Source organism: Musca autumnalis, unplaced genomic scaffold, assembly GCF_047663935.1.
Source record: "Musca autumnalis isolate F117 unplaced genomic scaffold, ASM4766393v1 scaffold_1, whole genome shotgun sequence".
Lineage (NCBI taxonomy): Eukaryota > Metazoa > Arthropoda > Insecta > Diptera > Muscidae > Musca > Musca autumnalis.
In genome coordinates this window covers 282051125-282178255 of record NW_027411644.1, presented here as the reverse complement: position 1 = coordinate 282178255, position 127131 = coordinate 282051125, and the positions used below count along the sequence as shown (strand labels likewise).

Genomic DNA, 127131 nt, shown 5'->3' with positions numbered 1-127131 from the left:
TTTACTCAACAATTTGTACAAATTTGTACAAGTTCAGTAACTTTTTGTAATCGGCTAAGGTCTTTTGCATTGTACAGTAGAGTACACGAACAACATCCAGTAACAATTTGTACAAATTTTGAGGTAAACGAACACACCTAATACATGAACTCAACTGTTCATTTTATTTTGTTTTCAACACATTTCAATTATTAGGTGTGTACGATAATTTTCCCAGCGATAATTACTCAGCAAGTTCCAGCAACCTCTGTCAATGAATTTTACTCTTTCAAGCAAGAAAAATTGAATAAAGTTGTCGAACAACATTTTGTAACAACTTACAAGAAAGTCAGCTGTTTCCGAAAATGTATAAAAATTGTTTTAGTTTCTTTTGATATTTTAAACCAAATGGAACAAAAACACAAATTTTAAAATTACATTTTACTTACATCCATATTTAAATCAATGGTCCCATCCACAACGCTTTAGAATCTAAAAAATGTGCAATTGTGAAATTTCTTGGTCAAAAATGTTAACATTTCAAGTTGTTTACATTGAACAGCTGATTAAAAGTCAGCTGACCAAACATAAAATTTTTTATGGGACAAATTTTCCAAGCAAAAATTTGCAAGTTCTCAGTCACGGAATTATCAAGAAATTTCTCTCAATTCGCCCTCTCTTTTACTGGACAATTTTGTTATCGAACAGCCTTCAGTAAAAATTTGTACAAATTGTTGGTTATCGTACAGACCTATTATCTCACTTAGCCCCGGTCCACACTAGCGTGAATTTCATTACATTTCACGTAAGGGAAATGGAAATGGAAAAAAATGCTCGTACCGGCAATTCTCAGGCAATTCATTTGTCGGAACAGAATTGCCTTTTATAAACGCAAGCGGCAAGTATAAAAACGAAAGATAAAAACTGCCGCAAGTAAATTCGCCTAATGTAAATTGGGACTTATAGCTCATTTAGACTAGCCATAAATCCTCGACTGGATTTAATAAATCCAGTACAAATCTCATTGCATTTAGATATACATTTTGGAGGATTTAAATAGCAGTCAGCTGATTTTTGTTCATAGCACAATTACCAAGGTAGATGCATCAGCCCACCTGAACGAATTTGAAACGTTAAAAGAATTTTTTGTAAATTGAATTCGTCTCAAAAAACACACGTCAAATAACAAATTTATTATTTAATACTGAAAATGTTAGCACATTATGCTACTAATGCTAACTAAAGAGCAAATAAAGAATTATTTTATCACAGTTTGTCCATCTAAAATTAAAAAACGAATTATTTTATCGTTTACACATCATAAATATTAGTCTTGGTTGATTAAAATCAACTTTGTAGATCAAAAAAAAATTTAATTTTTCTGGATTTAGCAAATAAAACCTGATAATGGGCTAAATCCGGCTAATGGCGCCATATCTAAATGGCATATTACACCCATGGCAAAATAATACAGGTACATCGGCAAAAACAGCTGATCTTCATACTAGTTGTCAAAATGCATTATTGTGAATAAAATTCCATACAAAATGTAAATATGCAATTCATAGTAATGCATTATTGTGAGCAAATTTGACGTTTTGCATGATTCGATGTAACACCTTCTTATTCCACCATGATTACACCATATGCTTATTTACATGTATGTTGTCACTCTGGGAAGACTAATACACAGACCAGGGGCTGGATTCTTGTTCTATGAAAATTTGAAATGAAAAATATTTCCATTATAATTTTTTTCATTTGACAGTTTTCTCCTTTATAAAAGGTTTCATTTCACATTTTCATAGAAACAGAATTGAGCCCCAGGGGCTGGATTCTTGTTCTACGAAAATTTGAAATGAAAATATTTTCTTTATAGTTTTTTTCATTTGACATTTATTTCCTTTACGAAAATTTTTATTTCAAATTTTCATAGAACGAGAATTAAGGCCCTGGGCCTGTTCTATGAAAATTTGAAATGAAAAATATTTCCTTTATATTTTTTTGTCATTTGACAACTAGTGTGATAATTAGATGTTTTTCCCGTTGTACCTGTATTATTTTGCCATGGGCTATATTACACCATATGCTTTTTCACATGTATGACATCATCTGGGGCTCAATTCTGTTTCTATGAAAATGCGAAATGAAAACATTTATAAAGGAGAATACCAGCAAAAAGTTTGCATCCGCGGATGCAGTTGAATCACTACAAGTGTACGGTACATTTGCCGTTGGAGTACATCTTTTCCTATGAATTCACTTATGCATTTTACAAGAGAGCGCGCAGCTAGGATGCACTCCATTTCGCTTCAACAGCACACAGCTAGGATACACTCCATTTTCGATCCAAATCTCAACTCAAGATGCAGTGCTTTGGATTAAATTTATATGCATCCTTCGGATTGCATTTTTAATCAGTCTAAAGATGCAATTAAAATGCAAGCCATTGCGAAATATCCCAAAATAAATAAAGTTCATTTATTATTTGTGTAAAACAAGAACACAAAGAACTATATTATACATACAAACACAAATTTCCATTAAATTCAATCACATATGAGCTTACTTCCTCCGTTATCGATTTATTCTAAATGCGTCTGATTTTCTTTCATCAGCCTAAAGTTTTTTATGTTGCCTTCCCATCACTAGTTCAGCTTTCGACATGGACTCCAACTCCACTCCATTAAAAATTTCCGTCTCGTAAATTACCGCAAAAAATTTCTCAACTTAAGTTGTTATTTCTTTATTTTATACAAAATTCTTCGAAATGTATGTACTCTTGTTTATCTTTTGAAGAAATGTGTAGGGATCAACCAACTGTTTTTTTTTCTTTAGGGATCTCTACAGCAACTGCTTTTCATAGAACAAGAATCCAGCCCCTGGGGCTCAATTCTGTTTCTATGAAAATGTGAAATAAAAACTGTTATAAAGGAAAAAAACTGTCAAATGAAAAAAATTATAAAGAAAATGTTTTTCATTTCAAATTATCATATAACAAGAATCCAGCCCCAGGGCCTGTTCTATGAAAATTTGAAATTAAACATTTTTCCTTTATATTTTATTTCATTTGAGAGTTTTTTCCTTCATGTTGCATTTTCATAGAAACAGAATTGAGCCCCAGCTGATGTCATACATGTGAAAAAGCATATGGTGTATGGTATAGCCCATGGCATAATAATACAGGTACAACGGGAAAAACAGCTGATTATCACACTAGTTGTCAAAATGTATTATTGTGAATAAAATCAAATACAAAAGGTAAATAAAGGATTGTTTACACCATCTATCAATGTCGTATGAGATGTCAAATTTTCTACCTGCGAATGTTGTACACATAGTGTGACCACCATGGTACAATAATACAGGTAGCATTATCAAGCCAGCTGATGGTAACATAATGTGTCAATTGCATTGAATTGATGTCAAATTTTGACATCTTATGTTACCAACATTTGCCGATGCGGCTACCTGTGTATTTGTACCATGTGACCACTATGAACATTTTCATCTATCAAAATGATTTGGCAACAATGTAAATTTTTCATTTAGAGAGCGCTCTATTTGATACGGCATTCTTGTATGTAAACATAAATTTATCAGCTGTTTTCTGGCATTCTAAAAAAAAAAAAAATGAAAAACAAAATCTTTTAAAAAAGAAAATGGAAAAATATGTGTATTTAAATATTTAGAAAAGTAAACAAACGGTGTTTATAATGTAATTTTCAGATCGATTGGTCGAAAGAAGCAGTCTTGGAAATGATTGCTTTGTGGCAAAAACATAAATGCCTCTATAACCCCAAAAACCTATTCTACCACAACAAACATGCTAGATATTAATTTTCCTTCAACCAAAATTAAAATTTGCGCAAATTTGCAACTCAACAATAAATGTAAACAATGACAAAAACAGCGGTTTTTATATTTATAGGTTATGTCATACGAAAATAACACTTGTAGGTATGAACGCACAAATTGAAAGTTGTATGGATGACGTCAATTTTGACAAACATAGAGAATGTCGAATGGGTGAAAGAAATGACAGCTCATATGACATTGATATATGGTGTAAACAGCCCTTAAGCAATTCACAGCAGTGCGTTATTGTGAACATTTTTGACGTTTGTATGATTTGATGTAAAACCTTCTTATTCCACCAAGATATAGCCATTATTAAAAAAAAAATGCAAAAAAATTAGGTCTGTACGATAACCCAAAAGTTTGTACAAATTTGCACAAACTTTTACAAAATGCTGTTCGATAACATGATGAAATAATAAGGTGGTGTAAAACGTCCAGCTGATTGGTTTCAATCTGTCAAATTTTTTGTTATTGTGAATAAATTGTATGAAAACGTAAACAAACATTTTGACATATTGAAGAATTTTCTGCCAAAAATGAGTTGTTGTTGTGCTACTTACGTGACCTGTTAAATAGATCTTGGTTCGATAACAAACTTGTTCAGTAAAAGAGAATTGAGAAGTCTTGCAAGTAGTTGCAAGAACTTGCAAAACTTTTTTACTTGCTATGTTATCGAACAGGCATATTGTCTTCCCTATGCCATTTCCACCATACCGACGTTTTCGGATCATTTTCCTGTAAAGTTGGAGTTGAAACTTGAATATGTTAATATCACCTTAAATCCTCCTCAATTTTTTACATCCTACAAAAGAACAAATTGGGAGGAATTCCGTCAGGATTTGGACACAATGTCACGCCAATATATGCCGTCATTCAACAGAAATCTAGAGAATGGTGAGATTGATAGCGTCATCAATAACTTTAATGTTGGTTTTTCTCAAGTTCACGACATACACTCGCAAAAAATTGAATTGAAGGAGGGGAAATTACCGCTTTCAGACAGAGTGAGACACTTCCTTAAAATAAAACATCAGTGGCAGAGAAACCTAAAAAAAATCTTCCATCGCTATGGAAACAGAACCAGCCGTGAGTATTCCATTCTATCAAATCAAATCCAGCTACTAAAAACTATTATTAAGGAGCTCATAAATATTGAAACATCAGAAACATTCAACAATAGATTGAAGAAAATCAAACCAAGTCCATCTGCATTTAAAGAAATTGCCAAGTTCACAGGAAAATCCAAGGCCCCATTCTGTAATAAAATCAAGCTTGGTGATAATATCATAACAAACTCATCTGATATTGCACATAATTTCAAAAATTTTTATTCATCAATTTTTGAAGAAACTGTTCCTGTAATTCCTGTTGATGATCTTAATAATAGAGTGTGGTCATGTGTAAATTCAACATCTTCGCACATTTATTCATTTGATGAATCTTTTAATGCACTTGAAAATGCCGATTCATATCATTTCGTTTCTCCTGAAAAGATAAGATGCATTATTGGGAATGTAAATACAAAAAGATCCTGTGGCCCAGATGGAGTCTCTAATTATATCATCAGAAGATTTCCTGACTCCACAATAAATTTACTTACCTGTATCTTTAATAATTGCATAAACAACGGATACTTCCCCTCGCAGTGGAAAATCGCCAAAGTAATTCCCATTAAAAAGAAAGCCACCACCGACAGTATGGATAATTTCCGCCCCATCTCTCTGCTGTCAAATATTGGGAAATTGTTTGAATTGGTCCTGAAAGAGAAATTGGAAAAAGAATTTACATTTGACCCAATTCCTAATTTTCAATTTGGGTTTAAGCGAGGCCACTCTACTCAACATGCCCTGCTTAAATTCCATAACGACATCACGTCAAACTTAAATGATCAAAATTGTACGGTTGCCATTTCACTGGATATACAAAAAGCCTTTGATTCCGTATGTCACCTTGGAGTTTTATATAAGCTTATTGAACTTGGTGTTGATCCATTCATTGTCAAAATCATGCAGAGTTTTTTCACATCGCGCAAATTCATGGTGCAAATTAAAGACGCAGTTTCCTCTCTCGGTGATGTGAAAAGTGGTGTCCCTCAGGGCAGCATTTTAGCGCCATATTTGTTCAACATTTTTCTGCACGATTTTCCACATGTCTCTCAGCATTCGAAAGCCATACTATATGCAGACGACTGTCTAATATACGCACATGATATGTCTCCATCATGTGCATTGAACTTCGCGTCTACCCACCTGAACATAATCAACGATTTTTACAAGCGCTGGGGTATAAGAATCAATGCTGAAAAGTCTGTCGCGATCTGCATTCGTAATGCATCGGGGAAGTGCCCCAGGTATGTGGTGCCAGAAAGTAAGACGCTTAGGCTCTCACTGGATGGAGTAGATATTCCTTTCAAGACATCCATGAAGTACTTAGGCATAACATTCAATAACTTGCTGAAATTCAACGTCCATGTACGCGCAATTATGGAAAAAACAAAGAAAATGTTAGGGAGATTTTCATTTATCCTTAATAGCAAATATTTACCGCAAAATACCAAGCTTTTGCTATATAAGGTGGCGATACGGTCCATCCTTATTTATGGTTTTCCAATCTGGTTCTCTATTTCTCCAATAGTGGCCAAAGAGTTGGAAATACTGGAGAGAAAAGTTCTAAGAAAATGCGTGGATAAAAATTTTGAAACCCCACATAAAAAATATTCAAATACTTACATATACAATTCCGCCGGAATTGTTCCTTTCTGTAAGTATGCAATTCGTCATCATAGAAGGTTCATAGAAACGCTGGCTGAACATGAAAACTCCCTACTAAACTCAATATATGACTTGGAAAAAGATACCTCCTGGAATGACTTGCCTTATCTTTCATCGGTAGGAATCCTGAATGAGAATCCAGAGGACGATAATGATGAATATACAACGCCACCTTTCTTCGCCACCTCACTTCCAGGTTCCCATAGAGGATAAATAGTCTACAATCTGTGATATAAAAAAAATATTAGTTATACTATGTTGCTTTTTAAGCATATTACTTTACAATTGTTTGTATATTTATACAGCTCTAGTATTTTAAGAGCGCTCGTTTATACTTTTACATTTACTTACCAACTGTGATCTATACACATATTCGCTGTTTTTCATATCGCAAACAGCTCTCTTTGTTGTTATTTAGTTTTAAAATGTTATTATTTATTATATTCAGACACGCAGCTCTGTTCGTCATAGCTTAGGCCTCGAGCATACCTTATTGACATTTCATTTGTTTTTATTTTCATTTTGCTTTCTCACAAAATTCGCATGTAGCATATAATCTACATTCATTGTTATTAGAGCAAGACAACAATAGTTCTAAGAATTACAAATTGTCAACATCTTGCTTTGTATATCTATACCAACGAAAAAGAAGAAGACTCGAATAAAATATTACTTACTTACTTACTATTGTCTTCCCTACTGTCTGTGAAAAAAAGAAGAACAGCTGGGAGACAAACAGCAAATGTATGTATGTGTTAGTAGATCAGGGTTGTATTTCAAGACAAATTGTCTTGTGTAAACGCCTAGTAACTAACGTTATGAATATAAAGACATTTGCTCTCATATATGCATGAAATCATGGTTTAATAAGAAAGGTTAGCTAAAGCTTCCTATCAATTTAAATTTTTTCTTTCGACTGTTCCTAAAACGTCAAAACAATGTGTGTGTGATGTTTGAATAATATGCCAACAATTTTAAAAACAATCGAATTCAATGATTTTCAAAATTGTTTTTAAAACATTTGTATGGAAGAAATCCTTCAGCTTATTATTGCAACAAACATTTTATCATATCCACAACTCGATTATGCGGAGAAACCTTGGAAACCTTTTTGTTTACAAATTTTGAAGTTTTATGAATTCAAGAAAAACAAGGGTTCTATAGATTTTTTTCATTTAAATCTACCTCTTTACTTATACCATGCATGAAATGCTGAACTAAATTGGGAATCATTCGTTCGTTAATCGTACTGTAATTGGCTGATGCTAGTTCAGTGAAATATAATGACATATTGGTCTGTTCCAGAACTGGGGCTGGATTCTTGTTCTATGAAAATTTGAAATGAAAAATATTTTCTTTATAATTTTTTTCATTTGACAGTTTTTTCCTTTAGAAAAGTTTTCATTTCACATTTTTATAGAAACAGAATTGAGCCCCTGGAAGAATCTGATCTAGTTCATACGCTCTTTTCACTGAACTAGTTCGTTTATGAACTATAGAACTGTAGTTTGCAAATAAAACACGACTCCACAGAGTTGCCATAAAACACAACTTCACAGAGTTACCATTCCTTTGCAATAAGAACATTTGGAATACAACTCTGTTTCTGTGCAGAACATTTCATGTTTCTGTCAGTTGTGGAAATTTGTTTTTTTTTTAAGGAACCTGTAAAAAGTTTGTTTTGCTGATTAGTTAGTGATTATTATTTTTGTGTGTTTTCCAATTTTTATAAAAGGTAAGTACACTTAATTTATTTTATTTATGCTATTTAAGATGTATGTATTGCTGATATTACAGTGAGATTTTTAATGATCAGATCTGTGATCTTATAAGGAATAAAGTAGTTTTGGTTGGTTTTTTGCATCGAAAATAAACCTTCAATATGGGCATTTTATTATCAACCGATTCGATTCAAAATTTGGCTTTCGTAATATTTTGTCCAAACTTAGTTTAAGTTCGAAGATGGGTTATATCGATCCACTCCTTCCGGTACCTCCCCCACAAAAGTTCGAAAATGTTCGGAAAATTTTTACGTACGATAACTCTTGAAGGGAGTTACCGATTTGGTCCATACTTTGCAAATCGATAAATGTCTACCAGACTTAGATGTGGTTCCAATATGGGCTCAATCGGTCCACCCTTCTGGTACCTCCCACACAAAATTTCGGATAAGTTTATTTTAGGACCTGCTCTCGAATCGCTTTGATTTTGTTTTAGCATCTTGTATTCACCGCCCCCTACACGACGGTAAAAGTTTCATCAGGGGCAAGTCCGTACTTCCTGAGAAAATGGCCTGAAAGTTGCAAAAAAAGTCCTATGACACCGTGTGAGTTGGTTGGAGCGCAAGATAACTCTCGAACGGATCTGCCGATTCCGTCCAAAATTTTGCCTTAGTAATATTTTATCCAAACATAGTTAAAGTTCGAAGATAAGCCATATCGGTCTACTCCTTCAGGTACCTCCCCCACAAAAGTTCAAAAATGTTCGGAAATTTTTCGGATAAGTTCACTTTAAGACCTGCTATCGAATCACTTTGATTTTTGTTGAAGCAACTTGCATTCACTACCTCAATTACGATGTAAAAAGTTTTTTGAGGGACAAGTCCATATTTCTTGAGCAAACAGCCCGAAGAGTGTAAAAACCCCCTATGGCACCATATGTTGTGGCTGGAGACACACTTCCTTAATGGTCAATCCATTCTTTTAAGTATCTCCTCCGCAAAACTTTTGATCTTTAATCCTAATCAACATTTTGTCGGTTCATACGCATAAAATTTTTAAAACCACCTAAATACATACGTTTTTTTTTTGGAAAAAATTGTTTCCATATTCACAGGCTGAGGCTATATCTCTGTCGGCAAAGCCGACTGATACTTTTTTACTTGTTTTTATATTTTATTTCGCAAACTGGAGAGACTTGTGTTTGTGGAATATTTGAAGGAAGATGGTGTGCAGTTCTGTAGATATCCCACGATTTTGGGTAAAATCGCTGATTTAATAAACCCATTTTCGACTTCTTTTTGCTTCAAACTGCGAAGGAAAGTCTTGTCTAAGTCCTCGAACAGTTTGAATGTGTTGTCTGATTCTTACAAAGATACATCGCTTGTTTGAAACTGGGAAATCTTCGCGATGTTGCTTCCGATAAAGTAACGTCGCCAAACGTTACTGAAATGTTACCTATTGGTTAACTTATTCCGGCACCTATGTTGCAACTCTTTAAAGGGTTGGCTTGATGAAGCTTTTACCAGCAGGTATGTTTATATATATATATATATATATATATATATATATATGCACCATTGGTGGTGTCCCAGACACTATACCAATTAGCATTCTCATAGTTGATGAAAGTGTGGCGTTCAGAGGTGATGAATTTGGGGGCTCTGCTGATGGATACGACTGCAAGGAAATGGTCTGGTCTACTTGTGATATTTATCAGACCAGCTAACATTATGTTTATGTCTGCCAAACTGTGGCACTCTACGCTAATTACGGTAGGCTCGTTCTGATCGATCGTGCAAAAAGAAGAACTGTCAATCTACTCAGTGTTATACGACTCGGTTGTGACCTTTCAGAAGCGGGCGAATGTTGAGCCTGTAACCTGAATCACTGAATTTTATGCAACTCATAAATTCTTGCATATGCATAATTTATGCATTTTACATACTTTCTTATGCAACAATTATTTCAATAATGGGTACAAAAATGTTTGTATGTACAATTTTTATACCCTCAGCCTTTATGCTAGAATGGTATATACACTTTGATACGAAAAATGTCTGTATGTCTAGATTGTGCGCACGATAACTCTCAGTTCAACCGATTCGAACCAAATTTTGGGTATCGTAATACTTTGTCCAAACTTAGTTTAAGTTCGAAGATGGGCCATATCGGTCCACTCCTTGTAGTACCTCCCCCACAAAAGTTCAAAATTTTTCTGTAAAATGGTCTGAACGATAACTCTCGAAGGAAGCAATCGATTTGGCCAAAACTTTGCACATCGTATTATTCTTTCCAGATATAGATCTGGTTCGAATATGAACTATATCTGTCCACTCCTTCGGGTACCTGCCACATAAAATTCGTATAAAGTGAAGTTTAAGGGCTTCTCTCGGATGGTTTTGCAATTTTTTTCAGTAAGCTTTTCATGCGGCTCCCTTTATTATGGCACAATTTTGTTCTTGCGGAAGTCCATACTTTCTGAGATATTGGCCTAAAAGCTCCAAGAAACCCTGACGGCACCAACCAAAATGACAAATTCGCAAGATAATCCTCGCAGGGAATTTCTGATTGGTGCAGGCCTTGGACATCGTATTATTTCATCCAGTCCAGTATGGGATTGAAATATAGACTATATCGGTCCACTCCTTCGGGTACCTCCCACACAAAATTCGGATAAAGTGAAGTTTAGGAGCACCTCTCGCATCGTTTTGACTCTTTTTCAGTAGATTGTTGGAGCGGCCTCATTTACAATGGTACTTTTTTTTCCGGAGTAAGTCAATACTTCCTAAGATAATGGCCCAAAAGCTTCAAAATCCTGTCGGATATTGTGCAAGATAAATCTAAAACTTTTTCAAAAATTTCTTTCAAACTTATTTTAACATAATTTAATATTTTGAGTCCTTTATGAGGAAGTTTAGTTGCCAAAAATGTTTTGTATATGTCAATGATTTTGTATAAGCCCAATTTAACGTACCTACAGATTTTAAAGCAAACTCGCGATATAAAATCAATATATTTTATATACGGCATAATTATTGTGTTTGGTTTTGTTGTTATACCCTACACCACTATGTGGGGAGGGTATTATAAGTTGGTTTTGGCCAAAATGTTTGTAACGCATCGAAATAATGGTCGTAGACCCATACTTATATATACCAAAATGAATGTCTCGACGAGCTGAGTCGATCTGGCTATGTGTGTCCGTCCGTCAGTCCGTCCGTCCGTCTGTCCATCTAAACCTTGTAATCACGCTACAGGTCGCAATTTTGATCGGATCGTCACGAAATTTTGGATGTTGATGGGGGTCCTGGATGGGAAGAAGCCTATTGATTTTGGTAATGGTCGGATAATATTTAGGGGTCGGAATGGGCAAAAAACTTATGTGGATAAAAAGATAACGTTTTTTTCCAAAGCGAATATCTCAGCTTCTATACGGGGTATACCAAAAGCAAAACCTGACAATAAAAGTAGAAAATATCAGATTTCTAATGATGTAAAGTAGGTTCTCGTAGGTGATCAAACAACGAATATATCGCAATAGCCGCTAATAGAACCCAACTTTTTATTTTTGCGATTTTAATTATAATGACGAATATCACAGCTTTGTTGGGGACTTTCCAAAAGCAAAGCCTGGCTATGAAAGTAGAAGATCCCATCTTTACAATGATGTAAACTAGGTCGGCGTAGGTGACCAAATAACGAAAATATCGCAATAGTCGGTAATACATCCCATTTTTCCACTTTTTTGGAAATCACGCTACAGATCTCAATTTTGATCGGATCGTCACGAAATTTTGAGGGTTAATGGGGGTCACACATATGAAGAAGCCTATTTTGGTGATGGTCGGAAAATTTTTAGGGGTCGTATTGGGCAAAAAACTTATTTGGAGAAAAAGTCAGCATTTTATTTCAAAGCGAATATCTCCGCTTCTACAAGGGGTATACCAAAAGCAAACCCTGGCTACAAAGCAGAAAATATCACCTTTGCAACGATGTAACGTAGATTGTCGTAGGTGTTCAAACAACGAAGATGTCGCAATAGCCGCTAATAGAACCCAACTTTTCATTTTTGCGATTTTAATAATAATGACGAATATCACAGCTTTGGTTGGGAACCTTCCACAAGCAATGTCTGACTATGAAAGTAGAAAATCCCATCTTTACAGTGATGCAAAGTAGGTTGGCGTAGGTGGCCACATAACGGAGATATCAGAATAGTCGGCAATACTTCCCTTTTTTTTTATTTTTTTTGTAATCACGCTACAGGTCGCAAGTTTGATCGGATCGTCACGAAATTTTGGGGGCTAATGGGGATCCTACAGAGAAAGAAGCCTATTGATTTTGGTGATGGTCGGATAATATTCAGGGGTCGGAATGGGCAAAAAACTTATTTGGAGAAAAAGTCAACGTTTTATTTCAAAGCGAATATCTCCGCTCCTAAAAGGGGTATATCAAAAGCAAAACTGCTAATGAAAGTAGAAAATATCACCTTTGCAACGATGTTACGTAGGTTGTCGTAGGTGGTCAAACAACGAAGATATCCCAAAAGCCGCTAATAGAACACAACTTTTCATTTTTGCGATTTTAATAATAATGACGAATATCACAGCTTTGGTTCGGGACCTTCCAAAAGCAAAGTCTGACAATGAAAGTAAAAAATCCACATCATTACAATGATGTAAAGCAGGTTGGCCTAGGTATCCAAATAACGGAGATATCGCAATAGTCGGTAATACATCCCATTTTTCCACTTTTTTGGAAATCACGCTACAGGTCGCAAATTTAATTGGATCGTCTCGAAATTTTGAGTGATATTGGGGGTCCCACAGAGGAAAAACCTTTTGATTTTTGATAATGGTCGGATCTTATTCAGGGGGTCGGAATGTGACAAAAAAAAAAAGAAATATATTTGGAAAAAAGACCAACGTTTTATTTCAAAGTTAATATCTCCCTTCTGTAGGAGTTATATCGAAAGTAAAACCTGGCAAGGAAAGTAGAAAATATCACCTTTACAACGATGTGAAGTAGGTTGTCAACAGAGATATCGCAATAGTCGGTAATGCATCCCTTTTTCCATTTTTGTGCAAACACACTACGAAATTTTGATCGAGTTCTCACGAAATTTTGGGGGTTGATGGGGGTCTAACAGAGAAAGAAGCCTATTGATGGTTGGCATACATCCCACTTTTCCATTTTTTATTTGGGTTGTACTGTCGATGCACTTAAATGCGTTTCAAAAAAATTGACCTGTGTTAATGAAGACATTCAGAGCAAAGGCGCTGAGCTATCCCAATTTTAATATTTTGAATTTTATTAGCCAAAAGCTTATGAACAGGGGTAGTGGTGTAGGGTATCACATAGTCGGCCCCGACCCGACTATAGCCTTGGCTCACTTGTTTTTTTCTTGGTAAGTGGATGAGGGTATTTCTCCGTCAGCACAGCTGACAGATACGTACTTAATTATTCTGTTTAAAATTCTTTTCAGACAAGTCAATAAAATATAGAAATGTATAACCACAGCCTCAACCTTCAAAATACCGAAAATCGGGAGGTATCGCTCTATAAGGGCTATATGAAGGCCTGAACCTAAACCGACGAATTTTAGGTGGAAAGTTGTTTACCCCCAGGAAGACTTAATACAAAATTTCAGCCAGATACGTACTTACTTGTTCTGTTTAAAATTCTATTCAGACAAATCAATAAAATAGAGAAATGTCTAACCACAGCCACAACCTTCAAAATACCGAAAATCGGGAGATATTGTTCTATGGGGGCTATATGAAGGCCTGAATCTAAACCGACAAATTTCAGGTGGAAAGTTTTATACCCCCAAGGAAGACTTTATACCAAATTTCAGCCATTTCGGAGGGATATTGAGGCCACAACCTCCAAAATAACAGAAATCGGGAGGTACCGTTCTATGGGGGCTATATGAAGACGTGAACCTATACCGAAAAATTTCAGGTAGAAAGTTTTATACCCCCAACGAAGACTAAATACCAAATTTCAGTCATTTCGGTGGGATATTGAGGCTACAACTTTCAAAATACCGTACCCTTCTATGGGGGCTATATGAAGACGTGGACATATACTGACAAATTTCAGGTGGAAAGTTTTATACTCCCAACGAAGACTTTATACAAAATGTCAGCCATTTAAGTGTGATGTTGAGGCCACAAGCTTCAAAATATCGGAAATAGGGAGGTACCGTTCTATGGGGACAAATGCGGACAAATTTCAGGTGTTAACGTTTCATACCCCTAACGAAGACTTGATACCACATTTCAGCTACTTCGGTGTGATTTTTAGACCACAAATCCTTGTATATATTTTTGCATATGGTTTTGCATATCGTCACCTGAAATGCCCAAAGACGTAATCCTCAAAGGGTTACGTTGAGGGTTACGTCTTTGGGCATTTCAGGTGACGATATGCTCATTTTATGCAAATATGTAAAATATGCAAAAATTTCTGGGCCTTATTCGTTTTATTATGTGATAAAACGAGTTTCTGTCTAATCCGATTTTCTCTACGACCATCCTAACCGTATATGCATTTGCATAGGATTCCCCTGTCTAATGAGTATGTAAATACCCTTCATTCTTAGTTCTTCACTTCTTGACTACTCCAATCTGGTTGAGTTCTGATCTAACTTGTGTGTAGGTAACAATTTGTATTCGATTTAGACCCGCCCGCCTGTCCGTCTGTCTAGCTTGTGAGCACGATAGTTCTCAAACGTATCAGCCTATTTGGTCCAAACTTTGAACCTCGTATTATTATACCCTCAATTATTTTATTCGAAATTCGAATTGTTTCATTCGAAATTCGAAACAAAAAAATTATAAAATATTTTTGTATTGATCTGGCTTTTTCGAAATACAAAAAAAAAAAAACCAGTAAGAAAGGATCAAAGTCGGGCGGGGCCGACTATATGATACCCTACACCACTGTGAATATGTAAAATATAAATCGGAGCTATATCCAGATCTAAACCGATTTAGATATAATTTGGCACATTTATTTCCAGACCGAATTCAGTCACACATTCCAAATATCATTGAAATCCGACTTATATAGCGTGTTTGGAGCAGCAAATACGCGAAATCGGCCGAAAATATATATGGGTGCTATATCCAAATCTGAACCGATTTCGATATAATTTGGCACATTTATTTCTAGACTGAATTCAGTCACACATTCCAAATTTCATCGAAATCGGAAATATATAGCGTGTTTGGTACAGAAAATACGTGAAATCGGCCGAAAATATATATGGGAGCTATATCCAAATCTGAACCGATTTCTATATAATTTGGCACACTTATTTCTATACCAAATTCAGTCAAACATTCCAAATTTCATTAAAATCGGACGTATATAGCGTGATTGGTACATCGCATACGTGAAATCGGGCGAACATATATATGGGAGCTATATCCAAATCTGAACCGATTTCGATATAATTTGGCACATTTATTTTTAGACCAAATTCAGTCACACATTCCAAATTTCATCGAAATCGGACATATATAGCGTGTGTGTTACAGAAAATACGTGAAATCGGCCGAAAATATATATGGGGGCTATACCAAAACTTGGACCGATATAGCCCATCTTCGAACTTGATCTTCCGACGGCTAAAAAAATGGTATTCCCCAATTTTCAGCGAAATCGGTCAACAAATGCGACCTGTATGTTGCGAACGGACGGACGGACATGCATAAATCGACTCAGAAAGTGATTCTATGTATATCCCTAGAAGGAACTATGGGTCTATCTCGCTTCCTTTTGTATGTTACATACAAATGCACTAACACATAATACCCCTTACCACATAGTGGTGTAGGGTATAATGATTTGAATTACAAATGGAATAATTCGAATTTCAAATAAAATAATTTGAATTACAAATGAAATAATTCGAATTTCATGCCATGATATACACCTATCATAAACTAGTTATAAATAATATATAGTAGAACAAGACTTTGGGTAATGTTATTGCTAATAGGACTTAATTGATTTATTTTTGAAATAACTACAATGTAAATAAGGGCTGGGGAGCCAACGATATCAAATTTAATGAATTATGATTAAGATTTCAGGTATTATCAAAATGTAAAATAAAATAAATAATAAATTACAATAAATAATAATATTACAAATAGAATAATTGGAATTATATATGGAATAATTCGAATAACAAAGGAATAATTGGAATTACAAGTGGAATAATTCGAATTACAAATGAAATGTTACGAATTGAAAGTAAAATTCTCGAATTAAAATTAAAATAATTCGAATTACATCTGAACAAGTAAGTAAGTACCAGTCAGCTGTGCTGACGAAGAAAAGCCCTCAGCCACCGACCAAGAAAAAAAAAACAACACGAGTTTGCTTTAAAATCTGTATAACGTGGGTTTATACCAAATCATTGACATTTACCAAACATTTTTGCCATCCAAACTTCCTCATAAAGGATTCAAAATATTAAATTATGTTAAAATAAGTTTGAAAGACATTTTTGAAAAAGTTTTAGAGTTATCTTGCACAATATCCGACAGGGTTTTGAAGCTTTTGGGCCATTATCTTAGGAAGTATTGACTTATTCCGGGACAAAATGTACCATTTACTGAAAAAGAGTCAAAACGATGCGAGAGGAGCTCCTAAACTTCACTTTATCCGAATTTTGTGTGGGAGGTACCCGAAGGAGTGGACCGATATAGTCTATATTTCAATCCCATACTGGACTGGATGAAATAATACGATGTGCAAAGCCTGCACCAATCCGAAATTCCCTGCGAGGATTATCTTGCGGATTTGCCATTTTGGTTGGTGCCGTCAGGGTTTCTTGGAGCTTTTAGGCCAATATATCTGGAAGTATGGACTTCCGCAAGAAAAAAAATTGTACCGTCATAAAGGGAGCCGCAAGGAAAACTTACTGAAAAAAATTGCAAAACCATCCGAGAGGAGCCCTTAAACATCACTTTATCCGAATTTTGTGTGGGAGGTACCCGAAGGAGTGGACAGATATAGTTCATATTCGAACCAGTAGTGCGATTCTCTAACTAATTTTTTTGAGTTACCGACAAAAATCGGTAAAATTAAAACGCAAAATTATAAATGCAAATTTGAAATAAAAGTTGACAACACTCTTGTTATCGGAACAACTTAACTAGGCGTTTACACTAGACAGTTTGTCTTCAAATACAACTCTGATTTACTAACACATACATGCATTTGTCGGCTGTCTTCCAGCTGTCCATAATTTTTTCACAGACAGTCGGGTTAACAAATTTTTGATATTTTTTGTGAAAATGTGTGAGATAATAATTGAAATTTATTGAAACAAAAGAACATGAACAAAAACAAAATATGTGAACGGAAAACAAAAAGAAATCGACGATTTTCAATCAAAATTTTATAACTGTTTTTGCAGTTGTCTGGACGCATACGTCATACAGGCAAGTTTTGGGTTTTTGACAATCAATACATGTGCGCAACTGTCCTGTCATATGTAAACGCAGGGTAAAGACCGATTTTTATTCGTTGCTAACTTACCGAAAAACATCGGTAATTACCGAAATTATAAGCATTTTAATTTTACCGACAATTGTCGGTAACTCAAAAAATGAGTTAGAGAATCGCACTACAGATCTATTTCTGGATGTGCAAAGTTTTGACCAAAACTCCTTCGAGAGTTATCGTTTACAGAAAATTTTTGAACTTTTGTGGGGGAGGTACCAGAAGGAGTGGACCGATATGGCCCATCTTCGTACTTAGACTAAGTTTGGACAAAATATTACGATACCCAATTTGGTTCGAATCGGTTGAACTGTTGGAGAGTTATCGTGCGCACAAGCCAGACAGACAGACATTTTTCGTATCAAAGTGTATATACCCTTCTAGCCTAAAGGCTGAGGGTATAAAAATTTGTAGTTACGACAGTATAATTTTTTTTGTGGCAAGTCCATACTTCCTGTGAAATTCCCCCAAAAACTTCTTTAGACGTCAGAAGTATTGTGTTTACTTCTTTTCTTTTATGTCCGAGGCTGAGTATATAATTTTGTCGGCACAGCTGACTGCTACGTTCTAACTTGTATTGTTCAAATTTAGATCAACTTCTCTTCTCCTCTTCGGGCACCTCCCCCCCCAAAAGTTTAAAATTTGTCGCTAAAATTGTGAGCACAATAACTCTTGAAGGGAGTAACCGATTATGTCCAAACTTTGCACATCGTAATATTTTTCCAGACATAGATTACGTTCGATATGGACTTGTGAACGAAAGAATTATAACGTTGTAAGCGGAGTCACATAGAATGAAAATTATGAAAATTTCGAAACTATCCTCGAACATCCCTTAAGAGGTTAACTCAACTTATCACTTAAAAAAACGTAAAAAATTTTACTGGCTTATTTTGAAGTACGGGTAGTGTAAAAATGTCAAGTCGATCGGAGTAAAATTCGCTGAGATATGAGCATTGGAAGGTGACAATTTATTGTGATTTGTATGTAGCATAGAAACTTTAAACGCGGTGCCAACGATAGCTCAAAAACGAATAGACCGATCTCCATATGGTTTGGTCAGCTTATAAAATACATAAAAAGCTTGTCTAAGCGGACAAATTGTTTTAAGATTTTTTTTGTGCGATTTTTTGACAAAAAATGTCAGTTATTGGTTTTGACAGTTTAATTTTTATACCCTACACCACACTGCACAGTGGTCCCACTTGTATGGAAAAGAGTGCCAAAAATAGTTCTAATAGAGCTACCGCCTCCAAATTTTAAACGTAGGTTTATAGCAAGCCAAAAAGATAGAAAATCATTTTTAGAGGATGTAGGTCCATATTTGGGTATAGCTCCCATAGAAAGGTACCGCCCGATTTCTGGTATTTTTACGATTTTGGCCACATTAACCAACCGATTTGGATGTTATTTTGCATTTTTAATTCAGAGTGAATAAACAACCTCCTTGCAAAAAATATTCAATATAGGTCCACGTTTAGGTATAGCCGCCATATAAATGTACCCTTAGATTTTCGGTATTTTGACAATTTTAGCGAAATTTTCCAACTAATTTGGCTGTAATTTGGCATTTTGAGTTCTGAGTGAACCAAATACCCCCACGCAAAAAATGGTCAATATCGGTCTACGTTTAGGTGTAGCCCCCATATAAACGTACCTCCCGATTTTCGAAATTTGGACGATTTTACCTACATTTTCCAACCGATTTGGCTGTAATTTTGCATTTTGAGTTCTGAGGGAGCAAAATTCCTTTTTGCCAAAAATGTTCAGTATAAGTCCAAGTTTAGGTACAGCTCCCATATAAACGTACCTCCCGATTTTCCGAATTTTGACGATTTTAAGGGCGTGGTGTAAGAGGAATAACTTTGCGGGTGGCAGATGGGGGCAGCTGGACTTTTTTTAATCGTAAAATAGAGACCTTTCCCTGCATTCTAAAACAATTTTTGAGACTCACAAATGCTCACAACATCAGTAATACTCAACATAAATTAATAGTAATTATATTAAAAATAGCAGAAAAAGTCATTTATTAAGAATTTATTTTTAATGAAGTTAGAAAACGAATTATGAATTTGTTTTTTCGTAAAAACATTGCCAAAGCCATCACCTATAAGTTTCATTTTGAAAATTGCACATTTACCTCTCCAATTTTTTATAATTTTACACATAACTTACGAATGCTTTGCGTATGTATTTTTCATTTTTAAGGCATCAGATACAAATCACAACTTCTTCGACTTAACTTGGCGCATAACCGCTGTAAATTTACAAAAATAAGGCTGGATGTTAAAAATTTGATATGTTTAGAGAATATTTATCTCAATCGCAATGAAATTTGTCGCCATCAATTTTTCGATTTTTGTCCACGGGCGGAACCACTGTGCACTGTGGTAAGGGGTATTATGTCTTTGTGCATTTGTATGTAACACACAAAAGGAAACGAAATAGACCCATAGTTCCTTTTGGGGATATACATAGAATCACTTTCTGATTCGATTTATGCATGTCCGTCCGTCTGTCCATGTATTTTTGTTCGCAACGTACAGGTCGCATTTTTTGTCCGATTCAGTTGAAAATTGGGGAATACAATTATTTTATCTATAGGAAGAACGCTATTGCTTTTGGTGAAAATCGGTTCAGATTTCGATATAGCTCTCATATATATTTTCGGCCGATTTGACGTATTTGCTGCACCAAACACGCTATATAGGTCCGATTTTGATGAAATTTGGTAGGTGTAATTGAATTCGACCTAGAAATAAGTATGCCAAATTATATCGAAATCGGTTCAGATTTGGATATAGCTCTCATATATATTTTCGGCCGATTTGATGTACTTGCTGCACCAAACACGCTATATAGGTCAGATTTTGATGAAATTTGGTATGTGTGACTGAATTCTATCTAGAAATAAGTATGTCAAATTATATCAAAATCGGTTCAGATTTGGATATAGCTTCCATATATATTTTCGCCCGATTTGACGTATTTGCAGCACCAAACACGCTATATAGGTCCGATTTTGATGAAATTTGGTATGTGTGACTGAATTCGATCTAGAAATAAATTATATCAAAATCGGTTCAGATTTGGATATAGCTCCCATATATATTTTCGGCCGATTTGACGTAATTTCTGCACTAAGCACGCTATATACGTCCGATTTTGATGAAATTTGGATTGTGTGGCTGAACTCGATCTAGAAATAAGTGTGCCAAATTATATCGAAATCGGTTCAGATTTGGATATAGCTCCCATATATATTTTCGCACGTTTTCACGTATTTGCTGCACGAAATACCCTATATCTGTCCAATTTTGATGAAATTTGGAATGTGTGACGGAATTTTGTCTAGTAATAAGTGTACCATATTATATAGAAATCAGTTCAAAGTGATATATATCTCCTATATATATTTTACATATTCACAGTGGTGTAGGGTATCATATAGTCGGCCCGCCTGACTATGTCCTTTCCGTACAGGTTTTTTTTTTTTAAAGAAGATTTTTTAAAATTCTGTTTCGCTTAATGACAGTATTAATAGGTACTTACAATGCCCACAAAAATATGCGAAGATAGTCCCATCCGTTTTCGAGCTATCGTTGACACCGCAAAACGCTTTTACAAAAAAAGGTTTCGCAGGTAGTCGTTTACCACAAGACTATGCAATATTCTTCACCAACAAAAATTCCAAAAGTAGTTTTAGATGTGCTCTTTCGGATGAAAGAAAGAACTAGTTAAAAATGTTGGCAGTTAAAAAAAATCATGAAAAATGATTTTTTCGGTCTGCACAACTAGGGATAACCTCTTAAAGTGCACTTAGGGAAAATTTTGAGTTTTTGTGATTTTGAACTTGATTTAAGTTTGCAGATAAATATTATGTTTAAAAATTGGCCAATGCCAATCACTCCTTTCCACTACCCATTTTTGTTTGTCACCGTAGGTTTCATTTCATTTATCTCACATGTAATTTGAGGCGATGCATCATCGCGATGGTGCCCATAAATAAAAAAATTACAATATATGTATGTACCCTTTAAGCTAAACCTTAAACAGGAAAAACTACTCCATTTTTTATAAGTAAACATTAAAAATTTCTAAAATAATTTCTTAAAATATTATTGTATTAAATAAAAATATAAATAAACTATAAAAAATAGTAATTATCCTCCCTCAAGGAAAAATGCGCATTAGCAAGATAGCTAATACTACACCACATTAGGCATAACCACAAAAAACATTTTTTTTTCTTTTATGACTGCCTTCTCAGAGGCATTAACGAAAATTAATGTATATATACTAGAAAAGTCCGTTTCAAAACACTATTTGAAATCTGAAGAAGTTTGTTGGAGTACGTAGTATACGACACACCAAAATTTTTTAACGCAGGGGGCAAAACATTATATATACGAGCCACTCTAACTAGGAATGACGTATCCATTAAATGAACAACTAGGGGAATTTGCAACTGAAAGCTTCTTGACGAATGAAAAAACATAAAGGCCCTTACCAGAAATTTCGGACATTGAGAAACAATTAGCTTGAAAAACATGAGCAACAACCGACAGTTCAAAAAGGAGGAAAACGAACAGCCCAGAAATTTGTGCACATACTGCGATATACAGTGTTGGTCACAGAATTAGCACATCCCTTTGGGGCAAAATGATTTCAGTCAGCTAAGAGTTTTGATAGGGCAAATTGAACTATTTTCGTAAACAAAATCCTTTTCTATAATGTATTTAACAGATTTAATGATATAAGTGAATAATAGTATCAGTGGTTTTTTGAAAATAAAAGTTTTGTGAAGACTCCCAAATTATCAAGGGGACACATAATTAGCACACCCTATAATTTTTTAATTTAATTCAATTAATATACAAAAATTAATTTATATTGAAGTTCATTCGTATTCAAAACGCATTGAACAAATCATTTTTTTTTTCAAAGAAAAAATAATTTATCTCCACGGAATCTCAAAATATATCCCAATAGCGGACCATTTTTCTTAATGTACACCTAAACATCAGAAAGTCGCCAAAACTTTAAAAACAAATGTACAATTGGATCTGAAATTATTGGAATTGTTAACCGATTACTGAAATTTAAATATAAAGTGCAAAAACTTTTCAAAAAGTGTTTAAGGTAGATGATTCATTCAAGAAAATTTTCGATTTGGAAGGGGTTCATAGAATGAAGATCAATAAAATGCACCCTTATGTAAAGAAGGGTCAACTTATAACACCATTTGTTATTCAAAATTACAAGTCAGAATAACACCAAAGACCTATCACTACAATACTGTCAACAAAACACTAGGTGAACACGTAGCACATGGGTATGTTTAAAGGTATAACCCCTTTCTAACAATAAAAGGATTTTGAGGTTTGCTGAAACTGGTTAAAATCCATGAAAGTAGGCATATACTATTCAAGATAAATGTTTTCTGGATTATTGATTTTAAATTTAATCGTTTTAAGCTCCGGGAAACATATTATCTTGCGGTCTCACTAGACTATCTCCCATTTGCCTTACGTTTAGAAAATTATTGAAATTTGCGTAGGTCCCATAGAGATGAACATAGGTCTATCGTGGCATACATCACGACATATCGATAAAATTCCAGATGGATAAGTATTTATATAATCAATAGCTCAAACCATCATATTACAGTTTCTTAATGAAAATTTTTGTGTCAAACGGATTTTACAGATGCACACTGCTGGTGAGAACATCCCACTATTCGCAAATTTACAGAGATGAACAACATTATGATGTTTTATTTGATGTTTCTATTGAACTACTTGCCTCATTGAATTTGTTTACATGTGCAAATATCGATAAAAACCCTTAAAAACTGAAATTTCAATCAGTCCTTGGGACCCAAGGTGTACCCCATATAATTCCCTTCTGACACTGAAATTTCGGAGACTGGTGGAGAGTATAACTAGCAGACTGGAACTGATTCCCAAACGAAAGGAATTTAAAACTGAATATGGACGAACATATTGAAACTATTCACAATATTAGTGATTCTTTTAAGGTGTGTTAATTACGTGTCCAGTGAATTTAGAACATTTTTTACATTTTTGGGGGTTAGTCAAATTTACAGTTATGTTTCAGTTTCTGTATTGCGTTGTATTCTTTAAGCATACTACTGAGAATATATTAGTACAAATACTTTATTCAATACAACCACTTTTGAAGGTCTTTTTAGGCAAAATATATGTTGGTAGTGGGGTGTGCTCGCTCGGTTCAAAGACAGCTGTACCAAGTTCAAACAACATTGTGCCGTACCCAAATAAATTTCAAAACAATACAGTATAGATGGAAGAACAAGAGCCTTAACTAAACGCTCTTTGACAAAAGATGGCAAAGACAAATCAGTGCTGTAAAGAGATCTTAGGGCCCAATTTACTCTCGACACCACACGAGTTATATGCTGCGTAAAGGAAAGCTTATTGTCTAGTATAACACCGAGGCATTCAAGCTGCCCAACATATTCAATAAGCGCACCAGCATACATTACATGAACATTTATACTACTACGCGTAGAAAACAAAAGAGCTTTACTTTTTAACGGATTAACCTTAAGCTCGCTGTCATGTATCCACTTATGCAGCAAATCCATAACTAGATCTACCTGAGATTGCAACACAGAGGGAAATCTCGAATCTCCTTTAAACACTAACTGAAGATCATCAGCAAAAGCGAACGGGACACACCAACTCTCCAACTTGGCAAAAAGATCGTTCATGTAAATAACAAATAGGAGAGGTCCCAAAACAGACCCTTGGGGCACTCCACTACTCACCGCAAGCTGGCCACTACACCTGCCACCCACACTAACCAACTGACCCCTACCATTTAGATAGGACCACAACAAAGAACAGGCACTGCCTGAAAAATTATACATGCATTGTAACCTCCCCAAAAGTGTGGCGTAATGAACTTGGTCAAACGCTTTTTCTAAGTCCAGCGACACATGAATACAAAACCGGGTTCCACCATAATTGGCTCGAATTTCATCAGTCAAGCCTGCAAGAACTGTTGCTGCACTTCTATTATTTCTAAACACACACTGAGAATCATGGAAAAGGTTATTATTTTCAAAGTAAAACAACATTTGTTTTTTTAGTATGTGTTCGACGATTTTAGAACAAACTGATAACATTGAAATCGGCCGAAAATCAGACGCATTTTTCTTTTCTACTGGCACAATTTTAGAAGTCTTCCACACTTCAGGGAAAGCAGAAGTTGTTAATATGCTATTAAGAACATGTAAAAAATATGTAGAAATTAGCGGATAAAATGTTTTAACATACTTTAGTGTGTAACCATCTAAACCCGCTGCATTCGACTTAATGGACATTAACGCTTTGGTCAAGTCCTCAAGACCAACACAAGAGGAGGAAAAACCTGCATCAAGATTTCTAAAATGATATTCTCCCAAGTCATCAGAAACATTCAATTGGTTGCTAACAAAGACATGATTTAACTCATCGGGATCCAGATCACAATGGTAGGACTTAGTATCTGCAAGCCCATTATTTTTTATTAGTCTCCAAAACTCTTTACTCCCCCCATTCGCTGCAAACAATGATCCATGTGCTTCCCTTTTTTTGCCCTTACTACAGACCTAGCCTTGTTTCTCGCTCTACAGAAAATTCTCCAGTTCGTAGCAGTTTTACTTCGAGTATAAGATTTAAAAGCAATATCTCGCAAAGATATATGATTATTTTAATTTCTAAGTTTAAAACGCTTCCGAGGGAAAAGTGAATGCAAATATGACAAACAACGATCAAAAGTATCCCACTGGACATCAACATTGTTGGTGGAATAAATACCCGAAAAATCAAAACTCAACACAGCATTTCTTAATGTATCGAAATCAAGAGCACTGTAATCGACATACTCAATAAAATCCTCTGTCCTATTAACTCTGAATTTAAAAGCCATATAAATAAAGGATTGGTCTGACACACCTGGACATATAAACTGACCTGACACATCTACAAACTCCGGCGAGGATACAAGAAAATAGTCTATAAGTGACGATGAATCATGTACTACACTGTAATGCGACGGTTTACAGTTGTGCATAACAGACACGTTGAGCCTACTACATGCATCCCTAACAGCCATTGAACAATGTTGATTCAAGAGGTTACAATTAAAATCACCCATTATAACTATATTCTCATACTGGACCAACAAATCACATATATCCATCTCAAAGGAAGTGAAATTCCCATGAGGAAGGTAGACCACCCCTATAAGAATCAATTGCTCACCACACGAAACTTGTATGAACAAACTTTCAACTACTCCATACAAACCATTCTTATAAACGACACTGTACTTTAAAGTATTTGATATATACAGTGCTACACCAACACCCCTCTGGTCGGGCCTGTCATTCCTGCAGCAAGAATAACCAGAAATTTCCACTTTCTCTGAGGGGACCGAGGGCTTCAGCCAAGTTTCGAACACTCCGATAACATGTACCAATCTTTCTTCCAGCACATTTCTAATTTCCGCCAGTTTAGAAGATTTTTCCGATATATTAAAACTCCTGCAATTAAAATGCGCAAGTTTCAAACCTGAGGAAGGGCCTAATGCAGAGGTTTTTATGCTTTTGGACCATTATGTTAGGACGGATTTAAAAATGGCAGCACAAGTAGTACATTCGGTATACATGTCAAAACGAACCTCGAACAGTCATTAAACTGAACTTAAACAACAACTTAGAACTCTTAGGAGGGAAAAGGTTCCAAAATCAAAATCAATGAAAATCTAACTTCTACCATAGCTCTGTTCCTTTACGTGCAAGAATCTTCAAGTTTTACCACTTTTTACTCGAAAAGCGTTCCTTTACTTCAGACACTATACAATTCATATGGGAGCAGTTTACAACTTTTGCTACTTTTGCCGGTTTTACCACTTTCAAAAGTAAAGGAACAGACCAGATATTTACATTAGGCAATTTTCCTTGCGGCAATTGTCAGTCTGTCGACGAGAGAGGGTGTTGAGAGGCAAAGGGTTACCATATGCCTTACCTCTCTCTCCTTCAAACCGACAATTGCCGCAAAGAAAATTGCCTAATGTAAATATGTGGTCTGTTCCTTTACTTTTGAAAGTGGTAAAACCGGCAAAAGTAGCAAAAGTTGTAAACTGCTCCCATTTTCATTTTCACTTTCTTTAAAAAGTGCCGAAATCTTTGGAGGCTAATATAGGTGTATTCTTATATGCCAATCCCTTGGATTTTAATTGAGAAAATGCTCTTACTATATTCCTTACAAATCCCTAACATTATATGAATCTAATATTTATGATTAAACTTTTATCCTATATTTAAATTTTTCATCAAACGTCGAAAATTACAAAAAGCCTATTTTTTGAATAGCTTGAATTTTAGACCAATTGCGGGGAAATTAAGAAGCCAAATGAAGCTCTATAAGCGTGAAATGACAGATAACAGGCAATACTACAACAAAATGCAAAAAACGCCACAAAAATATTCGAAAGCATTACGTCAATTTGTGCAACCATTTTTTGTGGTGTTTAAACGACCAGTGGTTTTATGTGGGTTTTTAATAAACAGTCCCTTTACGAACCCAGCTTTAAAAAGACATCTTTAAAGATACAACAGTTTCAAATATTATTCGAATTCTTCAATGATTAATGTAATCATCTAATCGTGATGATAAAAAGATATTTATCAATCATTTGTTATTAAATGCAAATGACATTTGATAGATTCCCATTTTCTCGTACACCTCCCTATAACAAATTGATTCGTCTTGTAATTTGTTTCAATTTAAATTACTTCTAATTTATTCATCAATAAATAATGTGTTGAAGTCGCTTTTCTGTCCATTCATTCATCCAATCACTTGTCCTCCGTCTATTGTTTATGATATTGAGAGATATCGTTACGAAATCTTAATTGCCACGTTGAATGTTGTTGTAGTTTACAATTTCGACAACCTATCATTAAAAACAAAAAAGCATACAACTACATAAATAATTTGCCTGTCCGTGTACTCGATAATTTGTAATAATTATTACAAATGTTTCGAATTTTGACAGTTGTGTGATGGAAAAGTTTAGTAAAAATTATTAGTAAAAAATATTTAGTAAAAACTATCGAGTACAAGGACAAACCTAGTGTGTAATGTAATATAACAATTTGTTCTTTATTAAGTACATTTAAATAATATTTAAGATAAAACATTAACTCTGTACAATGAAAAGTTTATAACAGAGGGAGAAAAAAAAACAATTAAAAATAATAAGTACTGGTTTAAAAACAAAAATGTATATACAAACATATATAGGATATTTTGAGAAATCAACTTTGTTTCTGTAATTTATACGTGGGTAAGAAGGGCACATAATAAGTCCATTTCCAGCTGTAAGAGAAAGAAGGAGAAAAAAATAAGGTTTAGTAAAAAATAACAAAAGTGTGTTAAAAAATAAAGTGTGTTAAAAATGAAATTTAACTGTAAAGCATAATAATCTATATATTGCCTCAGTCCCACAATGTACTACATTTCAGATCTCTTTCTTGTACATCCTCAACTTTCAACAGTCTGGGTGAATATTTATTTAATAATTTACATCGTCCATTTGAGTAATTTGTTAGTAAAATTGTAATTGCACTTTCTAGCTTGTTTTCTCTGCAAACAAAAACAATGATGAATGAGTTTTCAACGTTTCTTGCACACGTTGTAGTCTTTTATCATCAGGTCAATATAACAAGAGTTCCCAGCAATATTAATCTGTAAATAATGACATATGTATAACGTTCAAAATTTATTATGTTTGGGTTTGAAAGACTAGTGATTACATTTCCATGACGCACAACAAATAGATTGTAAAATGACAATAATTTTAGAAATACTGTGCAATGTCATGGTAGAATAAGAAAAGGTAGCAGCAATACACAGCTGACTGAATTGGGTTGTAATGTTAGTGTCAAATTTCATATGACATTTTATACATTTATTTCTATTTCGATGTACATTAGGGACATATATTTTTTGAGAAAAAATATATCATTCGGAAAAAACCATTTCCAAGAAAGACTTCTTAATATCAATGATATGTAACCTCCTCCAAGTTCGAACGATAAGCCGCGCAGTAAATCCCCGCTTGTAGAGGCGATACAACGTGTGTTAATATGTGAGGTATTTTTTTTAAAATTTAAAAAAATAAAGCCCTAATAAACATGTGCTTCTTTGATTTCTAAAACAAAACATTAAAACAGCTTCTCCTTTTTCTATGAATTTCCAGCGACCCCAAACTTTTCTGCAAGAATTCTACTTTCTACGAGAATTTATGCATTTAGTGGAATGATGTGGGAACATAAAAATTGAAAATGTAACGAATTTTCATTCACGTTTTCCAAAATATTCAACCAAATGTGAAAAATTATTAGTTTTTTAAATTCCAATAATTTATAGACATTTCCCTGCTTTGTTTACAAATACAACTGGCAGTAACGTACAAACAAAAACAAATTTCTTTGTGGTTGTTGTTCAAGTTGTATTTGTTGTAGTATTTACTTTACCTTATATTTGTTCTACCATGGTGCAATGTATACAAATAACATACGTCAACTGTTTTAAGAGAAGGGGAACAAAAGAAAAATAAGTTTGGAGTCTTATCGAAAGAGGCAAGGCACATTAAAGAAGATAGAAGTGGCAGTAAGCTGTACTTTGGTAAATTTGCTTTTTAGAATTTAATAGGGTCTACTCATGAAATTTGAACATTCAAAATTCAAAACCTAACCCTGCGTTTACACATGACAGGACAATTGACTTCATGTATTGATTGTAAAAAATACCCAAAACTTGCCTGTGTGACGTTGGCGTCCCGACAACTGAAAAAACAGTTATAAAATTATGAATGAAAATCATCAATTACTTTTTGTTTTCAGTTCAAATATTTTGTTTTCACAGAGTTTTGTTTAACTTGCTTTGGTGTCTGTTTTGTTAAAATCTAGTACTAAAACTATGCACACTTTTAAGATTTTGATGACAATAGGTTTGTACAATAACCCACAAATTTTTACAAATTCGTACAAATTTTTACTGAATGCTGTTCAATAACAAAATTATCCAGCAAAAGAGAGCGAGTTTGGAGAGTTTTGTGACTGTAAAAATTTGTAAGTTCGGCCAACTGACTTTTAATCAGCTGTTCAATGTAAACAACCTGAAATGTTAACATTTTTGACCGAAGAAAATTTCACATTTTTTTTAGATTTTAAAGCGTTGTGGATAGGTTTACTGCTTTAAATAACTCAAATGCAATTTTAAAATTTATGTTTTTGTTCCATTTGGTTTAAAATATCAAAAGAAACAAAAACAATTTTCATACATTTTCGGAAACAGCTGACTTTCTTGCAAGTTTTTGCAAAATGTTGTTCGATAACTTTCTGCAATTTTTCTTGCTTGAGAGAGTAAAATTCATTGAGAGAGGTTGCTGGAACTGACTGAGTAATAATTGCTGGGAATGTTATCGTACACACCTAATATATGAATATGAAACCAAAACAAGTAAAAAAGTATCAGTCGGCGTTGCCGACAGAGATATACCCTCAGCCTGTGTGGATTGAAATACTTTTTTTTCCAAAAAAACATATGTATTTAGGTGGTTTTCAAAATGTTGGGCCTATGAACCGACAAAAAATGGATATAATTAAAGCTCAAAAACTTGAGGGATATCGAAAGATAGAGCATTCTATCACACTAGCCTACGAAAAACAGGAAACATTTTCAAAGGATCCTCGAACCACACAAAAAAGTTGAACATTTGTGTAGGTGGTACCACAAGGATTGGACAGATAGGGCCCAAATTTGAGGATAAACTAAGTTTCGACAATATTTAGAGATCCAAAGTTTGGAACAAATCGTTTGCTACGTCTATGAGAAATCGCGCGTATCATTTTAGCGAATATTTTCGAACTTTTGTGGGGGAGGTACCAGAATGAGTGGACCGATAAGCACCACCTTCGAATTTCAACTAATATTCGAAGAAATATTACAATATCCAAAGTGTGGACGAACGCAGTATTCGGTTCGAGCTCTCCAGCCACTACGTATGGTGCCATAGGGGTTTTACAATTTTCAGGTGGTTTTCTCAGGAAGTATGGGCTTGCCCCTGAAAACCATTTTACTGTCGTAATTGAGGCAGCGAATGCAAGTTGCTTCAACAAAAACTAAGTTGGTTGAGGAGTAGGTCTTAAAGTGCATTTATCCAAAATTTTGCGTGGGAGGTACCCGAAGGAATGGACAAATATAGTCCATATTCGAACATGATCTATATCGGGTAGATATATTAAGATGTGTAAAGTATCGACCAAATCTTTCACTTTCATCAAGAGTTTTCCGAACATTTTTGAACTTTTGTGGAGGAGGTACCATAAGGAGTGGACAAAAAGTGCACAAAATATTACGAAGGTCACATTTTGGACCGAATCTGCAGATCCGTTCGAGAGTTATCTTGCGCTTCAACCACTACACACGGTGTCATAGGGTTTTTTTGTACCTTTCAGGCTATTTTCTCAGGAAGTATGGACTTGCCCCTGATGAAAAATATACCGTCGTATGGGGGGCAGTGAATACAAGTTGCTACAACAAAAAGCGATTCGAGAGCAGATTCTAAACTGAACTTTTCCGAAATTTTGAGTTTGAGATTGAGTTAATATTGGAACATCGTCTAAGTCTGGTAGAAATTTCACGATGTGCAAAGTATGGACCAAATCGGGTAACTCCTTCAAGAGTTATCGTGCGCACAAATTTTCCGAACATTTTTGAACTTTTGTGGGGGAGGTACCAGAAGGAGTGGACCGATATGGCTTATCTTCAAACTTAAACTAAGATTGCACGAAATATTACGATGGAAACATTTTGGAGCGAATCAACATATCCGTTCGAGAGTAATCTTGCGCTCCAACCACTACACACGGTGTCATAGGGTTTTTTTGTACCTTTCAGGCTATTTTTTCAGGAAGTATGGACTTGCCCCTGATGACCGTCGTATGGGGGGCAGTGAATACAAGTTGCTAAAACAAAAATCAAAGCGATTCGAGAGCATGTCCTAAACTGAACTAATCCCAAATTTTGTGTGGGAGGTACCCGAAGGAGTGAACCGATTGAGTCCATATTGAAACCTCATCTAAGTCAGTAGACATTTCCCGATTTGCAAAGTATGGACCAAATCGGTTATTCCCTTCAAGAGTTGTCGAACGTACAAATTTTCCGAACATTTTAGAACTTTTGCAAAATTTTGGACCTAATCGGTTGATCCGTTCGAGAGTTATCGGCCAGACATACGGACGGACATGGCTAAATCAACTCCAAATTGTCTGAAACACATTTCGTCCAAACATACTTGGTGTCTAAAACCATTATTTCGATAAGGCACATTTTGCCCTATGAAAGTGTATATAGCATAAATGCTGAGGGTATAACCAATGTGGGTCCATTTTTACAGTGTTTTATTTAACTTCCTTCGGTGTATGTTTAGTTCAAATCTAGTAACTAATTTTCCACACAGTTGCGGTTGACCAATCGAACTAAAACTGTGCAAAATTTTCTGATTTGGATGAAGAAAAAAAATTATGGACAGCAATTATGGACATACAAATGTATGTATGTGTTAGTAAATCATAGTTGTATTTTAAGACAAATTGTATGGTGTAAACGCCTAGTAAACGTGTAATAACAAGTAAGAAAGTATCAGCCTCGGACCTAAAGATGGGAAGTAAACACAATACTTCTTGTGACTTGTCCTCGAAAAAAATGTTCCGTTGTAATGCCAACATTTTAAAAACTATCCCAGACGAGTCTTTAAACTGCACTCTTTCCAATTTGTGTGTGGGAGGTGATTTTTGGAGCTTTTGGGCAATTATCTCAGCTAGTATGGATATTCCCTTAAAAAAATTGCGCCGTCGCAAGAAGAACTTTTTGCAAACAATTTCAAAATGATCTGAAACGGGCTGTTAAAGTGTACTTTTTTCCAACATTTGTGTGGTAGATAACCGGAAGGAGTGGATTGGTATAGTCCATATTTGAAGCTGATCTACAGTGGATCCAAGCGAAAGTCCTGCAACTAATGATATTTATTTAATTGACTTATATCTCCGACGCAAAAAGGAATATGAAGAAAGTATTTACGCAGCGTTGAATGGACTCAAAATAAGAAAATAATCAACCCCGTTTACATTGTTAAAAAATTCAATTAGATAAAATACTAAGAATTTTAGCACCAACCGAAAGTCGTACAGCAATTATAACGACATAGTATTTATTAATATAATTAATCCTTGTGCATATTCTTGGTTTCAGATGAATTCTGCAATCGATTTAGAATATTTTTTAGTCGGTTCTGTACAACTGTAGTATAAAATATGCCGAAAAGCTCCACTATAACGATGTTTGGAACAACAGGTCATCTGGAGAAGTTCTCCAGCTTTACAACCACTATAGATGGTTTATTAATTATGATTGGACTACGGACTAGCGAACCAATAATAAATAAATAATAAATCCCAGTAACCGCAAATATTAAGCTTTTATGCTAGAAGTTAGAGTTTTGGCAGAAAGAAACTTGATCAATACATCATTCGCAAGGTAGTAACAACTCCACTAAACTGTAAAATCGCATTGTTCGATTTTCAATGGCGTCAAAAAAAATCATAAAACAATGATTAATACCTGAAAGATAATCCCCACACCCTCACTGATACACTCATGAGCTATGTTGTATTATTCGTGTATTAGACAAGAAGCGATAAGTGGGACTCTTTTGCTACATAAGGTCTGGATTAGAGATGGGCGCGTGCCTAAAAAATTAGGCACGAACATGCACGAACACGGACAAAAATTGTTATGCACATTCACGCACAAACACGGCGTTTTTCGAGAAGGCACGAACACGCACACTCACGCACGAAATTGGAAAAAAGAGATATTGATATAGTTGTGCAGTTATTTGTTCAAAAAATATTTATATATACTTCTAAAATATACATATTGCAAAATTATTTATAAACTAATATTTACATATTCTTATTTAAAAACATTATTTCCAGATGTGGAAAAAATCTCTCGCTCGTTGCTGAGCTGAAGGGTATAACCAAAATTTTCCTGCCTAATTGCTTTAAAAATTTTAGATTAGACTCTTTCCAAAAGTTTAAAACATCAGTCTGTCAAGATACGGCATTCGCTAAATATGTAGCACTTTCTTTATCAATTAGAGACTTGTCCATTTTTCGTCTTTTTGCCAAATTTGGATGCAAAACCTCGGAATATTCGTGTAAATGAGGCAGGGACGTACGCAGGGGTACGAAATAATTTGGTCGACTAACATTTTTGGAGCTACTTTAAGAAATTATTACGTTTTTTCACAAAAATTATTTTTATTTTTATTTTAAAAACAGATTGTTCTGCATGTCATGTACTAAAAATGTACTTTATGAACAAGTTGTCTAAAGGTAAGGTCACATTAGGCAAATATTTGCTCCAGCGACGTGCATTGTGCGCTTACTGAGATCAAGTGAGTGTTAATAATACATTGAATTTATGCTCCCTTGCTCTCAGTAAGCGCACACTGCCGGTCGCTGGAGCAAATATTTGCCTAATGTAACTCAACCTTAAGAAATATTTAAAATTTGTTTGTTTGAATACTCTTTTTGAAAAAACTTCCAATGAAATCTGAATTACTTCTTTTTATACCCTCAGCATTTATGCTAACGAGGGTATATGGTAACATGGGGCGCCTTCGCCACGTTTTTGTTCAATATGTTCTCATATCGACATCAATAAAGTTTTTCCAAATATTATTTTTGGTAAGAATATTAGCATGTCTTGACTACAAATTTTGATATATAAATGATTATAATGTTGTTTTTAAAATATTATTTTTGAGAATTTACAAAATGTCTAAAAAGTGGCGAAGCCTCCCCATCCATGGGGTAGCTTCGCCATCGACACAGGACATATATCAACGGACTACAAAACTGGCATTTACCATACTTCCTCCTCAAATATCAACATTATGCATAAAAGGAAGATGCTTTCTATTTAATAATCAAAAATGATTCTACAAATTACAAAAAGAAACATATTGTAGCCATTAATTGAAGTAGGTTCCTTGAATTTAGGCATAAAAATGAAATTTTTGCCAAATTAGATAGGTTTAGCACAATATTTGATTTCAACATCACATTATAGCGTGGTATATCAATAGCATAAGTTAAACCTGACATATTTCTCACATTAACCCACAACACCCCTATCATGGCGTAGCCGCCCCACCCCCTACATAGTTCATAATACGAATATATTTGCATTTATAATTACTTTTATCATGCAAATTATTTGGATATATATTCTTCAGTAGTTGTCTATTAACGGTATAAAATATAATTTTGATATCACAAACGGTATACAAGATATCACAAAATATACCTACCATGAATATTTTTCGCAATACCCCAAAAACATGAAACCGCGTGCATCAGCAATCATATATTTGATAGAAATGCCAATTTTTGGGAGATGAAAGATCTTCGTTAAACTCACAATTTTCCCTCTAACGTCATTACTGTAGCAGTTATAATTATCAAAAAAATCGGCGCTGGCGAAGGCGCCCCAGTGGCGAATCCGCCCCATGTTACCATATACACTTTCATACGGGCAAAATGTGTCTCATAAAATATGTTTGGACGAAATGTGTTTCAGACAATTTGGAGTTGATTTAGCCATGTCCGCCCGTCTGTCTGTCTGACCTGGCTGGCTGGTGCGCACGATAACTCCCGAACGGAGCAACCGATTCGGTTCAAAATTTGGACTTCGTAACATTTTGCCCAAACTTAGTTTAAGTTCGTAGATGGGTTATATCGGTCCACTCCTTCCGGTACCTCCCCCACAAAAGTTCGGAAAAGTTCAGGAACGGATCCGCCAATTAGGTTCAAAATTTGGCCTTCGTAATATTTTGTTTAAGTTCGAAGATAAACCATGTCGGTCCACTCCTTCAGGTACCTCCCTCACAAAAATTCAAAAATCTTCGGAAAAAATATGCGCACGATAACTCTTGAAAGGAGTGATTGATGTAATCCATACTCTGCACATCCTAATATATCTACCAGATATAGATCAGGTTCGAATATGGACTATATTTGTGTACTCCTTTGGGTACCTTCCACACAAAATTTCGGATAAGTTCACTTTAAGACCTGCTCTCGAATCACTTTTTTTGTTAAAGCGATTTGCATTCGCTACCTCCATTACTATGGTAAATGCTTTTTTCAGGAGCAGGTCCATATTCCTTGGGAAACCATCCCGAAAGTTGTAAAAAGCCCTATGTCACCATATGTGGCTCTCGAACTGTTCTACCGATTTGGTGCAACATTTGGTCTTCGTCATATTTTATCCAAACTTAGTTTCATGGGGCAATACCGGTCCCCAACTTCCGATACTTCTCCCCAATATTTAAAAAATGTCACTAAAATTTTAGGACGATATCACTTGAATGGTGCAACCAATTTGGTCCAAACTTTGAATGTCCTAATATTTTGTCAAAATTTAGTTTAACTTCTAAAATGGCTCATATCGGTCCTCCCTAAGGGTTCCACCCCCACAAATGTCAACATTTGTGTTAATTCCTAATCCGCATTTTTGTCGGCAAGTTCAAATGTTGAAAAAGGGCCACAAAATTCTGAAGAGACTCTAAATACATTCTATCTGTCCGTAGATGAAAGTTTCTATTAACATTGGCTGAGGGTATACCTCTGTCGGCAAAGCCGACTGACACTTTTTTACTTTTTCTCATGTAATTTCATTATCAAATAATAAAGGGTCAAGAAATTCTATAATGAATATAAAGGTCTTGAGGCTTTAAACTCAGTCTGTATTCAAAAAATTAGAAACAATTATTGTGCGAATTGAAAGTGCATGAAATGACATGTTTACTGGACAAAATGTACGATATATCAAGTGTTTTCCGTGGAGTATATCTCTAAAACCAATAAGAAAAATTTATTGTTGTGAGTCATGAAGTGCTAATATCTGCTATAAGTACCATACCCACCTGAAAATTTTCCTATCATTAACAAAGTTGTAGCTGAAAACATTGGTTAAACGAACAAACAAACATTGGTTAAATGGTATTAAAATCTGCTGTAATTTCGGGCTTTAGCCCAACGAAAAAAATGTACCTCATCGAAATAATGGCCTTTGACTTCTCATATTTTTCGACAAAATCCGCTTCAAATAATTTGGTGTCGATTTAGCCCAGTTCTTTCGTATGTCTTACTCTCGGACGGATCAACCGAACTTTAAGTCATATCGGTCCACTCCTTTTTTTTCCAAAAGTCTACAACATTTTTCAGTAAAATGTTGCGCACAATAACTGTCGAAGGTCCAAATCGATTTCTTCGAGACGTAAATTAGGTTCGAATATGGATTATATCGGTTCACTCCCTTAGGTACCTCCCATACAAAATTTCAATATCTGATTTCACCGAAACTTTGAACATTCTAAAATTATCTCTTATCGAAGTCAAATTTATGACCACAACATAAACATTTATTCGCAACGCTCACAATCGTGAAATTTTATACCCAAATGTTTCGATATTTTTGTCGGAAAGTGTATACGTCATAAAAAGACAACGAAATTCTGAAACTCCCTGACTACACAATTTTTAGGACAGAGATATTGGCCATGAATCCCGTATTCGATCTGTCTATAGATAATAGTCTCAACTCAAACAGGCTGATTGTTTATCTATGTCGGCAAACCCGACTGATACTTTTTAGTTGTTTTCGAGAAAACAAAAGTTATGAATTTTCATAAGTTGGTGCCGACAGAAGTGCATAATTTTTGGTCATAGTCCTTGGAAAGTTTTAAATTTCATCGAGTTCATAAATATCTAATCGTGCAATTAAGATAGAAATAAGGCGGAACAACCATTGGGATATCAGATGGAGTTTTTTCGACTTAATCTATTTTGTCAGGACTCAAACAGTACTGCGTGTAGAATTCGGAGTATATGAATCGTAGTTGTTAAATGTCTGTTCCAGAACCTGAAAGAATCTAAACATTTTTTCTTCTGAAAATGAGTATATTCTTGCAGTACTGGAACAGAGCATAAATGTAATATTCTGAATTTTTTTGATGGCTTGCATGGACTCTATAACTTCTGGTAAAATAATAAAGTTTTGGTGTTTTTATGACATAAAAGAATATTATTTGCTTACAATAGCTGGCAATGTTTGATTGGAAATGTTTGGCACAAGTCTATTCTGCACTCGGGGATTCAAGTTATTCTTTTTTTGAGTTATTTATTTCAATTAATTAATGGTATACAAATAATAGTAATAGGGTTTTAGAAAGATCTTCTTATCAGCATCAGTCCTCGTGTGATATATGGATATGTACTTTGAAGAATAAGAAATACTGTAAATCTTTAAAATAGAATCGAAAATGCTAAATAAGAGCTACTGTGGTTAAAAATTCTGGGATACACCAAAACATAAATGTGTAATATTCATTTGAACGATTTTTTAGTTATTGCGTCAATTCTGTTGAAGAATTTGGTTAAAACTTCAAAATTCCAGGCGGAACTTTTGTATGGGGACTATACTGAACGTATTATGATATGCTTTATTTTACTCTGTTCCAAATTTCAAATTTATATCTATATGTAAACTCTCTCTCTATTGAAATTATATACTTTGTGCCAATATTTCATATAAAATCAACTAAAAACCCTTTAAAATAGCTTTATGTAACGCTACACAACATTTTTTTAATTTTATGATTTTTGGACAAGGTCTTCAAATCTTTCATGAATTGATAGTCAATGGTATCAATTGAACAAACTTTCAAAAGTTTTTTCAGACCAAACGGCAAAAATGTGCATAGTAGGGTATTTTTCTGAGCTTGATTTTTCGGAACACTCTTTGCATATTTTGAGAAAACCCAATAGAGGTTCTAGCTTCAAGTCAGATATACGATCCGACTGATTTTTTTTCTAGCAAAATACTCTTAATCTCATTCTGGACTTTATATATGCTCTCAAGCATAATATATGTTGAATTCCAACGTGTTCTTATATCTTGTTTTAACGTTTTCGACAATTTGTTATTTAGCTCCGAGTGTTTAAAATATCTTAAAAGCTTTTTGAGCAGTCAATAAGTTTTCCCAATTCGGGAAGAGGGTATTTTTCAAAAACATCATCCATAACTAAGTTCAAATTGTGGCAAGCGCAAGGTATACGTATATATAGTATATTGCGTTAACCCGCTGAGTTGTTTTCGTATTTGCTTCTCTCTCATGAACAAAACAACTGGCGAACAAACATCATTTAATGCCTTCGTTGGTATTATTTTGATATTCTAAACTGTACTCTTGGATAAGATTTAGTACAACTTCTTTAAACATTTTTATCGCAAATGGACAACTTATTTATATTGAAAAAATAAGCTCCCAAATATTTTTCTCAATTGAGTAGAGTGTCGGGACACTAAAAATTAACTCATTTTAAACTTTGTGTATTAAACTACCAAGAAGAAAATCTTTTTCATTTAATGTTCGAAATATTAAATATTTTATTGTTTAATGTTGTAGTTTTAGTTTTCAAAATCTTCTGTGTCGAAAAAAATAGTGGTGGAAATCATTCGAAAATTGTATATACGATATATAACCTTTTATATTTGAACATTGGGTGATGTAGGGCTTGAAGGATACCATGGAACGGTCCTGACCGGCTTTAACATGGCAAAGCCCAGGATTTATCTTGTTCCCTCTTTCATCTCAAGTGGACACTGACCTCCCCGTGGTGTCACCTGGGGAGCTGCCTTTAACACCCGTTAAAGGTAGTGAGCTAACATGTACCGCGCGTTCACCTATAAGAACATAAAAAACTTGGGGTTCGAGGTCGGGTTAATAACCCTCCCCTAGAAAAAGCAGCCTAATATGAAAAAACGAAAGAAAAGAAAAACAAACCCCTCTAAAGTTAACGAACCCTCCAAACGCTTGAAGGACCATGATCTACGAATCTGCACCTGGAATGTTCGCACTCTTTATAGAGAAGGTGCAGTTTACGCATTGACAGATGTACTTGAAAAGTACAAGGTCGACATTACTGTCATACAGGAAACACGATGGATTTGGAAAGGCACACTGTTTTATAGCTGCCATGACACAAAGTATGAGTTTGGAAACAGCCGCAAAATCCATACTTGAATACCAGACACCTCCACCAAGGAATCCATGGTATGACCAGGAGTGTCGTGCTGCTAGCGAAGAGAAAAATGCGGCATATAGGACTACCCTACAATCAGTAGCAACACGTAGCCCACGAGAGAGCTATCGGGAGAAAAGGAGAGAAGAGAAACGTGTTTTCCGCAGGAAAAAGAGAGAAATTTGAAGGAGGGAGTGTGAAAAAAATCGAAATGTACAGGAGTCAGAATGAAGTCCGAAAGTTCCATCAAAGAGTGAAACATCAAACTGATGGCTTTGGTACTGTCACATCCTCCTGCACGCAGAAAAGAGATATTGTAGGGGCAATCATATTCTAAGAACAAAATAGTGTATTTTAAAAATCTGAATATATATTGTTTTTAGAATATGATTGCTCCTACAATATCTCTTCTCTGCGTGTGTAGAGACCAGCAAGGTAATTTGGTAACTGATACAGATAGTGTGCTTAGGATATGGAAAGAACATTTTTCCAAACTGTTGGTATCAGACAGTAGAAAAGACGGCAAAGATACCACAGATCCAATTCCAGAAGATGGTATTGAATGTATACCGTCCAGCCAAGATGAGGTAAAGACAGCAATAAACCGTCTAAAGAATAATAAGGCAGCAGGAGCCGATGGCTTGCGGAGCTGTTCAAAACAGGAGGCGACACGCTGATAAGGTGTATTCATCAGCTAATTAGCACCATCTGGCAGGAAGAACGAGACCATTGGAACCTGAGCATCTTGTGATCTGTCCACAAGAAAGGAGATAAGAGTGTATGCTCTAACTATAGGGGCATAAGTCTTCTCCCTATTGCCTACAGGATAGTGTCAGGGATACTAAGCGAACTACTAAATCCTATGGACAACGTAATAATTGTGCCATACCAATGCGGCTTTAGGCCTGGCAAATTCACCATTGATATTTACCCTGCTGCAAATCCTGGAGAAGACCCATGAGATGCAGATCGACACCTACCACCTTTTTGTCGATTATAAAGCAGTCTTCGACAGCGCCATACGTTCAAAAGTATTCCAAACAATGTCTGAATTTGGTTTCCCTGCAAAGCTCATTCGACTTTGTAGAATGACGTTGACTGATACTCGGTCCTTAGTTAAAATAGGAAAAAACCTCTCCGAAGAGTTTAGTACCAAAAGAGGTTTCAGACAAGGAAACGACCCCTCGTGTGTCTTATTCAACATTCTGCTGGAAAAGGTTATACGAGATGCGAAGGACAAAAGAAGTGGCACAATATATACAAACAACCATATGTTACTTTATGCCGATGAAATTGACATCATGGGTCGATCTGTAAAAGAAGTAACTGACACCTTCAGAAAAGTCGAAAGGGAATCTGCTATAGTGGGTCTGACGGTAAACGTCGGGAAGACTAAGTTGATGGTGTCGACGCGCAATGCGTCCATAGAGATCGGACCGACTGTTGATTTCGATTTGTGACAAATATTGTTAAAATTTAAATGCTTATAATGTCGGAAATTTAACGAAATTTGTCGATAAGTTAACAACCAAAATAAAGCTGTCGCTAACTCATACCGATAGAAACAGTGTTGTCAACATTTATTGATACCTTTCATTAATAATTTTGCATTTTATTTTTATTTTTGTTGGTAACTCAAAAAATGAGTTATAGAATTCCACTACAAAAGACCCCATAAGTTTTTGGTTCATATATAGGTCTTCCGGCATTATACAGATGACGTAAGAGGCCTTTTGTTACTATACAGAATAACTTAGAGGCCTTTGGTTACTATACAGAAGTCATCAATGGCATTCTGTTACTTTACAGAATACCTCAGAGGTCTTCTGGTACTTTACAGAAGGCGTTAGATACCTCAATTTGCCACATTACTGGAAAACCGTTTTGTTATAAAGTAAAACTTCTCGATAAAAATAATTAATCTAGTTCTCTGAGGATCTAAAAACACTCAACATTAGCTTACCTTCTCAATGTTTCCATGCCGTAAGGGAAATCATAATCTGTGGCAGTGCCATCATTAATGTTGTCATCACCTAGTGGCATTTCATTGGCCCAATCCACAAGTCCACGTTCCTTGGCTGTACCTAAAAATTTAATCGAAAAACAAAAACACAAAAGTTAATATCTTCCACATATAGAATTCCTCTCCGCCTCCCCTCCTCCTTACCTGGTATAACATTGTCCAAAAAGCAACCCAATAGACCACCAACTAAAATTGTTGTACCCAAAAGTACAGTTAATGTTGAATCCACCGTTTCATTGCCAGTTTGTATAGCTGTTGGATGCTGTTGTATCCATTTGCAAAGAACCATGGGGAAGAATATCGATAAACCCAAAATGTAGAGATTACGTGCCGAACGTAAGTCAACATATTGCAACGTTGAAAGGCCAAAGGCAATAATCATGCCGAACATAACACAGAAAATACCACCCACAACGGAATCTGGGATTAGAATAAAAACGGCACCAAATTTACCAATAACACCCTGGAGAATCATTATAAAGGCAGCCCATTGGATGACACGTCGAGAGCCAATCTGTAAGAAAGAAAAAGTCAAATACGATTGAAAGAGGAAATTAAGTAAAATTCAAATTAAAGCCGATTTTTTTTTCACAAAAAGTAATTGATGCTAAAATTTTTTGAAATATCATTCTCCAATTTGTCCTACATTTCAGTTATCAATATTTCCCGAAATTTAATCAAACTAATCAATATTAAATGTTTAATTGTAGTACTTATAAACAATTAGTAGTACTTATGACCGATTATAAATTTTATCATCGGCTCGCCATAAGTGTTTCTGGTCAAACGTCATAAATAATTGCCTGCAAAAAAACCCCAAAATGTTTGTTTCGTAATTGAATTTAATCAACTTACCTTGGTGACACCTATAGCACCAACATTCTCACCGAATGTGTTTGTACCATTACCAGCACCCCATAGGCCAGCCAAAACAGTACCCAGACCTTCAGTGCCGATACCACGATTGATAGCATGCAGGGGTGGCGATTGAGCTCCTGTAATGAAAAAAAGAAGAAGAAACAATTTTTTAACTTATTCTTCAATGAGAGATTTTATTTAGCAGCAGAATAAGATTTACACAGTTATGACCAATCCTATACATTGCACGATGGGGCCAATGACAGGTTTTTGAGGCAAAAGGTAATTTTGAAAAGTCAGTGATTGAAATCCAATAATAAGGGAATTATATTCTTAACACTTTCAAACCTCCAAAACCAAAAAATTACAAACTGGCGACATGCCAAGCTGTCAAAGATGTCATAATTTTCATTCCGTTTATTTCTGGCATACAGTAGTAATTAAACAATTTAGATATTTTGGCGCCAAAACCTGATCTGTTGATATTAGGTCTGTCTGGTTACTTTCCCAGCAATAATTGTCCAGCAGAACTTTCTCGGAAAGTAAGCAGTTTTTATTCTTTTGCAAGAAAAATGTAAAAAGTAAACAGACACTTCCAAAAACGAGCAAGCAATCAGCTGATTTGCCAAAACAGAACAGTTTATCCGCATTGAAGTAACAAAAGCAAGCAAAAATGTTGTATTTTATTAAAAATAAAAAAGAAAATGATCCTCAAAAAATATTTTTTTCCATTTTGCAACTTGGTTCTCCAAAAAACACAACGAATGACTTATTTCCACAATTAAATTGTTTTCAATTTGCACAAACATAAATCACAGAGTAATTAAAAATAGCTGATTTATTGTTTGCAGGAAGAAGAAGATTTGCAAGTGCTCGCTAGAAGAAATTTGTCCAGCAAGAATTTGCAAACTCTCAGTAAAAAAACTGTCAAAATGTCTCTCTCGATTCGCTCTCTTTTGCTGGACCTTTGTATTAACAGACGACTTTCAGCAACAATTGGTACAAATTTTAGGGTAACTAGACAAACCTATTATATATTTTTTACAAATGGAAAATACGGGTAATTGTATGTAAATTAAGATTGTTCCCCCATACCAAGTGCGGATATTATTCGAATGTTCGGCACAACTTTTGGAATTGGCAAATGTTTTTCGGGTGTACACAAGCACGTTGTTCTTTTGTTCGTCAAAAGTTTAAAAACGATATTGTTTTTACATTGAAAATTTTTTTGTTAAAAAAAAAAAAAATTATATTGTTTGTAAAAAATTCCCATTTGATTTTTTCAAATAATTTCGATATAAATGCTACGTATAATATAGACAATAAGTGTTGATAAAGACAACATATGGGAGGTTGCCAAACACGAAACAACAATGTTTATCAAAAGCTACATATCGAATCGCAAACATAAAGAAGTAAAAACGGAAAAGGTACATAACAGAAACATCAAGAAACACCAAAAAAAAAAAAATGTTTTTCGCCACTATCGTAAAAACTATCATCTTTCATTCGCTAATAATATTATTAACGATATTCGAATTCGAAGGTTTTCCTGCCACAAACTGAGCGACGAATGAATCATTTTCAATTCGTTCTCGTGTGTCGTTTTCAAACAAAATATCCGCAAAACTATCGAAAAACATTCGAAAACGAATCGTTTGCGATAGCAATGGTATGGGGGGTTATTAAAAATGTAAATGTAGTATTAGATGTGGTTAATAATTTGTTGTGTCAGTAAGTGATGTTTTTTGGTGTAGTCTGTGGTCCATGTGTTCTTTGGAGTAGAACTTTCGGTATCGGGGCCTATTCTCGTAAATATATATCCAGCAAACATTTTTGGAAGTTGTGCTTGTGGAGTAATGATTTCACTACATCCTTCGATGCAGTCCACACGAAGTTATGAAAAATGCACTCCGTTGGATACCATTTATAAGCAGTTGCTTTAGAGATCCGCGGCTGGCGAAATAATTTCTACCACAAATAAAAAAGAGTGTATACATTTCTAAGAACTTGTTATAAAATAAAGAAATAAAAACTTTAGTTGCTAAAATTTTTGCGGTAATTCACGAGATGGACATTTTTAATGGAATGGAGTCGAAAGCTGAACTAGTGATGGGAAGGATGATGAAGCAAAATCAGATGCGGTTGGACTAAAGGAAGGGCGGAGGAAGTAAGGTCAAATGTGATGGAATTTAACCCAGCAAACATTTGGATCCGGTAGTCATTACGTAACCCTTTACAAAGTAATGTAAACAAGCTTATTTTCGCATTACAAGTAATCTCAAAAGTAATGGGTTACTTCTTAAAAAATTTACAAGGTAAACCTACTTACTTTACTCCTCACTAAGTAATTACGACGGTGTCACAGTGAGTGTGTGTGTCCGACTATAAATCCTAGGGTTGTGTGTTCAACGCTCACCGTCGGCACGCGAGTTTTTTTTAATTAAAAAATAACAGTTCGTGGTGCACATGTGCACTGCACATTTAAGTTCTTATGCAATCCTTAATATTCGTGTGCGTGGCATAATTTGTAGTGTCTTTGGCTAGAAATCAGAGGGTTCGTGGGTTCAATTCGGGCAGACAGCGAAATAAAATAAAGTAAAATAAAAGTAAGAAGTGTGACGAAAATAAAAACAAATTCTCTACATCAACTGTTCTAAAAATACAATTTTTTCATCTTACTTTTCAACTTCTAGTGGCCACAGAATAACTAGTTATTCTTGTGGTCATAAAATAACTACAAACTGAGTGCGACATGCCCTTGTAAAAATAATGGGGAAGAAAGGGGGTTTGAGAGTAGTTACGGCTGCCAAAAATCCCTTACGAAACCCATGATTTTGGGAGGACTTTTTTTGCTGGGAATGGAAACTTTTTTAATTTGTGTTTATATAATAAAGTTCTTTGTATTCATGTTTTACAAAAATAATAAATACATTTTATTTATTCTGGGATATTTCACAATGGCTTGCATTTTTACTGCATCTTTAGATTGATTAAAAACACAATCCAAAGAGTACCTTTAAATTGAATCCAAAACACTTCATCAAAAGCTGTGATTTAGATCGAAAATGGAGTGCATCCTAGCTGTGTGCTGTGGAAGCAAAATGGAGTGTAAATTCATAGGTGAAGAAGAAAAAGATGTACTCCAACGGCATTTGTACTGTACACTTGTAGTGATTCAACTGCATCCGCGGATGCAAACTTTTTGCTGGGATATATTTGGTAAAAGGTGACGATATCAGTCAAAACATTCTGAAACTCTAAAATGCTTATTTCATGTTTTTCAGACGTATTTTGTATCATATCTTTTACAACACGTATTTCAAATACAGTTCACAGCAAAAACTTATTCTCGCAATTCGGATTCCACCACATTATTGACATATGTATTTATTAAATCGTCGTTGAAAATATACTAAAAACAACGTTAAAGGGGCATTTTACAACAATGGAATGTTCTGAAGAGTTATGTCCCAGCAAAAAAGTTTGGAAGTAGTGCAATGCAGAGTTATGATTTCAATACATCTTTCGATGCAGTCCACACGGAGTTATGAAAATGCACTCCGTTCGATACATTTTAGAAGCACTCGCTTAAAGATCCCTAGCCAAGCAAGCCAATTTTTAGATCCCTACAAAAGATGTCACAGTCTTTTTTTGTGAACACAAGACGGAGTGCCTAAAATTCTAAGAATTTGTTTTAAAAAATAAAGAAATATGTACAAAGGTTGCGAACATTGCTGTAATTCACGAGACGCAAGTTATTTTTGGAGTGGAGTTGGAGTTATTTTGGAAATCTGAACTTGAGTAGGAGGAAAATTATAAAACCATTTGGATGATGAAGCAAAATCAATTGCGGTGTAATAAAATGCAGAGCAGAGGAAGTACAACTCAACCACGATTAAATTTAATGGAGAATTTTTTATAATTTGTGTTAATGTAATAAAGTTAATATTCTTGTTTTCACAAGAATAATGTACTTTATTTTCGGAAATTTTGCAATGGCTTGCATTTTTATAGCATCTTAAGTCTGCATTCAAATTCAATCCAAAACACTGCATCAAATACCGTGATTTGGATCGAAAATGGATCCTAGCTGCGTGCTGTGGAAGCCAAATGGAGTGCATCCTAGCTGCGCGCTCTCTTGTAAAATTCATAAGTGAATTCATAGAAAAAGATGTACTCCAAGGGCACTTGTACTGTACACTTGTACTGATTAAACTGCATCCACGGATGCAAACTTTTTTGCTGGGGTATTACATTCCAGAGAATATTTTTCTCAAATATAACATTACGAAAAATTTATCAGTTTAGAATGTGCTAAATGTATACAAATTATGGACTTTTTATTTTATTTCATTTGAGGCAGTAAATGTAGTTTTTCGAGTTCATTATTTCTCCAAATATTTTATTCTTGACCTTATCTACAAATTTGCTTCAGAGGTCAGATGAAAATTCGCATTGGTATCAGAGATATAGCCCCGAATCGCTTAAAAAAGTCAAAATTTAACCATGTTTAGATGGGGCCATAAAATCCAAGCTGGATCTGACACAACAAAACCCAACCAGGGATTTTGTCGTTTGGGTCGGTACTTTCAAAAAATCCTCAATTCAAATTGTTTGCACAAGATTACCTTAAAAATGTTGCACAGTGTTATAGTGGTGTCAAAGACAACTACATGACAGAAGTTAAACAACAAATTAATAACATTTGTGTACGCCTTAACCAAATAAAAAATTTTGTGCGCAGGAAAAGACCAAAGTCGGACGGGGCCGATACCATATATTATCAACTTAACATTAAATAGGATGAAAATAATAAGGGAGCTATAGATAACTCTGAACTGAATATAACAAAAATTGACCGACTCTACCCTTGGCTGATTTCGGCCAGAAGTACCGAATTTAATCCGGATCAGACTTATTTTACGAATTTACTGTACAATAAACATCAAATCGAATGAAAAATTTATATGGGCGATATATTCAAATCTAAACCGATTTAGATATAACTTGACAAATTTATTTATTGTCCGAATTCCGCGACATTTCCCAATTTGCATAAAAATTAGACAGAATTTTCTGTGATTTTTTGCCTCAAAACCCTGACTTTGGCCCCACAGTGTATTATTACCAACCCACATTAAGCAACAAGAAGACGGATTGAATACTATGATTTCTGTAGTGCGGTTCTCTAACTCATTTTTTGATTTATCGACAAAATCGGTAAAATTAAAATGCTTATAACATCGGTAATTAACGACATTATTCGTTAAGTAAGGACCAATAAAAAGTAGTCGTAAAGTTCTACCGATAGCAAAAGGGTTGCCAAATTTTATTTGAACTTTTCATTCATAATTTGCCGTTTTAAAGTTACCGATAATAGGTGTGTCTTTTTACTTACTAAATGTTGCTGAAACACTTTTTTCAGCAACTTTTTCTTTATACAACTGTCAGTTTTAGAAACATTTGTAATAATTATTACAAATTATCGAGTACTCAGACAGGCATAATGTTACCGAATGAAAAGATGGGATAATTACTTCGCAATAAATACCGGAACTATCTGTACGTAGAGTAAATGTGTCGACAGATGTACAGTTTTATCGAAATCACAGACCTATCTCAGAGGGAATGTTTGAAAGCTATGACGAAGTATATAAACTACTCGTAGTCCATTGATTGTCACGACTGAGATAAAACAAGTGAACCAAGGCTATAGTCGGGTCGGGGCCGACTATGTAATACCCTACACCACTTCCCCTGTGCATAAGCTTTTGACTGGTAAAATTCAAAATATTAAAATTAGGATATCTTAGCGCCTTTGCTCAGAATGTCGTCATTAATACAGGTCAATTTTATTGAAACGCGTTTAAGTGCATCGTCAGAATAACTCAAATAAAAAATGGAAAAGTGGGATGTATGCCAACCATCAACCATCACATTCCGACCCCTGAATAACATCCGACCATTACCAAAATCAATAGGTTTATTCCTTTGTGGGACCCCCATTAACACCCAAAATTTCGTGACGATCCAATCAAAATTACGACGTGTAGCGTGATTACAAAAAATTAAAAAAGGACGTATTACCGACTATTGCTATATCTCCGTTATTTGCCCACATACGCCAACATGCTTTACATCATTGTAAAGATGGGATTTTCTACTTTCATAGTCGGACTTTGCTTTTGGAAGGTCCCCAACCAATGCTGTGCTATTCGTCATTATTATTAAACTCGCAAAAATGAGAAGTTGTGTTTTAACAGCGGCTATTGCGATATCTTCATTGTTTTACCACCTACGACAACCTACGTTACAGGTTTTGCTTTTGATATACCCCTTATAGAAGCGGAGATATTCGCTTTGAAATAAAACGTTGACTTTTTCTCCAAATAAGTTGTTTGCCCATTCCGAACCCTGAATATTATCCGACCATCACCAAAATAGGCTTCTTCCTCTGTAGGATTCCCATTAACCCCCAAAATTTCGTGACGATCCGATCAAAATTACGACCTGTAGCGTGATTTCTTTAAAAGTGGAAAAATGGGATGTATTACCGACTATTGTGATATCTCCGTTACTTGGCGACCTACGCTAACCTACTTTGCATCATTGTAAACACAGCATTTTCTACTTTCATAGCCAGTTTGGAAAGTATCCAACAAAAGCTGTGTTATTCGTCATTAGAATTAAAATCGAATAAATGAAAAGTTGGGTTCTATAAGCGACTATTGCGATATCTTCGTTGTTTGACCACCTACGACAACCTACCATACACCGCTGTAAAGGTGATATTTTCTGCTTTCATTAGCTTTGCCTTTAATATATCCCTTATAGATACGGAGATATTCGCTTTGAAATAAAACGTTGACTTTTTCCGCAATTAAGTTTTTTGCCCATTCCGACCCCTGAATATTATCCGACCATCACCAAAATCAATAGGCTTCTTCCCCTCCGGGACCCTCATCAACATCCAAAATTTGGTGACGATCCGATCAAAATTGCGACCTGTAGCGTGATTACAAGGTTTAGATGGACAGACGGACGGACACACAAAGCCAGATCAACTCAGCTCGTCGAGACATTCATTTTGGTATATATAAGTATGGGTCTACGACCATTATTTCGATGCGTTACAAACTTTTTGGCCAAAACCAACTTATAATACCCTGCCCACATAGTGGTGTAGGGAATAAAAAAATATTATGAAACCAAACGTGAAGCATCTAATAAATCTGGTGGAGTAGACTGAAGATGCAATAGTAGATAGATTAGTCTGTTCTATTTCGTTAAAGGATCTAATGACCTATTTAAAAACGGAGATTGTGCAGAAATTTGTAATGGAGTGTATTAGAATTGTACATGATCACTCCATTTAGTTCAGATCTTTTAAGTGAACTGGGCATGTAGTTTTTTCCGTTCAGTAGTTCAATCGTTTGTCAATAAGCTCTGTCGGTCAGCTGTCTTGTGTATTTGTGTGCAAAATCAAAACTCCCCTGTAGGAAGCTTGGGGTCAAGTGTCGACATGTCACCACTTTGTCTACTATTATGGTGACTTTGTCAACATGTTTACAGTGCCAGAAATAAACATAGGTTCACATGTAAATTTCTACTTTTTTCATAATTCCGATGACTTTTATAGGATTTTATAATTTTGTATTATGGAGCTGGACACTCCCCATGATATCAATATATCAATTATTTGATTTTACGCCAAATAAAAATTTGTAAAATTTTAAAAAATTTTCCCTTATTTTTGGTGCGAAATAATGATAGGTTCAGGGCAATTATTGCGGATTTACACGTATAAATTTGAGGAAAACTTGTTACAAATCGTTGTTTTTTTAGATCGCCGTTGTCCAACGAGTAATTTAGTTTAGAATTTGTCTCCGAATTATTTTCAAAATGCAGATTTGTTCAAAATCCCCACCTTCGGGGAATATGTTACATACTACCCAGTTTAGTTGGTGCCCGCATGGTTTTTTGGAGCTATCGAGCCATTCTCTCGGGAGGTATAGACTTGCCCCAAAAAAAATTGTTCCGTCGTAACTAGGGCCGCATGCACAACATATTTAATATGGAGTACAAAAAAATTAATACGGAGTATACAGATTTAGTCCATATTCATACCTGATCTATACCTGGAAGTAATATTACAAAGAGTTCCACAAACATCCCAGAAGGGACAAGGAAGACTTCTTCCATATTAATGAGTGGACCCCGATTCATATTAGCTCAATGATATGGGACCTACTGTTTATCGCCAAGTCCGAACGGAGTTTCTTACGACACCATGGCTGAAATACTCCGGAAATGTCACCAACATTACACTGAGGTGTATTTTGCCACCGCTGAAAATTTGGTGTTGCCTGGTCTGAGAATCAAACCGCAGACATTTTTGAGTGCAAGGCGGGTGTGCATACCATTGCACCACGGTGGCACCATTGAAGTAATATTATCATACTAACATACCCCGGTCCGCGTTGCTAGCCCGTCGTAATGAGTTTTAATTAAAACTCTGTATGGACTTTATGCTTGACAATTCAAAAATAGGTATTTTCTACCTCACTTCCATTTTCCATTGTCAAACCGAGGAGGATTTTAAATTCATGTGTAACCTTTCTTTTCTCTTATAAGAGTGTGCGTGGTAATTAGTTTTCAAGATATAACATATTTAAACAAGTGAGAAAAGGCTATAGTCGGTACGGGGCCGACTATGTGATACCCTACACCACTACCTATGTGCATTATCTTTTCACTCGAAAACATTTCTTTTAGGGAGATACGAAGGTTTTCACCTATCTGGCTTTTATACCAAATTACTTTAGGGGAACTGAACCAAAAAAAAAAAAAAATATTTAATTTTATATTTGACTACTATCGACATCACCAACATCAATATGCTTCTATCTCTGTGAGAAAATTTCGTGATGATCCGATCACAATTCCGACCTGTAGTGTGGTTGCAGAAAAAGTAGAAAAAAGGATGTATTACCGACTATTACGATATCTCTATTATTTGACCACCTACGCCAACCTATTTTGCATAATTGCAAAGATGGAACCTTTTACTTTCCTAGGCAGGCTTTGCTTTTGGAAAGTCCCCAGCCAAAGCTGTGATATTCGTCATTATAATTAAAATAGCAAAAATGAAAATGTTGGTTTTATTTGCGACTATTGTGATATCTTCGTTGTTTGACATGTCGACCCCTAAATATTATCCGACCATCACCAAAATCAATAGAATTCTTCCCTTCCGGGACCCCCATCAACATCCAAAATTTCGTGACGATCCTATCAAAATTGCGACCTGTAGCGTGATTACAAGGTCTATATGAACAGATGGACGGACACACATAGCCAGATCAACTCAGCTCGTCGAGACATTCATTTGGGTATATATAAGTATGGGTCTACGACCATTATTTCGATGCGTTACATACTTTTTGTCCAAAACCTTATAATACCCTCCCCACATAGTGGTGTAGGATATAAAAAGTGGCCGTGGTCCGGTATTTTTGCTCCAAATATGTACCTATGGTACACACAACCCCATTACCTACCAAAATTTATGTTGAAACCGATATAAGCATAAGTTTGGCTAATAGATATGGAGTTTAAAAAAGTGCGGAGGTTAAGGTACCTCACCTTCTCCCCTATTTCCATGAAATTTGCAGCAAAAGCTCAATGTTTGCCGTTGTTATGTACATACATATATAATAGGTTCAGTTGTTTTTGTAGAAAAAAATTAAATTGAAAACTGAAGAAAGTGGGCGTGGTCTTGCTTGTTTTCATTTCATTTGACTTACCTGACATTTGAGAGACAGTAGGATAGTAGCTTAACGATTCTACAGTACAGGCTAAAACTCCTGCCAACATGCCAAGTACACCGGACAATGTAACTGAAGGCGCTCCAAATTGGCCAGGGTATGGAACATAGAACCATTTGGCATTTGTTAAAACTTTCAAACGGACATCAGTTCTTGAAGGGTGGCCTTCTTCAAAGACATCCGTAAGAGTTAAGATGCCACAAAGGCCCCACATGATCATGATGGTTAAGAGGACCTGAAACCAATTCAGAGAACGAAAATAAAATACATTTGAAGAGAGCGAAAAATATTGTAACTTACGGGAAACAGTCGAAACAGCAGGAAAGGCCTAAATTCAATGCCATGACCTTTGCGATAAGCTGGCACAGGTATGGCCACATTTGACATTATTTGAGAAAAGAGAGTTAACATTGCGGTGGTTCTGAAAAAATTTAGAAAATTCTAGAATTTAAAAAGAGACACTCCCAATGAATATAGACTTACCCCACAGCAATACCCCAATGTTTTGAGGCAGTCTCAGCAGCATGTTCGAATAGCGTCAAACCCACAAGTGACACAGTGGGTACAATTGTTAATGGCGTCACAAATCGTAGAATTTTTCCCACCAATCCCGTATAACCCAATATCACCTGCACCATAGCCGACACCGCTATGGCACCCGACAATTCACGCATACGTATTTGCCACAACTCTTGCCTCGAGTCTTCATCCATGGCTGCAATCTCTGCTTCGGGGGGACATTTCCATTGAGGCAAAGCTAAAATTGCCAATGTCGGCACTAAAAAGGAAATTGTACCACCTTGAACTATGGGCAGACGAACACCCCAGGTGGCTTGAAAATATGTTACAATACCCGTAACAAAGATCATAGTCGATATGATAATACCACGATTAGGATCTTCATCGGACATACAGAGGGCGGGTGTTAAAATGAAGGGAATCGAAACAATTGCCCCGATCATTGTTAAATAATGCTGGAATGCAAGAAATATACTCAGGTACCATGGTGGATTATCGTTGATGCCATACAGAAGTTTGTTGTTCTCTTTGCTTGGCTTGCCGTTGGCTTTGTTTTCTCCACCATCATTCGCTTTTCCATCGCCATTTGTGACCTGTGGAGATTAACAAAAAAAAATAGAAAATATTATAATGACATCGAGATTTGTTCGTTTTTTTAACGAATTGACACTTTTCCCGAAGTGGTCTTAAACTGGATTAAAGCGGAAATGTAGCCACCTGAAGGAATGGACCTGTTAGTAATGGTACCAAGCAGCCATTTTATTTGGTCACCATAGGATTTATTAGAGCTGCTGGAACATTCTATCAGAAAAAGGGGGACTACATTCGAGGAAAATTTCGAAATAATGCTCGAACAGCCCTTAAACTGCACTTAAGCGAACATTTTAAAGTTTTGACAAAAAGGTTCCTGATGGTATTATCAGATATATACCTTCTTGGAAATTGATGTACGTTTGGAAGAAAATTCAGGATGTGCAAAGATTCGGCAAGTTATGGTGCTTATCAATCATTTTAGTGGGTGCCCGCAGGGATTTTTTGAGATTTAAGATCACTATTTCAGGCAGAATTGGAATTGCTTACGAAAAACATTATATCGGCCAAATATGATACTCAATTCGTGATTTATTGTTCTCATCAGTTGTTGTATCAAGACAGATATGCACGGTCGTGTAACTTTTCAGTTATCTGGTTATGGTTCCTCTGTGCCCAGATTCAAAAATTCTGCAACCTGTTGTTAGTTGGACAATTAAAGGCAGCGTGTCGTGAGGTCCCAATACACATGCAGGGCATGTTTTGGGTATCGTACTGCCAATACGGACCCAATATTAATTGAGGTAGCTGCACCGCCCGTTTCTTAAATGGGCTAGTATCACTCCTGTTTGCCTTGGCAGCGATGGATGCCATGGCTGGTGGTCTCCAAGTACGGCATTCACACTCTACCTTTATACTGCCCCCACAACAGCATCAGTGTGAATGCAATACAGGCTTGCCTACTAGGCTCGTTGATCTAGAGGTTCTCGCATGTACCTTTGGAAGTCCCTCTAGATGTACCTGGGTGGGGCAAGCCTGTCCAATAGATTGTGGCAGCACCGAAAAGAAGTGTAAAATCTACGTAACATAATGAAAATGGTTGAATGGTGTCATAAGGAGATAGCCTCTTACATTTCGTGGGCGGCATTCTGGCAGGTTTTAATATTCTTCCAACGCGAAGCGCTTACATTTGCATACCACACTGGCGCCACGTAGCTTTCCACAGACCGACCTATTTCCTTTTAAGATATCAACAAGGTTTATTTTTCAGCACCTGGCCAACGACTTATGAACCCAGTTCCTACTTCCGATCTTATAGCCTTATAGCTTTGACTTGCGCGAACAATTTAAACATGCAGTCAAACGTTACACCGAATATCTTGGGGTAGTTTGTGGTCGGAATCAGGACACCATTGACCATTATGTTCAACGAGAGCCTCATTTCAGTCGTGAACAGTGTTGCAGTGGATTTAACGGCGGATATGTTATCGACTTTAGGACCTGACGCCAAGATTATACAATCATCGGCGTACATTACGATCTCTATGCCGTCTGGAGTGTTCGGAATTTTAGAAACGTAAAGGTTTAACAGTTCCGGAGATATCACCCCACCTTGGGGAAATCCCTGGTTCACTGTACGGGCCTTCGACTTCTTATTTCTAAATGCCACAAACAACCGGCGTTCATCCTTTTATATTTTTATCCAAAAACAGCTGGAGGGAAGTCTTCTCTATGTCCTCGAACAGCTTGGCATGGTTGACGGTATCGAAGACCTTCAACTGATCAAGAGACACCATGACTGTTCAGTCGCACGGCCTGTTCTGGTTCAGTTCTCGACTGACATGTGTCTGTGCTTTTCCGGAATCCATGCTGATGTTGGGCAACTGAGAAACAGCTTCTAATCATGGTAGGAGTAGTGCCTCAAGAACTTTCACTACTGTCGACAGTAGAGAGATTGGCCTGTACGATACACCCTTGATAGCTGTCTTGCCTGGATTCAGTAACGGGGCCAACCATCTAACTTTCCAGGCTTTTGGTTGTTGTTGTGTTGTTGTTGTAACAGTGTTTATTATTATGTTTGTATGTTCGTTCTTCTATTCAATCTGGCTCTAGGTCTATCTCCAGTTCCAGGAAAGTGGCTGCTTCGATGGGATGTAACCACAGATCGACTGGAGTTAGATGAGTAGGTTTTGCCGGGCAGTTGGTGTTTTGTGTCGTGCGGGCCCATGCCGCATAGTGGGCAGATGTCTTGCACGGCGCGGTCGATTTCCGCCCAATAAGAATTTAGGCGACTGCAGTATCCCGAGCGTAGTTGAGCCAAAACTACTCTAGTTTGTCGTGGCAGCTGACGCTCCTCAGCTGCGATAGATGGGGGATGTATTTCGAGGACTTAAAAGTAGTGTCGAATGTGGGTCAGTTTGTGGTCGAAATTCTGATACCGTCGAACAGAGTGGCTGTTGATTTTGTGTCGGAAATCTGCATATTCCTCGAATGGAAAAATGTGGTAAGATCGGTTAAATAGTTGTTCAGTCTCTCACAGATTTCATCAGGATAGGTACCTGACGCCAGGATCGTGCAATCATCCGCATACGTCACGATCTCGATGCCGTCTGGAGTGGGCGGAATACAGGAGAGGTAGAGGTTAAACAGTTCCGAAGATATCACCCCACCTTGGGGAACTCCCTGTTTAACTCTCCGGGGTTTGGATGAGGCTGAATAGCGACAAGTTGAGAACTTTAGTGAGATACTCCACTCCCGGCTCATCCAGCTGTTTCAGCATTACCATGGAGATTCCTGATGGCATTGGCAACATCATCCATTGTAAACTGTGGTGGTTCCTCCTCGGCAGGAAGAGATCTGATACTCTTCTCTTCGCCCTGTCACTCTCGGGGTGCTCGACCAACTGTCGATTGCAATAACTTGCGCACCTCTTCGGGTTAGTCAACGTAAACGTCGCCAAACGTGATTGAGTTCCTATCTTCCCTTCTTCCAGGGTTCGAGAGTGACTTAACCGTTGCCCACAATTCACCTATACCGGCTCCAATGTTGCAACTCTTCAGATGATTTAACCACTTGTTCCGCTTATGCTCGCCGACCAGCCTGTTAACTTCGAGTGTCAGCTCCCTGAATCTGGGGTCATTGGGGTTGGTTCGACGAAGCTCATCACGCTCATTTGCTAATCCCGTCGCCTCTGCTGGGAAGTTTGGCATTACTTCGGGTATTAGACCAGCAGGGATATGGTGAGCGGCTGCAGTAGTGATGATGACTCGGAACGTCCTTTCCGCTACCCGAACATCAGAAAGATTGGGCAGTTCTCTAAAGCTATGATTGGTGAACTCTCTGAAACCCGGCCAATCAGCTTTCTTTCTTATGATTGACGAATGTGCGGCGTTCAGAGGTAATGAAATCGGCTGGTCTGCTAATGGAGACAATTATGGGTAGATAGATGGTCTGATCCAAGGGAAATGACGGGTTGCCAGGTAACGTCATTTGTCATACCAGGTGACACGATGGTTATGTCTGGCAAGCTGTGACACTCTCCCCTAATTCTGGTAGGGGCTTCCTTATTGACCGTGCAAGACGTAGAGTTGTCAATCTGCTCAGCCAGCGCTGTACCTCTCTGGTCGTTTCCGAGGGCCGAATGCCACATCTCATGATGCGACGAGTATGACCTTCCAAAAGCGGGCTAATGTTAGGCACGTAATCTGTGATACAGCTATTTCTCGGCGGGGTGTATTACGTTCAACAACTCTATCTCGGCAGTTCCACACCTGACTGCTACCCCCATACATTCCATGTACGGGTCATTAGAGACAGGCTCAAGCGAGATAGGTCTGTATTGGACAGACTGGTGCAATATGAAAGCTAATCCCCCACCTCCACTTCTGGTGCTATCCTTCCTTAGCAAGTTGTAACCATCACAACGTTGTAAGCTACAGTTGTTGTTGATCTTGGTTTTTTGCACCGCAGCGATCTTGATATTCCTCCGACTCATGAAATCTACTATTTCCTCGATCTTACCTCGGAGTCCATTCCAATTAAATTGCAAAAAAGGATGCATTTTCCGGGATTGGGACAACAACGGCCGGTGTTAAAGGCTGCATGTGCGGTTGTTGTCGCGGGGACTGCGGGGGAGTCTCATAATCAGTCGACGAGGGAGTTTCGTAATCCGATGACGACTCACTGGGGACTGCATTGACGCAGCATGCAGCAACACAGTTCCTGTCGTAGTCCCTCACGTGGACAAGTCCAGAGCAACCCCTTCGATGCACCGACTCCTGACATCTATTGCATCTCACCAAAGGCTGGATGTGGGTGAAGATGCGGATGTGACAAACCGAGCACAAATATATTGTTCCTGATTTTCCTCCGTCCCGGCACGGACCAAAAGAATTCGGAGCAGGCTTTCAGGGACATGCTGCTCCCAACACAGAAAAACTAAACAAATACAAACATATGTACACTGAGGTGGCAGCCGCTGGCAGGCTTTTGGTACAATATATGAACCCGAATCCTGTTGCTTAAGCATTACCATTAAAAATCCGTGTGGGTCCAACGCATTGGAAATGATTTCGCGTTAAGGATGACGTCTGCAATATCGCTCATCGTAAATTATCCTCGGCTGGGAGGGCTCTTATATGGCGTACCACACTCCTCATCGTCCTATCACTCTGGGGTGATCGGACATATGTATAACGAAGGGCATAGCTATTCATCGGCGGTATATATCAATTCAGCGACTCTAAGTTGGAGTCCCACACTTTAATCCTAGACGCGTACATTCCATGTATGGTCCCTAGAGTCAAGCTCAAGCGAGATAGGTCTGTATTGGGCAGGCTGGTGTATAAAGAAAACGTTGGAACCACAGCAACGCTGCAAGCTACAGGTGACTGTGGCCTTTGTTTCCTGGATCGTGGTGATCTAGATGTTCCTCCGACTCATAAAGTCTACAATTTCGGTGACTTTGTTCCGGAGACCGGAATTGGCGCTGAACAAAAACATGTGGTGTTATATGCTGCGTTTGTCGTTGTTAGGGCTGTTTCGTATTCCGACGAGAAAGTTGAAGACACGCTGGGAGATGTTATGGCGCAGTAACCAGCAGATATTTCGGTGTTGTCGTATGCAGATGACGGCATAATAATTTCATATGAGGTCAACATTGACCACGTAATTGCTCCAATTTTCCTTTTTTTTGGGTCAACATCGCAAATTGCTTCCGGGAGTGTAATCCCTGCGAAGTCTTCTGTGTACCTATTCACTTGTCACACAGCTTGAAATTTTCGTCAATGAGAGGAGAATATCCACAGTTTATAATGCAAAGATCTTTCGGAGGTACTCTTCGATAACCTCCTTCACTTCTCTTAACACACCATCCACATCAACGACAAAATCGTAAAAGCATTAGATAGCAACTCCTGGGCACAGATAATGAGATATTGATAGCGAAGATACACCACTCAGATGCATTCGTAAGGACTGCAAATGCTATTATGAGGACATTCAAGTGATAAACCAACATTCTCTAGCAATTTGAAGCAATTTGATTCGTGGTTACTTCCATCTGAAAGGTTGAAAATTTAACAATTTCCAGGAAAGAGCTTCCAAATACATCCATACTGTTACAACAGCAACAATCTCTGTCAGTGAAATACAACTTCCCAGATCCACCAAAGGCATCTGGATGAAACACTTTCCTCAACTTCTATCGTTCAAAAACAGTTCTTAATTCAAATGTTTTATTCAAGCTCGAGGTCTTTCTCAAAGAGTTGACAAAATTGCCTAAAATTGAATTTCAGATAACGAGAAATTATAATGGGTGATCCAATTAGAGGTACTTTTTTCAACAGCCCTTTTTTGACAGATCACGCGTGAGTCGTTTCACGTGTTCATGTTATTTTTGGGAAGAAGAGCAACTTAAAGAGATGCAAGAGCTGCCACTTCATCCAGAAAAAATACCGGTTTGTGGGTCGGTGGAATCGTCAGACCCTATTTCATCAACATGATGCCGGTTAGGACTTCATCATCAATGCGCTGTGATAACGGACTATTCGATGTCTGAAATTGAAGCTCGTAATTTCGGCAACATTTGGTTTCAACAAAAAGGCGCCACTTCCCACACACCGCATCAATCAATGGATTTATTGGAAGAACACTTCGGTGAGCACGTTTTGTACCAGTCGATTGGCCATCAAGATTGTCTTATATCACTTCGTTAGACTTTTTCCTCTGAGACTATGTAAAGTCAAAATTGTAATCGGATAGAGACACTTCGATTCCGGTTTTGGGGGAAAACATCAGACGTGCCATTCGCCAGTTATCAGTCGAAAAGCTTGAACGAGTCATTGAAAATTGGACTCAACGGACGAGGCTACGTCTACCTCGGCCAATATTTGTTAGACATAATGTGCAAAAAATAATGTCATCGAATGTTCTTACAAATGATAATAAACATTCCCTATTCAATTTGATTTTTCTGTGTTTTTTTCTTTTAAGAAAGTATGGATCACCCTTTCCATGCCTTGGACACCATACAGAAGAAAATGCCTCATATACAACATTAGTGGCTGCATATGCACCAAACGAAGACGCATCTGCAGGAGAAAAAGATAAATTTTTTGAAAATCTTCAAACACACAATTGACGACATCTCTACAGATGTGACCTTGAAAGAAGCCCAGAAAACTATGAAAATGTTGTAGGGAAACACGGGGAAGAATATAAAACAATTCTGCATTACCAACCAGTTAATAATTACAAACACTATTAAAACTTTATCGCTGGAAGCTGCAAAGGTGAAATGATAATATTAAAAACCAAGTCAGAGAAATGAAAATAAGATGGAAAGCATAACTCAGCAACAGAACGCCAGCAAATTACAATCACTATAAGGAACAACGAATAAAAGTCAAGGAAGTTGTGCGTCAATCTAAATCCGAATCATGGGAGGAATTTGGAAACTTCATGGAAGAAAATTACAATCAGAATCAAAAACTTTTCTATAAAACCCTAACAAAACTCAGAAGACCCAAAGAATGTTCCATTAAATTCATCCGCAGTAAAGAAGGCGAGCTATTGAGAGACGTTCAAAAGATAATGGCCCGTTGGCGAGAATATTTCAACGAGTTGCTAAGTGGAGACAGCACGCCGGTTACGGAACAAACACCAATTCCCCAAGAAGATGAAGAACCAAATAAGACAAGAACTTAGTTAGGCATTGCAAAACATGACACTGGGAAAGTCTGCAGGACAGGATGGTGTAGCCCCGGAACTGCTGAAATTCATGGGTCAGATAGGTGAAGAAATACTACTCGATGTAATAAACGCAGCATGGACGATGGCCACGATACCAAACGACTGGCAGATAGACATAATCAATTGTGCCAGAACCATAGAGGAATATCACTGCTATCAAGTAGCTGGGAAAATCTACTCCAGAATTTTAACAAATAGACTGAGGAGCGAAATCGAAGACCAGCTAGAAGAAGAATAATGTGGTTTCAGATCTAGCCGGGGAAGACTTAATTTTTGCAATGAGACAAATAACAGAAACAACCATTGAATGCAACAAAGAAACACACTGCTGCTTTATAGATCTGGTGAAGGCTTTCGTAAAGTGGCAAGAAATATGGAAGGTTCTTGAAAGAAGAAAAGTGGACCGAAACCTTATCAGGAGAATAAGAAGCTTCTATAAAATCTGTCGGAACTACGTGGTAACTGGCAACGCTGCTTCGGAAGAATTTTTAACAAACCAAAGAGTAAGGCAAGGAGACATTTTAAGCCCACATATATAATTGTTCCACAAACATCCCAGATGGGACAAGGGAGACTTCTCTCATATCAACGAGTGCACCCCGATTCACATTAGCTCAATGATATGGGACCTACTGTTTATTGCCGAGTCCGAACAGCGTGAACTAAGACACCACTTGTAGAGAAGTTTTACATGGCGCGATAGGTCGGTCTGTGGTAAGCTATGCGGCGCCAGTCTGGTCCCCGAGATTATGTGATACGAATTTGAAAAAGATTCAAACTTGCCAGAATGCCGCCCTGAGAACAGCAACAGGGTGCCTTCTCAAATCTTCAGTGGACCATCTACATGAGGAGGCAAAGATTCTTCCAGTAAAGCAACTCAATGAGATGCTTTCGTTGCAGTACCTGCTTGGATGTTACCGTGTTAGCCATCCCAATCATCATCTTGTGGGTAGGCCCGGCACATACAGGCAGATCAGGAATGATATCCATGCTCTAGAGGGAGAGGTCCAACGATACAGGAGAGAATCCCTAGATCAACAAGCGTATCAAGCAGGTTTAAATAGTATTCACACGGATGCAAGGCCTTAAGCAGTTATAGTGTGAATAAAGTCCTCGAAATACATCCCCCATCTATTGCAGCTGAGGAGCGTCAGCTGCCACGACAAACTAGAGTAGTTTTGGCTCAACTACGCTCGGGATATTGCAGTCGCCTAAATTCTTATTGGGCGGAAATCGACCGCGCCGTGCAAGACATCTGCTCAGTATGTGGCATGGGCCCGCACGACACAAAACACCTTTTCAACTGCCCAGCCAACCCTACTCATCTAACACCAGTGGATCTGTGGTTACATCCCACCGAAGCAGCCACTTTCCTGGAACTGGAGATAGACCCAGAGCCAGATTGAACAAAAGAACGAACATACAAACATAATAACAAACACTGTTACAACAACAACAATCAAGAGAACCTGCAACAAAACAGAATAACTCAAACAATTTCAACATTTTTGTTATCGTGGTGCGTTACTGAGCGACGACGGCAAAGCAGACAAGGATCTTAACCGTAGAATATCTGCAACTGCAAGTCTATATTACAGCCTAAATAAAAACTTCATTAGCAAAAGAGAGGTAACCAAGAACACCAAACTAGCAGTATTCAAATCAACATAAATACCGAGTGAATCGTGGGCCCTCACAACAAAAAACCAAAGTAGAATTCAGTCTGCAGAAATGAAATATCTGCGGCGAGTTGCTGGAAAAACTAAAAGGGATAGAGTGCGAAATGATACTATAGGAATCACTCTAGAAATTGAGACACTAAAGAACAGAGTTAGACAAAATAACTTAAGATGGTTTTGACATGTCAGAATGCCACACAATCGACTACCAACATAAGTATGGGAGGCAAGACCGGATGGACACAATTAACGGCACATTAACCGAACGAAATATAGAGCCCACAACGGCAAAAACCATGGCTCAAGACAGTGCGAACTGGAGAAGTCTTTGCAAAAACATCTACACTGCAAGGCAAAAAAAGTTTGGAATAAGTAAGTAATCCCATATGCATAGGTTCGGTCGGTAGAACTTAAATCACTTTGTTTTTCTATCCTGTGAAATGTAAAATATTTGTGCATCAGACTATTAACATTTTTCTACAACCTTTTTTCCTCCCTCTTAATTTGTGAACAATATTAATTTCCTCAAAGATACGAATTATTTATAGTTCTCCAAACTAACATAAGTAGCTAATAAAGAAATTTGAGAAAAAGTTCCTACTTATTTTTATCGGTGATTTATTTCACACTTATTCGAAAAAAGACAACTGCAATCAAAATTTTTTCTATGGAACACACAGTCGCACATAAAATAGTACAGATGCATGACGAAAAAATATTTATTATTGCTTTGAAAAAATTCTATCAACTTTGTAGTTTACGACAAATACTAGACTTCGTAATACTATTTTCTTATTCTTCTATAATTAGTATTAATTTATTACTGAATTAAAATTGTTTTCATCGAATTAATGCACAAATTGGGTGTTTTTTTTATTAACGACTTTCTGAAAAATTACCGCTCACTTCGTCACGAGCATCTGTCAACACCGATCAGAAATGTAATAGAACAAGTTCTGGTTGATGGGAATGTTCGGTGTAGTAAAATTATAGCACAAGAATAGAGTTGTTGAAAATGTGAATTTATATTACATATGTGGAAAAGGTAAAGGCTTGTTTAATAACAAAGCATTTGAAAAGAGGAAGCACTTTGTGCCTTCCTTCCATTATTCCACAATACCGATTAAGATTTCTTCCCCAGATATGTAGATGAGCAAGTTTGTCATAGCAATCTAGGAGAACCTTGGTAAGATAGTGTTTCATTTAAGGAAAAATGAAAAGTTCGATGACAGAGAAGCCACTCCACAGATTTCCTTTTTCACTTGCAAAATTCTTCGATCAGTAAGCTCGACTCCAATGAGAAATTAATTAAAAGAAAAAAATAAATAAATTTGTTATAAACTAATTATAAGATGATTCGGTGAAAAAAAACTCAGGCACAAAATGTTTTTTTAAGTCACTGTTAGCAGATATATAGTTGAAAATAAACTTTGATACATGAGATAACCAAACTGACATAACATTTGTTTCTCACTATTTTTCTCTAATTCTGAGAATCATAAAAATATCGTAAACACTATTTTTAAGATATATAATGGAAAAAATTTGGATTTGTTTGCAAGTGAATTTGTTCGAGTTTAGGTAGTGTCAAAGAAATTCTCGATCAGAGTGTTTCTTTGGACACATATCTATTTGAGCGAGAGATTGACACTTGGGTATAAAAAGTTTCTTGTTGGAAAACAAGAAACTGATGAGGATCTGTGGCGAGATCCGAAACTATAGTCTTCCCTGCCTTACCCCTTGGTAAACATTGTCAATTTTTCGCACTAATAAATTAAAGTTGTTTTAATAACATATTAAAACAACGACTATGGGATTAAGCCTTACTATTTTGAAAAGCAACATATAATTAAAAAAAATCAATTTTGTTCTAAAGTTTTTGTTTGGCTCTAGGTCATTTCAATAAAACAAATGGTGATTTTGTTTGTTGTTGATTAATGTTGTATCGGAAGGAGAAGATTGCATCCAAACCTTGGATAGCAAAGAGAAACAAGAGAACGCAAGAATAGATATGGTTACACTTATAAATGATTATTTGAAGAAACCCAAACTTGGAAAAAGAGATAGATTCACATTAAACACAGTGGGACAAACAACATAAATAACAACATAAAGACATTTTAGTTCTTAACGCTGATAAAGGTGCTAAAACAGTAGCAATGACAAAAACAGACTATGACTGAAAAATGAGTAAAATACTTATGGATTTATGCACATATCGACGAATAAGAAAAGATCCAACGTTTAGCTTGCAAGAAAAGAATAACAAATTAGTGAATCGATTATTCGAACTACAATTAATTAACGAATTTGATAGAAATAAACTCATCAATAAAACGTCTGTTGCCCCCAGGAATATACGGGCTCCCCAAAATCCACAAAAATGACGTACCTTTACGACCAATATGCTCAAGCACAAATTCTCCGACATACGAATTGTCTAAATATATGGCAACAATTTTAAAAACATTAACAAAAGATTCTAGGTACAATGTTAAAGATGCCGTGGGTTTTAAATTAAGAATTAACAACCAACATATTGACGACGACCAATTATTAATATCCTTCGATATAATTTATCTGTTTCCCAGCGTATCAGTCAACCAGGTACTAACTACAATTAAAAACAAATGGACGACAATCAAAGAGCATACAAATATTCCCATCGATTTTTTTATTGAAATTTTGACCAATTGTATTAAAGACTCTAGATATTTCTTATACAAGGATAAGATATTTGAACAACAAAAAGGGATGCCAATGGGGTCGCCATTATCTCCCATTATTGCAGATATCGTAATGGAAGAACTACTAGACGAATCTAATGAATCTAACCAAACACTACCATATCTTGACAGCATAATTCACAGAAAAGGGAACGTAATATTGCTAGATTGGTACCAAAAGCCAACTGCTTCGGGAAGAATTTTTATTCCAAACATCCGAGACAAATGAAAATTAACACGGCAAGAAATTTCATACAAAGAGTATTCAGTATTAGCGATAAAACCTTCCACAACCAAAAATTAAAAGGAAATTCGAAAAATCTTAAGAATGAATGACTTCCCGAACAGAACGATCTGTGAATTAATAAAACAAGTAAAAGCACCGAAAACAAACCACACAGATAGGGAACCAAAAGTGTATAAGAGATCTACGTACATTCAAGGATTTTCAGAAAGAACTTACAAATCCAATTTGTATAATAATGACCAATACCAATTGGCATTTAAAAGCAATAACACCAACAATAAGTTTTTCAGTCGAACGAAGGCAAAACTGCAAATGACGACATATCCAATGTTGTGTATGAAATAGGGTGTAAGTCCAACTCATGTAAAAAAGTATACGTTGGCACTACCAAAACAAAGCTCAAAACCAGGCTTAGTGGTCACAAGTCGGACCAAAAAGCTAAAAACAAACCCATAGAACAAACCAGTAAGGAAAGGATCAAAGTCGGGCGGGGCCGACTATATGATACCCTACACCACTGTGAATATTTAAAATATAAATCGGAGCTATATCCAGATCTAAACCGATTTTGATATAATTTGGCACATTTATTTCCAGACCGAATTCAGTCACACATTCCAAATATCATTGAAATCCGACTTATATAGCGTGTTTGGAGCAGCAAATACGCGAAATCGACCGAAAATATATATGGGTGCTATATCCAAATCTGAACCGATTTCGATATAATTTGGCACATTTATTTCTAGACTGAATTCAGTCACACATTCCAAATTTCATCGAAATCGGAAATATATAGCGTGTTTCGTACAGAAAATACGTGAAATCGGCCGAAAATATATATGGGAGCTATATCCAAATCTGAACCGATTTCTATATAATTTGGCACACTTATTTCTATACCGAATTCTGTCAAACATTCCAAATTTCATTAAAATCGGACGTATATAGCGTGATTGGTACATCGCATACGTGAAATCGGGCGAACATATATATGGGAGCTATATCCAAATCTGAACCGATTTCGATATAATTTGGCACATTTATTTTTAGACAAAATTCAGTCACACATTCCAAATTTCATCGAAATCGGACATATATAGGTCCGATTATATCGAAATCGTGTGTGTTACAGAAAATACGTGAAATCGGCCGAAAATATATATGGGGGGCAGGGACGTAGCCAGGATTTCATTTCGGGGGGGGCCCACTTGACCAAAATTTTGAAAGTTCATGTTAGCGAAAATGTCTTATTTAGCGAAGATGTAAACTTTATTTTAGACTAATTTTACTGATGAAATAATTTTCATTACTACTTTTTAATTCAAATGGCGATTTTATCGAATTTTATCTTGTTTTTAGAACTTTTTTGACAATATGTCACAGTTAATATATGGTCAAAACAATGATTATATTAATAATCCCGTATATTTTGGGCGTATCATTTATCAAATAATACACAACTATAGTGAATGTTATGAAATACAGTGATATCACTTCGGTAAGACCAAAAGAAAGCGAATACAATCGCAAAACCTTAGAAATATCTTAACATTACAATTTTCAAATATATACAAAAATCCGATGTCTACTTATCACAAAGAATTTCTAAAGGCCGAGAACTAATGCTGAGCAATAGTTAGTCTATCCATCAAGAAATTCTAGCACCTAACCGCGTTTATGTAAATGACAAATTCTGTCGCCAAATCGTACAACTGTCAATAGACTAATTTTGGCGTCCAATCGTCGGACATCACTTATAGTAATTCTAGTTTCCGATCCTTGATCTTCTCATACATTGATCATGAACAAAGGAAACTCTGGTCTAGTCTTAAATTCTTTTAAAATTAAATTATGTCGCCCAATCCAAGGTCAGTACTTCTATACATTCTTTTAGCAAAAATGCATAAACACAATTTTTCCCAATCTACATTTTTAATACTCTCAGCCTTTAGCCAAAATGTGCCTCATCGAAATAATGGCTTTAGGGCCAAAGTGTGTTTGGAAGAAATCTGTTTCGACTAAGCTATGTCCGTTCGTCTGGCTAGCTGCCTGGAGAGCATAATAATTCTCAAACAGATCAACCGATTGGGTCCAAAATTTGGCATTCGTGATATTTTGATCAACTTCGAAGATGGGCCAAATTGATCTACTCTTTCGGCAAACTTCACTTCCTTTATGCTAATAATTTAGTTATAAGTAAAAATATGAAGTAAAAATATGAAATTGCAACGAGTGTTCTCGGGGCCCCTATTACTACAGTACGCGTTTTTCAGGGGCAAGTCTATACTTCCAGAGAAAATGGGCCGAAAGCGGTAAAGAACACCTAAGGCAATCATGTGTAGTGGCTAATGCGCACGACAACTTTCGAACCGGATACTGCGTTGGCCCAAACTTTGTTTATCGCAGTATTTCAGCGAGCCTTATATACAAAATTCGAAGATGGTGCTTTTCGGTCTACTTCTTCTGGTACTTTCCTCCAAATTTCAAGAATTTTAGCGTGGTATGCGCGCGTTTTCTTGAACAGAGCAGCAGATTTGGTCCAAACTTTGGATTTAGTAATTTCCAAACTTAGTTTTTGCTCGATCTTTAGAAATTTTTACTGAAGGTATTCCTTGTGTTTAGAGCGGTATTATGTTTTTCGTGGACAAGTCCATATTTCCTGACATTAGGGTCAAAAGTGAAAATTATACTGTGGCGAACTGTAATGACTGGTGGGCGCAATATCTTTTAATTTGAATGATTCCCAAAATAAGATCTACTCCCAAAATGAACTATGTCGGTCCGGTCCATTTCTCCATACCAACACTTTTGATATTTTGTTTGCAAGTTCATACGTCCGAAAATGGCTACAAATTTCTGAAAATCTCCTGATACATAGTTTTTGGGTTTAAGGATTTTGGCTGTGTAGCCGCTATTCGATCTGTCTATAGCTGAAAATTTCAATTCACACAGGCTCAGTGTATATTCTTGTCCGAAAAGTCGAGTGGTACTTGTTGAGATTTTGACGAAGAAGAACCTGTTTCCGATCAGTTTGTAGTTTTCGTTTGTCGTCACAAAGTCCTTTACCGAAGGAAGTACTTCCCAAAATAAATTGCTGTGGAATTCTATGACGTTTTCTTCTGGTTTTGTTCAAAGAGTAATCGACAGAATAATCCCTGAAGATGAAATTCATTGTAATTTTGAAATATTGGAAATAATATGTAATAAATCAATATATATAAAGTAGAAAAATGTTTGTACGTTTGTTTGTTTGCAGTTTATGGACTCAAAAACCGCTGAACTGATCTTCCTGAAATTTGTAGAGTATATCACCACATGACCTGAAAGTAACATAGGCTATAAAAATTTCTGAAATTTCGCGTTGATCCTGAGCATCAGAATCGGAGGTACCTCCAAGAAATTTAGATTTGTTATGCAAATATCTATAGAATGGTAACAGATAATGTCTCCAAATTTAGGATGTGTGCAGGAATTTGGTCTAGAAATAAATTTGCCAAATTATATTGAAATCTGTTCAGATTTGGATATAGCGCCTATATATATTTTCGGTCGATTTCATGTGTATGTCCAATTTCAATGAAATTTGGGATGTGTGGCAGAATTGGGTCTAGAAATAAATTTTCCAAATTATATTGAAATCGGTTCAGATTTGGATATAGCTCCCATATATATTTTCATCCGATTTCATGTATGTATTTGATGCACCAAACACGCTTTATATACCCGATTTTAATGAAAGTTGGAAATAGTGACGAAAATTGGCCTACAAATAAATATGTCAAACTATATTTTACCTTATTCGGGGTAGCGAAGTGCACCGGGTTCAGCTAGTAAAATATAAACATTGACCTCAAGCTCAATAATCTTGATTTTACTAATATTCGAAAGGTCGAACAAAACATAAAAATTGGACAGAAAAATCTGTTTGTCCAATAGACATTTACGACAAATTTCAACATAATAAAGAATTTGTAAATGTTTGAATTCCAAAATAGTTCATTATAAAAACGTGTTAGAGAAAATATACAAACATTTAAAACCACAAATATTAAGCAACGGTTTTATCTTTTAATGTTGAATTGCTCTTATAAAAAATTGCAAAAACAAAATATCGCAAAAATGTTTTTTCTGCACGCTGCATTTATAAGCCAAAGTATTGGACGTAGTATGTTATAAACGAAATATATACAAATAAACGTTTTGTTCCGAACTCAGCAACACTTACAGTCAGCCTATAATTCCGATTAAACGCTTAAACAACACCTTAAATCTTAACAAGAACTATGCATAAAATTGCTGAAAAAGCCTAACTTGTTCATTATTTTTATACTTTCAAATACTAAAAATGTGTAAAATTAAAAAATGTTTAACATAACATCCTATGGGAACTAAAATCATTTCGGGGGGGGGGGGGGGGCCCGGGCCCCGGTGATGGGGGTTATACCAAAACTTGGACCGATATAGCCCATCTTCGAACTTGATCTTCCGATGGCTAAAAAAATGGTATTCCCCAATTTTCAGCGAAATCGGTCAACAAATGCGACCTGTATGTTGCGAACGGACGGACGGACGGACATGCATAAATCGACTCAGAAAGTGATTCTATGTATATCCCTATGTTACATACAAATGCACTAACACATAATACCCCTTACCACATAGTGGTGTAGGGTATAAAAAAAAGCTCTCGCCGCACACTGTGCCCAAACGGGTTATACTCCTAACTTCAAAGACGTAAAGATTCTTGCCCAAGAAAATCATTACAAATGTCGGTATATGCTCGAAATGCTGCACATAATCAATGTTCCTACAGAAGAAAGGATGAATTTCAAAACGGACACGGAAAACTGTGCGCAGATTTACAGGAATGTTATACAAAAGAGAATAGAAAATTTAGTTGGAAATCACCTGTGATGAAGAACAGAACATAAAGTTGCAATCCACGTAACACTTAAAAGTAATTATAAATTGTAAATTTTGTTTATATTTATGTAAAATGTTTTGTTTTTGTTTTACATATAGACAAAAAAATCCCTGATGATGATCGTCGAAGACGATCAAAATATCGGAAAACTAATAAAGATATAAAACAAAATCACCATTTGTTTTATTGAAATGACCTAGAGCCAAACAAAAACTTAAGAAGAAATTTAAAGATCAAAGGTCAACTAAAAACCAGACAACAAATCAATTTTGTTTTTCAAAATTGTTTGTCCATGACCTTTTTCAATATTTGAATGGAATAAACGTAATTCTAGTTATTAGTAGTAGTAGGAATTGTTTTTATTTCATAATTTATACATATACACTTTGGGTATATACACTTTGATACTACCAAAAATGTGTCTCATAGAAATAAAGGTTTTAGACCCAAGTACGTTTGGACGAAATTCGTTTTAGACAATTTGGAGTCAATTTAGCCATGTCCGTCCGTCTGTCTGGCTGGTGCACACGATAACTCTCGAACGGATCAACCGATTCGAACTAGTTTTGCACTCGCAAAAGTTCATTCATCCGTGTTAAGAAAAAGTCATAATCCTACACGGTGCGCCTTAACTAACTTTAAATGAAAGGTGCTCACACCTGGGAAGTTTTTGCGAATACTAAAAGTACAATGTTCAAAGATGAGAAAAATCAAAAAACAGCAACAAATCACCGGAGGGATTTTCAATTAAATCGCGGTCAAATGTCATATTTTTAGGTTTTCAGGATTTTGCTTGGAAACGGCAAGTCCTAAGCATTATCATTGACATTACATGTGGACCCAATGCTTTGGATGATTTCGCACTTCGGATGACGCTCTTCTTATACGGCGTAGCACACTCATATTCGCTCTTTTATTCTCCGGATGCTCTCTAAAATATCGGTTAAAGTAACACGCGCACCTTTTCGGATCAGTTACTTTCACGCCGTTGAAAGTAACAGCCGTTTTATCATTCTTCTTCCCCGGTTTCGAGAGTATTTTAACAGTTGCCCACAATTTACTTAATCCTGTACCAATGTTGCATTTCATTAGGTAGTCTAGCCACCCTTTTCCGCTTATACTCGCCTACTAGCCTGTTGACTTCAATACTAAGTTCTCAAACTCTTGGGTCTTCAGAGTTCATACGACGAAGTTCATGACGCTCATTTGCTAGTCCCATCGCCTCTGCTGGGAAATTTGGTCTTGATTTCGGGTATTTGAGCAGCGGCTGCAGCAATGATGATGTCCCGGAAAACTCTCTCAGCTACACGTAGATCTGAGGGAATCGACAGCTCTCTGAAGCAGTGATTGGTAAATTTTCTAAACCCTTGTCAATCAGCGTTTTCATGGTCCAGTAAAGTACGGCTATCAAAGGTTATGAAGTCGGTTGGTCTGTTTACGGAGACGATAATCGCAAGGTGGTCTGAGTTAAGAAAAATTACGTCATGTATCAGGCCGGGTTCCACAATGATGATGTTTGGCGAGCTGTGACAATCTCCTCTTATCCTCGTAGCGAGCGGCTGGAGATCTGATGATGTCCTAGGAAACTATCTCAGCTACCCGAGGATCTGAAGAATTGAACAGATGTATGAAGCGGTGATTGGTATATTTTGTGAACCCTTGCCAATCAGCTTTTTCATGGTTCAGAAAAGTACCACGGTCTAAGGTTATGAAGTCGGTTGGTCTGTTTACGGAGACGATAATCGGAAGGTGGTCTCTTAAGAAAAATTACGCCATGTATCAGACAAGGTGCCACATTGATGATGTCTGGCGAGCTGTGACAAGCTCCTCTTATCCTCGTAGGGAGCGGCTGCAGCTGTGATGATGTACCGGGAAACTCTCTCAGCTACCCGAGGATCTGAAGAATTGAACAGATCTCTGAAGCGGTGATTGGTACATGTTCTGAACCCTTGTCAATCAGTTTTTCCATGGTCCAGTAAAGTACTGCGATCAAAAGTTATGAAGTCGGTTGGTCTGTTAACAAAGACGATGATTGAAAGATGGTATGAACCAAGGAAACGGATGGGTTGTCAGGACACGTCATTTATGAGGTCGGGTGCCACAATGGTGATGCCTGACGAGCTGTGGCAATCTCCTCCTATCTTCGTATGAGCGTCTTCATTCACCGCGCAGCTATCAATTTGCTTGACCAGCGCTGTACCCTTCAGGTCATTGTCTAGGATGGAATGCCTGACGGTTATTGCCCTTCAGTAGCGAACTAATGTCGGGTACATATATTCATTTTCGGTATGACTCATATAGCATCTCTACCTTGGCAGTCCCACATTTTACTGCTACTCCCACAAATTCTATTTATGGGTCACTAGAGTCAAGATCAAACGAAATGGGGCTGTTCTGGAAAGAATGGAGTATAAAGAAGGCAAGTCATCCTCCTCCGCTTCCTGTAGGATCCATCTGCAAAACATTGGAACCATCGCAACGTTGCAAGCTACGTTTGATGTTGTTTGGGAGACTGTGGGTGTGTCTCGTATTCCGACAACAAAGTTGGAGAAACTCTGGAAAACGGAACGTTGAAAGCTACGTTTGTTGTTGTTTGGGAGACTGTGGATGTGTCTAGTATTCCGACAACGAAGTTGGAGAAACTCTGGAAAATGCAATGGCGCAGCAAGAAGCAACATAACTCCTATCGCAATAGTCCTGGAAGCGACTAAGACCAAAGTAGCTTCGGAAGTGGGCCCATGCCCTACATCCATTACATTTCACCGAAGTTGACATATGGTGAATGCGGATCTGGCAAACGAAACAAATCTTTAGACCGCTGTGGTTCTTCCCTACCCCGGTACGAACCAAAAGAGCTCTAAGCAGGCATTCCTGGATATATTGCCACTCCTATGATGAAAATCTTCTCTACAAGTGGTGTCTTAAGACACGCCGTCCGGACTCGGCAATAAAAAAAAAATATGAATGGGGGGGGAACAATTATGGTGAAAAAAGTATGCGAATACACACACATAATTCTTGAGGTCACGGCCCGGTGTATAGAACCGGGATTGTCCACACGTCTGTCTGGCTGGTGCGCACGATAACTCTTGAACGGACCAACCGATTTGGTCCAAGGTTTGCACATGGCAATATTTTGTCTAATATTAGGTCAAGTTTTTGAAGATGTGCCATTTCGATCCACACCTTCGGGTATCTTGCCTACAAATATTCAAATGCCGGTAGTTCGGCTTTACGAGTTCTCTATAGACAGAAAATATACATATCACAATTTTAAGAAAAGATCAACAGGTTTAGTTTTGTAAATATATAGGCTCAACAATTCCAAAAAGCCCCATATTTTTGGCAAGTTCATGCTTTCCCGTAATATTCGAAATAAATAACACTGTGCAACACTGAAAATGCAAACAACTTCTAGTGAGCATTTTCTGAAAGTACATATTGAGACTACAAAACCCCTAGTTGGGTTTCGTGTTTTTAGATCGGGTTCGTATTTTATAGCCTCATCTGTACCGGGCTAAAATGTCCCTTTTATCCATTGATCCGGGCTTTATCTCAGAAACTAAAAAGAATTTTACTTCGCGGTCTTCTGTATTATTATAGCCCGAAAGTAGAAGAACTTACGTGTCAAACGGAAGAACTAGGAAAACCGCAATTAGCGGTCAAAATTGATAAAATATATAAAAATTTACATAATATCTGGAATTATGGTCAATTGCATCCAAACTATTGAGAGTTGAACCAAGTAACCTTTCGCAAAAAATTCCCAAATAATGTGCTCAGCAATTCTTCAGAACATTCTGAAACTGTAAAAGACTTATTTCATGTTGTTAAGGCGGTATTTCATATCATACTTTCTACAAAAGATATTTCAAACAACGTTCACACAGACTGTTTATTCTTATATTTGAAATTTCAATGTATTGCTGATATATTTTTCAAATTGTCGTTGAAAAATATGATAGAAACAACGCAATAGAGGCATTTTACTACAATGATGTGTTCTGAAGTGTTTTGTATTACATTTCACCGAATATTTTTTCCAAATATAATATGATGAAAATGTTAACCGTTTTGGAGATACGTTGCGAAAAATATACAAATTAGGGCATTTTTAGATATATTATACAATTTGAGGCAATATATGAGATTATTCGTGTTAGTTTTTTTCCAAATACCTTCTTCTTGTTCTTATCTACAAGTTTGCTGCGGATGTCATGAATTGATTCGTATTAGTTTTAAAGATATAGCCCCGATTTGCTTTAAAAAGTCAATATTCAACCATGTTTAGATGGGACCATAAAATCCGAACCCGATCTAACAAAACAAAACCCAAAGAAGGTTTTTGTCTATTGGGTCTGTATTTTCATAAAAACCGCATTCGAAGTTGTTTGCACAAAATTACCTTAAAAATGTTGCACAGTGTAACTTGAAATAAATTGATTTCGGTTTTGTAGTCCGTATTCGATCTGTCTGTAGATGCAAGTCTAAATTTCTGGCCGAAGTTCTGCTTTACATAAAATATGTTATTTTTGGCGTACCTTTGGAAAACATATTCTGAACTAGTGATGGGTAAGTCGACTTTCGATTAATCGAGTTTTTGCAGTCAAAAGTCTAAAAATCGTAGTCGACTTTTGTCTGTAGGGAAAATTACATAATCGATTATCTTGTGATCGATTTTCGAGTTTGCGCATAAATTGTTGACTTGGCGGTTTTACAGTTTCAAAAGAAAACTCGAAAATCGACGAATAATTGATTTTATGCGGTTATGAAAAAAGCCGAAAGTCGAGTTTTAGGACAACTGAAATAATCTCCAGACCGAAGAATCGCATTTTTAGCATAGACCAAAATCGAAAAGTCGAAAAATCGATTATTGCTTTCCATTACCTATCCCTATTCTGAACGAAAATTGCCCGTGAGTTTTGTTTCCCGTATTAATTTAAAGGAGAATGTGAGAAAACTCACGGAGAATTTAAGTTCAACATAACCCCCATTTTGCAGAGGAAAATACTGACCATGTGAATACTGCTAGAATTTCAAACATCACTATAGAAACTGTCTACATACTATTAAGGAATTTTAGTAACCCACTTTAAACAATGCGGTAAATAAATTCCCTCTGTCGATAAATATTGATAAAAAAACATTTTTTGCTTGTTTTGACTTTTAAAACAAACAAACGGCAAAAATGCATACTTTTAAGATTATATGACAGTTAATTAATGCAAATTTATGTCAAAATATTAAATAGCACCACTTGTTAGTTGAAATACGAGTGCACCATGCTACCTCAATTTAATCCGCGCCACCTTCTTCTCCCTCGTAGCTTTTCACATCCATCCACCCGTGGCGACTTGGGGGGACATTACTTCCATAATTGGCACTGGCTGATTATTTAATGATGCTGTGATGTTAACTTGGTTAATAATAGTATTTACAATAAAATACAATATGCCATTACATATTATTTATTAGTGCGAACCTCTTAGTCAGAAATGGGATATAACCATGTAGTGGCGTTTGTGTGTTTGTTCTTTCGTTAACAGTTAATAATAAACATCGATTGCAACAATTTATTTGCAATTAATTTTGTCAAGTCGTAGAATAGAAGGGTTCTTTGAAAGCAAAATAATATTAAGTTGTTGAATTGAAGAATGATAAAACATAAGATAGGGGTTTGTGTAGACACCACCAGCATATTTTTAAAATGTTTAATTAAATACGACATTTATTCGATTCCATTAAAAGTTCTTGATTTATTATGTTGTATATACATATTTCCTGTCGTAATTTAAATCAATTAATAATTATGTATGATGTTTTAATTGTGGCGAGCACATACATACGTACATGTTGTACATGAGGGTCGGCACTGATGAGTGTAGGTTAGAAAGTACCAAAGTAGAGTACCATATTATCCGATTATAAGTCCATAACCTAAAATCTATTGAAATGAATAGTAATTGTGCCGTTTTTTAATCCCTCAGCTTTTAGGCTAGAAAGGGTATATACACTTTGATACGACCAAAAATGTGCCTCATCGAAATAGCGGTTTGGACGAAATTCGTTTCAAACAATTTAGGGTCGATTTAGCCATGTCCGTCCGTCTGTCTGGCTGGATGGTGCGCACGATAATTCTCGAATGGATCAACCGATTCGAACCTAATAATGTGAACGGTAACTCTCGAAAGGAGCAATCTAGCGATTGCCAAACTTTGTACATCGGATTATTCCTTCCAGATATAGATCGTGTTCGAATATGGACTATATCGGTCCACTCCTCCAGGTACCTCCCACACAAAATTCGGATAAAGTGAAGTTTAAGAGCTCATCTCGGATCGTTTTGAAATTTGTTTCAGTAAGTTGTCCTTGCGGCTCCGTTTACGGTGGTACACCTTTTTTCTTGCGCAAGTCCATACTTCCTGAGATATTGGCCTAAAAGTTCCAAGAATCCCTGACGGCACCAACCAAAATGGCAAAACAGCAAGATAATTCTCGCAGGGAGTTTCTGATTGGTGCAGACTTTGCATATCATATTATTTCATCCTGTTATGTATCAGGTTGGAATGAAGATTATATCGGTCCATTCCTTTAGGTACCTCCCACACAAAATTCGGATAAAGTGAAGTTTAAGAGCTCCTCTCGGATCGTTTTGAAATTTTTTTCAGTAAGTTTCCTTGCGGTTCCCTTTACGACGGCAAAATTTTTTCTTGCGCAAGTCTATACTTCCTGAGATATTGGCCTAGAAGCTCCAAGAAAGGCTGACAGCACCTACCAAAAGGCATATTCGCAAAATAATTCCCGCAGGGAATTTCTGATTGGTGTAGACTTTGTACATCATATTGTTTCATCCAGTCATGTGTCAGGTTGGAATATAGACTATATCGGTCCACTCCTTCGAGAACCTCCCACACAAAATTCGAAAAGTGGTGTTTAAGTGCTACAATGGTACATTTTTTTCGGAGTATGTCTATGCTTCCTGAGATAATGGTCCAAATGCTCCAAAACCCTGCCGGCACATACTGAAATGGTTATTGCGCAAGATAACTCTAAAACTTTTTCAAAAATTTCCTTTAAACTTAGTATAACGTAATTTAATATTTTGAGCCGTTTTTGAAGAAGTTTGGTTACTAAAGGGTTTTTGGAAATAATAAAAAGTCTTAAAATCGGTATAAACAAGTAAAAAAGGATCAGTCGGCTTTGTCGACAAAGATATATGTACCCTCAGCCTATGTGAATTAAAACTTTCATTTTTAGAATTTTTAGAATTTTGTGGCCCTTTTTGGACAATTGAATATGCGACAAAAATGTGGATTAGGATTAAAGTTCAAAAGTGTTGCGAAGGAGGTACTTGAAGGAATTGAGCGATTATGGAAGTGAATCTTATTTTGGGAGTCATATCTTTTCTATAGATATCGCGTCATTTCATTTCATTGGGTCATCGTATATTTTTTGGTCCAGTATTTCCAAAGGATCTTCGAACAGACCCTAAACTGCACTTAGACACAAATATTGAACCTTTGTGGGGGAGTACCGATATGGGGCATTTTAGAAGTTAAACTAAATTTGGACAAAATATTCGGAGATCTAAAGTTTGGACCAAATTGGTTGACCCGTTCAAGAGATATCGTGCATACCATTTTATTATTTTTATACCCTACACCACTATGTGGTAAGGGGTATTATGTGTTAGTGCATTTGTATGTAACATACAAAAGGAAGCGAGATAGACCCATAGTTCCTTCTAGGGATATACATAGAATCACTTTCTGAGTCGATTTATGCATGTCCGTCCGTCCGTCCGTCCGTCCGTCCGTTCGCAACATACAGGTCGCATTTGTTGACCGATTTCGCTGAAAATTGGGGAATACCATTTTTTTAGCCGTCGGAAGATCAAGTTCGAAGATGGGCTATATCGGTCCAAGTTTTGGTATAGCCCCCATATATTTTTTCGGCCGATTTCACGTATTTTCTGTAACACACACGCTATATATGTCCGATTTCGATGAAATTTGGAATGTGTGACTGAATTTGGTCTAAAAATAAATGTGCCAAATTATATCGAAATCGGTTCAGATTTGGATATAGCTCCCATATATATGTTCGCCCGATTTCACGTATGCGATGTACCAATCACGCTATATACGTCCGATTTTAATGAAATTTGGAATGTTTGACTGAATTTGGTATAGAAATAAGTGTGCCAAATTATATAGAAATCGGTTCAGATTTGGATATAGCCCCCATATATATTTTCGGCCGATTTCACGTATTTTCTGTACCAAACACGCTATATATTTCCGATTTCGATGAAATTTGGAATGTGTGACTGAATTCAGTCTAGAAATAAATGTGCCAAATTATATCGAAATCGGTTCAGATTTGGATATAGCACCCATATATATTTTCGGCCGATTTCGCGTATTTGCTGCTCCAAACACGCTATATAAGTCGGATTTCAATGATATTTGGAATGTGTGACTGAATTCGGTCTGGAAATAAATGTGCCAAATTATATCAAAATCGGTTTAGATCTGGATATAGCTCCGATTTATATTTTACATATTCACAGTGGTGTAGGGTATCATATAGTCGGCCCCGCCCGACTTTGATCCTTTCCTTACTGGTTTTTTTTAAATATTGGTGGGGAAATATTGGAAGTTGTGAATTGGTATTGCCCATCTTCGAACTGAAACTAAGTTTGGACAAAATATGACGAAGATCAAATGTTGGACCAAATCGTTGATCAGTTCAAGAGTTATCGTGCTGTCCAGTCACTACATATGGTGTCATTGTGCTTTTTTACATATTTCGAGCTGTTTTCTCAAAAAGTATGGACTGAAGCAGATTTTCTATTGGATGTATATAAAATAAATTTTTACCAACCTCTGAACAGGTTTAGAACTATCCGAAATGCATGGCCTAAAGGTATTTTCGATGCTGATTCCAAAAAAAAAATTATTCCGTCGACGCTCCCATCACCGTTTTTGAACAGTGGGCCCAACAGTATATGCACTTCAGCAGATTTGCTATTGGGGGTATATAGAATAACTTTTTACCAACCTCTGAACAGGTTTAGAACTATCCAAAATGCTTGGCCTAAAGGTATTTTCGTTGCTGATTCCAAAAAAAAAAAAAAAAATATTCCATCGACGCACCCATAACCGTTTTTGAACAGTGGGCCCAACAGTATATGCACTTCAGCAGATTTTCTATTGGGGTTATATAAGATAATTGTTTACCAACCTCTGAGCAGGTTTAGAACTATCCGAAATGCATGGTCTATAGGTATTTTCGATGCTGATTCGCAAAAAAATTATTCCCTCGAAGCACCCCTCACCGTTTTTAAACAGTTGGCCCAACAGCATATGCACTTTAGTAGATTTACTATTGGGGGTATATAAAGTAATTTTTTACCAACCTCTGAACAGGTTTAGAACTATCCGAAATGCATGGCCAATAGGTATTTTCGATGCTGATTCCAAACAAATTATTCCGTCAACGCAGCCATAACCGTTTTTGAACAGTGAGCCCAACAGTGTATGCGCCAAATTTTGAACGGAATCGGTTGACATACAGAATCACGTAACTATAAAATATTTTCGCCAAATCGATAATAATATTCCCTTTTTGGACATAAATACGCAAAAAAAAGTAAAATTTTGGAGAGGAAACAAATTCCCGGAAAATGTCGTCGCTACAGTATCTGCTTGGGTATTATCGCCGTGAGCATCCCTGACACAATCTAGTGGGTATGTTTTCTCCCCACCCAACTACGTCAGGGTTGGTTTTCTAGAGAGAGATGTCCAAAGGTGCAATCGTGATCTGCTTGATCAACGAGCATTTCAGGTACAACACCCCCCCCCATCCATCGCACCAGAAGAACACCAGCTGCCGAGGCAAACACAAGTGGTTTTAGCCCAACTAAGATCCAGACGATGTAGCCGTTTCAATTCGTACTGGGCCCGAATTGACAGCAAGATAGTCTCATGATTCTTTATGGAAGCAGCCAGCAGGTAGCAGAATTGTTGAATGTGGACACAGAAGAAACAGAACCTGATAACAGAAAAGATATACGAACATATGTGCGTTCCTAGAACAACAACAACAATAAAAAACGTTAAGTGCGCCAAACTTTTTATACCATTCACCATGGAATACTCTTTCTGTTACGAAAGTTACTACATATGTCCACAATTTGTGATGGGAACATTTTTGACCACTGTGAACCCCAGTTACAGCAAATTTGGGCCGCAAACTATTCAAACTATTCTCGAACAACGATTAAACTGTATGTAAGCGAAAATGTAGAACTTTTGTGAGAGTGGTAACCGAAAGTGGCAGCTATATAGACAGACCTTCATGGAACTCGATGTACACTCGATTCAGGAAAGTTAGCATGCTCATCAGTCATTTGAGTTGGTGCCTGCAGGGTTTTTTTTATAGTTTTTAGGGTAATATCTTAGGAAGTATGGGCTAGACCCAGAAAAAATTGTACCGTCGTAAAAGGGGCCGTGAGGACAACCTGCTGCAAAAAAACTGAATTTTAGCGAAAAATCTTGAAATTTGCGAAAGTGTTAAATATTCGAACTTGATACTTCGAGAGTTATCGCAATTATGACGAAAATTTGTGTGTTACGATTACTGAACGATAACTATGAAAACGCGGTTATTTACCATCAAAAATAGTTTTATTGTTTTCTTAAGTAGCCTCCAGCATGATTTATACATTTTTTCATGCGCTAAAACAAATTGTTGAATCCACTCCGATTTAGACACCTCCAAAACATGGGCAAAAAACTTATGTGGATAAAAAGACAAAGTTTTCTTCCAAAGCGAATATCTCAGCTTCTGTATGGGGTATACCAAAAGAAAAACCTGACAATGAAAGTAGAAAATATCACCTTTTTATCGATGTAAAGTAGGTTCCTGTAGGTGATCAAACAACCAAGATATCACAATAGTCGCAAATAAACCCCAACTTTTATTTTTTTTGCGATTTTAATAATAATGACGGATATCACACCTTTGGTTGGGGACCATCTAAAAGCAAAGCCTGACTGAGAAAGTAGATAATCCCATCTTTAAAATTATGCAAAGTAGGTTGGCGTAGGTGGTAAAATAATAGAGATATCGAAATAGTCGGTAATACATTCCTTGTTTCCACTTTTTCTGCAATCACACTACAGGTCGGAATTTTGATCGGATCATCACGAAATTTTCTCACAGTGAAAGAAGCATGTTGATGTTGGTGATGTCGATAGTAGTCAAATATAAAATTAAATATTAATTATTTTGGTTCAGTTCGCATTAAGTCATTTGGTATAAAAGCCAGATAGGTGAAAACTTTCGTATATCCCTAAAAGAAATGTTTTCGAGTGAAAATTAATGCACAGAGGTAGTGGTGTAGGGTATCACATAGTCGGCCCTGTATCGACTATAGCCTTTTCTCACTTGTTTCTTGATATGCTGGAATCAAATAAAGTCATCCCCGTTCAGGGCTGTACGACGGATGACCCATCAAATCCATGTGTTAAAGCTCGCATTATCATGATGTAGAATGATTCGTCTTCTCTTGTTCGTTTTTCGAATTTCTAAGGAGACTTCTGGCAAACAAATTGTAGTGTACCACTCAGAATTAACCGTCCTACATTTCTGTAGCATTATAGTCGCCACACGGTTAGTTTTGCCGAAGAAAAAGGCGACCCTTTGCTTCGAAGTGCTTCTTACATGAACAACTTTCGTTGGATTTGGCTAGCTTTCGACCTAAACGGTCGATTCCTGTTTTGTTTCGGGCTCCTAAGTATAGATCCAAGATTCATCTGCAGCGATCTTATAAACGTCGTTTGAAGCAAAACGATCGTGTTTAGCAAAATTGGACAATCGCTTAAAAAGAGGCACTTGTGGATTGGTGCAAAGAAATCGTGAATCTTTGCACCAATCCACAAGTGCCTCTTTTTAAGCGATTGTCCAATTTTGCTGGATCTAACGAGAAAAAAATCGTTTTTGCGGGCAGGTGTTCATGCAATATCAATTGTTAGTTGGTGGAAGAAATGGCCAAGGATGCCTCTATCGCACGGTATATAACATGGCAATCTTACATTATCCGTTCACGCACGTCTTAATTTTTTTCTGCCACAACGGCCGTTTTTTGGCGACCCTCACGACCTTCGGTTTTTGGCTAGTGACGGCCACGATTGAATTCATTAATCCAGTTTTTCATAGTGCTATAGGATGGTCCTTTATCGACCTACAAAGATTTAATTTGATCGATGCACTCTTGCCGTGATCGGACGAAAATGTTCACAAGTAAATTTCATTTTTTTGCAAAGTGATTTTATCAAGTCACTGTAAACAACACATTACATGGTCGTATGACAAACTGTCCTGAGTACGTATAGGCTAAAAACAGTCAAACTGCCAAAAAAAATGTGAAATGGCGCCTGGCAACACGCGGTTTTGCCAAGGCCAGATAGTTTTAGGGCAGCCCTCGTATAAGCGTGGACAAAATATTACGAGGTGCAAAGTTTGACCAAATCGGTTGATCCGTTCGATACTAGTCGTGCGCACCATCCAAACGAGAAGACGGGCTGACAGAATTAAATCGGCTCCAAATTATCTGAACCAAACATTTCGAAGCATTTTGATAGTATCGCACGATGCTCTTGAACCAACGTAAAATGGAAGGTGCTTACACCTCAGAAGTTTTTGCGGATTCTGAAACTACAATGTTCATAGGTGAGAAAAAATAAAAAATATCGGCGGAGCGCCGTTTTATAAGGAGGCGATATAGTCAGTGAATGGTCCCAATTTGAACTTCTATATCTCAAAAATGGTAAAGCCTACGAAAATATCATAAAGGCCAATCTTGTAGAGATTTTACAACATTCTACAACATTTTCCTTTGTTCCATTTTGATAGGGCTTGTGGTTTCCCGTCAAAATCGCGAGAAACTAAAAAATCCCTAAAAATGTGAACTTTGACTGGGAGATATTTAAAAGGCGCTCCGGTGATTTTTTTGGTTTTTTGATTTTTCTTATCGATGAACATTGTAGTTTCAGAATCCGCAAAAACTTCCCAGGTGTAGCTCCTTTCATTTAAAGTTGGTTCAAGACACGGTGCTCTCGGTAAATACTTTAAAACATTTCTCAAACAGATCGTAAACTGTAGGGTAGGTATCACAATCAGTTAGTTTAATTATTCCACTGAAAGATCAAATCTGTCTACCCGAACAAATCCATAATCATTCATACATTGCAAGAATCACTCGGACTGGTTATGGCACATTCGGTATCATTGCCGAGGAAAGTTATGGAGAAAAATTATGTGCGGGAGGTGTGTCAGGATATTTCGGTGTCTATATTTGGGAAAGTAGATGCCACCATAGTGCAATGGTATGCACATCCGCCTTGCACGCTGAAGGTCGTGGTTTCGATTCCCCAACCAGGCAACATCAAACATTTTTCAACGGTGGCAAAATACCCCTTAGTAATGTTGGCGACATTTCCTGAGTATTTCAGCCATGTAAAACTTCTCTGCGAGCGGTGTCTTAGAACACGCCGTCGGACTCGGCGATAAACTGTAGGATAATATGAATCGGAGTGCACTCATTAATATTGATATGAGAGAAGTCTCCCTCGCCTCTTCCGGGATGTTTGTGGAAAAATTAAACAGAAAAGTAGTGGCATCCCTTAGAATTAGCCATAATTACAAATATACCCACCGTAAAATTTTTGACGGAATCGCCACAATCAACAAAAACGTTCTGCAACAACATGAGTTTTGTCGAAATTCGAACGAATTTAAATTCGAATCGTCTTAGAGAAACACGCCAGAATTGCAAGTGTTGAGCTTTCGTGGAAGAGGAATTGACCGAACATGGTCTAAATTTGGGTATCACTCTTTTCGATAGTTATCTTGGGCATCATTTTTTAATGCTCTATTCCAGACCCTGCAAGAGTCTACTATTATTTTTTGCATATCCTCAGCATTTATGCTAACGGGGGTATATACACTTTCATTCGTGCAAAATGTGCCTCATTGAAATAATGGTTTTAGACCCCATGTATGTTTGGACGAAATCGATTTCAGACAATTTGGAGTCGATTTAGCAATGTCCGTCCGTCTGTCTGTCTGTCTGGCTGGCTGGTGCGCACCATAACCCCCGATTCGGTCCAAAATTTGGCTTTCGTAATTTTTGTCCAATCTTAGTTTAAGTTCGAAGATGGGTTATGTCGGTCCACTCCTTCCGGTACCTCCCCCACAAAAGTTCGGAAATGGTCGGAAAATTTGCACGCACGATAACTCTTGAAGAAAGTAACAGTAACCGATTTGGTCCATACTTTGAACATCGTGAAATTTATACCAGTATTAGATGAGGTTCTAATATGGACTCAATCGGGAACCTTCGGGAACCTCCCATACAAAATTTCGGAAATGTTGTATTCACTGCCCCTGTTTCATCAGGGTCCAGTCCATACTTCCTGCAAAAATAACCTGAACCGTGCAAAAAATCCCTATGACGCCGTGTGTAGTGGTTGGAGCACAAGATAACTCTCGAACGGATCTGCCCATTCGGTTCAAAATTAGACTCCTTCAGGTACCTCCCAAAATTGTGGTTCAAAATTGTTGGGAAAATTGTGCCCACGATAACTCTTGAGGGGAGTGACCGATTAATATATATCTACCAGATATAGATCAGGTTCGCAAAATGGACAATATTTGTCCACTCCTCTCTCACAAAATTTCACTTTAAGACCTGATCTCGGATCACTTTGATTTTTGAGGAGTAACTTGCATTCGCTGCCTCACTTACGACGGTAAAATTTTTGTTTCAGGGGCAAGTCCATACTTCTTGAGAAAACAGCCCGAAATGTGTAAAAAACACCCTATGGCACCACATGTAGCGGCTGGAGAGCACGATAACTCTTGAACTGATCAACCGATTTGGTCCAAAATTTGGCCTTCGGTACTTACAACAAAAGACCCTAAATACATTCGGTCTGTCCGGAGATGAAAGGCTCAATTCACATAGGCTGAGGGTATAGTTCTGAGCAGGCTGATACATTTTTACTTGTTTTCTTTATAAATTTGTCAAAAATTGAAAAGTGGTACATTCTTGCAAGTACTGGAACAGAAAACAAATTATTCGACGTAGGATTTTTGTGTGTATCAGAATTATAGATTTGATGTCGAAACAATGAATATCTTCTGTAAAATTTTCAAAAACGCCCTCGAACAGCTCTTTACTGCAATGAAACGACAACTTTAAACTTTTGTGGGTATATAGTCCATCTTCGAACTTGATTTAAGTTTGATACAAAAATATTACGATGTTCATACAAACTACCGGAGTCGATTGCACTTGGTCGCTCAATTGAACTACATTGGAACGACACTAATGCACATCAGCTAGTTTGTCGCTTGGTCACGTAAAATTATTGAGGATTTCCGGCCGTTATGTCAGATTGTATGGACTTGCCCACAAAAGACATTAATTACATCGTTGCCAACAGAACCAAAAGGACTACTTCGAAAAATCTTCAAAATGGTCCTTGAACTGCAGTTAATCAAACACTTTTATGGGAAAGTTTCTTGGGGAGTTGTTCAATATATGTATATTCCATCTTCCAACTTCATTTTTATTTGTTACTATGTGCCCTTTTTAGCTTTCGGGACATGTCAGGAAAAAATTGACTTTCCCACAAACAAATATTTTTATCAGGACCACAAGTACGACAGTCAATGAAAAATTAATCTACACTTCACAGCAATTAATAAAAAAATAGTCCATAAAATCTTCAGGTGTTTTTTTGGATGGTAATTATATTTATATTGATGAAATAATTGCTATTAATTTTTCATTCCGGGAAATCTAACTGTGATTTCCCTTTAAAATTTTATTCTTCCCAACAGTTAATATTTTTATAGGTATACTTATGGCGCATCCACAATTAGATTCATCAATTAATGAATTAATTTTTTTAATATAGAAATGATTCACTTTATTATATAGGTTTTTACATAGATATTTGGCAGTTTGAGCAGAGAATTTTGAAATAAATTTCGTCTTAGAATTTTTTTCTTCAATGAAAATCTTTTAACACCCAATTGTTTTTCTTTTTTGTTCTTTTGATTTTGGCACTCGAATGCGAAAATAACGTCACAAGATAAAATTAAATTGGCGACGGACGAGATGGCGTCTGGCGAACTTACAGCAGGATTTTGTGTAACCACCCCATCGCCGACAGTTACATTATTCAATTCCATTTTATGCAACAACACAATTTTTTAACATTCCACGGAAGAAATTACTTTTGTTTTTGTTCGTATTTTCTTTTTTTTTTTTGTTGGCGCAAAGAAAAGACCGTACTAATTAATACCGAACGACGCGGCGACAAGGTTCGAGCAAACAACGACCGACTCCTTTGGGTCGTCTTAATCAAATGATGAATATCTAGTAAATATTCTTGATGGCAACCACCGACCGACCGATCAATCGACTTAACGATCAACAATCACCCAACCAACCACCCAGTCAGTCAGCCCTATCAACTGATCATTAACCCACTTAAAGCCACTGGTCGTTTAAACGCCACAAAAATATTTTCACATATTTATGTGTGTTTTTTTTCATTTTGTTATACAAAAGTTCACCGGGCATGACTTTCCCAATACAAAAGTTCACTGGGCATGACTTTCCCAATACAAAAGTTCACCGGAGATGACTTTTCCCATACAACAGTTCACCGGGCATGACTTTCCCAATACAAAAGTTCACCGGAGATGACTTTCCCAATACAAAAGTTCACCGGAGATGACTTTCCCAATACAAAAGTTCACCGGAGATGACTTTTCCCATACAACAGTTCACCGGGCATGACTTTCCCAATACAAAAGTTCACTGGGCATGACTTTCCCAATACAAAAGTTCACCGGAGATGACTTTTCCCATACAACAGTTCACCGGGCATGACTTTCCCAATACAAAAGTTCACCGGGCATGACTTTCCCAATACAAAAGTTCACCGGGCATGACTTTCCCAATACAAAAGTTCGCCGGGCATGACTTTCCCAATACAAAAGTTCACCGGAGATGACTTTTCCCATACAAAAGTTCACCTCAGATGACTTTCCCAATACAAAAGTTCACCGGGCATGACTTTCCCAATACAAAAGTTCACCGGGCATGACTTTCCCAATACAAAAGTTCACCGGGCATGACTTTCCCAATACAAAAGTTCACCGTAGATGACTTTCCCAATACAAAAGTTCACCGGGCATGACTTTCCCAATACAAAAGTTCACCGGAGATGACTTTCCCAATACAAAAGTTCACCGGGCATGACTTTCCCAATACAAAAGTTCACCGGAGATGACTTTCCCAATACAAAAGTTCACCGGGCATGACTTTCCCAATACAAAAGTTCACCGGGCATGACTTTCCCAATACAAAAGTTCACCGGAGATGACTTTCCCAATACAAAAGTTCACTGGGCATGACTTTCCCAATACAAAAGTTCACCGGGCATGACTTTCCCAATACAAACGTTCACCGGGCATGACTTTCCCAATACAAAAGTTCACCGGGCATGACTTTTCCCATAAAACTTATAAAGTTTCATTTGGCCTATGCATTTCCACTAAAGTTGGGCAATCTCGTTCAATTGAACGATCCGGATCACTATCTCGTTCAATGGACACCGGCAATTTCTTTGACAAAACTGCATATACTTACGTTGGTTTTTATGATGTTACTCATTTTTTAGGAATATATGTAAGAGCATTTTCTCCATCAAAAACCAAGGGATTGACATGTAAGAATACTCCTATATTACACTTGCAAGTATTCGGCATTTTTAAAAAAAGACCGGATTAAAGGGAAACTAAACGTTTTAGAGAAAAAGTTATTTTGTTTTTAAATACTTAAAAAGCATTTAAAATACAATTTTCAAAAAAAAAAAAAAAACATTTTTTTGCAAAAAAAATCTCGGCGCTATGTGGGTTAAGTAAAAAAAGGCAGCAATGGTTTAATTGTTGTTGTCGTTGTTGTTCTGTGAGATTTCACAAGCCATGTGCTGCTGCTGTTTGTTGTTGCAACTGTAGTTTGTTGGATAGGTTGTTGTTTATCATCACCGTGTAGCATTGCCAATTAACGGCATCACTGCGTCACTATAAAAGAGGGGGGCCATAGAGAGGGAGAAGAGGGAACAAAACAAACCAACGAGAATACCCCCATAAAACTGAAATCGATAAAGAAAGTACAAATTGTAGCAATTGTGTTCGTTGTCAACGATAACCGATCATGGTAACGACAATTTTGATCTTTTAGTATTTCGACAAAAAGAAAAACAAAGAACTGAAAGATATACCAAAACAAATTTATGGGCCTAATTAGCCACCTGATAATTCTATCGCTAATATTTATCTACTATATCGTTTTAGAACCAAAAAGAACTAACCTTATTCACTAATCAATAACAAGGCGGTCGGTTCTATGCACCGGATTGACTCGGAGAAATTTTTGACCTCAACAATGTTTATGTTCATATAGTTTTTCACCATGGAATGCACCGAACTCTTTTGGTCCGCACGGACCATCCCGAAATAGAAAAAATGCCCGTTTACCAGAGAGCCGCATTCACCATATGTCAACATCGATGAGATGAAATGGATGTATGCAGGCTGCTCTGGTCTTATTAGACTGCAGGACTACTGCGATAGGAGTTATGTTGCTGCTTGCTGCACCAGATCGTCCCCCAACGTGAGTCGAATTTCCTCGACGGAATACGAGACATCTCCGCAGCCTCAATAACAACAATAAACGCAGCATCTAACACATCATGTTGTTGTTCAGCGCCCCGAAAATACAGTCGCAATAACAAAGTCAGCGAAATCGAAGACTTTATGAGTCGGAGGGACATCATGGTCGCCGCGATCCAGGAAACAAAGCTCGGAGTCAGCTGTTGCTTGCAACATTACGATAGTTACAATGTTATTCTTCTCTTCTCTGGTGCTCTGGTTTTGTTGTTTCCAGGACTGCTGCGATAGTAGTTTTGTTGCAGCTTGCTGCGCCAGATCATCTCACAGCGTGTCTTCAACTTCGCTGTCGTCGTAGAGATTCCCGCAGTCTCACCAACAACAACAAACGTAGCATCTAATACCACATGTAGTTGTTCAGCGCCCGGAAATGCATCATTCCTGCACTTCAATTGCCACGGTTTCCACAACAATCGTAGACTTTATGAGTCGGAGGAACATCATGGTCACCGTGAAAGTTACAACGTTTTGCGGAAGGATCTCACAAGAAGCGATGGAGGAGGACTTTCCTTCCATTTACAACAGTCTGTCCCGTACAGACCTATCTCATTTGAGCTTGAATATATAACCGTAACAGTAAGTGTGGGACTGTCGAGGTAGAGTTGATTAGCGTGTACATACCGCAGATGAACAGATGTGTGTGAAATTAGTTTGCTTTTTTGAGAGCAACTAGGCGTCTTCAAAGCTCATCATGAGCTTCGACATTCCGTCCCATGCAATGACCAGAGTGGTAAAGCTCTAGCGGAGCAAATTGATAGCACCACATTTAGCAGGATGAACGAAGCGTTCCTATGAGGATAAGAGTATATTTCCACAGATGGCCAGACATCACCATTTTGGTCTGGTAAATGACGTGTACTGGCGGTTTTTTCGGTTATTTCCATTGGCTCAGGCCATCTTCCGATTATTGCCTCCGTAAACAGACCACCCGGCTTCATATCATCTGACCGTTGTACATTTATAAACCCTGGAAGAGCTGATTGGCAAGAGTTCAGAGATTTACCAATCTACACTTCAGATAGCTGCGGGAATATCCTCGGGTCTAATACCCGAAATGTACATACAGCAGATGCATAGCTGTGCCTTGCGGTATATGCCCGTCAACACTTAAATCACTCTCGAATCCGGGAAAGAATGATGGTAGAACGGCTGTTACTTTCAACGGTGTGAAAGTGAGAGATCCGAAGAGTTGTGCGTGTTATTAAAACCTGCACTTTATAGATCACATCGAGAGTGATAAGGGCGAAGAGGAGTGTGCTACGTTACATAAGAGCACTCCTAGCAGGTAGGTAGCACCACAATTTACGATGAGCTTTGTTGCAGACTTCATCCAAATCGTTTGGCCCAGATGGGATCTGAATAGTAATGCTTAACAAACTGGTTGAATACGGGATTGAGTATTTAAAAAGTGTATTCAATATGTCACTAGCCAACCATATTGTACCAGAACCATGGAAAGTAGGCACGGTGATCCTGCTACTGAAGCCAACATAGGGGAATCGTACAATCCCATATATTTTTTGCCGGCAGTAGCAACGATTCTACAGACTCTACCCCTCCCAATGATCAGAAGCAGTTTCTCAATTGCCCAACATAAGCATGGATTCCGGAAAATGCACAGCATTACACGCCATATGCACACATATCAGTCGAGGACTGACCGGAATATGGCGTGCGAACGTACAGTTATGGTGGCTGTTGGCCTATCGAAAGCCTTCGCTACCCTACTAGCTGTTCGAGGAATACAGAAAACCACTTTCCAGTCGTGTTGCAAATGTTGGATAATTGACTATGTATCTACGGGGACGCCAGTCGTTGTGGAATTCTGAAACAAGAAGTCCAAAACCAGTAGAGTGAAACAGAAAGTTCCCCAAGGAGGGGTAATATCTCCCGAACTGTTTAACCTCTACCTTTCTGAAACTCCACACCCTCCAGACAGCGTAGACTTGGTACTGTATGCGGATAATTGTGGCATCTTGGCGTCAGTATCTATCGTCGATATGTGATAGGTTAAATTTCTACATAGCTGACTTAGTTCAGTTCTTCGATCGGAGTATCCGCCGCTAAATCTACTGCTACCCGCAGTCGATTGTGTATTGATTCTGACCACTAACTACCGCAAGATATTGAGTGTAACGTTCGATAGGATGTCAGGAGAGATCTTCATGATAGAGAGGCCCAAAGGTACAACCCCAGGTTGCAGATATTTTGAATCTGGGCGCAATGGAACGAAAAATATTTGCGACGAATTCTTTAAGTAGAAGTCTTTAACTATCACAACCAAATTCCGCAGATGGCCCGAGCTCTATGGGCCAGAACAACTTTAGCAAATTCTCCTTTGACTTTCTTTCACGTCTCTCTCTTTTGATACCAAATTGTTCGGAGGGGTTCTTTCCTACCGGGCCGGTTATCAGGTAAAGTCATGTTATAAAGCCAAATGTGCTTTGCGAGGATATCAAATTCAGATATGGCTTGGAATACCTTTGAATGTAAAGGGTTGTCAATGGCTGTTTTATAATCTACAAAAATGGCAAGGTTCGATCTGTATCTTTTGGATCTTTTACCAAAGACGTTTCTCCTTCTGAATTTACTGTGCTCATTATGCCTGATTTAGACTATCCATAAATCCTACACCGGATTTAATAAATCCAGTACAAATCTTACTGCATTTAGATATTACCTTTGGAGGATTTAAATGGCAATCAGCTGATTATATTCTTTTGCCATCTCCACTACAGACGTTTGCTGATCTCTAAACAAATATGGAGACTTAAATAAATATTAAAGAACTTTTTATTCCATTGTTTTCGATTTCCTTTTAATTTCTGTTTTTATTCAGGTATGTGATGAAAACCGAATCGACTCGATTTGCAGAATCGAAATGGTATATATTCGGGGTGCCTTTGATGATATATATATATATATATATATATATATATATATATATATATATATATATATATATATAATATACTAGCGGACCCGGCGAACTTCGTCTCGCTATTAAGGAATAAAATTTCATACAAAAACTCAATTTTCGATTTTTCCAATTTTCCGACTTTTCCAGAGAGATCTTCCGTAAAAACCTTCTCCTCGAAAATACGAATAACTGACAAAAAAGTTTACAGAAATCGGCCTAGCCGTTCTCATTTTATGAATTACTATACATTTTTTACACCATTTTTATATATATAGATAATATAATATATATAATATATAAATAATATATAAAATCAATAAAATATTCACCAACATTCGAAATATACTATTTCGATTTATGGGAAAACGAGTCGAATCGTTTTCCATCACATACCTGATTGTTTGGCCTCTGCGAAGCGCATTTGACATTTAGCAAAACTTTTGGTACTTTTCTACCAACATATTGCAAAAACAGAGTTGTATACGATGATTTATGGATTTAGCAAATTATTAGTTTTGGTAAACTTGGCTACCATATGATCAACGGCTGATACTGATATATGTATCTTCAATTTGACTTACAACAGAATTTCTAGAAATATAATTCTTAAAATGATTCCATTTTGCTCTGTGGAAATTATTGAACCAATTTTCATTCTTATCTGCATTAAAATTAATCGTAAATTTAACAGGCCGATAATAGGAATCATTCTGTTAAGTGCATTTACAGAGCAGATAACTATACAGTATGCAAAGTTCATATTCGTACACCCCTAAAAATTGAATAAAATCGTTATTAATTTCATATTTTATGGGCAAATACAAAAAAATTGATGGGAATTACTATAACAAATAAAGATTTCAGAATAACAAAACAAATTTTCAATTTATTCTGTCGGTTAGGTATAGATGGCGCCTGTGTGGGTGGCAAAGTTCGTATTCGTACACCCATAAGTACTATATCTTTGGGGTTTTTAAGCATTTTTAAAGCAAAATACCGCCAATTTTTGTTAAATTATTCTTTTGGAATGCCTCTGCTATAGAAATATGTAAAAATAACGATAATTTTATTAAAAATTTTGCATGAATAAAAAGTCGGAGGAATTTAAATACTAAAGAAAACTATGGTAGATATGATTAACTATGACAATTTATTCCCGAATTTTGTACGAAAATGGCTACTAGCAGTCCTTCTGCAACAATATTCCAGGTCTAATATGAAATTTTACATAAAATGTACGAGAATAGTTCTTGACATCAAATAAATTGATTATGTTCGTTCGAATTTTGTAAATATCCACCAAAAATTTCGCCCATTTTGTTTCAAAAATAGGAATAATTTTTGGCATACCAACTAATATCAGCGATGATTAGACATCGGATTTTGCACATTTGCATATTTTTTAATAATAAAGATACGAAGATTCTGATTAGACCAAAATTCGTTTCAAAGAAATCTAAATTCAATGGCAGGGTCATATTTTGTATTTATTTTGCATATTTTGCATATGCACAAAATATGCAAATAATATGCAAAATATGCAAAAAATATGCAAAAATATGCAGAATATGCAAATATATGCAAATAATATATAAAATCAATAAAATATTCACCAACATTCGAAATATACTATTTCGATTTATGGGAAAACGAGTCGAATCGTTTTCCATCACATACCTGATTGTTTGGCCTCTGCGAAGCGCATTTGACATTTAGCAAAACTTTTGGTACTTTTCTACCAACATATTGCAAAAACAGAGTTGTATACGATGATTTATGGATTTAGCAAATTATTAGTTTTGGTAAACTTGGCTACCATATGATCAACGGCTGATACTGATATATGTATCTTCAATTTGACTTACAACAGAATTTCTAGAAATATAATTCTTAAAATGATTCCATTTAGCTCTGTGGAAATTATTGAACCAATTTTCATTCTTATCTGCATTAAAATTAATCGTAAATTTAACAGGCCGATAATAGGAATCATTCTGTTAAGTGCATTTACAGAGCAGATAACTATACAGTATGCAAAGTTCATATTCGTACACCCCTAAAAATTGAATAAAATCGTTATTAATTTCATATTTTATGGGCAAATACAAAAAAATTGATGGGAATTACTATAACAAATAAAGATTTCAGAATAACAAAACAAATTTTCAATTTATTCTGTCGGTTAGGTATAGATGGCGCCTGTGTGGGTGGCAAAGTTCGTATTCGTACACCCATAAGTACTATATCTTTGGGGTTTTTAAGCATTTTTAAAGCAAAATACCGCCAATTTTTGTTAAATTATTCTTTTGGAATGCCTCTGCTATAGAAATATGTAAAAATAACGATAATTTTATTAAAAATTTTGCATGAATAAAAAGTCGGAGGAATTTAAATACTAAAGAAAACTATGGTAGATATGATTAACTATGACAATTTATTCCCGAATTTTGTACGAAAATGGCTACTAGCAGTCCTTCTGCAACAATATTCCAGGTCTAATATGAAATTTTACATAAAATGTACGAGAATAGTTCTTGACATCAAATAAATTGATTATGTTCGTTCGAATTTTGTAAATATCCACCAAAAATTTCGCCCATTTTGTTTCAAAAATAGGAATAATTTTTGGCATACCAACTAATATCAGCGATGATTAGACATCGGATTTTGCACATTTGCATATTTTTTAATAATAAAGATACGAAGATTCTGATTAGACCAAAATTCGTTTCAAAGAAATCTAAATTCAATGGCAGGGTCATATTTTGTATTTATTTTGCATATTTTGCATATGCACAAAATATGCAAATAATATGCAAAATATGCAAAAAATATGCAAAAATATGCAGAATATGCAAATATATGCAAACAGTTTTTGGCCGAAAATCGTCATACAAGTCGTAAAATTGACAATTAAAGTTGGAAAAAATCATCAAAGCAACTTCAAAGTATCCTAAATTAAGAACATTGGCCGTTTAACGTCGCTTTTTTAGCAGAATATTATGGTATTGAGACCCCTTACCACAGTGTGGACTTAAAAATATGGTTATATGTATATTGTAATACCATTTTTGTTATTATTAACCTATTAAAAATATAAAATTTGTTAAATTGTCAAATATTTTATGTAAATTTTAAATATTTTCTTTTTCTTTTTTTATTTGTTGCATTAGTCTGGTTTTAACTCAAAGGGAAAACATCGATGTCTGTTTTTTTATGCCGCACTCCCCTAAAGTGTTTAGTTCGGTTAGATTTTAAGATTGTTAAAGTTTGAGCACCATTGGAATATGTTAACACATGCCACTGGGGCCTCGTAATTATGAAAATCTCGATTTTTTGGCTATTTGACGACTTCAGCGACCCATATCTATAAAACGGTTAAAGTTATTTGCCCGCCTTATGCATTAAATTAAATGCCATACTATTCTTAATAATTCTTGCCGAAAAAACAAAATACGTAAGTAGTACTGAATTCAAGATTATAAAGCTAATGTCCTGAAAACGCCTTAGGTTGAAAATGGAGTCTATTGTGAAAAAACCCTTATTACAGTGTTTTATTTTACTTGTTTTGGTGTCTTTTTAGTTCAAATCTAGTAACTTATTTTCCACACAGTTGTAGTTGACCAATCGAACTAAAACTTTGCACACTTTTCAGACTTGGATGACAATACATAAATATGAAACCAAAACCAATATGGATCCATTTTTTCTTAGAGCCCCCATATAGCGGTACCACCCGATTTAAAGTATTTTAAGGATTTTGTTTTAATTTTTAGGCCAAATTGGCTATAACTTGGTATTTGGGATTTCCAAAGGTACAGAAACTTCCTCACCAAAAATGTTGGACTCAGGTCAAGGTTTTGATATAGCCACTATATAACGGTACAACACGATTTCAGGTATTTTAAAGTTGTTATCTACATTTTCGGCCTAAATTGGGCATAATTTTGCAATGAGGTTCTCAGTGGTCAAAAAAAAAAAAATTAAATGCCGAAAAGTTAAAAATAAAAAATAGTTAAAAAATAAGTTACAGTGTTTTATTTATAAATGCACTTAAAACTAGAAAATGAAATGATGAAATCTCTCAAATAAAACGCTTGCATTTGAATTAAAAATTGTGGCAATATTAAACGGCAAGCGTTTTATTTGAGAGAATTATTTTCTAGTTTTAAGTGCTTTTATTAATTAATAAAATATTGTAACTTAATTTTTTTATTATTTTTTATTTCTTCCCATATTATCAATTTTTGGGAATGAAAACAAATGTCTTTTACATTTTGTTCATCTTTAACCCAGATATGCCCATTGCTTGATCGTGATCATTTTAAAAGTATTTTTATATTATTTTATAAGCAAATGTGAAATAATAACAGTATGTTTATATGTTTTTTAAAAATTTTTTGAAAAAAGTGGTTTTTGAGGCCACTTTTGGACACAGGGTTTTATCATATAACTGGGAGTTATGGGACACAAAACATTTGACATATAGTCCAAAGACACCTTTTCGGCATCTAGTTAACGTTTTTTCGTAGTAGGCTCCACATCGTGTATGTTTTCGTTATAAAATTACCCAATAATTAATCGGTCATAACGCAAATCATTGTAAAAACTAAGCGATCGGTGGCAACTTCGATGAACTAGACCTCAAAACTCAAAAATAGTAGCTCAAAATAATGGAATCACATAATATCCCAAGAGCTACAGATGTGTACTGAGTATATCACCAAAATAAACGGTACTTTGATAAACATAACATATCAAATTAGCAAGAATTTTGTGTGTCCTATATATAGGACGCTGGGCATATCTGGGTTAAATTCAAGGTAAATTTATAGAAGGTATATGCATGAATTACAACAACTAACAAATTTACAAAAACAACATGGTTGTTATTAAAAATTAATTGTCAAAGAAAATATTGAATAATAGGGTCGTTCCAAAAATTTTCTCAGGAAAACATAAATACATTTTGAAAATCCTCCAAAATAGAACAAATTTGAATTACAATGTAAATATAAAGCATTCAGAACTGTCGTAGGTAATTTTTATTACACGTTTAGGAAGAGAAACAGTATTTTACGGTAACTAATTTCGATATTTCAAATTTCTTGAGTAGACCCTATTACATTTTGAAAATTAAATTTACAAAAAAAGTAAGAATACAGCTGATTGTCACTTCTACCTTCTATAAATATGCCTTGTTTAAATTTATTTATGGGACTGACATAATGTGATTTTGGAGCCATCTGGGTAAAGATGACTATTTGGTGATGAACTCGACTCTTTGCTCTGCTATGTCGTTCACAAGTTGTTTACCACCCTTTACCCTTCCTGGTAATTGATGTTCTGTGGTCAAGTTGCAGGATCTTTTTCAAGAAATTCGGAGTTAATACTTAATATCTTGAACAACAAGTAAGTATCCCATGTAATTACGTCTGGTAGACTTTTTCTGGGAATTTCGGCAGTTGTTCTTTTGTTAGTTTGTTTTTTTCCATTTTCTTCTGCTTGCTTTGTTAAGATATTTGTCGCATTTGGCTCTTTACGGTGGTTTGAACTATCAGATCAAACAATGCCAGGCCAACAAGTTCAGAACTAAGATACCACAGATGATTTATCATTTTGTTATTTGTTTTATCTGATATTTGTTTCGTATTTCAATAAATCTTCAATGCGGTTTAGGTCTTATTTTGGACCTAAAAAATATTTCTAAATTTCGTTTTCACTATTTTTTGTATTAAACTCAATCTATTGTCTCTAATCCTTTTCAACCTATTGATTATGTTTACCCAATACATCCTATATTAAATCAATATAAACATTAACTTGTTCAATATACGTTTAGTAAAATCAATAACTCACACTCTCATTTATAACACTCAGTTGTTGTCGTTTAATACAAAATAGATAAACAAAATAAAAAAACTTTCTGGGCGCATTAAACCAGACTCGAAAGATGAAAACACAAAGTGCTTCTACGACCTCTTGTTCTTGGGAAGTCAGCTGGGAAGTAGCTTGGATTTGTCAATCGCAAACTATTCTTATAGAAATCGCGTGAATATGTTTGGTTGATGTCCGGATGTGCTGCCAAACTTGCAGTCAAAAATCCCTCTCAACAATACTTCTAAGAAGTCTGTACGCAGGTACAGAAACTCTCGACCTAACATCTGTTCAAGCTGGTAAGACCCCATTATTCTAGGCATGAGCTACTGTCAGTTTCAGGGACGCCCAGGAGTTGTTCTTTACCCCATATCAGATGATAACAGAACAGCAACCCGTTCTTTCTGCACTGTTTTGGGAATACCTGGTAATAGTTTTCCATGCCAGTGCACGCAAATAGGCTTGTTTTGGGGTAGCTTAACCCTTCATTGAAGTTGTTGCGAGTATTTTTCACGGTTTATTCTCCGGAATAAACGGATAAAGCTTCTAAAGACCTTATATTTGTTGGGGTCCTCTCCGAGAGCTTATACTGTCGATAAAATGATACGACTAACGTTCCTATAGGACACTATAAAGGGGTCCAGCAGCAATGACAGTTTCATGGGTAGGAGTTCTTGTTGAAGCCGCGCTTGATTATTTTCGGGACAGATGGTTCTTCAAATTCTACGATGCGTTTAGCATCAAAAGAAGATGTAGACCTCATTGAAAATCTATTGAAATACGAAAACATAGACAGGAAAAGGAAAAAACAAAATGATAAATCACCTGTGGAATCTTCATAAAAAAGTCACATTAACTCCGACTCGAGCTCACCACAGATTACAATCAAGTAGTCGGCTGTACTAAGTAGTCGGCTGTACCCAGATAGGCTCCATTTTCGCCCTAAGGCGTACGTAGTCAGGTTAATCGGGACACTGGCTTTCTATGTCGAATTCAGTAATACTTACGCATTTTGTTTTTGAACATAAAATGAACAGAATGGCCTTTAAGTTAATGTATAATATGGGCAAATAGCTTTAACCGTTCCGCAGATATGGGTCGCCGAGAGAGACGAGATTTTCAGTAGCACGTGTTAACTTATTCCACCGACGTAGCCAGGGGGGGCCCGGCCCCGAAATGACCCAAGACCCAATTTCGTCACACATTCCAAATTTCATTGAAATTGGACATACATAGCGTGTTTAATGCATAAAATACATGAAATCGGCCGAAATATATATAGGCGCTATATCCAAATCTGAACCGATTTCAATATGATTTGGCAAATTTATTTCTAGACCAAATTCCTGCACACATCCAAAATTTGGAGACATTATCTGTTACCATTCTATAGATATTTGCATAAAAAATCTAAATTTTTTGGAGGTACCTCCGATTCTGATGCTATATCTCCGGATCAACGCGGAATTTCAGAATTTTTTATAGCCAATGTTACCTTCAGGCCATGTAGTGATATACTCTGAAAATTTCAGGAAGATCGGTTCAGCGGTTTTTCAGTCCATAAACTTCAAACAAACAAACGTACTAACATTTTTCTGATTTATATATATTAATTTATTACATACTAGCAAATGCCCGCTACTTCGTATGCGGAAAGGAAACGAAATATATATAAACAATATTTAATACGGGAATGGTGAATACTGGAGATTCTGTTGTACTAAGACCTATTTTTATTACCAATATTTTTTCGATTGTAGTCAGAATTAAAAAAAAAAAAATTGCCGTATCGCATCCCTACACAGCTACCATATTTTTTATTTCGAATTTCCAAAACTACGTATCATATTGCAAATTTCAGATTTGACTCCTGGTTTTACCCCTTCACTAACACAGCATTCTCTTCCAGTACGAATTTCCAAACACTAAACTTTATCTCACCCCTTCACAACAACAATCACGCACATTCACAATTCAAGGTTCTAGCTTTAGCGGTTTCGCCCAGAACCCGAATAGGTCCGTTAAATTTTCGGCCACGTTTTCGTACATCCCCATATAACGGTACCTCTCGACTTAATGTATTTTTAAAAAAGATCAAATGTATATTGTCCAATTTTCTTTAAATTTGGACCTTGAATACTCAGAGGATAAGAAGCTTAATTTAAAAAATCTCCACTTCAATCCACGTTTATTAGAAGAGATATTTTGAAGGTTTAGAGTATTTTGAAGATCTTCTGCACATTTTCCAACCGCAATTCGGAATTTGTGGCATGAAAGGTTAGAAAACTTCTTTACAAAAAATTGTACTTAATGTGCACCGGTATGTCAACCGTATATAACGGCAAATTTTTTGAAGGCATTTCAATTTAGGATTTTTTAATATCAGGGGGTAAATACCTTCTAGTTAACAAAAATGTCGCATTGAACCACGTTTTCAAATTTACATACCAAAGCGGTCAGACAAAAAACATTTTTTGAAAAGATACTTCACGTTTGACTACTTAATTTCAGTACATTATTTAGAAACTTCTTGGCGTTAACATCAAATCAATGGGACAATATTCAGTACAATTTTTCAAACTCAGAACTTTGTCTCAAACTTCAGAGCAAATATTTTTCAATTTCGTATTTTTTGTACAAATAGCGTGTTTTTAAATTATATAATCCCAGCTTTGTTCCTACACCCAACACCAAATTTAGTACCTTAACTATTTAAAACGGTTTTGGTATCAACATGTTACCCAACATATATCCTAACCCCAATTCAGTTTTCCAGTTCCCCTGAAACCCATTTGAGGACTATTTAGTAGTTTTTGTAGAAATAAGTACGAATTTTCAAAACCACCTCCCTACCTCCACTCTAAACACCAATTGCTAATCTAATACCGAATTTCAAAATTCCAGTTCTACCCTTTACAAAATCACAAATTGTACAAAATTCTATACCATATAGCAAATACCAAAAGGTACCAAATTTTGTAACATTTAGCACTTTTCGTACACGATTTTCCAAAATGTACTTTCATATCTCAGCTCTATCCGTTCACCAAACCCAAATTATAGCCAATGTAGTTCCATTTAGCACTTTTCCATAAGCACGAATTTCCAAAACTACCTCAATCCTACACTCCAACAATAATCTGTTCACGCAAATACAAATTATAGCGAATTTCGTACCATTTAGTACTACTTCGTGCACATTAGTACGATTTTCCAAAGCTACCTCCATATCTAAATTCTATATTCCAAGAGTAATCTTAATTCCAAATTTCAGGATTCCAGCTCTTCAAATCCAAATCATACTAAACTCACTACCATTTAGGACTTTTCGACCTTTGGTACATCTTTCTTACTCTTCATCAGTGACCCCCATTCGAAATGTCAGGATTCCGGCCCTATTCGTTACCCATACCCAAATTGTACTATATTTAGTACCATTTAGTATTTTTCGTATAATTTTAATTCGAATTTCCAAAAACCTTTCTTTTTTACTCTCCATCAGTGACCTTCATTCCAAATTTCAAGATTCCAGCTCTATCCGTTCACCCAAACCCAAATTGTACTAAATTTACTACCATTTATTACTTTTCGTACACTTATAGTTCGAATTCCAAAAACCTTTCATTTTTACTCTTCATCAGTGATCCTCATTCCAAATTTCAGGATTCCAGCTCTATCCGTTCACCCAAATCCAAATTGTACTAAATTTAGTACCATTTAGTACTTTTCGTGCACTTTTAGTTCTAATTTCTAAAAACCTTTCTTTGTTACTCTCCATCGGTCACCCCCATTACAAATTTCAGGATTCCAGCTCAATCCGTTCACCCAAATCCAAATTGTACTAAATTTAGTACCATTTAGAACTTTTCGTGCACTTATAATTCGAATTTCCAAAAACCTTTCTTTCTTACTCTCCACCAGTGACCCTAATTTAAAATTTCAGGATTCTAGCTCCATCCGTTCACCCAAATCCAAATTGTACCAAATTTAGTACCATTTAGTACTTTTCGTACCCTTATAGTTCGAATTTCCAAAAACCTTTCATTGTTACTCTTCATCAGTGACCCTCATTCCAAATGTCTGTATTGCAGCTCAATCCGTTCACCCAAATCAAAATTGTACTAAATTTAGTACCATTTAGTACTTTTCGTACCCTTGTAATTCGAATTTCAAAAACCTTTCTTTTTTACTCTTCATCAGTGACCTTCATTCCAAATTTCAGGATTCCAGCTCTATTTGTTCACCCAAACCCAAATTGTACTAAATTTAGTACAATTTATTACTTTTCGTATACTTATAGTTCGAATCCCAAAAACCTTTCATTTTTACTCTTCATCAGTGATCCTCATTCCAAATTTCAGGATTCCAGCCCTATCCGTTCACCCAAATCCGAATTGTACTAAATTTAGTACCATTTAATACTATGCGTGCACTTGTGGTTCGAATTTCCAAAAACCTTTCTTTTTTACTCTCCATCAGTGACCTTCATTCCAAATTTCAGGATTCCAGCTCTATTCGTTCACCCAAACCCAAATTGTACTAAATTTAGTACCATTTAGTACTTTTCGTACCTTTATAGTTCGAATTTTACAAAAACCTTTCATTGTTACTCTTCATCAGTGACCCTCATTCCAAATGTCTGTATTCCAGCTCAATCCGTTTACCCAAATCAAAATTGCACTAAATTTAGTACCATTTAGTACTTTTCGTACCCTTACAGTTCGAATTTCCAAAAACCTTTCATTATTACTCTTCATCAGTGACCCTCATTCCAAATGCATGTATTCCAGCTCTATCCGTTCACCCAAATCCAAATTGTACTAAATTTAGTACCATTTAGTACTATTCGCGCACTTATAGTTCGAATTTCCAAAAACCTTTCTTTGTTACTTTCCACAAGTTACCTTAATTTCAAATTTCAGGATTCCAGCTCTATCCGTTCACACAAATCCAAATTGTACTAAATTTAGTACCATTTAGTACTTTTCGTACCCTTGTAGTTCGAATTTCCAAAAACCCGTTGGTACATCTTTCTAGCTCTCCATCAGTTACCCTCATTCCAAATTTCAGAATTCTAGCTCTTACCGTTTGTCTAATACAAAGGGTACCATATTTAGTACCTTTTAGTACTTTTCGTACACTTCTAGTTCGAATTTCCAAAAACGCAGCCTTATCTCACCCCTACACACCAACAGCAACCTACACCCAAAGTTTCAACTTTCTAGCTTCAGCGGTTTCGTCTGGGCGCTGATGAATCAGTCAGTCAATCAGTCAGTCAGTCAGTCAGTCACTCACCTCACTACTCTTTTATATATATAGATTATTTCCAATATTTCAGAATCGATTTCTCTTTGAATAAAACCAGAAGAAAACGTCATAGAAACCCACAGCAATTGTATTTTGGGAAGTACTTTCAATGGATGCACATATCTAGAAATGTTAATTTTTCCTCCTTGGGTAAAGGACCTTGTGACCACAAACGAAATCTAAACACTGATCGGAAACAGGTTCTTTTTCGTCAAAATCTCAACAAGTACCACTCGACTTTGCGGACAAGAATATACCCTGAGCCTGTGTGAATTGAAACTTTCATTTATAGACAGATCGAATAGCGGCTATACAGCCAAAATCCTTAAACCCAAAAACTATGCATTAGGAGATTTTCAGAAATTTGTAGCCATTTTCGGACGTATGAAATTTGTATCATTGATCACAAGTGTTGCGGAGGAGGTATGGAGAAATGAACCGGACCGACATAGTTCATTTTGGGAGTAGATCTTATTTTGGGAGTCATTCCTTTCAATAGATATTGCGCCCACCAGTCATTACTGTTCGCCACAGTATAATTTTCATCTGTTGACTCTTATGTCAGGAAATATGGACTTGCCCACAAAAAACATAATACCGCTCTAAACACAAGGAATACATTCAGTAAAAATTGCGATAAACGCAGTATCCGGTTCGAAAGTTGTCGTGCGCTCTAGCCACTACACATGATTGCCTTAGGTGTTCTTTACAGCTTTCGGTACTTTTTCTCTGGAAGTATAGACTTGCCTCTGAAAAACTTGTACGGTAGTAATAGGAGCCCAAGAACACTTGATGGAAAAAAGCAAAGCGTTTCTAGAGAGTTTTTTTATTTATTGATTTATTTATTTCATATGTTTATACCCTACACCACTATGTGGGGAGGGTATTATAAGTTGGTTTTGGCCAAAAAGTTTGTAACGCATCGAAATAATGGTCGTAGACCCATACTTATATATATCAAAATGAATGTCTCGACGAGCTGAGTCGATCTGGCTGTGTCCGTCCGTCCGTCTGTCCATCTAAACCTTGTAATCACGCTACAGGCCGCAATTTTGATCGGATCGTCACGAAATTTTGGATGTTGATGGGGGTCCCGGAGGGGAAGAAGCCTATTGATTTTGGTGATGGTCGGATAATATTTAGGGGTCGGGAAGGGCAAAAAACTTAGGTGGCTAAAAAGAAAACGATTTTTTCCAAAGCCAATATCTCAGCTTCTATATGGGGTATACCAAAAGCAAAACCTGACAATGAAAGCAGAAAATATCACCTTTCTAATGATGTAAAGTAGGTGCTCGTAGGTGATCAAACAACGAAGATATCGCAATAGTAGCAAATAAAACCCCAATTTTCATTTTTGCGATTTTAATTATATTTGTCCATATCACAGCTTTGGTTGAAAATTTTCCAAAAGCAAAGCCTGACTATGAAAGTAGAAGATCCCGTCTTTACAATGATGCAAACTAGGTCGGCGTAGGTAACCAAATAACGGAGATATCGCAATAGTCGGTAATACATCCCATTTTTCTATTTTTTTTGGAAATCACGCTACAGGTCGCAATATTGATCGGATCGTCACGAAAATTTCAGGGTTAATGGGGGTCTCACAGATGAAGAAGCATATTGATTTTGGTGATGGTCGCATAATATTTAGGGGTCGGAATGGGCAAACACTTATTTGGAGAAAGCCAATATCTCTGTTTCTTCACGAGGTATATCAAAAGCAAAATCTGGCAAGGAAAGTAGAAAATATCACCTTTACAACGATGTAAATTAGGTTGTCATAGGTGGTCAAATAGCAGAGATATGGCAATAGTCGATAATGCATCCCATTTCCGATTTTTTTGTAATCACGCTACAGGTCGCAATTTTGATCGGATCGTCACGAAAGTTTAGGGGTTAATGGGGGTCCCACAGAGGAAGAAGCCTACTGATTTTAATGATGGTCGGATAATATTCAAGGGTCGGAATAGGCAAAAACTTATTTGGAGAAAAGGTCTACGTTTTATTTCAAAGCCAATATCTCTGTTTCTTTAAGAGGTATATCAAAAGCAAAACCTGGCAAGGAAAGTAGAAAATATCACCTTTACAACGATGTAAAGTTGGTTGTCGTAGCTGCTCAAACAACAGAGATATGGCAATAGCCGATAATGCATCCCACTTTCCGATTTTTTTGTAATCACGCTACAGGTCGCAATTTTGATCGGATCGTCACGAAAGTTTAGGGGTTAATGGGGGTCCCACAGAGGAAGAAGCCTACTGATTTTAATGATGGTCGGATAATATTCAAGGGTCGGAATAGGCAAAAACTTATTTGGAGAAAAGGTCTACGTTTTATTTCAAAGCCAATATCTCTGTTTTTTAAGAGGTATATCTAAAGCAAAACCTGGCAAGGAAAGTAGAAAATATCACCTTTACAACGATGTAAAGTAGGTTGTCGTAGCTGCTCAAACAACAGAGATATCGCAATAGTCGGTAATGCATCCCATTTTCCGATTTGTTTGTAATCACGTTACAGGTCGCAATTTTAATCGGATCGTCACGAATTTTTTGGGAGTTGATGCGGGTCCCACATAGGAAGAAGCCTATTGATTTAGGGGTCGGAATGGGGAAAAACTCATTTGGAGACAAATTCAAAGTTTTATTCTTTGTCAATATATTGGTTCTAGTAGGGGTATTCAAACGACAAAGCCTGTCAATGGAAGAAGAAAATATTACCTTTACATTGGTGTAAAGCAGGTTGGCGATGGTGGTCAAACAAGGGAGATACCACAATAGTCGGTAATGCATCCAATTTTTCCATTTTTTTGCAATCAAGCTATAGGTCGTAATTTTGATCGGATGGTCACGAAATTTTGGTTGCTTATGGGGGTCCCAGAGACAAAGAGGCATATTATTTTTGGTGGTAGTCGGTTTATATTCCCTAAAAGAAATGTTTACCAGTGAAAAGCTTATGCACAGGGGTAGTGGTGTATGGTATCACATGGTCGGCCCCGTCCCGACTATAGCCTTTGCTCACTTGTTATTTATAACTGAGTTATTAGCATAAAGGAAGTGAAGCCACAACCATTGAAGTTTTAAGCTTACAAAGCTTATCCAGAGAGGTTTTAAACTGCAAGTTTGCCAAAAGAGTAGATCGATATGGCCCATCTTCGAAGTTGATTAAAATATCACGAAGGCCAAATTTTGGACCGAATCGGTTGATCTGTTTGAGAATTATCGTGCTTTCCAGGTAGCTACCAAGACGAACGGATATAGCTAAGCCGACTCCAAGTTTTCTGAAACAGATTTCTTCCAAACACACTTTGGCCATAAAGCCAATTTCGATGAAGCACATTTTGGCTAAAGGCTGAGAGTATAAAAAATGTAGATTGGGAAAAAATGTGTTTATGGATTTTTGCAAAAAGAATGTATACATGTATAGACCTTGGATTGGGGACATAATTTCATTTTAAAAGAAGTTAAGACTGGATTCCAGAGTTTCCCTTGTTCCTGATAAATTTATGAGAAGATCCAGAATTTCTATAAGAAAAGTCCGACGATTGGACACCAAATTAGTCTATTGACAGATGCACGATTTGGCAACAGAATTTGTCATTTACATAACCGCGATGAGGTGCTAGAATTTCTTGATGGATAGACTAACTATTGCTCAGCATTAGTTCTCGGCCTTCAGAAACTCTTTGTGATAAGCAGACATCGGATTTTTGCATATTTTTGAAAATTATAATGTTCAGATATTTGAAAATTAAATGTTATGATATTTCTAATGTTTTCCATTGTATTTTCCTTCTGTTGGTCTTACCGAAGTGATATCACAGAATTTCATAACATTCACTGTAGTTGTGAATTATTTGATAAATGATACGCCCAAAAATATATGGGATTATTAATAACTTATTATTACAAATTGTCAAAAAAGTATTAAAAACAAGATAAAATTGGCCAAGAAGTCTTACGCTATTTGAATTAAAAAATAGTAATGAAATTTATTTCATCAGTAGAATAAGTCTAAAATAAGGTTTACATCTTTGCTAAATAAAACATTTTCGCTAACATGAACTTTCAAAATTTTGGTCATGTGGGCCCCCCCCCTAAATGAAATCCTGGCTACGTCCCTGACTTATTCCAATGGTGTTCAATTGGCAATCTTAACCTTAAATCTATCTAAAATCTAATCTAAGTAAATAGTTTAGGCGGCACCCCCGCCTTAAAAAAATCCGACATCGATTTCTTCCCTTTGAATTAAAACCAGCCTAAAGCTACAAATTAAGACAAAGAAAATATTGAATTTACATAAAATTATTGATATTTTATCAAATTTTATATTTTTGCATAGTTTAACAATGAAAATTAGTATTACCACACTGTAGTAAGAGGTATCAATAACATAATAATCTGCTAAAAAAATCAACGTCAAATGGCCAACAGTCTTAATTTAGGACCAGGGTTTAAAATGCTAACGCCATATTAGCAAAGGCACCGAATATTTGCAGCTTTGCCTGCTAAAATTTATTCGAAATATGTTTAGCAACAATGAACAACGGCAACATGTAGCAACAAATTTCAAAAAAATATTGCTTGCGGTGCTGATGCTATTTGATATTGTCCCTGTAATAAAATAGCAACGTACACGCATACTCATATTTTGCAGCACACATGATGTGTGTTCGTTTACTCAAAATTTGTACAAATTGTTACTGGATGTTGTTCGTTTACTCTACAGTATAATGCAATAGACCTTAGCCGATTACAAGAAGTTACTGAACTTGTACAAATTGTTGAGTAAACGAACACACCTATGATCAACACATATCAGAAAAGAGAATAAGCAACAAAGTTTCAACGGCAAACAATTATTTTTAAGATCAGGGTTACCAGTGTAATGCATTAAAAATCACGATATAATTATTTCAAATTTTTCGTTCAAATGACATGTGAATTTTTGTTAAAGCCGTTTAATATAAATTTTTTGTTATTTTTAAACAATAATAATTAGTATTTTTTAGGTTCTACCATATGAAGAAGGCATTTTGACATTAAATGACACCTTTTTTATTACTGCGTTGGCAACACTACTCACAAAAACATCGGTCGGTTGTATATGTGCTTCGACGATTGGTCAGCCGACTGCTAAATATGTAGCGTGGTTGTCGATTATGCCTAACGAAAAAAAGATTAGACGTAAAAAAACGAAATAAGCAAAAATGTACAAAAATATATATATGCTAATGTTTTCAGATGCTGGCTTTTAAACCCTGTTTAGGACACTTTAAAGTTGTTTTGATGATTTTTTTCAACTTTAATTGGAAATTTTACGACTTTTATGACGATTTTCGCCCAAAAACTGGTTGCATATTTTGCATATTTTTTGCATATTCTGCATATTTTTTGCATATTTTTTTGCATATTTTGCATATTTTTTGCATATTATGCATATTTTGCATATTTTTTGGTACATTTTTTGCATATATTTTGCATATTTTTGATATGACCCCAAATATCGAAAAATTGACCATTAAAACGCCTAGATCCAAAATTTGAGTCCAATCGGATAAGAAATAAAAAACATGCAAAAATCCGATGTATAGTGATGATGTGTTGAAAGTAGTAGCTATTCAGTCGGAAGTTCAATTGATCAGTAGTGGAATTCTGTAATGCATTTTTTGAGTTACCGACAAAAATCGATAAAATTAAAACGCAATGTTATGAATGAAAAATATCAATAAAAGTTAACAGCAGTGTTGCTATCGGTAGGAATTACGAAAACTTTATTTTAGTTGTTAACTTACCGAAAATTGTCGTTAATTACGGAAATTATAAGCATTTTAATTTTACCGATTTTTGTCGGTAACTCGAAAAATGAGTTACAGAATTCCACCACATGGGGCCTAATTACGACATTCGATTCGACAGAGTATTGCTAGTGAATGAAAAAGTCGAACTATGAAAACCTAGAGGACGACGTATTATGCATAAAAATTTTGAAACTAAACCAACTAAAGAACGACGTATTAGGCATAACAATTTTGAAACTAAAACAAATAGAATAACAAACAACACTATTTTTTCAAAGATTTTCAACAAAATAAGTACACTAAAATTAAAAAAGTGCAAGCTACCTTTTAAGACATAATTAATGCCAATACGATCACATTGAATAGGAGCAACAAATACGTGCCGAAAAAGAGACGGAATGCCGAGGTGAATAACCTGTACAACCTAAGGACTGCACAGAAAGATCGACCAGTATCTGCATAAATGATTTGGTAAAATACTATCGTAGCAGAAAAGAAGACAGAGAAAACTGTAATGGGTGATTGCATACTCGTAGATATAGATAAAGCGTTTGATAATACCGATATCGGGAAACTGGCGTTGACATTGTTTGAAGGAGGATTCAAGATTCGATTGTATACAATGCACAGTGGTTCCGCCCGTGCACAAAAATCGAAAAATTGATGGCGACAAATCTGATTGCGATTCAAATAAATATTCTCCAAACATATCAAATTTTTAACATCCAGCAATATTTTTGTTAATTTACATCGGTTATACGCCAAGTTAAGTCAAAGAAACTGTGATTTGTATGTGAGGCCTTAAAAACGAAAATACATCCGCAAAGCACTCGTAGATTATGAGTAAAATTATAAAAAATTTGAGAGGTAAATGTGCAATTTTCAAAATGAAACTTATATGAAACTTCATTAAAAATAAATTCTTTATAAATGACTTTTTCTGCTATTTTTAAAATGCAGGGGAAAGTCTCTAATTTACGATTAAAAAAAACCAGCTGCCCCCATCTACCATCCGCTAAGTTATTCCTCTTATACCTCGCCTGTAAATTCGTCAAGATTCCGAAAATCGGGAGGTGCGTTTATATGGGAGCTATATCTAAACTTGGACCTATGCTGAACATTTTTTGCAAGGAGGTATTTTGCTCCCTCAGAACTCAAAATGCTAAATTACAGCCAAATCGGTTGGAAAATGTAGGTAAAATCGTCAAAATTTCGAAAATCGGGAGGTACGTTTATATTGGTGCTATACTTAAACGTTGACCGATATTGGCCATTTTTTGGTACACTCAGAACTCAAAATGCCAAATTAAAGCCAAATCAGTTGGAAAATTTCGATAAAATTGTCAAAATACCGAAAATCTGAGGGTACATTTATATTGGGGCTATACCTAAACGTCGACCTATATTTAAAAATTTTTGCAAGGAGGTAGTTTATTCACTCAGCACCCAAAATACAAAATAACATCCAAATCGGTTGGTAAATTTGGCCAAAATCAAAATCAAAATACCAAAAATCGGGCGGTATCTTTCCATCGGAGCTATACCCAAATATGGACCTACATCCACTAAAATGGTTTTCTATCTTTTTGGCGTGTTATAAACCTACGTTTAAAAGTTGGAGGCGGTAGATCGATTAGAACTATTTTTGGCACTTTTTTCGATACAAGTGGGACCACTGAAAAGAATGGCGCTGATATTGGGAAACAAAAATGTTACAGTCAACAATGGTTTGTCGCAGGGTAGTGGACTGAGTCCTATATTATTTAATATGCATAAATACGGCCAAACTGCATAGCGTAGAGTCTGCAAGTTGTTCTATTTTCCAATTTGCAGACGGCTTTTTCATTTTATGCCAAGAGAAGAGAACTACTAGAAAACAAAATTCTGTAATTTAAGGCTAATTGCAAGAAACTCAAATTAAGTTTTAATATGAGTAAGTTTTAATATGAGTAATATTAGGCATTTCAGCAGAAAACCAATCAGCCTAGATAATTTAATCAATGGGGAAAAGCTGAGCCAAACAAATAACAATAACGGTAATCACACACCCCCTGAAAAAAACTTGTGGACGATGGTTTGCGCGATTCAATAGCAGTGATTTCGGCATAGACGACAAGGAGCAGTCTGGTTAGCAAAAAAAAAGTTTAAAGATGAGGAGTATTACTCCCTGAAGATTGGGGTCAAACACAAGAAGAAATTGCATTATCACTAGGAGTCAAAAGCAGGGGAATTGGGTCCGAGAGACTTAATCCACCAAGACAACGCTCGGCCAAGTGTTGCACTACCGGACAAGAACTAATTGGAAACAGTGGATGGAAAAATTTGACCCAACCGCTGTAAAACCCAGACCATGCCCCTTCCGACTACCTCTTGTTTTGATCGATGCAGAATGCCCTATACGGAAAGCGCTTCACTTCAGAAGTGGATATCAGAAATAGGGTTTATTCATACTTTCCCTCGAAACCGAAGGAGTTCTTTTGGCACAGAATGTATGTGCTTCCAGAAATATGTTAAAAGGTAGTTTGCAAACGATTTGCAATACACTGAACAATGCAGTTATGTATTTTGGTATCATAATATACGCATATTTTAAGCAAAAAATGGACATTATTAAGTTGTACACCCAATATCTTCGAAGTCGAGTGATTTGACCACACAAACAAAAAAGCTGAACCAGCTGAACGCACAAAAACTTTGTGCGACATCTGTTAGGAGCTTCTGTTGTCGATTTCTTCATTTGTCTATGGCTGTTATAAGCAAAACAAGAAAAAACCAACAAGAAAGTTACAATACTCTTGTTTTTTTATTCTACCTTTTGCGCAGTTTTGGTAAACTACATAAATACAAGTATCATAAAAGCTGTAATAACAGTTTTCATATAAACAATATTATCTTTATATAAAAGCATGCAAATAAACATTTATTGTGCTAAAGCTTCGTTTGTAACTTGTACTAAGCTTTTAAATACTACGTGAAATCCCTTGTTGGCAAAGTTACTAATTTCATCTATAATTAGGTGAACTACAAGATCGATTATATACAGATGAAATAAAGCTGCTATATTGGTTTTGTCTTGATTCATGTCATATCGAATGTGTGGAATTAGCTACATGAACTGCCGCCCAGCAAAAATTCGGATCCATTAGTCATTACGTAACCCATTACAAAGTAATGTAAACAAGCTTCTTTTCCCATTACAAGTAATCTGAAAAGTAATGGGATACTTCTTAAAAAAATTACAAGGCAAACCTAATTACTTTGCTCCTCACTAAGTAATGAGGACGGTGGCACAGTGAGTGTGTGTCCGCCTATAAATCCTAGGGTTGTGTGTTCAACACTCATTGTCGGCACGCTAGTTTTTTTTTTAATTAAAAAATAACAGTTCGTGGTGCACATGTGCACTGCACATTTAAGTTCTTAAGCAACCTTTAATGTTCGTGTGCGTGGCATAGTATGTAGTGTCTTTGGCTAGAAATCAGAGGGTTCGTGCGAGCGAAATAAAATAAAGTAAAATAAAAGTAAGAAGTGTGATGAAATTAAAAAAATCTCTACATTAACTGTTCTAAAAATAGAATTTTTTTCAACTTACTTTTCAACTTTTAGTGGCCACAGAATAACTAGTTATTCTAGTGGTCATAAAATAACTAGAAACTGAGTGCGACATGCCCTTGTAACAATAATGGGGAAGAAAGGGGGTTTGCGAGTAGTTACGGCTGCCAAAAATCCCTTACAAAACCCATTATTTTGGGAGGTCTGTTTTTGCTGGGCGATAATCTCAAAGAAGATAAAGGTGTAAACCTGTTGCAGTACTTAGTACTTAGTTTAATGAATTGAGTTGCAAACTTTAATACAAATTTATATGAAAATCGTTTACGACTTTTACCACTTTATAAAGTACGGGAACAGGCTATTGATTTATTCAATTCATTTTGTAATACAAGCCATCAAGGCCAAAAACATTACAAAGTTATAATTCAATTAAATAAGATAATAAAATTATAAAATAAGAATATAAAAAGAAATGTAGTAAATTTCAATAATATGAACGAATATAAGTAAATATGTTTCCCCAACCATGGTCCCTTTTTCCACAAATCTTTTGGTCCCTTTTTCCACAAATCTTTAAAATCTCCTATAAAATGTGATCGGATCAGACCAAAATATTCTAGAAATTTGTTCGTCATAAAATTTTACTATAGGTCTTAGAATATACCAAAACTCCAAATTATACCCAAACGCCAGAAATTGACCCTATACTATATTCTGACATTCTGAATGAAAGAAAATCTGTACATATCTGCAAGACAAAATATGACATAAAAACAAAAAGTGCAAATATGTGCAGGATGTTTCGATGGAAATTGGTAAAAAACCCTTCCTTTTTTATGAAATGATAAATTACACGGCCCAACTCGATCTTACTCACAACTATTTTCATAATTTATTGTGAAAATTGATCTTGAAAAAAATTAACAAGACGGACATCAATTATTAAAGAACGCACAATTCATTGGCGACACTGAACATCTTAAATACGTTTCACATACCTTTCATTACAATTACAAAAAGAAAATATTTAATAACCGTTGTTTATTTTGCATATTATCATAGATTTACAAAAAACTTAAATATTGAAAAGAAAAAAAAATCCAAATAGGGTCATTTCGACCTGCTTTTATACCCACTTATTAAAAAAGAAATGTATATATTTTTTCATAACTACACGCACTGGGATCCTATAAACAATATCTGACCCTTTTTAGTGTAAATTGATAATTTTTTTTCGATTTTTGGACAGGTTTTTTGGAATATCGGACACTGTGCGTCGGGGCGATTTGTATGGAAGGAAAAAAACCTTAATGGGCCCTTCGCGTTTCTGATTGAACTGAGCAAAAAAGTACACTAGACCCATAGGTCTACGGTGAAAATCGAGGCTCCCGATTTTGACTTTAAGTTTTCGATCCACGTTTTTTTTTACATTTTGGCATATAACAACCAAACCATTGAGATTTTCGATCCAACACAAAGTCAAAAATTGTAGCCAAGACAGTAATTAAGAACTCTCTAATACGTCGCAAAAGCATTGGAATGCTCCTTCAGGCGGTTTTGGCATTGAGAAGGAGCAAAGTTTTCGGAAAATGTCGATAAATAGCACTGTGCTACAAAAGTTGACTAGAAAAAAAATTCAAGCGTTCTGATGCAAAATTCTATCGTGTTGGGATCAATGGCCACTTCGTTTTATATTTTTATAAAGGTAAAAGCAGTGAAAATTTGGGTTTCTTACATTTTCAAATTTAAACGGGCATATCTACTTTTTTTCACAACGGATTTCTATTGATCCTTCTTCCTTTTAAAGGGGTGAATTATATCTTTCGAACAAGTTATTATTTTTTAAATCGTTTAACAAATGGCTAAGTTACAAAATCCGATTGAAGACCATAATAAGACACATATTGAGTCCTTCCAGACAGGTAAGAATAGATAAGTTTACAGGGCATATAGCAAAACCCAAACTGTTGGTTAACTTACTTTACTTTGGTTCAACGACTTTAAGTCCAGGGAAATCAGCATGCTTAGTTTACCAATATTGGCATTTTCCCGAATTTTGTCAGTAACAGCACATTTAGACTAGTCGTAAATCCTCAACTGGATTTAATAAATCCCGTACAAATCTCATTGCATTAGATATACCTTTGGAGGATTAAAATGACAGTCAGCTGATTTTTGTTCATAGCTCAATTACCAAGGTAGATGCATCAGCCCATCTGATCAAATTTGAAACGTCAAAAGAAGTTGTTGTAAATTAAAGTCGTCTCAAAAAACATAAGGCGAATTACAAATTTATTGTTTAATATTGAAAATGTTAGCACATTATGTTACTAATTCTAACTAATGAGCAAATAAAGAATAATTTTATCGTTTAAACATCGTAAATATTAGTCTTGGTTGATTAAAATCAACTTTGAATATCAAAGCAAACATGGTACAAATACTCAGGTAGCCGCATCGGCAATTGTTGGTAACATAAGGTGTCAAAATTTGACATCAATTCAATGCAGTTGACACATTATGTTACCATCAGCTGACATGATAATGCTACCTGTATTATTGTACCATGAAAGCAAATTTAATTTTTTCGCCTTGTTTACAAATGTTGACATTTAAATTATTTTTGTTGATTCACGGATGCATCTACCTTGTTTCTTGTGTCAGTTTGCAACTTTTTGTATTTTCTAGCAACATGTTGCCAAAAAGCAGAGTTGTATACGAGGATTTATGCCGGATTTAAAAAAACCCACTCAATACGAGGATTTATTTTTGTATTGGAAATCTGGTAGATTTTAGAGATAGCCCAAGGAATCGAAATTGGCCGGAAGTCATCAGCTCCACTTACGTTTTTGGTTTTTGGAATGGGCCTATTGCAAGCCTGAGGAAAAGATCATGTCATTAAAATACCGTTAACCAAATCTGTTATAACACTTGACAATTAAGGAACAATTTGTTTTGAAAAAGGTAATCGGAATACAAGATAACTCCCAAAAGATTTTGACTTCACCTTATGCCTCAAAGAAATTCACCTCATTAACCCAAAAAAAAGAGAACTTATTTTCAGAATCAAAAAAATTGTCAAGACTTCTCATTTCAACAGAATAACCACAATCACCTACAAACGAAGCATTCAACTCGTTCGGGTCAATTTCCAAGTCACTTGAATCACCACGAATACAACCAGAGTTCCTTAAAATTCTCGGCATGTCCGATGGATCGACACCGTTAAATATTTTAGAAAAATGATTCCTATGCATTCTTCTCATTATGCTCTTAGCTTTGTTGCGATAACGACAATATGTTTTCCAATTCTGGTCAGATTCAATTCCACAAAAAATGACTCACAACTTGAAACAGAAACCGCAAAACTACGCTTAAACCGAAGTCCATTCGAAATATGTATGACTACGCCGTCTCTTCTACTAGAGGTAGAGCGATCATTTCGAATTAGTTTGTAGCCTGGAATAGATACAACAGAGTCAGGAATCTCATATGAAAGCCAAGTTTCAGATACAGCAAAAATATCTAAAACACTGGGCATAAGTTGAATATACGGACTGGATTCGGATCGATGATAAAACAATTTCGGTTTGAAGGAAAATTTTGTTCGCGTTAGCCGAGATTTGTTCCTGTCCATAGGAGAAGGTCTTAAATCCCCGGCTATATATGAAAAATTTTCGATTTAAACTAAACATATTGTCAAAACCAAGGAATTTTTTTTGAACTTTCGGAGCCTATATCTCGGGAAGTATGGGCTTCCTGCCCATGATAAATATATTGGCGTGATCAGCACTGCAATCCATATCTGTGGTAATATCAGGTCGATACGAATCCAGTCCAAACATTCATCCGGCTCCAAACAGTGTCATTTACTGTAAACCTTATGGCTGACTTCTGTAACGTCAGTTGCTTGGCAAATAACTGCAAATGAAGTACTATGTTTCTTAACGTGGTAGTACTTAACTACTGCAAAGCTATGTGTTTCAAAACGTCAAAAATATGCATTTTTAACGCAGGTAAAAACAAACATGTATAATTTTTATACCCTCCACCATAGTATGGAGGGTATAATTAAATTTGTCATTCCGTTTACAACGCATCGCAATATTCATCGGAGACCCTATAAAGTATATATATTCTTGATCAGGGTAAAATTCTAAGTCGATATAACCATGTCCGTCCGCCCGTTCCCCCGTCCGTCTGTTGAAATCAAGATACAGCCTTGTAATTGATAGAGCTTTGTAATTAGGTATAGAAGTTTCTATTACTCCTAGGATGTTTGGTATTGCAAGTGGGCTATATCGGCCCACGTTTTGATATAGCCCCCATACAACGGTACCACCCGATTTTCGGTATTTTGAAGATCACACTGAAATGGCTGAAATTTGTTACTAAGTCTTCGTTGGGGCTATAAAACTTTTCCCCAGAAATTTGTCGCTATAGGTCCACGCCTTCATATAGCCCCCATAGAACGGTACCTCCCGATTTTCGGTATTTTGAAGATTGTGGCCTCAACATTCCTCAGAAGTAGCTGAAATTTGGTATTTGGTCTTCATTTGGGGATATTAAACGTTCCACATGAAATTTGTCGGTATAGGTCCACGCCTTCATACAGCCCCCATAGAACGTACCTCCAGATTTTCGGTGTTTTGAAGGTTGTGGCCTCAATATTCCTCAGAAGTGGCTGAAATTTGGTATTTAGTCTTCGTCGGGGGTATAAAACTTTCTCCCAGAAATTTGTCGTTATAGGTCCACGCCTTCATATAGCCCCCATAGAACGGTACCTCCCGATTTTCGGTATTTTGAAGGTTTTAGCCTCATTATCACTCCGAAATGGCTGAAATTTGGTACTTAGTCTTCGATGGGGGTATAAAACTTTTTTCCAGAACTTTGTCGGTATAAGTCCACGCCTTTCATATAGCCCCCATAGAACGTACCTCCAGATTTTCGGTGTTTTTGTGGCCTCAACATTCCTCAGAAGTGGCTGCAGTTTGGTATTTAGTATTCGTTGGGGGTATAAATCTTTCCCCCAGAAACTTGTCGGTAGAGGCCCACGCCTTAGTATATCCCCCATATAACTGTACCTCCATATTTCCGGTATTTCTGCCCTCAATATTCCACCAAAATTTATGGTATTAAAAGTTCCATATGAAATTTGCCGGTATAGGTCCATGCCTTCATATAGCCCCCATAGAACGGTACCTCCCGATTTTCGGTATTTTGAAGTTTTTAGCCTCATTATCACACCGAAATGGCTGAAATTTGGTACTTAGTCTTCGATGGGGGTATACAACTTTTTTCCAGAACTTTGTCGGTATAGGTATTTTGAAGGTTGTGGCCTCTATATCTAAGCGAAATGGCTGAAAGTTGGTATTAAGTCTTCCTTGGGGGTAAAAAACTTTCCACCTAAAATTTGTCGGTATAGGTCCACGTCTTCATATAGCCCCCATAGAACAGTACCTCCGGATTTCTGGTATTTTGAAGGTTTTGGCCGCAATATCCCTCCGAAATGGCTGAAATTTGGTATTAAGTCTTTTTTCCAGAACTTTGTCGGTATAGGTCCACGCCTTCACATAGTCCCCATAGGAGGGTACATCCACATTTCCGGTATTTTGAAGGTTGTGGCCTCTATATCTAACCGAAATGGCTGAAAGTTGGTATTAAGTCTTCCTTGGGGGTAAAAAACTTTCCACCTAAAATTTGTCGGTATAGGTCCACGTCTTCATATAGCCCCCATAGAACAGTACCTCCGGATTTCTGGTATTTTGAAGGTTTTGGCCGCAATATCCCTCCGAAATGGCTGAAATTTGGTATTAAGTCTTCGTTGGGGGTATACAACTTCCCACCTGATATTTTTTGGTATAGGTCCACGTCTTTATATAGACCCCATAGAAGGGTACATCCCGATTTGCGGTATTTTGAAGGTTGTGGCCTCTATATCTCACCGAAATGGCTGAAAGTTGGTATTAAGTCTTCCTTGGGGGTAAAAAACTTTCCACCTAAAATTTGTCGGTTTAGGTTTAGGCCTTCACATAGCCCCCATAGAACGATACCTCCCGATTTTCCGTTTTTTTTGAAGGTTGTGGCTGTGGTTATAAATTTCTCTATTTTATTGACTTGTCTGAAGAGAATTGTCCCAATTTACATTAGGCGAGTTTACTTGCGGCAAGTCTCTGTTTGTAGGAGAGACACGTTAGGGGAATGGAAATGGAAAAAAATTGCTCGTACCGGCAATTTTCAGGCAATTCCTTTTATATTTTTCGTATTTGACATTATTTTCATTGCTTCGAAAACAAAACTTGTGGGAACAGAATTGCTTTGTATAAATACAAGAGGCAAGTTTAAAAGGGAACGAAAAAATTGCCGCAAGTAAACTCGCCTAATGTAAATTGGGACATTTTAAACAGAAAAATTGTACACACAAACATTTTTGTACCTATTATAGAAATATTTCTTGCATAAGAAAATATGTATGTAAAATGCATACATTTTGCATATGCAAAAATGTATGCATTTTGCATATGTCATATGTTTCGATTGCAATTTAATCAGAAGCCAAAAATATGCCCAGTTCCAAAATTTGTCATGAATCGGACCAAAAATAGGGGTGGCATAAAATTCCGCTGTCTAGTGATGGGGAACCAAGAGAAATGTATTATTAGTAAGAAATTCAATAAAAATATATACAAAAATATTTCCAATCTATAATACTGTTTACTGCTTTACAGCTGATCATAAGATTATTCTGTAAAATATAAGCAATTTTTTGAATTCTTGAATTTCCACTTGATTCTATCCGAAAAAGGAAACAAACGTCAAAAGTATAGAAGGAGCTTTTTCCTCACCGCTGTCTACCTAAAACTCAATTTTCTTTATCGCAAACTTTGCGCATGTGACTACTGACTTATGTACGTGTGACAATTCGAAAAATGAAGATTCGGCGATTTTAGTAAACTATACGCCATCTAAAGGTACTCCCATTTTCTAGCAGAAAATAAAACTTTGTCAATTCCCTCTGTTTCAAAATCATTTTTTACCTCAAGGGACACCAAAATCTCCAAACAATTTGAGCACACCGGTATCACCCTACTCTAACTAGACTTGGGTAATCTAGTTCCTAGTTCACTGTACTAGTTCCAAAACGTATGAGTAACGTCATAAAATCGAACGTGTTATATTACATATAGGCAATTTGTTCATACAAATAATGTGGGCCATTGGAAATGCGTAGTGAACTATATAGTTCCATATAGTTCATTTGACACAAGTCTAATTCTTACCTTTTTAATCGATTCATTTTCGATAATTATTTCTTCGGCAACTTCGATGTCATCAAATGTTTGCAACGGCTGAAAATGATGTTGGTGAATCTCTGCTCTCAGAGAATTGGAATGTTTAGTTTTCTTGCTCATGGTGGAGCCACGAAGAAAAGCATTTTGATTTTATAAAAAAAAAACTAAGTTTATATTCAATATATTAATAATTATAAACACAACAGTGAATTAAGGGAAATACATTTTTTTTTGCAATTATAAAAAATAACAACGAAATTAATAAAAATTAGGACATCCGAAAGCTTCTCAAAACCCGTCTACAGCTTAAGAAATCAATCAACACACTAAATCGCAATGTTCTTTTCGTTTAGAAATATCAAGAAATAGTAGATTCCTAGCGGTACAACAAAAAAAAAAACACCAAATCAGCACGTACTGTTGTACAAACTATAGTGTTACAACATCAATAAACATTTACGGATAGTTTTTTTAATGGGTTACCACTACTAATCACTTAAAAAAATATATTGGCTTATTTTGCAAAAAAAAAAAAAAAGATGTAGTATTTCGAATAGATATGATATGACTGAAATACGAGCGTTCAAATTGAAGAACCCCTTGTGTTTTGTGTGCAGAGACGCAGTTTATTGCTTTATTATCTTTTGCATTATTTTATTATACTTTGCACTGGTTGGTTGGTTACCTTATGCGAATTCACTGAAAAATTGAAATGTATAAGGCCATAAATGAGTTCCATTTTGTAATAAACAAGGTGTAATTGCGATCAGTTGATTTTACTTATTCCTGATCTCCTATATGTTGCACTGTAGAGGTTTTCGCAAAGATTTATCCAGTTCTTGAGCCATGAATTTCGGCATTGTGGGCTCTATATTTCGTTCGGTTAATATGTCGTTAACTGCATCGTCCGGAAGGAATTCTTCTTCCTCTGCTTCCTATACTTGGCGGCCTAGCCTCCTATACACGTCTTGCAAGTCGTTTGTTTGACATTCTGGAAACATGTCCACATCATCTTTATTTGTAGAGTGGTTTTCATAGTGTCATTTCGCACTCTGTCCCTTCTAGTTTTTCCTGCAACTCTCCGCAGATATTTTATTTCTGCAGTCTGAATTCTGCTTTGGTTATTTCTGGTGAGCCCCACGATTTATTATCGTAGGTAAGCACCGGTATGTATGTTGACTTAAATGCTGCTAGTTTGGTGTCATTTGTTACTTCTCTTTTGCAAATGAAGTTTTTGTAGATTTGTAGTTGCAGATATTCTACGGTTAAGATCCTTGCCTGCTTTGCCGTCGTCGCCCAGTTCCGCACCAAAATATCAAAAATGTTAAACTTGCTTTAGGGGTTATGTTCCAATATTGTGATGTTGACTTTTATTTCGGCTAATTACCATTTTTATACCCTCCACCATAAGTTTGTCACTCCGTTTGTAACTACTCGAAATAACCACAAACTATATATATTCTTGATCGGCGTGCAAATCTTCATCGATATAGCCATGTCCGTCCTACTGTGGAAATGACTCTAGCGTCCGAACGGATTGAAGTAGGTGGATGACATTTTGGTTAAATCTATTATATGTACGTAGGATTTTTGGTATTGAAAGCGGGCTATGTAGGTCCACGTTTTCGTATAGCCCCCATACGCCTTTTTAAGGAATTTTTATGATATTTGTCCGGTTTTATCACCGAATCGGTTGTAATTTGGTATTTTGTGTGTTCCAGAGGCTAAAAAACATTTCTATCAAAGTTTGTTTATATAGGTCCACGTTTTGGTATAGCCCCCATATAACGACCCATTTATAATACGCGTCACTTTACGATATTTTGAATGTATTAGTCCCATTTGACCACAGAATCGGTTGTAACTTTGTTTTTGTGTTTCCAGAGGCGACGTAGGGGATGGAAGATACCAAGGAACGGTCCTGACCGGTTTTAACATGGCAAAGCCCAGGATTTATCTTGGTCCCTCTTTCATCCCAAGTGGACACTGACCTCCCCGTGGTGTCACCTGGGGAACTGCCTTTAACACCCGTTAAAGGTAGTGAGCTAACATGTGCCGCGCGTTCACCCATAAGAACGTTAAAAACTTGGGTTTGGGCGTCGGGTTAGTAACCCACCCCTAGAAAAAACAGCCTACTATGAAAAAACGAAAGAAAAGAAAAACAAACCCCTCTAAAGTTGACGAACCCCGCAAACGTTTTAAGGACCATGATCTGCGAATCTGCACCTGGAATGTTCGCACTCTTTATAGAGAAGGTGCAGTCTTCACATTGGCAGACGTACTTGAAAAGTACAAGACCGATATTACTGCCATACAGGAAATACGATGGATTGGGAAAGGCGTCACAACAACACCTAAAGGTGACGCACTGTATTATAGCTGCCATGACGTAAAGCATGAGTTTGGTTGTGGATTCGTAGTTAGTCGGAGACTAAAACATCTTGTATCCAGCTTCACTCCAGTGAATGAAAGACTTGCTGCAATTCGAATAAAAGCTAAATTCTTCAACATCAGCTTTATTTGCGCTCATGCTCCCACTGAAGAAAAGGATGAACAGACCAAAGATATATTTTACGAGCGCTTAGAAGAAACATATGACCGTTGCCCTGCCCATGACATTAAAATCATTCTAGGCGATTTTAATGCCAAAATTGGAAAGGAGAATATCTTTGGCCCAACAGTCGGGAAATTCAGTCTCCACAGTGAAACATCTGACAATGGTATGAGACTGATAGACTTTGCAGCTGCAAAAAACATGGTAGTTAGCAGTACCAGATTTAATCATCTCGATATTCATAAGGGCACCTGGCTGTCTCCAGATCAGAAAACAAGAAACCAAATTGATCATGTTGTGATAGATGGAAGACATTCATCGAGCGTGTTGGATGTACGATCGTTCCGTGGCGCAAACATTGATTCGGACCACTACCTTGTTGCAGCAAAGGTACGCACCCGCTTAAACGTAGCAAACAAAGTACGAACAGACACAACACGAAAGTTAGACATCGGTAAGCTGCAATCACAACAGATAGCCACAGCATATTCCACTCAACTAGCTCAATTGCTTAATCAAAGCCCTCCTCATCCCGATAACATATCAGCGCAATGGCAAAGCATTGCCCACTCCATGCAAACAGCCGCAAAATCCATACTTGGATACCAGAGACCTCCACCAAGGAATCCATGGTATGATGAGGAGTGTCGTGCTGCCACCGAAGAGAAAAATGCGGCATATAAGGCTACTTTACAATCCGTAGCAACGCGTAGCGCACGAGAGAGATACAGGGATAAAAGGATAGAGGAGAAACGTCTTTTCCGCAGGAAAAAGAGAGAGATGGAAAAGCGGGAGTGTGAAAAAATCGAGATGTACAGGAGCCAGAATGAAGTCCGAAAATTCTACCAAAGAGTCAAGCATCAAACTGATGGCTTTGGTACAGGCACATCCTCCTGTAGAGACCAGCAAGGTAATTTGGTAACTGATACAGATAGTGTACTCAGGATATGGAAAGAACATTTTTCAAATCTGTTGGTATCCAATAGCAGCGAAGACGACGAAGATACCACAGTCCCAATCCCAGAAGATGGTATTGAATGTATACCGCCCAGCCAAGATGAGGTAAAGACAGCAATAAATCGGCTGAAGAATAATAAGGCAGCAGGGGCCGATGGCTTACCAGCCGAGCTGTTCAAAACCGGAGGCGACACGCTGATAAGGTGTATTCATCAGCTAGTTAGCACCATCTGGCAGGAAGAACGAGTACCCGACGATTGGAACCTGAGTATCCTGTGCCCCGTCCACAAGAAGGGAGATAAGACTGTATGCTCTAACTATAGGGGCATAAGTCTACTCCCTATTGCCTACAAGATCGTTTCAGGGATATTGTGCGAACGACTAAAGCCAATGGTCAACGAGATTATTGGACCATACCAATGCGGCTTTAGACCTGGCAAGTCCACCATTGACCAGATATTTACCCTGCGGCAAATCCTGGAGAAGACCCAAGAGATGCAGATCGACACCTACCACCTTTTTGTCGATTATAAAGCAGCCTTCGACAGTCCGCTGCGCTCAAAGGTATTCCAAGCCATGTCTGAATTTGGTATTCCCGCAAAGCTCATCCGGCTTTGTAAAATGACTTTAACTGACACGAGGTCCTCAGTTAAAATAGGAAAGAACCTCTCCGAAGAGTTTGGTACCAAAAGAGGTTTCAGACAAGGAGACAGCCTTTCGTGTGACCTCTTCAACATCCTGCTAGAAAAGGTTATACGAGAGGCAAACGTCAAAAGAAGTGGCACAATCTACACCAATAGTCACATGTTACTTGCTTATGCTGATGATATAGACATCATGGGTCGATCAGTAAAAGAAGTAACTGATACCTTTATAAAAGTCGAAGGAGAATCTGCTAAAGTGGGTCTGGCGGTAAACGGTGAGAAGACCAAGTTGATGGTGTCGACGCGCAATGCGTCCATTGAACTCGGACCGACTGTGGAAGTTGGTTCCTATAATATTGAGGTAGTAAAAGACTTCGTCTACCTCGGCACCTCCGTCAACACAACAAACGACATCAGTTGTGAAATAAAAAGAAGAATTGTATTGGCCAACAGATGCTACTTTGGATTAAGTAAGCAGTTTAAAAACAAAGCCACATCTCGTCAAACAAAAATAACGCTCTACAAAACACTGATACTACCCGTGCTGATGTATGGCTCCGAAGCCTGGGTACTTGCGCAAGCAGACATGGCAGTGCTTGGTGTGTTTGAGAGAAAAATTCTTCGAAAGATCTACGGACCAATCTGCGTTGACGGTGAATATCGACGTCGCATGAACCACGAGCTGTATCTGCTATACAACGACATCAATATTGTTAAACGTATCGAGATGCAGCGATTGCGTTGGCTAGGCCATATCAAAAGAATGAGCGATGATGAACCCACTAAAAAGGCGTATGAATACATGCCACATGGCGGTGCACGCAGAATTGGCAGGCCAAGGAATAGATGGCGCAAACAAGTGGATGATGAGATGACAAGGCGCGGTATTCCAGAGAGCAAAGCAACAAATAGAGAGGAATGGAGATCTCTTCTTAGTTCGGCCTATAGAACAAATGTTCTGTAATGGGCCAGCTAAGTAAGTAAGAGGCTAAGAAACATTTCTACCATAAAACGTTTACATAGGTCCACGTTTTGATATAGCACCCATAGGACGATACCTCCCGATTTTCGGTATTTTGACGGTTTTAGCCTCATTATTGCAACGAAATGGATGAAATTTGGTATTTAGCCTTCGTTGGGGGTATAAAACTTTCCCCCATGCCCTCATATAGCCCTTATAGAACGGTTCCTCCCGATTTTCGGTAGTTTGAAGATTGTGGCCACATTAATCCACCGAAATGGCTGAAATTTGATATTTAGTCTTAATTTGGGGTATTAAACGTTCCATATGAAATTTATTGGTTTAGGTCCACGCCTTTATATAGCTCCCATAGAACTTACCTCCCCACTTTCGATGTTGTGTCCTCAATATACCCCAGAAATGGCTGATATTTGGTATTCAGTCTTCGTTGGGGGTATAAAACTTTCTCCCAGAAACTTGACGGTACATGTCCACGCCTTAGTATAACCGCCATAGAACGGTACCTCCTGATTTTCGGTATTTTGAAGCTTGTGACCTCAATATCCCAGCGAAGTGACTGAAATTTGATAGTTATTCTTCCGAAACTGGTCGGTATAGGTCCACGCCCTCATTTAGCCCCCATAGGACGATATCTCCCAATTTTCGGAATTCACTTCAATACAGTTCGTGGTGGAGGGTATAAAAAGTTCGGCCCGGCCGAACTTAACGCTTTCCTTACTTGTTTCGGTCTTCTTTGTGTTGATGCGTAGTCTTCGCCTAGTAATTTCGTTAGCAAAAATATTAATGTTGTGTTGCAGGTTTTCTTGGTTGTGAGCTATTCAGGCCACATCGCCGGAATATGATAGCATTGATATTTTCACAGTTTGTAGTTTTCAGTTTTTTTTTTTTTTTTTTTTTTTTTTTTAAACAACAACAATAAAATATTAAAATAACAACAATGGGATTAAGCCAGACTATTTTGAAAAAACAAAATTGCAAACGCTATCCCAATAAAAAAAAAACGCCACAATGCTTCAAGTTTTCAGTTTTCAAATTTATCATCCGGAATGACTCTTAGCACGTTTTTATTATATCATCCATTTGAATTATAAACATATGTGGGCTTAAAATGTCTCCTTATCCAACTCCTTGGTTTGTTATAAATTTTTCCGAAGCAGCGTTGCCAGTTCGCACATAGTTCCGACAAATTTTTCAGAATTTATTAGGATCATACCGATGATGGACGGTATAACCCTAACCCGCTGCATGGAAGAAATACCTACAGCACTACCAAAATACCTGTACGATCCATTTCGAAGTACTTGGGGAGTAGTGTCTACAGATATCTGTGCTGATTTTGCGGGCATGGCCGCGGATGAGCTCATATTGGTCAACGGTGGCTTCCAATAAGTTTAAGCTCGTGCTTAGACATTGTTAAGTGCCTGGATGTCCAAGTTTTTCCTTGTGGTCACATGCAAAGAGAAAATTCTGACAAATGTTCTCACCAAGACATGAAAGAATCAAAAGATATATGTATTAAGCACTTCATGTTTAGACAGATATAACTAAATAGGGCCAAACAAAAACGTGTATTATTGGAGCTATATCAAAATCATGTTATAAGAAATCACGGAGTCGGAAATAGAACCGAAAATTTCGAACTCTTATTAGAAGCCTGCAGTCGCCGCGATCTAACGGTTGATGGATACACAAACGTAGCTACAAAGCCACATGCATCTCTCCCAATGGT

The 127131-nt window shown here is 36.5% G+C and overlaps 1 protein-coding gene across 2 annotated transcripts; it reads right to left on the bottom strand.

Moving 5' to 3' along the window:
• Nucleotides 1-28029: 28029 nt before the first annotated feature.
• Nucleotides 28030-120674, bottom strand: LOC141389621 (solute carrier family 23 member 1). Of its 2 annotated transcripts, none has more exons than XM_073961449.1 (8): nucleotides 120254-120674; nucleotides 53310-53938; nucleotides 53127-53247; nucleotides 52806-53061; nucleotides 42994-43133; nucleotides 42283-42652; nucleotides 42079-42199; nucleotides 28030-28269 (listed from the first exon to the last, which is right to left on the bottom strand). In XM_073961449.1, exons 1-8 carry the CDS (start codon nucleotides 120383-120385, stop codon nucleotides 28209-28211), a joined length of 1830 nt encoding a protein of 609 aa, XP_073817550.1. In that variant the 5' UTR covers nucleotides 120386-120674; the 3' UTR covers nucleotides 28030-28208. The 2 variants fall into 2 exon arrangements, with proteins under 2 accessions (XP_073817550.1, XP_073817551.1); XM_073961450.1 differs by lacking the exon at nucleotides 120254-120674 and adding an exon at nucleotides 86922-87241.
• Nucleotides 120675-127131: the final 6457 nt, after the last annotated feature.

Bases quoted from the DNA above. Each gene is read 5' to 3' on its own strand.
- LOC141389621 (XM_073961449.1), bottom strand. From the start codon at position 120,385: ATGAGCAAGAAAACTAAACATTCCAATTCTCTGAGAGCAGAGATTCAC. The intron at 53,939-120,253 runs GTAAGAATTAGA...TAATCTCCACAG, and splicing joins AAAATGAATCGATTAAAAAG to GTCACAAATGGCGATGGAAA. The intron at 43,134-52,805 runs GTAAGTCAAATG...TTTTCATTACAG, and splicing joins TACTGTCTCTCAAATGTCAG to GAGCTCAATCGCCACCCCTG.